General features: G+C 62.9%; 7 protein-coding genes across 18 annotated transcripts; 5 read left to right on the forward strand and 2 right to left on the reverse strand.

Annotated features, from left to right (window-relative positions):
• The first annotated feature begins 1,938 nt into the window (after positions 1 to 1,938).
• On the forward strand, positions 1,939 to 7,254 carry IDH2 (isocitrate dehydrogenase (NADP(+)) 2). Its single transcript, XM_059714490.1, has 11 exons — positions 1,939 to 2,073; positions 2,918 to 3,009; positions 3,523 to 3,688; positions 4,066 to 4,226; positions 4,333 to 4,476; positions 4,885 to 5,021; positions 5,218 to 5,369; positions 5,507 to 5,619; positions 5,841 to 5,938; positions 6,191 to 6,283; positions 6,889 to 7,254. The coding sequence occupies exons 1-11, from the start codon at positions 1,983 to 1,985 to the stop codon at positions 6,974 to 6,976; spliced, it is 1,335 nt and encodes a 444-aa protein (XP_059570473.1). The 5' UTR covers positions 1,939 to 1,982; the 3' UTR covers positions 6,977 to 7,254.
• A 120-nt stretch (positions 7,255 to 7,374) lies between these two features.
• On the reverse strand, positions 7,375 to 64,716 carry ZNF710 (zinc finger protein 710). 10 transcript variants are annotated; one of them, XM_059714481.1, is made up of 6 exons: positions 64,649 to 64,716; positions 50,848 to 52,410; positions 12,318 to 13,799; positions 11,289 to 11,480; positions 10,649 to 10,823; positions 7,375 to 9,558 (listed from the first exon to the last, which is right to left on the reverse strand). In XM_059714481.1, the coding sequence occupies exons 3-6, from the start codon at positions 13,767 to 13,769 to the stop codon at positions 9,131 to 9,133; spliced, it is 2,247 nt and encodes a 748-aa protein (XP_059570464.1). In that variant the 5' UTR covers positions 13,770 to 13,799; positions 50,848 to 52,410; positions 64,649 to 64,716; the 3' UTR covers positions 7,375 to 9,130. The 10 variants fall into 10 exon arrangements, with proteins under 10 accessions (XP_059570464.1, XP_059570466.1, XP_059570463.1 ...); XM_059714483.1 differs by lacking the exon at positions 64,649 to 64,716 and having other exon boundaries at positions 50,848 to 50,997; positions 52,209 to 52,493; XM_059714480.1 differs by lacking the exon at positions 64,649 to 64,716 and having other exon boundaries at positions 50,848 to 52,493.
• Positions 49,658 to 69,061, forward strand: ARPIN (actin related protein 2/3 complex inhibitor). 2 transcript variants are annotated; one of them, XM_059714491.1, is made up of 6 exons: positions 65,681 to 66,018; positions 66,101 to 66,176; positions 66,479 to 66,611; positions 67,178 to 67,384; positions 67,738 to 67,901; positions 68,646 to 69,061. In XM_059714491.1, exons 1-6 carry the CDS (start codon positions 65,681 to 65,683, stop codon positions 68,652 to 68,654), a joined length of 927 nt encoding a protein of 308 aa, XP_059570474.1. In that variant the 3' UTR covers positions 68,655 to 69,061. The 2 variants fall into 2 exon arrangements, with proteins under 2 accessions (XP_059570475.1, XP_059570474.1); XM_059714492.1 differs by lacking the exons at positions 65,681 to 66,018; positions 66,101 to 66,176 and adding an exon at positions 49,658 to 49,779.
• A 132-nt stretch (positions 69,062 to 69,193) lies between these two features.
• Positions 69,194 to 77,310, forward strand: AP3S2 (adaptor related protein complex 3 subunit sigma 2). Its single transcript, XM_059714493.1, has 6 exons — positions 69,194 to 69,399; positions 69,580 to 69,671; positions 69,767 to 69,878; positions 72,723 to 72,794; positions 75,647 to 75,754; positions 76,274 to 77,310. The coding sequence occupies exons 1-6, from the start codon at positions 69,331 to 69,333 to the stop codon at positions 76,400 to 76,402; spliced, it is 582 nt and encodes a 193-aa protein (XP_059570476.1). The 5' UTR covers positions 69,194 to 69,330; the 3' UTR covers positions 76,403 to 77,310.
• A 2,892-nt stretch (positions 77,311 to 80,202) lies between these two features.
• On the forward strand, positions 80,203 to 91,405 carry ANPEP (alanyl aminopeptidase, membrane). Of its 2 annotated transcripts, none has more exons than XM_059714478.1 (21): positions 80,203 to 80,575; positions 82,063 to 82,864; positions 83,387 to 83,529; positions 83,740 to 83,876; positions 83,999 to 84,125; positions 84,381 to 84,535; positions 84,700 to 84,813; positions 84,995 to 85,138; positions 85,541 to 85,606; positions 85,797 to 85,862; positions 86,198 to 86,370; positions 86,628 to 86,704; positions 87,002 to 87,135; positions 87,242 to 87,297; positions 87,442 to 87,589; positions 87,707 to 87,798; positions 88,166 to 88,276; positions 88,406 to 88,573; positions 89,651 to 89,791; positions 89,904 to 89,985; positions 90,227 to 91,405. In XM_059714478.1, the coding sequence occupies exons 2-21, from the start codon at positions 82,251 to 82,253 to the stop codon at positions 90,377 to 90,379; spliced, it is 2,901 nt and encodes a 966-aa protein (XP_059570461.1). In that variant the 5' UTR covers positions 80,203 to 80,575; positions 82,063 to 82,250; the 3' UTR covers positions 90,380 to 91,405. The 2 variants fall into 2 exon arrangements, with proteins under 2 accessions (XP_059570461.1, XP_059570462.1); XM_059714479.1 differs by having other exon boundaries at positions 80,203 to 80,509.
• Positions 91,406 to 91,842: 437 nt separating this feature from the next.
• On the reverse strand, positions 91,843 to 94,602 carry LOC132244256 (mesoderm posterior protein 1-like). Its single transcript, XM_059715373.1, has 2 exons — positions 92,761 to 94,602; positions 91,843 to 92,284 (listed from the first exon to the last, which is right to left on the reverse strand). The coding sequence occupies exons 1-2, from the start codon at positions 93,622 to 93,624 to the stop codon at positions 92,156 to 92,158; spliced, it is 993 nt and encodes a 330-aa protein (XP_059571356.1). The 5' UTR covers positions 93,625 to 94,602; the 3' UTR covers positions 91,843 to 92,155.
• Positions 94,603 to 98,708: 4,106 nt separating this feature from the next.
• Positions 98,709 to 100,759, forward strand: LOC102565418 (gonadotropin-releasing hormone II receptor). Its single transcript, XM_006259914.3, has 3 exons — positions 98,709 to 99,242; positions 99,453 to 99,657; positions 99,895 to 100,759. The coding sequence occupies exons 1-3, from the start codon at positions 98,709 to 98,711 to the stop codon at positions 100,359 to 100,361; spliced, it is 1,206 nt and encodes a 401-aa protein (XP_006259976.2). The 3' UTR covers positions 100,362 to 100,759.
• The last annotated feature ends 33,116 nt before the right edge of the window (positions 100,760 to 133,875 follow it).

Below are 133,875 nucleotides of genomic sequence, written 5' to 3' on the forward strand. Positions count from 1 at the left end.
TCCCATGGTCCCGCGTGGCTGGGAATGACCCTGTTCGGCTCCAGCAGGGCCCAGGGGGTGGGAGCCAGCTGGAGCTGAGACGCTGGCACCAGCGCTGTCCAGCAAAGCGCCGCAGGGGCTGGGTCCAGGCGGGGTCCGCTCACGTGGGCTCCCCGCGGTGGGCCATGAACACGCGTGGTCCCGGCAGTGTGGAGCAGCGGCGCCCCCTGGTGGGCAGCCTGGATAGCTGCAGCCCCACTCCCCTTCCCCGCACCGTGGCGCTCCCGCATGCTGCGTGGGGGCAGAGCGTGGGGGGTGGCAGGGCCGTGGGCCCTGGGGTTTGCGTGACCACGGGACCACTCACCCCCGCGCCTGCTCGTGGGGGCTGCGGGGCTCAGAGCCGTGGGAGCAGGCGGGGTGGCCCACAGCCAGGCAGCTCCATGTGACCGTGGCTCCTTTCCCAGTAAGGGGATACGGAGCTGCTAAAATTAGAGGCAGCCTCACAGCCTGGGACGGCTGCCTGGGAGCTGGGGCAGCCCAGCTGCTCTTGGCCAGGGGTGGGGAAAGAGCCGGCCCAGGTGGCCCCTGCAGGATCATGGGCAGGGCTGTGGGGCAGGAGCTGGGGCTCTGCCCCTGAAGAGCCTGGCACAGGGCAGAGACCCCCAGGCAGCCCCGGCCCACGGGCCCCCTGAAAGGCCCGGGGCAGCTCCAACTCTGGGGCAAAGCAGAGCTGGTGCGGGGGCAAGGTCTGCGCTGCACTATCGGTCACAGCCCTGGGCATGGGGTCCCCCTGGATAGGGACGTGCCAGCCCCCTCGAGGGCAGCCTGGCGGGGCGCGGGGCTGCTCTGCACCCATGTCCCTGCTCTCCCCAGGGGCCAGGTGACGGCCCTCGCCGCTCCCTGGGGCTCTGGCAGGGACAAGGACCCAGGATGGCTGGGGGTGGGCCGGGACTCCTGGCGCCTCGTGACTTCCAACAAGTCCATAAAACAATGAGGAAGAGCCGTGGGTGCCAGCACCCACACGCAGGAGCTGGGGGCACGAGGGGCCCGAGAGCCGCCCTTGCCGGGGAGCGCCCAGGCGCAGCGTGGAGGCACCTGCCTCAGGGCGCCGGGGCACGCAGCTCGCCCGGGCCTGGGCAAGCGGGACAGGCAGGGGAGCGGCTCAGCAAGGCCCCACGTCGGTCTCGGCCGGCTCTTCCTCTTCTGCTGAGACAGGGCTTCAGAAAGCGAAGCTGGGCCGAGCCCGGCAGCCTCTGCTCCGCGCTCCCTTGGCCCCGGCCGGCGCTGTTCCCCCGGACGTGTCCGCTGCACGGGGCAGCTCCGTGGGGGCCGTGGCCAGCCCAGGCTGGAGCAGTCGGAGGCCGTGGAGAGCTGCAGGCCGGGCACCCGGCACTGGCGCTCTCCTCGCCCGCCTGCGAGAGCCCAGCACGGCTGCCGCCAGCTCGGGGCCGGCTCTGCCCACGCGTGCGGCTGTGTGGAGCGGCTCGGCACGGGTCGCCGCAGCACGGCTGTCCCCGCGTGGCTGCCAGGCGCAGGCAAGGCCGGAGCTGCCCTCGTGCCCGTCGCCGCCCGGCTGCGAGGCCGCGGCCAAAGCGGTAGCCGGAGCGGCGGAACCCGGCTGCCCTTCGCCCCGCCGGGAACCTGCCTGCCGGCGCCGCGGCCTTGGGACGGCGAGGCGGCGGCGGCGGCGGCTGCTGGGCGCGCCCGGCTCCCCCAGCGCCGCGCTCGGCACGGAGGGCTTGCAGCGCGCCCGGCCACGCGCAGACGGAGCTCGCGCGGGGTCCGCGGTCCGGGCTCGAGCCGCGTGCCGCCCGCCTGCACCCCGGGCCGGGCCGGGCCGGGCGGGGCGGGGCGGGGCAGGCGGCGCCGGCTCCGCCCCGGGGAGGGCCCGGGCGTTGCTGCCCAATGCGGCTCCCGGCGCTCACGTGTCCCCGGCCCGGCCCGGCCCGGCTCCGCGCCCGCTGCCCGCGCCCCGCGCCCCGCGCCCACTCCGCCCGCCCGCGATGGCCCGTTACCTGCGCGCCGCGCCCGCGCTCTGCCTCCGCCTCGCGCCCGGCCCCGCCACAGCCACAGCCACAGCCCCGCGGAGACACTGTGAGTGCAGCGGCCGGGGCCGGGGCCGGGGCCGGGGCCGGGCGGTGAAGGGCAGCGGCAGCTGCCGCCTGGCTCCGTCCCCGCCGCGCTGCAGAGCCGGGGCGGGCAGGCCGGGGAGCGGGGCCCGGCCCCGGGGCCGAGGGCGGCCGGCGGGCGGGCGGCGCAGCTGTTGCCCTCCGCGGGGCTGCTCGTGGCCCGGCGCCGGGAAGGGCGTCCAAGGACGGCGGGCGGTGCGGGGCGCGGGGCAGTGCCCCGGCCGCTGGCGACACGTGTCCGTGTCCCCTTGGTCCGGCCGCCGTGTCCTTGTCCCTGCGCCGCCTGGCTCCTCCGCCCGGGCGGCCCGCGGGGCTTGGCCTCAGCGCCGGGAGCCGCGCGCTGGGGCTGGCGGGGCCGCGGCAGCGAGAGGTCCTTCCCCCCGGGTCCGTGCGCAGGCCCCCGGGCTGAGCGCGCACGGTTTGGGCCCCTCTCTCCCGTGAATCTGCCCCCGGGAGGGCAGTGGGGCGGCAGGGGTCAGCAACCCCTCTGCCCGGTGGGCTCTCGGCACCCACTCCGCGCCGGGGTGGACGGGCTCCAGGGCCCTTGTCCTAGGGGCTCGTACCCCGCAGGACGCAGCTCCCTGCGGACCTGGCCCTCTGCCACATGCTCTCCAGCCCAGGAGCCCTGGCCACGGGCCAGCCGAGCTGAATCAGGAGGGGAATTGTTTGGATAAACCCGGTGCTGGGGACAGGCCTGCCTGCCGGCCTCCCCTGCCACTCCTGCTCGGCGCTGCCGCGAGGCTGGGGCCCGGGGGCAGGTGGGCTGTTACCCCCCGCAGCAGCTCTGACAGCCGGGGGCTTCTCCCCAGATGCCAACAAGCGGATTAAGGTCGCCAACCCGGTGGTGGAGATGGACGGCGACGAGATGACACGGATCATCTGGGCCTTCATCAAGGAGAAGGTACTGCCTGGGCGTGGGGGGAGCCGCGCGGGCTGGGTCTTGGGGGGCTCCACGGCCCCTGGGGATGCAGGCAGGCCGGGGAAGCAGCCCACGCCTGGCCTGCTGCTGCCACCCCGCCCCAGGGCAGGTGGCTGGCTGGGGCATTGCACAGCCTGGGCCTCTGGGTGTTTCGAGCGGATCCCCCGCCCCGATCTGTGTCTGGGTGCTGTGGGGTCGGGGCCTCAGAGCAGCTGGGGCCAGGGATGCACGAGCGGGCTCCATCCAGGAAGCAGGTGTCTGATTGAAACGTCCTGCCCGGGCCTGCTGCTTCCTGCTGAGGCAGGGAGCCGAGCCCGAAAGCGAAACCGCCTGGCGGGGGAGCTGCAGCGTGGGGTGGTGCCGGCACCGCTTCTCAGCTGGGCCGTGGCTCCAGCCCTGCCCTTGGATGCAGGGAGAAGGGGAGCCCTGGCATGGGGGGACGACACGTGGGGGTCCCTGCCCCACTCTGAGCTCTCTCCCTTCGGTGCCTGCTAGCTGATCCTGCCCAACGTGGACGTGCAGCTGAAGTACTTTGACCTGGGGTTGCCAAACCGGGACCAGACGAATGACCAGGTCACCATCGATTCGGCCTTGGCCACACAGAAGTACAACGTGGCCGTGAAGTGTGCCACCATCACGCCTGATGAGGCCAGAGTGGAAGGTGTGGAGGGCTGGGCGCTTGGGGACAGAGTGGCATGGCTAGGGGACCTCCCCCCGTCCCTGGCCTCTGCCCCCGCGGGGCAGGGCGCTTCATTCACACCTTGGGGGAGGCGGTGACTTGGGATCTAACCTCAGTGCCACGAGCACCAGGTGGACGCTGCCCTGGGCTGCACAGTCCCAGTGCGTGGCAGGGGTGAACCCCTGCACTTACCTGTGGGGACGGGAAGGGGTCGGGGTCTGGGCTCAGCCCCCCTGGTCAGAGCAGACTGCAGTGCTGTGCTTAGGTCTGGGCGGGGGCTGGCAGGGGGCCGGTGGGTGCCCTGCCCTCGTGGGTGGGGGGCACAGAGCATCTCACCCACCTGCACTCCCACTCCCCAGAGTTCAAGCTGAAGAAGATGTGGAAGAGCCCGAACGGCACGATCCGAAACATCCTGGGCGGCACTGTCTTCCGGGAGCCCATCATCTGCAACAACATTCCCCGCCTGGTCCCGGGCTGGAGCAAGCCCATCACCATCGGCAGGCACGCCCACGGTGACCAGGTGTGCCCACGGGACACGCAGCCTGGGCAGGGGCATCCATCCTTGTGGGGGAGCCATGGGCACAGAGGGGTGCAGCCAGGGTGACGGCTGGGACTCTGCTTTGCAGTACAAGGCCACGGACTTTGTGGTGGACAAGTCCGGGACGTTCAAGATGGTGTTCACCCCGAAGGATGGCAGTGGTGTGAAGGAGTGGGAGGTGTACAACTTCCCTGGAGGCGGCGTGGGCATGGGCATGTACAACACGGACGAGGTGAGGGCCGCCGCGTGGGAGCCAGGCACAGAGGGCCAGAGAAGGGCTGGTCAGGGCCTGCCAGGGGAGCTCCCGGTGCTGGGTGGCTGGGGGCTTTCTCCCCAGGAGCCCCGTAGGCGCTGGCCTGGGGGTTGCGATGGCGGGCTGGCCCTACTGTCCTGGCTGGACTCAGGCTTGTGGGTGAGGCGCAGAGTTAGTAAAGCTACTTGCTCCTGGCTCAGGCCAGTGATGGGGAGCCTACACCCTTCCCCCAGCCTTGGCCCTGGGGATGGGCCAATGCAGCTGCCCTTCAAGACCCGGCTCCCCAGCCTGCAGCCGGGCAGAGCACCTTCCTCCAGCTGCTGGCGCCTGTGTGCGGAGGGGTGTGGGGCCTGACTGAGCCTGTGTCCGTCCGCCTGTCCCCTGCAGTCCATCTCCGGCTTCGCGCACAGCTGCTTCCAGTACGCCATCAACAAGAAGTGGCCGCTCTACATGAGCACCAAGAACACCATCCTCAAGGCCTATGACGGGCGCTTCAAGGACATCTTCCAGGAGATCTTTGAGAAGTATGAGCATGGTGCGGTACTGGGGGGCACCTGTGGGCAGCCTGCCTCGCAGGGGGTCGAGACCAGGCATGGCCTGCCTGGCAGGACAAGATCAGTGCCACGAAGTGTGGGTGGCCAGTCTCCCAGCCCCTGTCCGGAAGGAGGGTGGTTCTGCCCTTGCCCCCTGCCCCTGGGTGACCCCTGCCCTTGCCCCCAGGCACTATAAGACAGACTTCGACAAGCTGAAGATCTGGTACGAGCACCGGCTCATTGACGACATGGTGGCCCAGGTGCTGAAGTCTGTGGGCGGCTTCGTCTGGGCTTGCAAGAACTACGATGGGGACGTGCAATCGGACATCCTAGCGCAAGGTGCTGGGGGAGGGGGCAGCACTGCCGCGGTGTCAATTGAGGGGGGAAGCTCAGGGTATGCACCCCACTCAGGGTCAAGGCACCCCACTTATGAGCAAGTCCCCCGTGCCTTGACCACAGCCTGCTCCCTGCTCTAGGGTTCGGCTCCCTGGGGCTGATGACCTCGGTCCTCGTCTGCCCGGACGGCAAGACCGTTGAGGCTGAGGCAGCACATGGCACCGTCACCCGCCACTACCGGGAGCACCAGAAAGTGAGTCGCTGCCCCCCTCGCCTGCTGCTCCAGTGCTGGCTATGGCCTGGAGGGAGGAAAGGGCTGTTTGTTTTGCCCCTGTGCTAAGCAGACGGGCGCCTCCTCGCCCAGAGCTGCTGCAGCAGGTGGGGAAGGGAGTGGTTGGTGATGCCCCATGGTGGGACCTGGGGCTGGTCCGAGGGTTTTCCGTTGCTGGTGGCACCATGTAGCTCTGTTTGCAGGGACGACCCACCAGCACCAACCCCATTGCCAGCATCTTTGCCTGGACACGGGCCCTGGAGCACAGAGGCAAGCTGGATAGCAACCCGGACCTGATCAAGTAAGCAGAGCCACCGGCTGGCCCAGAAGCTGGGCTGCTTGCCCCGCGTTGCCCTTTTGCCCTCCCTTGGCGTGAAGGCACGTGGCTGCTTGGCTTGGGAGCTGACGTGTGTGGGCATTGGGAGGCCAGAGCAGGATGATCTGATGGGGGTAGGGCTAGGGCTGGGCTCCTGCTTGCACCAGCCAGCACAAGGGTGGGAGAAGCTGGGCCTGGCCAGCCAGGGACCGGGGCCTGACCCTGCTGCACCCCCAGGTTTGCCCAGACGCTGGAGAAAGTCTGTGTCGAGACTGTGGAGAGCGGGGCAATGACCAAGGACCTCGCGGGCTGCATCCATGGCCTCAGCAAGTGAGTATGGGCAGGGTGGGCTGGGCCTTGCATGCTCCAGTCCTGGCTCCCTGCAGAGCTGAGTCTTCCCCCGCTGCTGCCTCCTGCTCCCGGTACGGAGGGGCATCTCCTGGGAGTAGGTGACGCTGCCTTTAGGGTGGGCAGGCTGCATTGTGCACATGCTCTCGGAGCCAGCTGGGGGTGGAAGGGTGCTGACACTATGCCCAGTCCCTTCATCCCCCCACGCTGGGTGAGCCCCTTGTCCTGGAGCGAGTGGGCTTTCCTGGCTAGCCTGGGTGCAAGAGGAGCCATTGCCTGCCAAGGCCGCACTGTTGGCCCCCCGCCCTCAGCTGCCTGATGTGTCAGTGAGGGGTTGAAGGGCGGTTTGTCTAGGGCGGTGCCCTTAGCTCCAGTGATGCTGCTGCTCTGGCTGCTGGCCAGGACAGCGCATGGAGCTGGGCTTGGCCACCTTCTCCTGGGCTTGCCAAGCCCCTCCCCAGGGAGCCCCGAGAGCTGCCCTGCTGCAGGCAGCCTCTGGCTCGAGAAGGGGGGCCGTGTGGCTGCCAGCTGGGCCCAGAGCAGCATGTGCCCGCGCCCAGCCCTGACCCTCCACCTCTGCCTTGCAGTGTGAAGCTGAACGAGCACTATGTGAACACCGGCGACTTCCTGGACGCCATCAAGAACAACCTGGACAAAGCCCTGGGCAAGCAGTAGACGGGGTGGGGGCTCCTTTCTAGGGGTAGGGGGCGTGCGGTGGCCCAGCCCCAGCAGTGCACCTCGACCTGAACAGCACCGCAGTGGCTGCCGCTCAGCGCATGGGGGCTGGTGGGGCAACTTTTGTAACTGGTTTTCTTACGGCATGTTTTTAAACGGTCCCTAACTGGCACATGGGAGGCAGGAGGGAGCAGCCTGCCCATCCCATGGGCCCTAATTTATGTAACCCCTGACCTCTTGGTGCCCAACATAGCCATTAAACCTCTTCACACCCCCCACTGGCTGCAGCAAACGGGGTTAACCGTGCTGTGCAGTGGCACTGCCGCCCCCTCGTGGCGGCTCCCGGGGCTGGGCCGTGGGCCGTGCCCTGTGGCTCAGCACTGGTGCGGGCGCCGGGCTAAAGAATATTCCTTTATTTAGAATTATTGCTAACAACTCTTCAAACAGGGAGTCACACACAGTAGGGCTTTGCACGGGGGGGGGGGATGACCGCACTGCGCCGCACCCGCCAGCGCTGCTCTCCTCTGCCCGGGCAGCGGTGCGGCCGGGGGCTCCGTGGGTGCAGGCACTGCCTGCTCTGCAGGAGTGAGGAGGCCGGCGGGGGGCCAGGCGAGAGCGGCTGCTTTTTGGTAACGGGGACAGAGGTAGTTTGTAGGGGAAGAAGGGCCGGTGCACTCTGGGCAGAGAGGAGGGCAGTGCCGCTGGGCCCTACCCGGGCTGTGCTGCTTTCCCAGGCAGCCTGGCCTCCCCCGCAGCGCCAGGCAAGGGGACCCTGGCTGCAGCTCCCGGCCATGACCTGTGCAGGAGCCGTAAGGGCTCCCCTCTGTCCAGCATGGGCCCAAAAGCCCTGAAGGTGCTGTAGGCTCCAGGGAAGGGGGAGGGAGAGCTGCTGGCAGGTGCCCGGACCTGCAGGGAAGCCTGTACTGAGCTGCCCCTGGGCTTGAAAGGCAGCCCCCACGACACTCAGCAGTGCGGGCTGTTGTGGGGCAGCCCCTAGCCCCGGGCACGGTTTCGCTCCTCCCTGTCAGAGCTGCTTGTCTCCACTCCTGCTGCCTCCGGGGAGCCTCTGCAAACACGGCTTCCTTGGCTCGGGCCCAGGGGCAGGGCTGCATGGAGGCTGCCCTGGGTTGCACCCAGGAGGGGAGATTTGCAAGGGCGGTGGTGGAGGGCAGGACTGGGCCCTGCTGCTGCCCTCGGAGCTAGGGGCGCCCAGAGCTTCGCAGCCTGTGGCTGTCCCAGTCTCTCCCTGCCCGAGGGTCCTGCTGGGACTCACCCCCGCGCTTCCCTGGGTGTGTGGCTGTCATCCCCATGAGGCAGCAGCTTGGGGGGGGAGGGCATAGCTCTGGGCCCCGCTCTTGATGCACGGTGCCCTGTCCCCCTTCACAGGCACTAAGTAGCAGTGCCCGTGGCGCTACAGCAGCTTTGGTTCACCCACCCCAGCCTGCCCGTGGCACACGGGCCAGGCCAGGGCTTCACTTGGGAGCAGCAGCAGCGCTTCTCTTTGGTCGCCCTGTGCCAGGGCAGGAAGCCCTGAGTACCCAAGCCGCCTGCTCCACTCACGCATGGCTTCCACAGGCTTGCAAGGGACAGTGGTGGTGGGAGCAGCCTTGGCTGAGGGGAGCACCCGTGGCGGAGCTCGTGGCGGGGGGAATAAATTACCTTCACAATCCAGCCACGAGCGGGGTCAGGCCAGGGCTGCTCCCGGGCAAGTAGCTCACTTGACCTTGCATGTGCCATGCTGTCCTTCCTTAGAGAGCATCACATTTGTGCCTCTCCATCTGCCCGCAGCAAGAGCTGGGCCTTGGTGAGGCGGGGCTGGGCTGACGGGTGGCAGGCTGGACCCCCGTCTCCTCCGGAGCCATCCGCAGCCTCCGCCCGAGGGGAGCCGGGAGGTAGAACAGGATTAACGCTGCTCGGATGCACCTTCTCCGGCCACAGGCACCTTTGCTGCCGATGCCCAGGAGTAGTGTGCCCCGGGCTTGGCCATGTGGGCTCCAGGGAGGGCAGGTGGCATGGCTGCCCAGGCCAGCGGTGGCTGCCCTCGGTGAAGGAGGGCCCTGAGAGGGGATGGCCCGGCAACGGCACAGAGCCTTGGCCCAACCGGCTCCCTGCTGCACCAGCCGGGCAGCAGCCAAGACCCGTTGGCCCGCTGCATCAGTTCTGTGGGCAGCTGCGCTGCCTCCGGCTGCTCCTCCTTCCTCCGGCGCTGCGGGGCTCGGAGCCATCCCCGTTTCCTCCTTCACACGGGTAGCATCGGTGCACCAGGCTTGGCTGGAGCGGGCACTGCCGGGACTCCGGGCTGGCGCCGCGTGCCAGGAGCTCCTTCCCCTGCTGGCTCCCAGTTCTCTGCACCGCGGCCTCGGCCCTGCCCGTCTCAGCTACAGCATGTTGTAATAGGCCATTTCCTTCATGGTCTGCTCGGTCAGGCTGCTCTCGTCCGGGGCGCGCCCCACCCCCCCATAGTCGTAGGCGCTCTCCTCCTCGTAGTCCTCCATCTCCTGCTGCCCGTCCAGCTCGGCGGTGTCGGCGCCCGTCAGCTCCATCATGGGGTCTGGAAGACAGGACGCGACAAGCCAGTCCAGCTGCAGGGACAAGGGCCAGGCTGACAGGTGGAACTGACCCCCACCTCCGTCCCTCCCTGCTACAGAAGGGGCATCCGAGTCCCTTAGCTTAGGCAGGCCCCTGCCACGTGGGAACCGGGGCCCAGCTGGGGTAGGACCGGGATGCACCTGCCCGTGCATGGAGAGGGGCCCACGGGCTCCGGGGCAGCAAGCGCAGCAGCTTGTTGAGCGAGCAGACATGCGATTTCAGGCTAGGCTATGGCTACCCCCTGCCTTCCTGGGAGCAGGTGCATCCACCTGGGTTACCCATGCTTGCCAGACTCCGTGCAGTGAGGGGTGCTGTGTGCAAGCTGGCTGGTCCCTGCGGCAGGGCAGCCCAGGCCTCTGTCCAGCTGGGTCCAGCCTGGCTGTGCTGCCCTGGCAGGGGTAGAGCAATGCAGTGCATGGGAACCGCAGCGATGCAGCCACGAGGACGGCGGTGCAACTATGCGCCTTTTTCAGTGCGTCGTTCCTCCAGGATCTCTGCTCCCAGAGACCTGTGCCTGCTTCACTCCCAGGGTGGGGACCAGCCTGTCCCAGCTCTCCCAGCCACCCCAAGGGAAGGGAGGCGTGCTGGACCAGGGGCATACCGTACCAGCAGCTCAGTGGAGTGAACTCCCCATCCTGCTGGGCTGTGCAGGCCAACAGCCAGTGACCACAGCCCCAGGGCAGCATTAACTTTCCCTGCTGGTTTCTTCTGCAGAGCGGTCCAGCCAAGCTACGGCTCGGCAGGGCAGGGTGCCCTGGAGCAGCGGGTGAAGGGATAGCAATTGCCAGCTGCCAGGCATGATGTGGGAAGGGGCTGGCCCCAGGTGCGGGAGGATCATGCACAAGCCCTTGGCATGTTGGCACAAACACGTGGCACGGGAGCAGAGGCCTGGATGCACAGGGTCACAGCACAGGCCCCAGGGCCCACTCGCGTGCAGCCCCCTGCACAGCTCAGCTGGGGCAGCCTCGGGCCCAGCCAGCAACACGCTGCCGGGCACCCTTGCATAGCTGGGGGTCATGCCAACGCTGGCTCTGGACCCAGCTGGGGCTCCTGGCCACGGGCCCGATCCAAGCCTGTTCCTACCTTGACTGTCCAGGCTGATGTCCATGACCCCATGCTTGACCTTCATGTGCCGGCTCAGGTTGCCCTTCAGGTTGAACTTGCTGGAGCAGTAGGGACACTTGAAGGGTTTGCTGCCGGCGTGCAGGTGCATGTGGCCCAGCAGGTTGTACATGCGGTTGAAGGATTTCCCGCAGACCTGGAATGAGACTCTGGCCATCAGCAAAACCCCTTCCCCGCCGCCCTGCCCCATCCTCCGCAGGGGCTCAGCCCGCCAGCAGCTGCCTTGGCGCTGGGCTTTCCGAAGCAGCCCAAACAGGCCCCGGGACTCCCCGATGATCCCCTCGCCTCCAAGCAACCAAGACTTCAGCCAGCTCTCCAGCGGTCTCCCTGCCCTGCCCTGCGTCAGCTTTCAGGGCTCGGGGAGCAGAGGGGCGAGCAGCCCTGGCTTAGGATAGGAGGCAGCAACCCCTGCTTCCTGGCAGCTTGCGGGGTCCTGCTCTGGGTCCCCGGGGCTGAGGCAGCCAGCAGGCTTGAGCACTGGGTGAAGGGCTGGAGGAGACACCCCCACCCTGTGCTCCTTGAATCAGCCTGTGACCTGGCCCAGGAAGTCAGGCTCGGTCCCATGAGTGCCCGGTGGGGCCTCCACCTGCTAGCCCCATACCTTGCACTTGAAGGGCTTGACAGGCGAGTGCACAATCATGTGCGTCTTGAGCGTCTGCTTCTGCACGAAGGTCTTGAAGCAGATGTGGCACTGGTAGGGCCGGACACTGGTGTGGATGAGCATGTGCCGCTTCATGTTGGCCTGCAGTGTGAACTCCCGCCCGCACACCTCACACTTGAACTCCTTCACGCCCTGCCGGGGGCACGGACAGCGTCAGCCTGAGGGAAGCATCTCCCTCCCCACACGGGGATGTGCCCCGGGCCTGCCGGAGCTGCAGGGGCCACAGGATGCAGGAGCACGGGCCAGCACGGAGGTCTGCACTGATCCCTGTGCCCCCCTCTGCTTGGGGCTTTCTGCCAGTGCCCCAGGAGCCCTTCTCTCCAGTTCAGCTGGAGTGAGTGTGTACATGAGCCTGTGTACGGGTGCGTGTGCATGGCTGTGCATGTTCGTGCACACACACATGCATTGTGCCTTGGTTACAGCAAAGAGCAAAGGCATCTGGGACTTCCTCCTTGAGATAAGCTGTGACGCAGTAACCTGGGTGCAAGGCCAGGGGTAGGGATAGCCAGGACAGTCACCGTGCCCACTCCTGCTCCCGTAGCCCATTCCTGCTCCCTCGTCCTTCTGCCCAGGAGATCCAGGCTCTCCCTTCTGCCCTGGCACGGACCCACGGTGACTCTCCACAGTGACAGCTTGCTACCCGTGCCCCGCTTTCCTCCCAGCTTCGGGGCCTCCCTCTTAGATCAAGCAAGACGTGTCCTGCAGCATTTCCAAGCCCCGTGTTAGGTCCCTGCTTTGGGGAGAAGAGTCACTGCAGTCCTAGGATGTCCTGACAAGCCGGGGCGGGGAAGGGGCGTGCAGTGGGCTGGGAGACACCCCCCTACGCCAGGGGATGTCACGTGCCCGAGCCCACAGCCCCTTTGTCCCACCGAATGCCAAACAGCCCCCGATATTTGGTAGGCAGCTCCAACCCGCGCGCGCCCCACAGCGCACCCTCCCCGACCCCCTCCCGCGCCGGCCGGGCCGAACCTTGTGGGTGAGCGAGTGCTGCTTGAGGTGGTGGATCTGGCTGAACTCCATGCCGCACTCGGTGCAGACGAAGGGGCGCACGTTCTGGTGCTTCAGCATGTGGTTCTGCAGCTGGCTGCGGTAGGCGAAGGACCGGCTGCACTCCAGGCACTGGTAGAGCGTGGGCCCCTGGTGCGTGGCCAGGTGCCGCTTGAGCTGCGTCAGCGTGGAGAAGTCCAGGCCGCACTCCACGCACACGTGGCACCGCCCGCTCTCGTGCTTGCCCTCGTGGGCCTTCAGCTCGCTGGGGTAGGCGAAGCCCCGACCGCAGAACCGGCAGCTGTAGGGCTTGATGTCCGTGTGCAGCAGCATGTGCCGCTTCAGGTGGCTGGTCTGGGTGAAGGCCTTGTGGCACACGTCGCACTTGTGCGGCCGCGTGCCCTGGTGCGTCAGCAGGTGGGTCTGCAGGTGGCTGGGCTGCTTGAAGAGCTTGCTGCAGTGCGGGCAGGAGTGGGGCTTGATGCCGTTGTGGCCCAGGATGTGCGTCACCAGGTTGTACTTGGACGTGTAGGACTTCTCGCACATGCGGCACTGCCAGCGCTTCTGGCGGTCGCCCGCCTCCACCAGGTACGAGTCGTCGATCTGCACGTTGATGTCCAGCCGGTCCAGCTGCGCCTTCTTGTGGCGCTCGCTGTTGCCACCGCCCCCGTCCGCCTCGAAGTCCGCCGGGTCCTGCCACGCGAAGCCCTGCTCGCTCTTCACCTGCTCCTCCGGCGACTCGGGCACCGGTGCCTCCGCGTCGCTCAGGGACGGGGCGCTCGCCTCAAAGCCGCACTCGGTGGGAAGGGCCTCAGGCTCGGCGCTCTCCGCGGCCCCGCTCAGGCCGGCCTCCGCGTACCCCGCCTGGACGGGCTCCCGGAGCCTGTGCTCGTAGCCCCCCAGGGCCGCATCCTGCCGCACGTGCCTGCGCAGGTGCCGGAGGCGCCGGGGCTTCCTGCTGAAGGCGCTGAGGTCGATCATCTTCATGGTGCTGCTCTGCACCGTCTTGTCGCTGGCGGCGCCCTCCAGGCTGGGGGGGTGGCTGCCGGGCACCTCGCTCTTGTCCTCCCCCAGGGTGGGCACCTCGTACACCACCTCCTGCTCGTGGCCCTCGGCCTTCTCGCTCTTGACCTTGGGCACCAGCCTCACGGGCGGCCGCTTCCTCCTCCGGGTGTGCTTTTCGAACGAGGCGTCGGCCTCCAGCGCTTCCTCATCCTGCAGCTCCGCGCGGGCGGGCCCATCGCTCTCCGGCTCCTCCGGCTCCACGGTGGCCGTGTCCGCCAGCTCGTTTCCAAGCCCTGGGAAGAAGCCGCTGGGGCTGACGGTCGCGCCGAAGAGCTCATTCTCTGACACCAGGCCCAAGACCGCCGCCTGCGCCAGGGACAGCACCACCACGGCGTCTGTCTGAGTGCCGCAGTCGGTGACGTGGGCCATCTCTCGTGCCACGGGGCTACGCTGTCATTGCTGCAGGAACAAGAGAGAAGGGCCCGTTAGTCTTCCCCGAGAGCGAGCCCCGCGTCCTCCCAGGGCCCAGACGGTCAGGGGTTGGTCTGGACACCAGCACAGCTCTGTGCGAGCTGGGTCCCGGCCCCCGTCCCAGGCTCTTGCCCCGGTGCAAGTGCAACCAAGGGACGGAGGCTGGCTGCAGGTGCCTAGGGCTGGGTGCCTGGCCCTACTTAGTGGGCACCCCACTCACCCAGGGCTGCCAGCCCCTCTGCCCCCTACCACTGCCAAACCAGAGCCGCAGGACCCGTGGTGCTGAGCGCCTCAGACAGCAGTCCCAAGGGGTTTGAAGCTGGGCCCCAGCGAGCAATCCTCACCGAGCCAGCGGTCACATATGACAGCGTGGCAAGTCCTTTGCGACGGCCTGCAGCGAGTTGCCTTCGCTCTGCTCCTGCCGCAGCGGGCTCGACAACCATCGTCAGTCCTACCCCCTGCCATCCCCAACGGGGCTCCAGTGCCACCCTGGGAGAGCCGACGGGGAGTCGGGAGAGGAACGGACAAGGAAGCCACCTCCAAGAGGTAGCCAAACCTCCTCCCGCTGTCTCCCGTAGCGGACTCCCGTGGCTCATCCCGTCACAGGTGCAAGGAAAGGTCTGACTCGGGGTGCAATGTGTTGCGGGTGGCCTGTGGTGCCTCTCGTCCCTGGGCAGCGCAAGGGGAAGCAACACAAGAGTGAGCGTGAACCCTGCTGCGTGGGAAGCGCTGGAGCGTGGCCAGGCCGGGCAGGCCCCGCGTCCCAACACACTGCCAGGTTACCAAGGCCCAAGGAAGATGCCCTGGAGAGGTCTCCTGCTCGGGGCTATGCAGGGCCCACCAGGCTCCTTGCCGCGGGCTGCGCGGAAGGAAACGCTGGCCCAGCAAAGCCCCTTGTTAGCGACCACGTGGCCTGGGGCACGTGGGAAGCAGAGCTACGCTCCCAGCAACGGCACCCTGCACAGCACCAGACCTGCCTGCCCTCCAGCTCAGCGCCTGGGTGTGGTGTCCCTAGGAGCCCCAAGCTGAGAAACAGAGAGAAGTGGGGCTGGAGGGACCTCGGGGGGTCACATCCAGTCCAACCCCGCCTGAGGCAGGATCAGCCCTGCGCAAACCAGCCCAGACAAACCCGCTGTCTGACCACTTTGCAAACCTAGCTGGCCCTGACACCACAGCAGGCATCGCCCCGGACCTTGCCACAGGGCAAGCAGGGACCGCGGTGGCCAATGTCCTAGTGCTGCAAAGGTGGCTCAGAGATGTTGGAGAGATCCCAGGCAGAGGCCACATCTCTGCCACAGGGGAAGGCAACCCCCCTCCACCCTGCCCCAGTCCGTACCAGCGGTGAAAATCCCTTCCTGACCGGGTGGAGGGGTGCGACCCCATAGCCAGGGCCGTCCGGGGTCGAGTCCCAGAAGGAGCATTGGCACAGCCCAGTCGCAGCCCCCGGCCTGGGCTGCAGACAGCACTTGACGCTGCTCAGGAAAGCTTAAAAACATGCAGCAGCAGGAGGGGAAAGGCCCTCTCGGCCCCAAGCGGCAACTAGCAAAGCCCCAAAGCCTGCAAAATGCCATGTCCCCATGCTCCGAGAGCTGGCCGGCCCCGGACCGAGTGCTTCTCCCGGGGCAGCTGCCATTTCCCTTGGCTGCACGGCAGCCCTGAGCCGGCCGCCGCCACGGCGGAGTCAGAGCCGTCCCAGACGTGGGAGAGGCGACGCAAACTGCTTCTGCCACGGGCAGGGGAAAGCCGAGCCCCTCTTCAGGCTGAACCGGAGCACGGAGGCAGCCAGCGGCCCGGCCTGCACAGAAGTTTCCTGTGCAGACAGCCCCCTTCCCCGCAGCGTCTGCCCGTGTCTCCAGGGTTTAGTCCACAGCTCCCCTGGGCGGGGCGACGCAGCGGGTAGTGCCTGGGGCACTGCTCACCGGGAGCGGTGCCAGAAGGATGGGGAGGGCCTCACCTGCCCCTGCCTCTATAACCCAGGTTGCACGGGCAGTGCGCAGCAGCGCAAGGCATTTGGGGAATCGTAGTTCTGCAGAGCGGCGGTAGAGTTTGCAGCTGCTGCTGGGGGAAGAACTGATCCCTATTTTTTGCCACCCAATTCAGCCCTCTGGACATGGGCTTTGGCAGCAAAATAGTGGAGTGAAAGCTCCCTTCCCCCTTCCCCTTATCCCCCCCCAGCAGCAACCACCTCCACCGCAGGCTAGAGAACCAGGATTCCCGCAGCACCTTGCACCCCATCCACCCAGCTCTCTGCTCCCTCCAGCTCCTGAGCCTGCAGACCGCTGTCCCGGCGCATGTTTTCCATGCTACACCTCTTGGTGGGCTGGAGGAACACCGTGCCCATTTTACAGAGGGGGAATGGTGCAGGGAGGGACTAAGCAAGGTGCTCAAGGGCGTGCAGCCTATCTGTGGCTGAGCCAGACTCTCTCTAGTGTTGTCACTGCAGGGCTTTCCAATCCTAAAACCTGGCCAAGGAGCCTTGGGAATCAATACTGTGGATTTCAATGGATCCCAGGATGTAGAGGAAGCTCCAGAGACTGGACGGAGAAAAAGAACAGCAAATGTTCTGCCAGGATTAAAAGGGCACGAGCCAGAGGCCAGACACGCACAGACAGACACTGATTCTGGGCAAAACCATGGCCAGGCCATGACAAGATGCAATCAGTGGAAATGAAAATGATGGCAGCACACTCGATACCAATCCACACGGCTTTCTGGAAAAGAAGCCTTGTAAACAAACCTGCAATTGTGTTTTAATGAGATGTCCAGTTTGACTGATAAAGGTAACATGGCTGACGTAATAAACTTTGATTTCTCCTGGAAGACATTCTGATTAAAACCTTAGATCTCTCTCAAATCAATGTTGCATTTATTCAACAGAGGAAAAAACCCCATGATTTATGGGCTCTCCAATGCAAACTCATCATCAGCCCCGAGGAGCGTTGCTAGAGGAGTCCCCCGGGGCTCTGTCCTAGGCCCCCTGCTACTCAACATCCTAATCTACAATTTGGAGGAAAAGACAAAAATTGTTGCCTGCAAAAATGTGCAGATGGTGCACAAACTGGCAGATGGGCAAGCGGCGAGGGGGGCAGGCTGCTTATACAGGTGGACTGACATCGCGTGCTGAGGTGGGATCATCTGAACAGCACATGCTCTAACGCAGTCAAATGCAAGGTCACCTACGTACGGTCACACTCGGAGGATGGATGAGACCGTACCCTGGAAGGCATGGCCTGAGAAGGGGCTGGGATGCGGCAGGAGCCACTGAACCCGAACCACCAGCACCATCCCGCAACTGGGAAGGGAGCGTAGGGGAGCAGCAAGCACGAGCAGGAGGCGGCACAGCCTCGGCGTGCAGGGTCGGGGAGCACGGCTGCGTCCCGCGTCCATTCTGAGGTCCCCAGCTCGGAGAGGAAGCCAGCAGCATGGGGCGCGCTCAGAAATGGATGTGCCGAGAACAGGGACCGCAGAGGCTCGCGCTCACTTTGTCCAAGAGAAGCGGTCGAGGTCACAAAGACGAGATCCCCGACGGCAGACAGCTCTCGCCGAGCGGAGAAGGCACAACAAGGCCCCGTGGCTGGGACCTGGGGGCAGACTCGCCCAAATGGGACGTAAGGGGCCAACTGCGGCAGCAGCTTCTCTGGGGTGGGCTGGATTTCCCTCCATCGAGGTCACAGCCTTCGAGGAGACCAAACTGCTGGAAGACCGTTTTACACTGGACATTGCGAAAAACTTCTTCGCTATCCGAGTCTGCAGAGTCTGGAACAGACTCCCCGCAGAAGCGGTGCAAGCACCGACTCTGGATGCCTCTCTCGCTGGGGTGATCTGACGCCCGCTGGCTTCCTGCCCCGGGGGCTGGGGGCTGGACCCGATGATCTCGCAAGGTCCCTTCCAGCCCGAATGTCTATGAATCTATGAGACCTGCTCCAGCCCAGCCAGGAGCCCTGGGCTTGCTGCAAGAGCCACGGGAGCAGCTAGTCATAACCTTCTCATCTGGCCCTAAAAGGCTGCAAAGGACCATCCTGCTCCCTTCCCAGGGGGTCCCAAGCCTGTTAGACACTGCACTAAGAGTAAGCAACGCTGCCTGGGGCCTCTTCCTGCTCCGGGCAGGGCTCCGGAGCGGGTCCTGAGCCCCCTAGCTTGGGTTGAACAGCACAGCTGGGGCCCTGTAACGCCAAGTGCCAGAGCAACAAAGGAGGCAGCACTCCGGTCAGCCGCCCTTGGGAGGTGGGGGTTGTGCCCTGAGCTTCCGGCGCAGGGGCAGACACCGTCACCACCGCACATGCACATGCACACTTCCCTCCACCCACACCAGCTCCTTCCCCTCCTGGAGGATTTGGTACACAGAATCGAGCTGCCTTCAGGCCAATGCAAAGGATTCAATGCTTGCTGCAAGCACCTCACAGCTGACAGGCAGGCAGAGGATGAGCCATCGCATCGGTGCCCCCCGCCAGCCGTCCCGGTCCTGCCAAACCCATGTGCAACCTCCTCCCCCCCGGGCACGGTCAGGGGCTCGCGCAGGACGGGCTGCACCCACACATCCAGTGCCCAGAGCGGGCTACATCCTGACCCCACCCTCCCGGGGGCAGCCCCTACCCGGGATGCAGAGCCCGGTCCCGGGTGCGCCAGCACTCGGGTGGTCTCCAGGACACGCACGCCCCTGCAGAGCAGAGCACGGGGCACGGCTGCCCCGCTCAGGTAGGCCGGGCACGAAGCTCACCAGCTGGAAAGCAGCGCCCTCGCTTACTTTCCCCTTCCACAAAGGCGGGGGCAGAGCCTTGCACGCAGCACAGACAGCAGCTAGCTGGGGACTTCAGGCTGGCCGTAAACCGAGCGCAGCAGCCTGGGACGGCGGAGCCGAGGGGAGAGGCGGCAGCAGACGCACCTGCGGGCACGGCGTGCGTGGCACTCGGATCCGGGAACGGCTCTCGGCGCTCTGCAGCGCTCCTGGAGCGCTCGGGCTGCGGCGTCAGCGCTGGAGGAGCGGGCGGCGCGGGAGAGCGCGAGGCAGAGCGAGAGGGAAGGAGGCGGCAGCTGGAGAAACAGGTGAACCCGAGAGAGGCCGACCTCGGGTAGGCTGGGAAAGCCATGCCAGCCCTGCACTCGCAGCTTCGAGGCAGCGTTAACCCCCGAGCGCACCGAGCAGACCGAGCGCTGCCGGCAGAAAGGACCTGCGCCGCGCTCACATCGCCTCCCGCGGCCCACTCGGGATCTCTGCCCTCCTGCCCGCAGCGAGGCGCGGGTGAGGAGCGCAGCAAGAGACCCCATCCAGGCGACGCGGCTGGGCCGGGGCAGGTCGGGACGAGCCCTGGAGGAGCCTCTCCCTTGGAGCCGTGTCCGAGTCCCTTGCTCGGAGGGAGGGAGGGGACCGTGCGAGAGGAGCGGTCTCCAGGGGCGGGATGGCGCAGGGGTCTCTGACCTCCCGCGGCCCTGGGGGTTGAATCCTCTCTGCAGACGCAGCAGTAAGAAAACCCTGCAAAGGGGTCAGCGTGCAGCGTGGGCATGTCCAGCCAGGTGCCCCGGGAGAGGCGGAAGAGCTTTCGTCCGGGCGGTCTCGGGGGCACGAGCTCCTTTGGTCCAGGAGGAGCCTTTCCCGAGCTGCTTTGCGCGGCGCTCCTCACGCTCCTCAGGCCAGCCTTCCCGAGGAAGGGGAGGCTGCGGGTGCCAGCGCAGCCCGGGCACCGGGCGCAGAGGCCAGGAGCAGGCAGAGCTGCCAGCTCCCCACTGCAAACACCCTGCTGCAGGGAGAGGTCCCAGGCAGCTTGGCCAAAGCCCCTCGGCGTCCAGCGCAGCTGCCCCGCGGCCGCTCAGATGCACGGACCCAGCAGCTCCCTCAAACAGGCGGGGTGCCGGCCGCACAGAGCCCCAGGCGCGCGCCGCCACGTCTGCCTGCAGCACGAGGCACTGGGCAAAACACAGGAGGGGGAGACGAATCCACCGGGCGCTCGCAAAGGAAGCTCGTGGCGAGGCGAGGCGAGGCGAGGCGAGGCTCTGAGCAGGGCCCATCTGCCCCCCGCCTCCCACTGTCACAGTGCCAGCCACGTCAGACCCGGATGAAAGGGACGTGGGGGCAGGGAAGGCTCTGGGCTCTCACCGGGGCAAGAGGAGGATGTCTCCAGAGACACCGAGTCCTCCTGCAGAGCACCTGGGAGCCGCTCGGGCCGGCGCCGCTCCGCGCAGCCAGGCAGCCTGCCTCCCCCGGGCAGAGAAGGGCCGACTGATGCAGGCGCGGCGTGGAGGGGACGCACGTCCCACGCCCGCAGCGCCAGCCACCCCCTGGCTGCGCCGTGGACCCGGGAGGGCTGAGCTGGCCGCTCCGCTCCAGCGCCCGGAAAGCTGCGGGAACTGCAAAGAAGCGACGGGCTGGCTGCCCACCGCGCCGTGCCCGGGGCTGCTGGCCTGCGTCCGGGCTGGAGGAGCAGGCTCCCAGCACCCCCTGGCAGCGAGGCGTCTACGCGCCCGCCGAGCGCTTCGACCCGGCGCTGCAAACTCGCCCTGGGGAGCCCCGTCTCCCGCTCACCTACTGTCACGTCTAAGAGGGAAGCGCGAGGTGCAGGGCTGGGGCCTATGAGCGCCGGGCACGGCGAGCCCGCCCCGCCGGCCTCCTGCCCTTGCCAGGGGGAACGGGGACGAGCGATGCCAGCTTGGGTTTGGTGCGAGCGCCCCTGCCTCGTGCGCGGGGGCGCTGCGTGGTAGAGCGGGCTGGGGCTGGGGCTGGGGGGAGCAGCGCGAGAAGAGAAAGCCGTACAAAAATGGAGAGAGGGAAAGAAAGAAAGAAAGAAAGAAGGGAGAAGGAGAAGGAGGGGGAGGGAGGAGAGCGGTGTGGAGGCAGAGAAACAAAGAGGAGAGGGGGAGGGGAGCAGGAGAGGGAGAGGAGAGGAGAGGAGAGGAGAGGGGGATGGGGACGGAAAGCGCTGGGGGATGGGGAGAAGGAGCAATCCCGCACCTCCCTGCGCACACTTGTTGTGCGGGGCCGCTCTCGCCCCCGTGCGACACCAGGGCCCGGAGGCCGGAGGAGTCCAGCCGTGGCCCCCAGGCTGGAGAGCCCAGCTCCCCCGAAGCGGCAGGCGCTGGAGCGCCCGCGCCCCCAGCCTCCAGCCCTTGCAAAGCCCCCGCCTGTGGCCCAGCTCCGCGCCGGGTCACCGGCTGCTGCAGGGAGCATAGCCGCGGCCTTGCTGACGGCACCCAGCTGCACGACGGGGCTCCCGACACGGCAGCCCCGGGGCAATGACACGCTCCCCCGGCCCGCACCGCGCCCAGCACCCGGACCCCAGCCGGCTGCTCGGGGTAGCCGTCCCCCAGGTCGGGGCAGATTTTCCTGGGTCCAAGGGGCTGCGTCCCGCAGTCGCCGGGGCTTTTCCTGGGCTCGAAGCCCAGAGGGTCAGGACGCTGCAGCCCTGCCAGCCGCAGGCACGGTCCGACCGGAGCAGAGACCAGAGACCCTGCCCCGACCCACTCCCGTTCCCTCCACCTGGGAGCTGGCCTTCTCTGCCCGGGAGGCTGTTCATGCTCCTCGGGGAGCCGGGGGGTCCCACGGCGCAGCCCCCGACCCCCCTTGGCACAGCTCTCTCCTCACCCACATCAGAGGCTGCAAAATGCCTGCGCGGCAGCCCTGCCCCACTTGCCAGGCCAGCGATGGGAAGACGGGGCCAGACAAGGCTCCCCAGCACCAGCATCCAGCTCTCCCCCCACCCAGCCCCGCTGCCCAGGGGACGGCTAATCCCGTCTCCAGGCCTAGCCCCTTCGCTGCAGCCTGGGGGAGCACGTGCCCCTCCGGGGGCAAAAGCAAGCGCTCCTACAGACCCAGTGCTAGGACTCCGTTCCCGTTCCCAGCCGTGTCCGGTGGGTCAGTCCTCGCAGGACTCCCAGCCTGGATCCGCCACGGAAGAGGCAGCAGCCAGGGCAAGTCGAAAGGGGGAGTTCAGGGGCTGGGGATGAGCAGCAGCTTCCCGGGGGAGACGACCAACCACGCCCCTGTCCTGGAGAGGTGGCATGGAGACCGAGAGCCAAGGAGTGGCTCTAGCTTCCCCGCGCAGCTGCTCGCAGCAGGCAGGGGCTGGGAGCTAGCCACAGCCCAGGCTTTGCACGGAGGGACTTGCAGCCATTCTGCAAGGGGAAGTCCATTCGCCGCGGCAAGCTGGAGAGAAGGCCTGAGCCAAGGCAGAGCAGCCAGCCCCGTCCCCTCAGCCCGGCCAGGGAGCCTGCCCTGCCAGCGCACGTGCAGTCCTGCCGTTCCCAACTGCTCGGTGCAAGGACCACCCACAAACTCCTCCATCCATCAGCCCTCGTCAGCTCCCCGGCACGGCACGGCACGGCACGGCACGGCACGTGCCCTAGGACAGAGCTTGCCTGCGTGGGAAGGGTCACACAGAGCGAGACTGCATGGGGAAGAAGTTGGGCACAGGCCGGAAAGCAATCCTGCGCCAGAGGGAGGGAGAAGAGGAAACCCTGTGGGGTCCTCACTCGTGGGCTCCACAAAGCGAGCGCCTTGCCCCGCTGCTGCGGGTGCTCGGGGCAGGGGCGCAGAGGAGCAGAGCCACACACTTGCAGCCGCTAATGACAAATGGGTCGATGTCTGCAAAGCCCGAGGGACCCAAGCCCTTCAGCACAGAGCAGCGCTGGATCCCTGCCCCATGCCCGGTCACAAATCTGCGAGATTGCTGCTCCTCTGGACCACGGACTGGAAACAGAGGCCGTGCTCTGTGACGCCCAAAGCAGAGCCTGGCCTGCTCCAGGACACGCTCACGAGCTCTCTCACCTCAGGGAGCCCAGCAAGAAAGCCCACGAGGTGGCTAGCAGGACTGCTGAAGCAGCCGGAGGAGAAGTGTCATGAACCCCTTTTGCAGGGAGCAAAATAGGGAATTGGAGCAATGTGGCTGTTTCACTTCCTCTCCCTGGGCTTCCTCTGTTGGGCTCCCATGGCTCGCCCACGGATGGGACTCGGTGCACGGGGCTTTTCCACCCACGGACCTGTCCCTCTGGCTGCTGACATGCCGTGGCAGGGCGTGGGTCAGCCCCTAGCCCTTCACCTCCAGAGAAACAATGCCAAATCTTACTTAGCTTGCAAATACCGTGTGCTTGCAGGGGCTCGGCTCCAGGCTCGAATGGCCACGTGTCTGCAATGCAAGCACTCTCAGCTCAGAGAGGCCCCAGGGCTGAGGCCAGAAAGGTTTTAGGCCAAGACCCCAGAGCACCGATGGAGCCGTGCGTGCTGCTCCGAGCAGAGGAGTGTTGGCAGAACGACGCCGCAGGAGCCCGCGTCTGCACCGAGCCCGGCTCCTGGAAGCCGACTCGGGCCCCGCAGACTGGAAGGTGAAGCGAGAGAGGCCCCCGGCTAGGCTGCGGGGATGCGGACCGGGTCCCCGGCTGGGGTGCCGCAGCCTGCAGGGCTGCTCAGGGGGCGCTGGGGGAGGCTCCCACTGTCCACGCCGGGGGCCCAGGAACTGGTTACCTGGGCAAGGGGCTGCCACTCCCTGCAAGGGACGACCCGCTTCGCGTTCACACTCCTCGCTCTGTCCTGGAGGAGGAGAGCTCTGCTTTGCCGGGGCCGTCTGGCCATCCCGAGCGCCAGCAACCGAGATGACCTGCCTGCTGGCGCTCCGGGGCTGGCTGTGATCACAGACCCGGCCTTCTGTGCATGCGGCATTTCCTCATCATCTACCGCTGCCCGGCACCGTGTCAACGGCACAGAGTTTATCCCCTGCTCCCTCCAGACCGTCCGCTCAGCGCTTCACTGAATTACCCTTCAGGGCCTCTTCTTCCCTCCAGACCAGCCCCGGCCGCATCCCTGCAGCGCAGCCGGGGGCCTCTCTCCCAGCCTCCGGTCTGGTCTCTGCCCAGCCCTACCCATTGCCTCTCTGGCCGCCACACTCCCTGCCTCTACACCTTTCCTGGCCCTGCTCCTCCCCTGCTCAGATCACTCGGAGAACGTCTCCACGGCCCGTTTTGGCCTCGGTTTCTTCTCCCGAGGGGACTTTCCCCCTCCCAGGTGACCGCTGCGGAAAAGAAGTGACGTTTATCTTAGCCTGCATCTTGGTGGCCACCTGCCTCTGCCCAGCACCGTCGGCCCTCTCCAGCCGACATATCCCAGCTGGCTTTGTCGCTCCTTCCTCTGTCCTGGGCTATCGTGGGCTCGGTGGGTTAGTCCTTGTGTGAGGCTACAGCCGGGACCGTACTTCAGGTTTCACGTTCTCCAGATGTTCCTGCTTGCCAGCCTTATTCTCCCTGCAGTTAACATTTCTGGTTACACCCATGTCTCTGAGGGGCTCCTGGACCACCTCTGGAGCCCATCACTTCATGTGTGTCCTTATGTCCCTCATCAGCATCTTCTTGGTCCCAGGAAACTCCAAAACGTGCTTGAAGAAGACACTCTTCAGTGTTCACCCCTCTGGGCGGAAGCTGTGGAGCCGGGAGCCTCCACAAGGTCTATTTTCGTGCTGCCCAGCTCTGGTGTGGTTCATTTTCCCCTTAGTGTTTCTTCTCCCTCTCTTAGGAAATAGTGTCCTCCAGTCTCATCTCTCTGCCCTGCTCGTCTCTTTAAGCGCAGGTCGGTAAAATTAAAGGTCTCTCCTCAGCGTGCCTCTTGTGTCCGAGACCACCCGCTCACCACATCGGCAGGGACACCATCTCCCCTGTTCCCCAGACACCTTTATGACTTCTTGTGAAGCTCTCTCTTTCCCTTTTCTGGGTTTTCTTTCACTTTGATCACTTGGCTTGGGTATCGCCTCTCACCCGGCTCCCACCTGTACCTGGAAGCGTCCCTCTCAGGCTCGTGCCTGCACTACGGCTTCTTCCAAACCTCGCCCAGTGCCGGCACGCACGGACTCTGCCCTGGAGAGTCATTTATCTCCACAGACTTCCCTTTTCCTCTCTCCCAGCTTCCCCTCCATTGTTCACACCAGCCCGGTTTTACCCAGCCCTTCCTGCAGCGCGAGACCCTCTCCACTCCACTTCTTTCGCCCAAGCTGCGGTCCCCTGCAGCCGTCCGGCTCCCAGAGCAGCCTTGCTCAGCTCAGGTCCCAGCTCACCACAGCTTCCAGCCTCAAACGGCCTGGCACGTCCCCTTTGCACAGGCACGGCCAGCTCCTGGTTTCGGCAGAGCTCGGTGGCAGTGCCGCTGAACAGAGCGCTAATGGCAGGCAGGCACAGGCCGAGCCACCAGGAACCAAAGGCATCAGAACGGAGCTGCAATCGTGTTTGGAAGATGCTGCCCTGCCTCTCCATCCGTGGCCAGGCCCAGCTATGCCCCTACCACGGGCTGGTTTCATGCACTGCCTTCCTCGCCAAGGTCACCGCTCAGGCTTAGAAGAGCCTCGTATTCTTCCAGCCCCATTTCCTTAAGTGGATTACTGTTCTTTTATAGAGGCCCAACAGCCACAGCGTGGGCAGAGGGGCTGAACTAGAGGGTCCCTTGTTCCCTGTGCCGGCCACGAAAGCTTTTACGTGAAAGCCAAATCGATCTAATGCTGCAGCAAGGCAGACTCCACTACAGACGCGCTAGAGTGCAGAGGTAACCGAAGCCAGCAAACAGCTGTTCCAGTGGCGGTATTATGGCACTAGCCGACTCAAAGCGCTTGTGGATCTCCAAGTGGGCTAACCTGGCCTCAAGCCCAGTCTTTACCAAGCAAGAAAACAGGGACAACAATACACAGGTGCTCCCCAGAAACGTGTTCCCGCCATCTGGCAAAGGCTCCCTCCGTTCTGGGTTTGCCAGAGAACTAAAATGACCATTTCTTTACACCGCCCGCAGCCCCCGTTGAAAGTACGGGTTGTTTGCAACAACCAGCAGAGTCCTGAGGAGTGCGAGCGTGAAGTAACACCCCTGGCTGGCCAGCTCTCGCCAGGGAAATCCTCTTTTTTAAGAGAGCGCGAATACACGCATGTTGTGGAAACGCATCTCTCTGAAGAAAGTCAACTTGAACAAAAGGAATTGCTTCTGGCGGATCAGGAAACGTTAGTGACGTGCAGGCAAGGATCGACCACCTGGAAGGAGAGGGTTTTGGTAGATGAATTACCTTATCTGTGGGCATGTATTTGGCCTCCAAAACCTCCCTTATCATAGTATTAGGATGAGATCCCTTAGATACCATTTCAGAGGCACCTTCCCCTGCCAAGTGCAGGCCCCCACATCCAGGGCGGTGAGACACGCCAGGGAAAGACTGTGCGTCTGCAGCGCGGACACGTCTCAAGGGTGCTGGGCTACCTGGCAATCCACGGCCAGGCACGTTTTACCTCTGGGGAACTCTAGTGGGAGCTCCCGGCAGAAACGGCCCCCCCCAAAGACCATTGCTCACCGTCCACCTACCGACAATGTCTCACGGGCAACTGGCATTCGGGCAGTTTAAAAAGGGATGGATCCAGGCTCTGTCACACCAGGTATGTGCACAGCAAGCAGACAACTTTTACTCAGACACAAGTCACCCCCTTGCAGAAAATGCAGATCGCCATGTTCTGAACACGAGCAAGTTCCTCATTAACACGCCGAGGCAGGTTGCGGTCTCCGCTCGGAGCCGGTTGCTGAGGCCGGGATGACCTCCGGGCAGAGGCAGGGAATCCGTGGAGATTCCCGCGGCTCCCAGACGCAGCCAGTGCCTTCGCTGCGCTTTGGCAGCAGCCGTCCCAGGCCTGACCGACGCACGCGACCGACACAGCGACCACGTCAGAGCGACCGGTCTCCGCTTCAACCGTTCCTCCTGCACTGGGACGCCAACCTGCCGCGCCAGGCGTCTGCCGCCACCCGGGAAGCGGGGGAAGCAGGTGTCAAACCGGGATTCTGGTGCTGAAAGATGGGAAAAGATCATCCATTTCAAGCCACAACGAATTTCTCCTCCGTGCGGGAGCCAAGGGGACCCCCGTGCCCGCGGCGTGCTCGGAGCGCTCCAGCCTCCAAACTCGCGCAGCGAAGCGTAGCGGCACCAACGCTCCCGAGCCCGCGGGCTGCAGCGGCGCCCACGAAGCCCAGCCCCCGGGTCCAGCTTGGTGGCTGCCACACGGCACAATCGCGCCCGGAGCAGCCCGGCTGGCCAACAGGTTTCTCCAGACCCCGGCGTAGACGGCAGAGACGCGCGGTTCCCCGGCTGCCCTCACGCGTGCCACCGCTCGCTCCCCGCCGGCCTTCGCGCCAGCTCTTTTGCATCCTGCCCCCGCCCCAGGAACTTCCCGCGCTCGACTCCGCGTCGCGTTTGAGCCCAACGGGGCCACGCGGCGGCTCCGCTCCGAGCCTTTAGTTACCCCACCTGTGGCGAAGTCGCAGGCTCCACGAGGTGCGGACCCGCAGTAGCATGCGGGTCCCGAAGAAAGCCTTCCGCGGACGGGCGAGCAGCGGTGCGGCGGGGGGAAACTCGGCGGCAGCAGGTGCCCCGGCGCGTCCCAGGGGGACGGAGCGATAATCCACAACGCTCCCGCGGAGCAAGAGCCAAGTTTGCTGCCGGTGGCCCCTGCCCCTTTCCTCTCCCGGCCTCAGACTTGGCCCGCCCGCCCTCCCCTACCCCTACCAAAGCCCCGGAGCCGGCATCTGGCGCTTCCCCACCCCCAGCCCCTGCCATCCTCCGCTCCTCTCCATTTCTCTACCGCTCTCTCATTCTTTCCGTTTCCCTAGCAACACCTATCTCGGCTCTGTGGATCGGTCCTGTGTCTCCCTCTTATCTTCCTCTTTTCTCTTTCATCTATCTCCTAATCTCCCTCTGTACTCCCAGCCTCTGTCCCTCGCCTTCCTTCTCTCTCCAACTCCTCCGGTGTCCCCCTCTCTCTGGGTTACAAGCATTTGACTCTCACTCCGTTAGCTTTTGTGCGACCGGTCGCACCAGCACGCCGCTTGCGGGCCACCTGCACGCTGCCCGGCCCATGCAGCTGCCAAAGCCAGCGGTCTCGTCCGCCCCACGCGCCGGCCGGCCGGCCGGGCCCAGCCCATGCGGGCAGACCCTCTCCTCGAGGAGCGTGGACCCGGCCCCGTCGCTCGCTGCTGGCATGAAAGGTCCAGGATCCGCTGGACTGACTTGGCTTTCCAAGCTGCGTGCACAGCTGTGGGCATCTCCTTATCTCCCCGTTGTGGCTACACCCCCAGAGGTCCCGCTGCCTTGCTTTCAGGACGTAACCCAGGCATCCCTGGCTCCGCTGTTGCATGGGGAGCTGCCCCTCCTCTCGCGCCCACCAGCTCCTGCCTGGCCCCGGTCCAGCGACAGGACCCCCAGGCCCGCGCTGACCATCAGCCAGCAAGTCTCCCCTCCCCGCCCCGCCCCTCCCCTCCGCAAGGACGAGGCCAGAAGGTGGTGGCTCTAGTCTCAGGAGTGCCGGCGTCGTTGTAGATCATTCCTGAACTTCCATTTTTATCTAATGCAATTAGGAACAGGAAGAGGCAAATTAGAGAGGAAAATGAAACACCACCTGAGAATAAATCAGAGATGTCAACTGATCGTGCCGGCATCGCTACAGCCAAAGAGACCGAAACAAAAGTGGTGGCCGGCAGGATCACGGGGGCTGGGGATGGGATGGCCGGGCTGCTGGTTCGCCAGCATCGGATCAGGGTCGTGCCGCAGCGTGAAGTCTCCTTACTATGCTACGGGATATAGACGGAGCCAAAGAAAACGAGCTCTGCCTTTCCCAGCCGGTGCTCGGCCTGTGCCAGCGCCTGCCCAAACCTGCCCTGCTCGCCGCGTCGAGAACTGGCCCGTGCGGGCGAGACTTCACGTGCTCCCTAACGTGCTGACCGTCACAAGGGCACCGGCGGGCTGGGCTCTACTGTACCACCCTCCCCATCCCGGCACGTCTGTCCTCTTCTCCACTTGACCCAAAACACCACGGCTTCCCTCCTTTCAGCTCCGCTGGCCTTCTCCCACCCAAGAAACACCCGCTTCCACCTCCAGGCACGACGGAAATGCCACGTGTCGTTCCTGGTCCGCGCTCACACGACACCCCCGGCGTTCGGGAGCCGTCACGTGCGTGTGGCCGCTCGCCCGACAGTCGGTGCGGGTCTGCTGCCCAGAACGAGAAACGCCAACGCTTCCCGCTCTCCTCCGGCGGCTCGGACTCGCCTGGCCGGCAGCGGGACACCGACTGCTCCCTGCGGCAGGTGACCAGGCGCCGCACAGCCCGTTGCACTAATTGGGCTCCGAGTCCAACTAACGTCACTTCACGCCCTCGCTACAGGAAAGGCGCCGACAGCCGAGAAAGTGACCTCGTCCCATCAGCAATCGGTCCTGCACGGCGTTGCTGGTGGCTGCAGGGTGGGGATGAGATCCAAGACAGGGTTTAATGTGTAAAAGTCAATACTGGTGGCACCTGCCTGAGCTCTGCCAGTTCTACATTACCAGGCGGCGATCGAGTACTTTACTCACACGCGCTTCCCTCTGGAAACGTCGCCGGGAGCAGGACCTCTGTACCCCTGGCTTAGTCCCCGGCTCCCTTCCTGCCGCTCACTGATTTCAGAGACAGTCAAGCCTCAGCGAGGGAGATTTGCTGGACTGAGCCATCCGCGCCTTCCCGCACCAGAGATGTGCTGCGCACCTCGGAGAGCATTTGCACGTCTGGAGCCGCTCCGAGGAGCAGTCCAGATCCGCTCCACGGCCCCAGGTCTCCAGCGCCTTCCTTCTACGACCTCGTAACGCCCAAGCAAACCTGGCCTTCCCTGCTCCACCCGCCCCGCGCAAGGTGGGCCACGGAGACGCGCCGCAGCGGGATCTGGCTCGACGAGCTTGCTTTCCTACTCACAAAACGCCCTCGGCCCCGTCTCTTGGCAATGAGCACCAGGGATAAAAACTACAATTAAAATAAAACCAACTGCTCGGATGTCAAAGGAGGAAGAGTCGGCAGGCAGATGTGGGCGAGCCCGGGGAGAGCCGAGGGAAAGGAGTTGTTCCTCTTTTGATCCTCGTCTCAAAGCCAAATGGCGCACATCTCAAGCGGAGCAGGGACCACCGCACCCCTGCAGACCAGAAAGCCTTTTAACGGAGTTCTGATCGTTTGTAAATAATTTGGGACCCGCTTGCTTTCTGCGTTTTGGGGCCGCGAGAGAATACAGCAGCCCAGGACAGACCAGCCAGCTCTGCCATCTTACCAGGTTCACTTCAAAAGACTCTTAATTCAAATCCCTCTCTTCCTCGCAAAACAATTTCTGCTTTTAAGTGAAATAAACAGGGAAAGAAAGACTTTCAAGTTCCTCCTTGCTGTAACGACTTCTCTTCTACACACTCCCTTTTCCTCTCTGAAAATAGAAGAGCTATTCAAAAAAGATGCAAAAAAGAAAAAAGGAACTGAATAGAGGAAAGAGGAAAGAAAAAAAAACCCCAGCGCCCCAAGGGGGTGGAGAAAAACAGAATGAAAAGACAGCAAAAGTAAAGAAAAGGGATGAAAAATAAAGGAGGGGGAAGAGAGAGACAGACAGAGAAGCTTTGAAAAGAAAGAATGCTTCCAGCCTGAATACAGTGTGCATGAAAACCCAGCGCTTGAAAAGAAACAGCCACATGAAATGACCTCTCTTTCACACACTGTGCCAATCACGACTACAATGTAAATCCTTTCTTCTTTTTTACATTCTCTCTTTTTCCATGGGGGCAGAGGAAAAGGGAAGAAAAGAGAGTTAATTCTCAACATAGCAGAAAATAAATCTGCCCTTTTCTAGCTCCCCAAAAGAAATACCAGGCCACTTTTAAAGATACTTCTCTCGGTAATCACACACGCAGATACGGCAGGAAACAAATGAAATCCTGTACACAGAAAGGAGCTCCTTTAATAAGGATTCGTTCTCAGTTATGCAAAAGATCCCTCAAATTAGCAGCACAGTCCTTTCCCTCGGAAGCAAACGGACCAAACACATTCAAAGAGAAAAAGACCTGTAAACAACTCCAGGACGCTAAGAGCCGCGAGGAACGGTCAGCTGAGAAAGGGCAAGTCTTGTCACCAAATGATGTGAGGAGCGCTTTTCACAGAGCGACAAAAGAAATCGAGGCCTGATCCTGAGACCCGCGGCCGAAGGAGACGGAGCAAATGCAAGAGAGCAGCACGGCACTCGAGCCAGTCCCCCAACCTCGTCTGCAACGTCTCTGCAAACGGGCCCGACGAAACGCCCCGCTCCGGCCGGCCGCTCGGGCTACCCCAGGCAGCGCCGGGCGCCGTGGAGCAAGCATCCGCACCACCCAGCGTCAGGTCCCACTTTATGCCACGGTCTGAAGTAAAGAGAAGACTGCTTTGCACGTGATCCTAGGCCGGGAGGACAGCGAAGTAGCGGAAAAGCCAGGACATCGTTAGAAACGCGAGAAGGAAGTAACAAAATGAGATGCAGCTCAGAGAACACCTCTGACGTGCCTGGGGGGGAAGAAAAGGCAGGTTAGAAAGCCGGGAAGAGGCAACAGGTAGAAGCAGATTTTACCTCGCAGCAGAGACGGGCAAGACACTGGCCGTGAATTAGGAAGGTGGCATCGCCACAGAGGCCGAGCCTGGCAGCGTGGTCTGTGCGTGAAGAGTCATCGCATCCCACCACGACGTGGCGCGGGGGTGACGGCCGCGTCCCGCAGCCTCGCCCCGGCAGGTAAGTACCCCCGGGCTGCAGCTACCTCCGAGCACAGACCAGCGAGCCGGAGGGCCCTGGGGAAGAGCGATGCAGAACTAGCCCGCGCCGCTCGCTGGGAGCCTGGCCGTGCGGAGCAAAGGGCAGGGACGTGGCAGCAGCCTACGGCTGCCTGCAGCGGGCACGGGCCTCGCGAGGACAGCGATTGCTGGCGGTGGAACGAGCGGGCCTCACTACGAGCAACAGGATAAGACAAAGATAACGGTGGCAGGAAACGCCGCTGCTCGGAGCATTGCCTCTGCTACCTGGGCACCGGTTCCTGCCTTGGCTTTGCGGCGCCCGAGCCTCACCACTGCAGAGCCAGCGCCCCTCACCCATCCCAGTGCCGCGCTGGACAGAGGACCGGTCAGGAAGACGGGGCAGCACGAGGCGGATCTGCCAGCACGGAGTTAAAGGCCAGAAGGAAGGAGACAGCCGCTGCGCGCACACGATTTTGCTGACAACTCTGTTTTTCCACGCGCTGAACAATGGCTGGCCAGGAAATGCACCCCTCCGCACTTCGCCACCGGCCAGCACGGCGCCCGGTCCTTGCTGGGAGGAAGAGGAGACTCCTCGGCCACCCTGGGACCGAACGCAGCCTTGCTGCCATCTCCTCGTGCTCGCTTCCCAGGCGTCAAGCGTGGCACCCAGAGCCCTGCGAGGGCGGACGACACGCAGGGCACAGGGGCTCAGCGAGCGTTTCCGTCAGTCTCTGGGTCGGTAGCTTGGGAAGGATGCTCCGTGCTCCTGCGAGGAGCCTGCCCCGGCGCTAGCCTGCCCTTGAGGAACAGGCAGGCCACAGCTCCCAACGCTGCGGGGCTTACGGTATTTCACTTCCAGCCTCGCCAGGGCGACGCCTGATAAAGCTCCCCAGGGCCGTTTACAAAGGAGCTCGTGCAGAGCAACGGCCCCCGGGCTCGCCGCCCACCACCACACCAGCACCGCGGCCCTGCTTTACTGCGACGCCTGGTACCCGACCTGCCGGGCTGGGCGCTGCGCAAACGCCGAGCAGGGGCCCTGCCCAAACCAGGGACTGACGGGGGAGCGAGCGACTATGGGGAGGACCTGTTCCTATCCCATGTCTGGGCAGCACCCCCAGCATCTGGCTGGAGATTTGGGGTGCCACCCTTACGACACCCGAGTGTTTGTAAAACTGAGCACTAGTTAATTCTCCGCTGTCTGCGCTCTTCCACGCAAAGCTCCTCACATCCTCCGAAACCAAGCTCTGCTCCCAGCTGGAACAAATGAGCCCACGAGCTGCCCGCGGAGACAGACGAGTGCAGCAGGCCCAGGACACAGGAACGGCGCCCGAGAGCGGGCAGACGCAGTCCTGGGGCCTCGCCGGCGAAGTCCCCGTGCCAAGGCTGCGATGCTTTGGAAACAGCACCTCCCATCCAACTGGTCATCCCCACGAGCCCCTCCGGCCAGCAAGCTGCAAGAGGCGTCTGGGCCTGAAACGACTTACCGCGGGACGGTCTTGAGGACGGCAACAGCCTCCTGGAAAGCGGGGGGGGGCAGCCGGCGCTAAGTAGCAGGAGAGCGGTGAAAGAGAGGCCGGCCGGCCGGCCGGAGAAGGAGCGCAGCACGTTTTCAATCTTTCCCCACGGAGTTCAGCAACGGCCCCAAATACGCACATGGGAACACGTTACACACGACGCTCGTTTTCTGTGGCCCACAGATAAAAGGGAGAGAGGATGCTGGTGACCTTTTGTTTGGCAGAGAAACAGAAACCCGGAGAAAGCATTTGATTCCCTTATCTTCCTTCTGGGAGTCAGCCCAGCCCAGCCCCTCCGGGAAAGGCTCAGCCACAACTGTACTAACAACTACTGTTTTGCTCAAAAGACTGGGTCACTTCGGAAGCAAGACTGACCACGATGAGACGAACAGCGGTTCTTCAGCTCCTTTTTTAAGGAGGGGAAAGGGTGAGTTTCTGGCTCGCTTGGAAAGCATCTTCTAAGCGACGCAGCAAGCAGGTACCTGGCACAGACCAGCTATTAGGAGCCGGCTCTTAGGCAGCGCGGTCAGTCGTGGCCCAGCGTTGTGGGGTGATGACGGCAGAAGTCCGCCTCGCGGTCTGCTGAGGGGGAGCTGCCCCCGGTTCTGCCTTGCAACTCCCCTTTCTGGGCGAGCCCCTTGCACAGGTTTCCTGTCTACCCACTGAAGCCAGGGTGGTAGAAAAGGTATGGGCTCAGCTCGGCCCGTCTCTCCGCCACCAAGCATCCCACGTTCTGCGACTCCAGCTCGAGCGTGCGGCGCTAGCTCTCGTTTCCAAGGAAGTTCCCAAACGCTCTCCCGTGGACCGCAGCACCCGAGGCAACGAGCAGCAGAGCAGGGGCTTGGCACTTGGCCGTGCACCGGGTTTTGTTCCTGCCTACCCTCATCCTTCCACAACTCTGGAGCAGAGGCTGGCTTGTGCAACGCACTCCCAGGTGAAGCCTTGCCTCTGGGCCGCAGCGGCTGCACTGCAAAGGTACTCAGCGGAGACTGCCTGGAGGCAGGAAACAGGAGGCAAGACGTCCCCTAAAAACAGCGCACAGTCTGGAGTGCGAGGCACACTTAAAGAGCAGGGGCCTCGGTACAAGGCTCTTGCACTACACGCTGCTGCGGCAGTGCAGGATCCTGGCTCCTCCTGGAGAGCAGCACGTGAGAGCGCGGCAGCACCGTGGCCAGGAACTCTCCGTCCCGACTGGTTTGTTCACTAATTGAACAATGCGTACCTTGCCGTCATCTTCTGGCAAACAGGCTGAACCAGGCCACCTGGCAGTTTCCTTGCCCGGTCTTGATTTTATCTGCGTGCAACACTGTTATGATCTCCAGATCCGATTCTCGGCAAGACTTCCCCCCGAGATGATCGTGGTTGTGTACACGGGCGTGTCGGTAACGAGCGGACCCCCGGCCTTGTCTGCCTTTTGTTTGACCATATCTGAACAAGAGTACATACGTGCGTGTACAAAAAGGGCCTCTTGAAAAACTTACTTCTTTAAACCACAGCCTGGGGCCAACAAAAATGGTGGCTTCTGTCTGCCATCTCCTTGCCCTGAGAGGCAGCGCTCGGATCTCAAAAGCAGCGTGTTTCAAAACACTGAACTTCATCACAAAGGGAAGAAAACTCCAGCATGGAGCCAACCTAAAGCATAAAAAGTTTTGAAACTCTGACAGGTAAAATTCAAGCCCTTGAACTTGAAGTGACTGATGTGGAAAACATCTCTCTGGTCTGGAAGGCATTGTTTCTCTCCTAACGAAGGATAATAAATGCATGGCAGCTACAGGGTGGATGGTTTGGAAAATAAAGCCAATTGAAGATGGCTTGGAAATCCAGGAGAGACTGAAATCAAGCCTTGGGCTTCAAAAAGAAAAGGGAATTACTGTCTACTTCAGACATCTCTGAGGACTCTATTGGACGTACCTCGGTAAAAGGACTGCCTGGAAAAAAAAGACCCCAAATCTGACGCCTTGCACTCCTTTGGCGATTCAGAAACTTAGGAGAGGAGAACTCGAGCCTTGAAACATGCCAGGATTTCATATTTAAACACCCACGGCGGAGCGTGGAAATATTCCCCTGCTACGCTTCTGCCTTCACGAAGTGCCCAAGAGAGGTCTGCCAGCCGAGCACGACTTACAGGACGTTGCCGCTGCTTGCTCAGAAGAGGCGCGAGCGGCAGCCGCGCGGTCTGCAGAAGTGCTCGGGCCGCGCGTGCCGACGGGACGGGACGGGACGGGACTGGAGGGAGCTGCTCCAAGCCTTGCCTGCACTTCGGTTCAATTCGCGACGTCGAAAAGGAGCACGGGATCGCCTCTGCAGATCCCACGAGGTGCGCGGGAGCTGAGGCCTCTGGCTCGGAGTCGGTCCCTCAGTCCCGGGCACGGTGTAAGATCTGCAGAGACCCTCCCTCGGCTCGGCGCGGTGCAAAGCTCTTCCCTCCCGTCCCCTCCGCAGCCAGGCCGAGACTCCCGCACGGAGACCGGGCCGACAGCAAGCTGGGAGCCCAAGCAAGGGCTTCCTTCCTCCGTCCCTCCAACTCTCTCCCTGGCCGCAGAGGTCAGTCGACCGTGCCCAGGCAGCGAGCCGGCTCCAGAGCCCCTCGCGCTCCCAGAGCTCAGGGCTGGCTATTAGCAACTCCAAGCACGGTCTAGACCAGCAGTCCTAGACCCAAGGCATCCCGTGCCAGACTTGAGGCCCCCTCCATACCCGTTGCAAAGACGCATGCAGCGCTTGCCGAGGGGCTGGGCGGTGGGGAGCAGGCGGGCATGAGCTGGTCCCGATCCATCTCCTCGCACCCCGGGGGCACCCTTCGAAGTCTCGGCTCTCCTCTCCTGACACCGCGGCCGAGAATCGCTGGTCTGGGCTTCGTAACACCGAGGTTGCTGGACACGGCTACGATGTGCTAATTTTTTCCCCTAAGATAACAGCTTTTTCCCCCCTCTTTCCCTACTTTAACTGCAGGTTAAAGATTTTGCCTGAGAACTGCAAATCTATTTATTTTAGAGAACTACAACCAATAGGGTTGCTGGCTGTTATCCAAGGGGAGTCTTGATACAGAATCTATTTTTATTCCACCTTCATAAGTTTTATATTTTTCTTAGACTCTGTATGATTACTCATTAAAAATAGAAGTCATGTAACAGTTCCCACTCAGCTTTTCCTGAAGGCCTTTCAAGGATGCTTCTCACCCTTGCACCAGTCAGAGTCTCTGGAGCGACTGAGTTACACCTGGCTCACGACCAGAGGGGCCGACGGCAGCTCCAGGGCCCGCTGGCTTTGCTTCTGGCCTGGCAAGAGCCATCGCAGCAGCTGGCAGCCACTTGAGCCTGGCGATGCCCGTGATACCCCCTGCACCAGGTGGAGCCACGGGGGCATGGCATCACATGTACAACCGCGGCTCCTCGCCTGGCTCCAAGACCTTCAGACTTGAGCAGCATACATCGGTTCTGAAGAGCGTGGCTGGAAGAGCGACCTTCCTTTTGGCCAGAAGAAATGGCCTAATCCCACTGGGTTACACCAATTGACACCACTCGGGAACCTGACCCTGCGGGCCGAAAGCCAGCTGTTTGCGTGCAAACTAAACTGGGCCAGCCACGTGCTGCTGGATACGCACGCTGCCCCACGTGCGCTGGGGGCACGGTCCCAGGAAGCACGTGCTTTATAGCCCAGATCCTGGAGCTTTAATGCAGGCCGGGCTCTCCCGGACTTCAAAGGGAGTTTTACAATTGCATGGCAAAGGCAGAACAGTGCCCTATTTATGCTTACATGAGAGGGGATGATGAGCGACGGCTACGAAACAAAAGGTGAGCGCTGCTTCGCTCTCCAGCTGCTCTTTGACAGGCACGTTGCAGAACGCTTCCCTGCGTAACCTCGTCCGGGAAGAAGCCGGCTTCCTCCCCTGCGCCAGAGTGCGAGGCACGCGAACTGCCCCCGACTGACCCAGGCGGCGGACCCAGTGAGGACCAGCCTTCGGCACGGACGGACGTGCTGGTGGCGGTCGGCAGGCGCAGGCCAGCACGACCAAGGCACGTCTTCCAGCTAAACTTCAAACCGTACCAAACCCCGAGAGCCGGATCGAGGCGCACAGATCTCCCCAGAGATAATTTGGAGGACTGAACCGGAAGCTTAGGCTGAATGTCTTTGACGGGGAGAGCGATAAGGCTGTGGCACAGCGCACGCTGAAGGAAGGCATGGAGCTTTCCACTAGCAAACTTTAGCCCGATGGCCAAACTCCTGCTCCGAAAAATATTTCTTGGAGCCAAGTGACCTGGTAAACTCCCAGCTACAGTTTTGTGAAGATCGGCACTGAAGGACAGCTCACGGGAGACTCGGGATACCCGGGAGGCCTCCGGCTACGCTGTGGGAACACAACTTCGACAGCGACTGTAACAGCATTAATACTATTCAGTATGTGAGATGCTTTTGTCGCCGTATCAGCACATCTTTCAGCAGCTCTGTCATTATTATGTGTTGCCATACCATGAGGGTAAAGTCTAATCCAAAAATATACCAAATATTTGCAGAAGCCAAGTGGTTTATTATGCATTACTGCAGGAGGCCCTGAGCAGAGAAGGGCTAAGGGCTGCAAGCTGGAAACGCGGCTCTTGGCACGCAAGGAGCCCCCCTCGCGCTGCCGCAATTGCAGCGACCGAGGAGTGGGTCGGACAGCTGGGATCGGCCATACCTGCTGAACGGACGCAGTTCTCTGTAGCTGGGCGAAAGACTAAGGAAATGACTGACTGACTAGACTTCAGCACCGCTAGGCTGCCCTGTGTGCAAGGGGGGCAACGGGGGAGCAGTCACAGAGGATGCCCTTGCAAACACCCCAACACCTAATGGCCCTTGCTATTCCGAAAAGCTGTGCTTTATTTCTCCAACCAAATCCTCTCTGCCTTTGACTCCTGGTGCATCCGCGCAGAACGCTGGCCCAAGTGCCCTGGATGCTTTTGCGCTTGTTTTCACTCTTCAAACTTTTCAAAGATCTCAAAGCCAACCGGCAGAATCCCGTTTATTTTGCCCACGAGGGACGCGACCCATCAATCCAGCATTGCAAAGCACAATCCAAAAGCATGTTTGGAAAAAGCCTGTCCTGTGCAATGGAAAATCGAGTGGGCAGCTGGCTGGGCACTGCTGGGGAGGGGAATCTTTTTGTTCTGTATTAATTTAAAAATAAAAACCCGTATTTGCGATGCTTCGTAACACACTTGTCTGCCTGCGTGGTTTCATTTAAGGGTTGGCAATCCAACCACTGCTCATAATCAGCATGGCATGAACAACACGGCGGCTCGCATTTTCAGAAAACGTCTCCACAATTAGTGCGGCGCTTCCAGACGCACAGAGGTAAAGGAAGCCTTTTAAATATACAAAGTATTCCCTAGCAGGAACCATTTGCTCGTATATGCCCCGCGTAGCTCCTCGTGAAATAAAGCCAGCTCCTCCACACTCATAAATCAACGCTCATTGTCTTCCGCAGAAGAGGTCTAAAATTATCCTGACGGGCTGGAAGGATGTGCTGAACGGCCAGAGAAGGGAACTGGGAAGGACAAGGAGGAAGCGAACGCGGAGGCTTGGGCTCGATGACTAAAAAGGCTCCCTTCGGTTCTGCTCGCGACGAGCCCGTCTGCCGCAAGAGCTCCTCTCTCTCGTGCTGCCCGGAAAGTCAGGCCCGATCCCGCGGCACGCCGCCGGAAAGCAGCCGCGCGTCCGAGCTCGAGGGGTCTGCGCCACGGGCTAAAGGCTCCTCGTAAATCAGGGCTCCAGAACGGGGGCTCTTAAACAGCAAGTGCAAGACGGTCAATGAGAAAACATCATCGACTTCCATAAAATGGAGAACGGCAGACTCGAGTCGATCAATGCCTGACAATTAATACCCGGTGCCTGTTGGAGACAAATGGCTTTGTTTGCACTACAGCGCGCTGACATTACAGCTGATCTTTTATCACCAGCCCTTTTCCAATGGTGGAAAGGGAAAGCCCAAGAGCGGAAAGGCTTCCGCTGGGGGCGAGAGGGAGGCCGAGGGCCTTTGCTTGCTCATACTCCGGGTGGAAACAGTGAACAGCTTCCCCGGGTCTCTATTCTGAACACAACCCAGAGCACTTCCGGAGGGCAGGCCCGGCGGGAGCCCACCCTGGCCGTGCCCAGCAGGACCAGCCCCGTTGCAACCGAGCCCCCAGGACAGCGAGGGAGGGCAGTGCCCAGGCACGGCGGGCGCGAGCGGCGACTTCCTGCTCTTGCAGCCGCGCTTCGCCGCGCGACTTGGAGCTCAACTTCCAATTCCGAGTCGTTGCAGAAGATGAAAGCCGAAGCCGTGGTCAGCGCCTGCCGGCTGGGAAGCAGCAGGAGGCATTATTAAAAACGGGGCGGCTGCAGGAGAGTCCTAATGGGGCCGCGCTGGCGAGGGCGAAGGAGAACGCGGCTCCGCACCCGAGTCGGCGTGACAGCGAGTCAGAAGAGCTCACATCCATCTCTCGCTCTTCGAGAGACAGAGAGCGAGCGGCATATTAAATTTTAAACAAAGCCCTCCCCGAGGGAAAACATCCCAACTCCCTCCTCCGGCTCGCTCCTTTTATTTCCAATGCTGTGAGTCGTCAGCCCACAGAAACCGAAACGCTCTTAATCTCAGGAGTTTAAAAAAAATCCACGGAGCAGCTGGCGTGCCAGGTCTCCGGAGGGGGGGACGGGAAAAGGCCCCGGCTTTGGGCACACGCCTTCCCGGCTTGCAGGGCACCGGGACCCTGCTCGCAAGAGAGAAGAAAGAAGAGGACAAAGCACGGGGAGAAGCGGGGGCTCGAGGGAGAGGCAAGAGACACCCGCCAAAACGAAGGCAGAGCGAGAAGCAGCAGTGTCAGTCCGTGGAAAAGAAAAAGGACAAAGAAGGGGAAACTGTCTGGAGCCAGGGAGCACGCACACGCGGACAACGCTGCTGCTGAGAAACAGGAAAGATAAATTTAGATCGAGCGAGCGCTCTTCCTCCTGTAACTCCATCGCTCCTTCCTCCCTCTTCCCCGCGGTACACGCCCCGGGCGCGCGGGCAGCCCCGCTCCTTCGCCACCCCGGCAGGCCCAGGCTTCGGAGTTACCTGCAAAAGGCAAACCGGACAACTGCCCCGGCCTGGCCTCGGCGCAGAGGGCAACGGCAGCACTTCTACAGCAACCAATGCTTCCCTGTCCGGCTACCCCACAACGCGCCTTTACACCAAACGCGCACGTTCCCATGTCGAACGAGCCGCTTCTTATGGCATCTGCCAAGATCCGGGGGCAGCGTTGCCAGCTGTCCCGCAGGGGTAAATGGCACCGGTTCAGGAAGATGCAGGACCTCTGGATGCAAGTCCTGTGCCTCCCTGGGAAGAGGAAGGCCTGCGCCACGGGTAGCAGAGAGCTCGCGTTTCAGGGGCTCGCACCCGAGCGGCAGAGAGCCCCGGCTGGGCGGCCAGCATCGCAAACACCTGGGCGCTGCGGTCCTCTCCTTACCTGGCCCACTGCAAACACAGCTCCACTTCCCTTGCTGGAGCTGAAGTCTTTGCAAACGCTGGCGGGCCGATCCCCGCCGCGGGGCCACAGGCCCTCGGGGGACACGGATGCAGCACAGCGCACCTCAGCGAGCCGTCCTGCGGTCCTGCTGCAGATTCAGAGCAGCCCCTGCCCCGCAACAACCCCGCTGCGGGCTGTCTGCTGTTCTCCTCCCCGTGCCCGAGGAAGGCACCGGGAAAATCCCAACCTGCTTCCCCAGGGCTCGTGGGGTGCTCTCCCCGCGCCCACCAGACAGCAAGTGGCCGCCAAGGAGCTCCTGTGCAGGGCAGCGGGGAGCAGGTGGAAGAAGCAAGACTTGCCTGGAGCACTATCAGCTCGCAGCAAAGCCTCTCCTGAGGCTGGGAAGCCGCCGGGATCTTCCGATCGAAGCAGCCGGGAGGGCCTCGGGAGGCACCTGGATCTGGAGAAAGGGAAGGCCAGGCTCCTCGTTAGCTCTTGCACGAGAGGAGGAGAACTTGGACTCAGATTCTGACACGATAAAAAGGCCAGAACAAAAGAAACCTGGACCTTGCATCAACTTTGCAGGCGGTGACAGGTCTGCATTTCGCCACCTGCGGCGGAGCGCGGACAGACGCCCAGCCTGCGTTCGGGCTCCCGTCCTTCAGAAGCCACAACTCCACAGCTGACAGTCCTCCGCACGGTTTTGCTGGGGTGTGTGACTCAAAACCAAAGTCCCGTACTGGGCATATGCAAAGTAGCCTGAGGAGCAAAGTCTCTAACCCTGGAAGGGACTTAATACAGATATTTCAAGAGTCTAAAACAATGGTTCTCTGCCTTGCCAGACCTCGCAGAAAATGCCAGCCCTTAGTTTTCACTTGATTTTTGACTCCAGAAAAATACTGGAGCAATTGTCCTGTTGCAAAGAACTGAGCCAGACCACAGCAGGTCAGCTTGTCTGTGACGCTAAGGATTTCTGCCTGAAATCTCTGGGTCCGTCCTGCGACTCACGGCTGAAAACCTACCAGCGCTATCATTGCGCAACACCCTTGAAAAGATCTCGCAGCACCCGGGGACGCCACGGCCGAGAATCGCGGGTCTCAAAGCAGTATTACAGTGCCTTCTTTTTTAAAAATGGCCAAGCATAAAAAAAAATTTGAAGAAGAAAATAAATCCAGACAAAGAGCACAAACAAAATTGCTGTCCGTGACGACGCTTCAACCAGAGCTCATAAAGCTCTGAAAATAGGAGTCTTAGCAGAGACCAGTGACAAACCCTTCACTAACGCAGCAAGAGCCAGACGGGGGAAACAACTGAACGCCAGGACAGCGAGTGGCGCGCACGAGGCAGAGCCTTTCAGATGTGTAATCTAGGCAACGCAGATCTGTGGTGCAGACATGTTCGGCGCATCTAGTAAGAAAAGCCCGAGGAGGCACGGAGGCCTTAATCAGGCAGCATCAAGAAGAGATGAAGAAAAGAAAAAAATGCTCATTTATCCAATTTTCTTTATCGCTGCAAGAAACCAATCTAACGATGTAACTACATTAACAGACTTATTATGTAACCTCTGAAGAGAAGAACGACAAAACCAGAAAAGGCAAGCCCGTGGACATCTGCTTGAGCTTGCTCTCCTGAAGATGCCAGATTATGCAGCAGCAAGGATCTGAAAACGGTCAGACCCTACAGGTTTCCAAACTCGGCCAAATGTATTTGTTCTGATTCTTAACTGCAAAAATCTTGAACTCTTGGTTCAGAGATGATATCTTTTATTAGACCAACTGAGAAATTGCAAAAAAATGACCTTTTTCTGCAAGCTTTCGGGCTCACACTCCCTTCATCAGGCTCAGGGAAAGTTAAAGATGGTAACAAGTCCCCATATGCAGGAAATAAACTTCATTTTTGCACAGAGGAAGCCAATTCTTAATCTATTTTCATCACCAAAAGTTTCCCTACTGCCTACCCTGACCAGAAAACAGCAATAATCTGTAAAGGCAGCAGGGATGCTTTGTAAACCTTACAGGTTTGGGATGCTTTGTAAACCTTACAGGCACGAAACCCTCCTAATCCTGATAAACTGCAGCCACGCATCAGTTGTGTGTGGCCTGCACCTCAAGCTGCCTTCCCTGCAACATCGCTCTCATTACCAGGATGGATTAAACCGCACGCAGAGCAGCAGGAGATCGTGCATAGTCTCTAATGCAGATTTCAAAGCATAAAAATCAATGAACATGCACACGCGTACCCACATACTACTTCCTAGTTTAAATAAGTTCTTCCCTAAAACAGATCTCCTCAGCTAAAAATTAAAGAAAAGCAGGGTCACATTTAAAAGCAGACTCCTTTTCAGGCTCTGGAGGAGATTCTGGCGCTGGGAAGTACCAAAACCCTTCCGGCCTGAGTTTTCGGTCGTAGCCGTGTTGGTGTAAGGACACGGGCGTCCTGCAAACTTCACTGCATTAATCTACTGGATACAAAAAGTCACGGACTCAGCATGGACATTGGGTTTACGACAGGACAACCTGCCCGACATCTGACCCCCACGTACTTGCCAGACCCCACCTCTTACACTTTTCTTTCCCCTTCCTCCCCTCCCGTCCTTCTCTACCCTTTGTCTTCCTAATGTCCAGCTATTTGCTTTTCCACAGACCGCCTCTTTTCTACCTTGGAGAACTCAAGTACAGGAGTCTCCCTCACTTCCCTTTGGCATTTCCCCTCTTCCCCCTACCTTTTGTTTTCCTAATTTCCACCCATTTCCATCATCATGGCTGACCTCCTGTTGCACTTTTAGCTCCTTCCATTCCCTGGGGATCTCAGACCAGCAGTCTCCCTGTACCTGAAGAAGGGGGATTGCCCCCGAAAACTTGCCAAGAACTTTTTTCTAACTACTGAGTTGGTCCAATAAGAGAGATCACGTCTACCCAAAGATCCTCGCTGCCTCCAGGCCCAAAAGCTTCCGTCCTTGCCTGCTGCAGGAACAGCACGCAAGCCGCTCTCCTGGAAGTTTAAACGTTTGCCCCAAGTGCAGCCCAGGCTTTGAGCCACAGGAGAAATGCCAGCGGCTGGGACTGACGCTCCAGTCTTAACGTTAATATTAACTGAAGCGCGGCTGGGTGGAAGCGTCGCGTTTGGTTGTTTACCGCCAGTTAGGACAAAAATCTGCCGCCCCAAAGTGACCGACTTCAAGGGACAAACCAGAGCCGCCCAGCCCGCGAGCTAAGCGTGTGCTCAAGCCCTCTGTTCTTCCTCGGGGCTCAAGAAGCCAGGGGCTCCTGCCGGGACCAGGTGGCACGCCTGGGTCACCGCTTCTCCTCGCCCCACCATGCCTTCCCGAGCCAGCACCTGCCCAAGCAGCCAGGGGAGCCCCGCAGGCTCAGGCTGAGGGTGGGAACACCTTGTCACAAGAACATGAGCAGGGGAAGGACAGTCCCCGTGCTGTCTGCCCCGCTTCTCGTGAAGCCTTTACGCTCCCCTGCCTATGTGCTAGAAGATGTCCCCAAACCCAGTCCTTCATCCTCATGTCAGCCCCTGGGACTCCCTTTCTTAGCTCCCAACTCAGACAGGACAGGACAGGACAGGACAGGACGCCTGCGGGCACTTGCTTCAGCTCATTCGTTGAGCCTTTTGCCATCAACCTACCCGCCCTGATCGTCAGCCCTGGGCAGCAACAGGACTTCCTACAGACCGAAGCCCTCCTTGTCCTACGTCCCCCTTCCCCGCCCCGCACAACGCAGACCTTCCTTGAGCCCCCTTGAAAGTCTTACCGTCTTTGCCCCTATGCTTTCATTTCCCTCCCTCATATGCACAATCTGGAAGGGATCTGACATGGTCTCCTCACCTGAAGTCTCTTTTAATCGTGATTTCTGCACTTCATTTTTTAAATTCTGGTTCTGCCTGGCTACTCAACAGCAAGGGCCCAGAACGCGGTAGCCGAGCAATCCCTGGTTTGCCATCCATCTCCACATGCATCTCAACGCCGCCCATGATTTCCAAGCATCCTGACAGAACGGACTGCTCCTCGCATGCATCTGCTCCCCGTACACGTCACTGCCCCAACACGGGCTTCCTCTACCTGCCCCTTGCCAGCATTTAAGGGAAGGGCTCGCTCCTTCTCCTCGGACTGCTCAACCCACCTGGGATTCTCCCTCACCGAGACACCGACTCGTTTCTCCTCCTTAGATTGTGTAAGTCTGATGCCAAGGATACCCCCGCATGCGCCAAGCTGCTGGTATGAGAGCTGCCGAGCAAATCTGTGCGGGACACCGCGTTGTTCGGATGGGATGTCAACCCCACATGCAAGTTAACCTCACATTTTCAGGAAAAAACAACTTACTTCATGAATACAAGTCAGATACTACAAATACAGACCTTGAACTGCTATTGCTCTTACAAAATCTCACAGGATAATCAAATAAACAAGGAAAGGGCCCACAGATTTAAATGCATTAACGATGCTAAAAATATGCACTGAAAAAATCCAACTTGGTATTTTTATTGCAGGCACAAAAATAATGCAAGGACCTAAGTCAAGCCTTTTAGGGGCCTGATGATGGGTCAGCCCCATTTATAAGTTGACTGCTATTTTATGGTTAGACTTGCAATGATCCAGAGGACAACAAGAAAAAGAACTACAAACAATGTAGGCACCGGCTGATTTCTGAGCAGCAAGCCAGGAGGGTACAGGATCCCATTGCAGCAGCAGCAACCTTCAACGTACTCCAAGCCCTTTTCTGTAACGGGGCCCGCTCCCCTAACCCCAACACCCGTTTACCAATATGAACCAGGCAACACGGCTAAGAGATTTAAGGGCAAGAGGCACCACGAGAGCGCCCAGCCTGAGGCCCGGTCCATCAACAGAGAATTTAACCCGCTTACCTACCACTGACTCGCTCGCTTGCACCTGCCTGAAATGCATCTTCCAGTCCGGAGGCATCGAGAAGCGGACGCACTTCCCCTCGCCCCTCGAGTGTCTGTTCCAATGGTTCAGACACTGCCTGTGATTTCTAATCCAGATCGTCTGCCATCAGCTTCCAGCCATGGGGTCCTCTTTTCCCTTTCTCCACCATCTTAATGTGCCCTTTGCACCCAGAAAATCTCCCCGTGAAGGTATTTATACTTGTGACCAAGTTACCTCTCGGTCTTTTTTTCCTCCATAATAAACAGAAGAAGCTCCCCGAGGCTCTTGCTGAAGCTGGTCTCCAGATCTCAATCCATTTTTGCGGCTCGTCTCTGTCCCCTCTCCAACTTTTCAACCGCCGTGCAAAAGTGCACGTGCCAGGCCGGATGCAGCACCCCAGGAACGGCCCCACAACCACCACGTACAGCGGTAAAGCCACCTCGCTGCCCCGACTCCGTTTCTACATCCAAGGAGAGCGCAGGAGCTCGTGTTGAGCAACCTGCCCACTACGACCCCCAAATCTTTTCCCGTCCCTGCCGTCCCGGGGGATTCTCCATGTCTGTAGGATGCATACCTTGGCATTCGGCCGTATCAAAGCACGTTGCTTGAGCGGGCCCGGGCTGCCCGGCAGTCCAGACTCTGTCCCTGTCTTCGCTATGATTTCCCACCCCGCCAGTCGGTGTGCCAGCCAGACACGACCAGTGAGGGGCCACCTTTACCTCCAGGGCCGTGCTGGGCTGCGTGGCCATTCCTGCAGAGCCTCCCTGGAAATGCCTCGGTTCATGTACAGCGCCCTCCTGACCGCTGCTCTCCAAGAGCCGTCTGCCAGCCTGGTCTGGCTCCATTTAACAGGTGCTTTCCTAAGGCTGCACCGAGTGCTTTTTCAATCAGAAAGTTGGGGGACAGAAACTCCTTGCAGGTGTGAAGACATCCAGGAATCCCTGTCAGGTCAGAGATTTCCCCAAGCCAGCTCCAGACTAGACGGGCTGCATCAGGCAGCGGGATCGCCCGACGGGGCAGGCCAGCCGTCTCTCTAGCCCAGCACCCTCCCTGGCCGTGGCCAGAAGCACATACTTCCGCTGGACGCCGAACAGAGGTTTTCATTCCAGCCATCTACAGCAAGCCCAGATCCCTCTCTTGGGTTGGCACTGCTAAATCCAGACCCTTGCAGGCCACGAAGCAGCTCCAGCCCTCGCTCCGGGGCACAGTGCTTTGCATCCAGCCACGAGGTTTCCACAACCCGCTTTGTGCCGCTGCCCAACCTAAGCAACCTGGTGCTCCCTGCAGAAGCTGCCACCGTAACGGACACAAGCAACAGCGCGGGGCCCAGCACTGACCACGGCAGCCTGGCAGTTCAACATTTGCTGGGGTGGAAAAGAACCGCTTTTGCTCTTTTCCATCCGTCTCCTACCCGGGTTTTGATCCAAAACAGCCTCTTTGCCAAAACAGCTCTTGATGCGCGACAGGCCTGTTGGAGTCTAACCACAACTATATCAGCATTCGCCTTCATCCACTGTCGCAAGCGCCCCCAGATTAGCAAGACACCGCTATCCATCACGGACCCCAGGCTGGCTGGACCCTAGCCGAACGTGATCTCTCAGGTGTTTCTTCACTATTTTCAATTATTAATTCATCCCATTTGGCAGGTGCAGATACAAGATTTACAGGTCCGTAATCCCCAGGGTCATCCCCACAGACTTCTTCAAGGATAAGAGCCACATTGGCTACCCACCCATCCCCGAGCGCAGAGGCTGTGCATGCTGCGTCCGTGCAGGTTTGCAAGAGTGGCTCCGCTCCTCTTTGCTCCATCAGAGCCTCGCACCTCTGCTTCCAAGAGCGCCGTATCGGTGTCACCACACACGGGGGTCTGCAAACCCGGCCAAACTTCCTACCTTGCCCCACACTCGACAACATTCAGACCCAGTTCATCTACCTCCGCTTTCCTACAGTAACATTAGAGGTGACATGAGAAGGAAGAAAAGAAAAAAAGGGCGGGGGGGATTATGTTCTGTTTTTCATTCTTTAGGATGTATGCAAGTGTTCAGGAGGCCTGACATTTAACCAGGCCTTTTCCTCCTGCTGTTTCCCCCCACCAGAAATCTTATGGGGTTTTGTTTGTCCTGGAATCCTCTATAGAAATGTGGAAAAATGGAAGGATTATGACACAACACCCGCTAAGCAAAACATGAACTGTTTGGGGGCTTGTATTTAGGGTGATTCAACTTCGTTTGCTGCTAAGAGTTATTTTAACTCAAATGCACGACACACAGTTGGGAGCAAAGACCTCTTTGCTAAGGATTCAAAACAACCCCCCCCACACCCCTGGCCTCGTCCAAGCTAACCCGCACCAAAATCAAGGGAGATCGGAGCTGATGGTCTTTTTATTTCTAAAAATAGAAAACCAGCACACCACAACCCACTCCCCGAAGATGCCCCTTCCCAACACAGTTTCACGCCGTGCCCGCTGCCGCGCAACTCCTTTAAAGAAGCTCACTTTCAGGGGAAAAGAAGAATGAATCCACACGTGGGACAGAGGGATTCAGCCAACCTACCGCAATGTCAACACTGCTGGGCCTCATCACAATTTGTCCAGGAGGAGAGAAGCAGGGAACAGGAGAACAGGGCAGAACACCATAAATAAGGAGTTCCCCCTGGGACCGAGCCGCCCGCTCCTACACACGGACCCAAGGCGAAGCCCCCAGGCAGGAACGCCACGGACGGTCGGGGCCCAGGGCCTCTACTGCAGGAAGGCAATAAAAGAAACTACTGCAGCTACAGGTCTTTAAAACCAAATCAGCCGATCGCTATGGCTGCCTTTTTCCATGCAAGAAACCTTGAGCATCTGTGTCTGAAACAGCACCATCTAGGTCTTTCAGACCATTTCACGTGCCGTCACCAGCACGCATGTGGCAGCGGTACCTACAGAGCGAGGAGGCCAGGCTCCCGTGTGCAAGGCAGCGCACAACCACGCGATGCGACGGACCTGCCTGAAAGGTCTCCCAGCCTCCGGGACAAGGCGCAGCAATGGGCGGCGCAGGTACGGAGCGGGCTGGGGAAGAGCAGGACGAGACGGGGCACTAACAGTCCCGGGCTAGGAGCGACGCAGAGCGGGTCGGGAGCAGGGAGCACAACCCGCTCCCTCGCTGGTCCAGCCTCTCTCCCCACCCAGCCAGGGTGTTTAAGCACGTGATTAGTTCAGCTGAAGTTAGGCACGTGCTTAAGCAATTTCCCAATATAAAATTTATACAGAAAAAACGACACCTTTATCACCACGTAGAACAGTTGTCTCAACAGCACGTGTAGCGAGCTTTTCATTGTAGTATACGAATGCTGCCGATGCCGTTGCTTACTCATTCACACAGTGCTTTTGTCAACCCGTTAAAACCTTGTAATTCTCACTCTTCCCGTCTCCAAGGTGTATTTACGCAACTAGTTTGCAAGTCACAAATCCTTTATGTCTTTTAGCCTAATACAATCACCAAAACACATCCTAATGATTCAACCAAACACAAACTAAGTGGGAGGCAGTCTTCCTCAGTGAGGAAAAGGTTACCTGCAGGCAGCGAGCGACACCGCGGATGGCATAACTACCTATTTCTGCTTACCTTGCCTCTGGGCAGAATTCACGACCGATTGATACGAATACGAATGGCGCGTGTCAGTCTAAGCACGCTCGCGATGCGTTTGTTCGGCCGGTGTGCGAAGCGCCGAGCTCGATTACAAAAATCGCCCTCCTTTCTGACCGTCGATATTTCCTTGCCCGAGGATTTCCAGCGACCTAGTCACCTGCCATATAGCTCCACAGACTTTGTATTCAAAGGTCGGAAGGCCGGGTTCCCAACAGAAAGGGCCTGGGAGCGAAGAGGTCGGGAAGGGGTGCTGCCAACATGTGGTCACTTCTGAACAGCTCCAAAGGAGACACGAGCCAGGGCTGCCTCCCCGCCCCTTCCGAGCTGGTGCGGGGGCACGGGATGCGTGTCCCGCAGCCGGGCAGGAGGGAGCCCGGCACCCGCGCTGGCACGAGGCCGGTGCCGTTAGCCCGGGTTAGGCCCCGAGCCGAGACAACTTCACGAGACACACCGCGGCGTCCTGCCCCGCCCGCCAGCGCAGCCCTGGTGTAGACAGCGCCCCGCGCCGGCCGGCCGGCCGGCCCGCCTGCCCGGCCACCACCCGGGGTGCGGGCCGGGCCGGGCAGCGCCCCCGCGCAGGGGCCGCGCTCGTCCTGCCAAGGTCCCGGGGGGCGGCGCGCCGTGGGCAGGGCAGGGCCGGGGCCGCGGCCGCCTCTCCGCCGCGGCTCGCTCCCGGGCCCGAGCCCGAGCCCGAGCCTCCCGCGGGCACCTGTGCGGCGGCAGCGCACCCCGCCGCCCGCGGAAAGTTTGCGGGGAAGTTGCGGGCCCCGCGCCCCACTCACCCGGCGCGGATCCGCAGCGCGGCGGGGATGCGGCGGCGGCTCCTCCCGCCCCGGCGCTGCCGCTTCTCTCGCTTTTGTTTTCTCACTTCCTCCCCGTGCGCCGGGAGCGGCGCCTCCCCCCGGCCTCCGGGAACAAAGCTCGGATCGGGGGCGGCTCCGCTCCGCCCGACGGCCGCCGGTGAGTGCCCGCGCACCGCGCCTCCCCGGCCCGAGCCGCGACAAGGCGGGCCGCCCTCTCGGTCGCAGGCTCGTCCCTGGGCCGGCGCGGCACCCGCCCAGAGCCTGGGCCCGCACGGCGTGCTGCGGGAACCCGCGGTGCCCCTGGGCCAGCGCCGCGTCCCCCTGGTTTGCGGGGCCCGCGGTGTCCCCGAGCCGGCGCGTCGTCCCACTACTTCGCAGGTTGTTCGTCAGCCAGTGCAGCGTCCCGTTGGTTTGCAGGGCGGCGGGTTGTCCCTGGGCCGACGCGGCGTCCCCCTGGTTTGCGGGGCCCGCGGTGTCCCCGAGCCGGCGCGTCGTCCCACTACTTCGCAGGTTGTTCGTCAGCCAGTGCAGCGTCCCGTTGGTTTGCAGGGCGGCAGGTTGTCCCTGGGCCGACGCGGCGTCCCCCTGGTTTGCGGGGCCGCGGGTTGCTCCCGATCCCTTCGTGCTGAGCCACCCCTTCCCCTGCTTGTTGCCTGTGGCAGACCATGCAGCTACCAGGTGAGTAAGGAAGGAAGATTTAATGCAACCAGCACGTGATTCGTGGAGTGCCAGCAGGACGGGGGGTATTTCGGAGGTCCCCACCACACCGCAGAGCTCTTGGCATGCCTTGTTTCTGTCGCTACCACCTTTGCCCATGGTAATAATTAATAACAGCAAGAACAAGCTGCATTACTTCATTTCTGCTGTTAATAATATACAGCCGACACTTGCCCAGAGTTGGAGTTTCCCTAACTTACTGGCATGGCCTAGATAATGCCTCTTGTAAATGAACTTAATCTCACGGTTGCCATGATGTGTGTGGTAGGAGCTTGCTCAACACGGTTAGGAAGCCATACTGTGGATTTTAGTTTGGGCTGGGGCTGAGGCTGCCCCTGTGCGTGTGTGACGATGACACCTTTGTCATGTCCTATGCTGGGGCATTGCCTAGAGCTCCCCGTCAGGGCCGCGCTGCCCTTGGTAGTGGACACGCGCACATTAAAATGGTGGTGCCCACCTCAAAATCCCTGACCGGCTTTACCTGGAGCAAGCTGAGGCTGAGACTTACCGTTTTTCCCGGTGAGGGTGTCCCAGCCTGGGTGGTGAACAGGCTTGCTTGGTTTCCAGAGATCTGAGAGCACTGTCCCGAACAGCCACCAGCGACCGGAGCTGCAGAACAGATGCTGGAGCGGACGGAGAATCAAACCTCGTGGAGGAGCTGGAAGAAGGAAGCAGCAATTAGGGGTAGTGATTAGAAGTTGGGGGGAGTCAGCTCTCACAACCCGGTAACAGGAGTGACGGATAGCCGGCGTGGGCCCCCAGGGACCCCCTCGGGTACAGGTGAATGGCCCGACTCAGCTGTGTGTCTCGGCCAGCAACCACGAAGAAGGCCTCTGCGATTCAGAGGAGAAACACAAGCCTCATCAGCTTCCTTAGCGGAAGGCCCCCTTGCGACCCGAGCCTCTGCAGCAATGAATGACATGCGCTTGCACAACTTGTCCACCTCGTACGGACGCAGGACGTGGCCAGTAACCTGGAGGAGGGCGAGAAGACTGTGAAGTGGGCCTGGAGAGCTTGTGCAAATCGAGCATGGGCCAAAGCACCTCAGCTTCTGCCACTGCAATAGTCCAGGCTCCCCAGGAGGAGGGCAAAAGCAGGCAGAGTTTTCGCCACCCAGCAAGAAGCTTTGCCCCAGCAGCGACTCCAAAGTTACGAGGGTGCAATGGAGAGGTGTAAGGAACGGAGAGGTTAAAGCACAGGGGATATGGGGCGAAGAGGTCCTGGCCAGCAACCAAGAAGAAGGCCTCCGCAATTCAGAGGAGAAACCTAAGCCGCAGGTTCCGTAGCAGAAGGCCCCCTGCAACCCGAGCCCTTGCCGCTGCAGTGGTCATAGCTCCTGAGCACAGCTCGCTTTGTGGCCGGCAACGATTCCCCAGTTAGAAGGGAAGAAAGCCTCTACCGTTCAAGTATTACACCAAGGGGAAGCCTCAGCAGTGCTTGTGGCCAGCAACCAGGAGGAGGAAGTAATACAAGTTCAGAAACCAGGTTCAGGAACCAGGAGGTGAGCATTTCCTTCACCCGCTCAGGGAAAGAGACAGGGAGGGTGGGTGCATAATCACCTGTCTTACGCTCCGTATCTGCTTTCTCGTCCTAAGGAATCGAACTGTAATTATAAGTCTATATATAGTAGTATATATAACATAGGTCTATATCATACAGTGGCTACATAGATATGGTGGAGGCCCAGGATGTGTGACGTGTGCAGGGTGATAAGGCAGATCTACTTGCTTTGAAATGCTGTGGTAAGGAACTGAACCGTTACAATCATTATTATTGTACACTAAATCATCATTAATATTACTGTTTCTATAAACTCTGATTAATATATTACTATTGGAATTGATAGCTGCCTTCTATTATTAGTATTACCTGTTATTATATTATAAGTCTATATCAGGCAGGATGAAAGTCAGCTCTGATGATTATGCATACTAGTTCAGCTGTTGAGAGAATGAATCCTGAAGGAAGTGTTGTCAGCCTCCTTATTTTCTCTTTCTTTCTTCCCTTCTCTTTCTGCCTCTTGTCACATCGACAGGGATCGATCAGCCTGCAGCTAGCGGTGGAAGGGGATCTGAAAAGCAGAGGGAGGGAGGATTAAAAGAGCATAGGAATTTGTCCTGGTGCCTCCTGTGCACCGCACGTACCGTCCTGCACGCCCCTACGTTCCAGCAGCCCCATTTGCACTACACAGTGCCCCCCACCCCCGACCAGAGCTGACCCTAGCAGGGTGCAGGGCGGTGGGTACTGACGGTGGCGGGCAGCGTGGCCACCCCGGCATGGATGCAAAGGGGGCACCACCACTCGGCGCCGCTCGCCCTGCCTTGACCCTCCACCATCGAAACCGCTGCAGAAGGGGTCTTGTCCGGGGCGGGCGCACGCAGGAGCAAAGGCAGCGGCACCCCAGGCTTGCCCCCCAGGCCCCCACATTACACCACTGGTGCAGGGCCTTGGGCAAATTACTGCCCCCCCCCCGTGTGCCGCCACAGCAGTGGCAGGGGAGGGGAGTGGGTGAGCGTCCGGATGCGAGGCCGGCACTGGCGCTGAGGAGTCGCCCCGTCTGCTCTGCCCATCTCTACGGGGCCCCCAAAGCACTGGGCCTGGGGCAGTCGCTTGTATTCGCGCCCCCCTAGGGACGACCCTCAGGGCACAGACAAGTGCCAGGTGTCCCTTACCAAAGGTGGCGTGTAATAGCACATCGCCGCGTCCTCTTTCGAGTCACGAGTCGCAGAGGTGCGGGCATCAAATATCACTCAAAGCTTCACTGCTCCCCACTTGATCAGCCTGCAGTCTTCTCGAAGCCTGGATTCGCATTGCTGTGCCCCCCCCAACCTCCCTCGTCGATGCAGCGAACCCGCACCCCGACCTCTGCTCCCCAAATTTATAGTGCTTGAGCGGGGAACCTCTCCCCCCCCAGGCAGCCTCGTTTTGGTGTGGAAAAAAACCAGACAGTCTGGTGCTGGGCTGGGAAAGAGCACAAAAAGAAGCTGGAAAGGTTTGCAAAGTCCCTAGTTTGTGTGCAAGCAAAGCGGGTTTTAAACCCCACGCCGCTCCCCCACCCACGGCCTTGCTTTGGTTTTCCAGAAGGAAGGCGAAGGCGCCTGGCGGGAAAGGAGCGCGAAAAGAATCCCGCTAAAACGCATTTTCAAAGTTTCCGTCTAGGGAAAATGCAAGGAAGGGTTGTGAAGGGTGAGCCAAAGAGCCTGAAGGCATGAGCCCCTGCCTTTGCAAAGTGGCTGGTGGCTTGCAAAAAAGTAATCCAGTAATCCGCTGCTGCGGGGTGACACACCAGCCAGGCTTTGCAAAATGCCAGCGCTTGTGCGTTGTGACCCAGCCAGGCAGCCCCCCCGTTTCCCTGCGGAGCCCCCCGTGTACCCGTGCAAGAGAGATTGCCAACCCCTGCCCCCGGCGCCACGCAGGAAGCAGCAGGACAAACGAACAGAGGGAAATGAACCCGAACAATGAACAAAATCCACCTTCGCAACCAAGCAGGGTAAGGGTGGATGTGGAGGTAGACACAGGAAGCCAGGAAACCAGGAGGTTTTATTGTTTGCAACCCAGTATTGCAGCAGTTACTTGGGCTGCTTTGCCGTCACCCCCCGTGACTCTGAACCACCCCTGAAATGCAGCGGCACCCTCCTGGCCCTGCTGGCAGGCGTAGGGCCCCGCGGTGACCCCGCTGAGTTAGGGGGACAGGCTCCGCTGTGATTCTCCGCTTGTCTTGCAGAGAGGCAAGGTGAACGGACTGACTTCCCTTTCGGGCGTCATACCCGTTCATTGAAGTCGTTCTGCACACTCTGAAAGGCATCCTTGCAAGGGTCGTGTGACCTCTGATTCAGCACGGGACTCCTCGACCACGTCTTTCAAATCCTGCATGGTGTCTCACGCTTGCTTGAGGATGCAGTGACTCACGGAGCAAGCCACGTTTTCAAAAATGTTCCAGAAACATCTATAAAACAATTCACAACACACTGCCAAAAGCCGCAGGTGGCATCACACGGATTGATGGTGCACCTGGGCAGGGAATGGGAGGGTTGAAATGGGAACCCCCCCCCTGGAAACTGTATGAAGAGCCATGGGGCTGGGCATGCTGGGAAATGTAGTCCAAAAATAAAACAACCAGGAAAACAAAAAAGCCAGTGCTCGCCACCACCATCATCATCATCGACAGCAATCGCCAATCGACCAGACGGCAACAAACGCCCGCCCGCTATGCTTATGATATACCAGTTATCATAGCAGCTATAGTTAATGAAAGAAAAAAACCAACCATATACTTGTACCATGGTGGGATGGGAAGGGAAAGGAACGGGCGGGGAGGATTCACACGGCTTGTCTTTGGGATTGGGACAGGGTCTTTGGGATCGCGTACTGATGGAGAGAGACTGGACCGACCGAGCATAGGCGGGTGCAAGGGCCAAGGATTTGGGGGTGACTGCCCAGGGGAGACTCCCAGTGAGAGTCCGGGGGTGGCGGTTCACATGCGTTAGGAAAGACATTGCAGGGGTAAGTTGGTATTTGACTCCCTCAACTGAAATCTGGGGGGAATGACACACGGGGGCTTAACTCGCTTGAAAGCGCCATTCGTGCAAACAAAAATGTGCTGCACCAAAAAAAAGTCGCATTAACATTTTCAGGTGGTCTATATTAATGCCCGTGTCATCCACACACTCTCAAAGCTACCTGAGAACAGCGGAGGCTCTCACCTCCATGCACGTATGAGAGATCAATAAAAGTCTGCTTTCGTGGCGTGGGCGATGCAGAAGGTTATAAATGGAGACGGCAGCAACTTGGCTGGCTGGATGTTTTCAGGTAAAGAGTCCAGTCTCGACGGAGGCAACTAGAACGGAGCAAATTTATCACAGCTGACAGTTTATTTGAGGAATTTCTCCTCCTCTCCTGCCTCCAAACAGACGTGGCTTCTTCCTTTTGTTGCTGTGGCTTCATGCCAACCTGTGTCAGCCCACAGGTGGGTATGCCCGCAGCGTCCAATACCCGCCAAACACCTTGTGGGACTGGTCAGCTAAAGAGAAGGCAGGGTAGAGGTGCACCTTATGGACTAACTAAGTCAGCTGCATAGACTGCCCTGAGAAGAGCTCGGGGGCCGTTTCAATCCGGTAGTGCTACTTCTGCTCTCCAGGTGGCTCACGGTGAAACCCGTGGTGCTTGGAGGCACCGTGCACGTCTGACACGAGCATGCCTGCCGACGCACATTCGCACTAGTGCTTGTGACCCTTTCTCTCTCTCTGAACTTTGTCATGAATGAATCTCTCGTGTCAATATTTGCAGAAGCCGGAAGGATCACAACTGCTGCTGACGCCGATTCATTGATTTCCTTCAAACAAATGATCCCCCTTCCATGCCTGTGCAGACGTCAGCCGTCTCCCAAAGCAAAGCTGTTCAAATGGGAAACGGACCGGGGCACGGAAGAGCGTTTCAGGGGGCTTCAAGGGAAGGAGGGGAGAGAGAGGCTGGCACCACAGGAGGGGCAGAGAAGCGTTCTGTTAAACACACGAGCATGGGGACGCCGTGCACGGGGACCCTGCTAGTGTGTCAGGAATAAATAAAAATAGCCGGGGGGGCAGGACACGCGCAGGGACTAGGCACTGACTCGTGGTCTCGAGAAGATAACGTGGTGCTGTGCCCCCCTCCTCATCCTGCCAGAACAGGGCATTCGGTGCGATCGGGAGGCTTCAGGGAGCAGCCCCCACCAGCAGGTCGCTCCATGCCCTTCCTCTGGCCATGGACGGCTGGTCCGGCCCGACACGGCAACTGGCTTCTGGTGCGGCAGGGAGCCTCGACGCCGCAGAGCGACGATGGCGGGACGTGGGCGCGGAGCAGCACGGAGGTGGAAGGAGGGAAGGCGTCGAGCCAGGGCCGGGCGGACTGGCGGCAGTGGGAAATGTCAGGCAGGCACGGGTGCCTCTTCCAGGCCCCTTCCTTCTCCATGGACCACGCTGCGGAGGGGCTGGGGCTGCCCGTCCGTGTCGTGCCCCGCTGCACGCTCTCCCCACAGCCTCCTCCGAGCTCTGATCTCAGCCACTATTGCTCCTCCTCCTCCGGGCCCAGCTCCATCTTCCTCCCACACGCTTTCGTTGTCGCCAGTCTTCTCGCTCTGCTCTGACTCGGTGTCTGTCTGCTCCTCGACCCCAGATGCCCGTGAACCGCTGTGGGGCCATGTCCGACCGCAGCGGGCACGTGGAGGGGCAAGGCCCTGGCTGGCCAGGCCACCCCCACGTAGCAAAGCACTGAAGCCCATGCGTACTTTGTAGTGCATGCTTCCTTCCCGGCTTACCTCGGGGGAGATGCACGGGGGTGACCCCCGTGCCCGCAAAGAAGTGTGCAGGGCTGCAGGGAGGCCAGCGGGACGCGCCCAACTCCCACCGAAGCTGATGGGAGTTTTGCTGCTGATTTGAATGGGAATAGGGCTGGGTCCTTTGCTGCCACTTTTCAGAGCTGTGTGGGTGTGTTTCGGGGCAACTTGCACAGTTTCCTGCTTGCCGATTGCCACAACATCTGTAGGAGGTTTTCCCCAGCTGGTTTGGAAGGATTGGTTTCTAGTTTTTGGGAGGTGGGGAAAACCCCACAAACCAAACAACTCCAGCCACAGCAGGGAGCGTACTTCTCCATCCCACTGCCCCGCGACAGCTGAGGGGCCTTATCTCACACTTTCCAGCATGCAAATTGTCTCTTGGCTGACTTGGAGCGTGGAAAGCTTCAGCCCGGGAAGGAGAGCTCTGCCCCAAGTCACCAGCACGTGAACTGGAGCTGGGGCGCAGCAGCTCTCCCCGGCGTGCAGGCGCACGGCTCTAGAGCAGGGATCCTTGACCAGGGAGCCCTGAGACCTTCCCAGAGGTGCCGCGGGGTGCCGCACGGTGCTAGCACTGGTCGAGAGTTCAAACCGAAATCCAGGGGCTGATCTGAGTTCTTTGCAAGAGAAAAACTTCTCTTTTATCTTTCCGTAGGCAAAAAAAGAGTGAAAACAAAGAGCTGGTGTTCTCCGAGGGGTGCTTTGAGTCTAAAAAGGTTGAGAGCCGCCGCTGCAGAGGAAGTGAGTCCTGACATTAGCTCCTCTCCTGCCCCTCATTTGTCTTGGCTGACCCCTCCTGTCTCCCACTGGCTGGGTGGATCTGTTTTTCTACGGTGCGAGGGTGCACAGAGCCTTCGGATGGGCCAGGGTGCAGAGCACAGCCCCGAGCAGTGACGTCAGGCCTGGGTTTGATCCCAAGAACACACAGGGCATTCGAGGCGGCAGGCTGCACCTCTCCACCCCACTGCTCTTCTCCAGGGGACCAGTTCAGAGCCTTGTTTGGATCTGGGTCTGCCTGGATTGCAGCATCAGCGACCAGCAGCTTGCGCAGCCAGGGCTCAGGTTTAACCGTCCAGGGTGCATCGTGGTCCCACTGGTTTTCTAGCCCTGCTCCACAGTCTTTTCCAGTGAAGTAGGGGTGGCTGCAAGGGCCCAGTACTTCTCCATCCCTTCTCCAGGGATGAGTGCAGTCACTCATCCCTCCCCATCACTTGCCCTGCTGTCTGCTGGGGAGGGGTAGGCAGGTCCCCCGGAGCAGGAAGGGGGCATGGCATGGTTCTCCTCGGGCTCAGGCAGACATCCCAGGGATGCTCACTGCATCGCCACCCGGCTGCCTTCAGCTCCGCAAGGGCTAGAAGCGCCCTTTGTCAATGACTGGACACCACAACTCTGCAGGAGCATTTTGGATACAGAGCTGGTCCAAGAAAAGAGATCACCCTAAGACATCCTTGCCCCTCACATCGTTGCTGGGCCATCACCGTTACAACATCACTCTTCCGCTACCTTTTTCAATGCAAGCAGGGACTGCGATGTAATCACAACCCGGAGCCGGGGCTGTAGGCATGGGCTCACAGTGCCGCTATCCTCCCCGGGACCTCGGTGTGGAGTTCCCTGGAGCAGCCCCTCGTGCATGTAGGCGGCCCCAGTGCAGCGCAGGACCAGCAGCAGCTGCCCTTTGCCCCCTGCAGCGGTTGTGTCAGGACAGCTGTGGGGGTCGGGACGGGAGCAGATCCCACCGGCAGCGAGGTCAGATGCCTTCAGAGGAGGACACCTAGCCGTGCTCAGCACAGCGCGCCCAGCTCACCGCTCCCAGGAGGGGAAGGTCCTGCCCCACCTCTTGCAACCTGCTGTTCCCCAATCCCCGCTGACGTGCTTAAAGTTACACACCTGCCTAAGTGCTTTGCTGGGCCAGAGCCTACGTGACCGACAGACCCCGGCAATAGGCCTGTGTGAAGCGGCTAGTATTCGCTTCAGATTTGGATTCGGTGGACAGTGATTCAATTCGGTGATTCGAATCACTGTCCCGATTCAATTCGGCTGAATCTTGTTTGGAGATTCGGCTGCTGCTGAATCTCCGAATGAGCCAGGCCCTTCGCCCGCCCCTCTCCCAGCCTGGCAAGGGCTGCCCCGCCAGCCCCAGCACCCGGCACTTGGGGACCCCCCCCCGACTCACTGGGTGCTGCTGGGCGGGGGTGGGGGGGCGATCTCCGCTGCACCCCACTACCCCATGCTGCGGCCCCCTGACCCGCCCCTCGCTCCCCAGCGCCCCACGGGTGCCCCGCCTGGACCAGCTCCGGCCCTTTAAGAAAAAAACCCTGAAAAAGCCCTGCACTCACCGCTCCTGCCGGCAGGGGTGATCCCCGCTGCCCCCCACTGCCCCGCGCCACGTGGGGGGATCTCTTCAAGCCCCCAAAGCCCCGAGGCCGCTGCAGGAGCGGTGAGTCCCAGGGCTTTTCTCGGGGGTTTTTTCCTTAAAGGGCCAGAGCTGGCCCAGGCGGGGCACCCATGGGGGAGCAGGGAGGAGTCGGGGGGCTCAAGCAGAGCCCCCCATGCAATGTGGGGCAGTGGGGGGCAGCGGGGATCGCCCCCCTGCCCGGTGTCACCCGGTGAGCATGGTGGCTTTTATTTAAAGTACTGGGAGCTGGGGCAGGCGGGGGTGGGGGGGTCGGGGGAGCACGCAGGGATCCCCCCATGGTCCCCTCCCCGCCCCTAGTACTTACCAGCTCGGAGTCGGCTGCAGCCCCCAGGGTCTGCCTGAATCATCAAAGCTCTCCAAATCTTTGGAAAAGATTTGGAGAGCTTTGAATCGATTCAGACCTTTAAATTGGTCCCCTGCTTCGATTCAGATTTGGAGATTCAGCCACTGAATCGGGCCGAATCTCCTCCAAATCGACTCACCACCTGAAGCTTGGTGCAGCCCCACCTGGCAAGGACAGATCAGGAGCCGTGCGCTAACGCCTGGACCAGAGCTCTTGTGGGTCTTCCCCAGCAACTGCTTCCAGACTTTGCCTCCCCACTCCTCTGTTCTTCCCGTCGCTCTTCCTTGTTCCTTGGTATCTGTACCGTGATTTCACTAGGACCCTTTCTTTACAATGACACCGCGCGAGACAGGATCTGTGAGATGTGCTTCATCCCACCGTCCCCCGCCAAAAACCGCGCCTTTAGCACTGCAGCGAGCTGCTGCTCCAGGTGCTGCACTCACATTTTATCCCCCAGAACTCTGTAGACCTCAGCAGAATCCCACCAGGCAGGAATCAGGCCCACCCGCTACTTGCCACGACCACCATAGCCATTAGGTTCCCAGAGGTGATCTGGTGTGAGACCACTCGGGTTTGTGCACACGCTTCTGGACAGCTGGGGGTTCACTAACGTGACCCCGATCACTACGTGCCAGTGGCACAGATGCTCTTCGTTCCATGAGAGGGCACTGACACGGCGGAGTTTGCTTCTGACTTAAGACCATTCTCTTTGGGAGAAGACACTTACTATTCTCCATCAGCTTATGACCATTGTTCTTTGGAACTTACCAACAGGAACTTACCCCAGTTACCTTTTCTCAAGAACATTTTTCCTGCTTTATCTTTGTGTCCAAATACGGGCTATATCATCCTGTCTTTCCTGGAAATCCTGCTGGAGGACCACAGGACTGAAAGGGGCTTTCTCAGCCCGCAGGAAGCAGCCGCGGTGGGTTTGTTCACAAAGAATGTCTTTAGTTGCATAAAAGGTGTTTTCCTAGTTTGGGTTAGTAAAGTTTGGGTTAGTTTGGTGTGACGCTGTCTCTCACCCCATCCTCATCAATAAATTAGGCGACTGTGGCATTGATGCCTGCGCAGATGGATGGGTAAAACATTGGCTGATGGGGCGCACCCAGAGAGGAGTGGTGGACGAGTTGTACTCAACCTGGCGAGATGTGGGCAGTGGGGCACCCCAGGGCTCGGTCCTCAGGCCAGCACTGTTTAACATCTTCATCAGCGACTTGGACGAGGGGGTGGAAAGCACGCTGTCCAAGATTGCTGATGACACTAAGATGTGGGGCGAGGTGGACACACTTGAAGGGAGAGAGAGGCTGCAACTAGATTTAGACAGACTACAAAAGTCGGCAGACGAGAATAGGATGGGGTTCAATGCAGACAAATGCAGGGTGCTGCACTGGGGAGAAGGAATTCACAGCACACATACAGGCTGGGGAGTTCCCCTCTTGAAAGCACAGAGGCGGAACGGGATCTTGGAGTCAATAATGACTCCATGAGCCGCCAATGCCAGACCGCAGCCAGCAAGGCCAGCCAGACCTTGTCATGCATCCAAAGGTGCATCTCAAGCCAGTCCAGAGAGCTGATACTCCCCCTCTATGCGACTTTGGTCAGATCACAGGTGGAGTACTGCATCCAGGTCTGGGCACCGCACTTCAAGAGGGATGTGGCCAGCCTGGAGAGGGGTCAGAGCACGGCTACCCACTTGGTGAGAGGGCAGGACAGGCCCTACGAGGAGACAGAGGGACCTGAACCTGTTCAGCCTCAGCAAGAGGAGGCTGAGGGGGGACCTGGGGGCTGCCTACAAGCTCATTGGGGGAGATCAACAGCAAATAGGCAGAGCCCTTTTCTCCCCAGCACCACCTGGGGTGACGAGGAACAATGGTAATAAACTGATGGAGAGCAGGTTTAGGTTAGAGATCAGGAGGCAATATTTTACAGTTCGGGTGGTCAAAATTTGGAACCAACTTCCCAGGGAAGTGGTCCTCGGCCCTACCTCGGGCAAATTGAAGAGGAGGTTGGATGATCACCTGTCTGGGGTCTTGTGAACCCAGCATTCATTCCTGCCTGTGGCAGGGGGTCAGGCGAGATGATCTGATCAGGTCCCTCCTGACCCGAGCTACTATGACACTATGAGACGTTACAACCAGCACGTTCCAGTTCAACTCAACCTCGAGTTTGTGCAAAGCCCAGGGTGCCGTGTCTGCGGCAGGGATTTAGCGTGCGCTGTTAGAACATACCAGCTAACGCGATAACGCACATCATAGACATGCCCGTCTGGAAAGCAGCTCAGGAGAGGATGTGGCCCAACCCCTGCACGGAGACAGGATCTGGCATACCTAGCTCATTCCTGACAGAGGTTAGTATCATTTGTTCTTAAAAGCGTGGGATGCAGGCGACTCCACCCCTTCTCTTGGTAACCTCCGCCAGTGTTACTGCAAGTCAGAAAGATTTTCTTAATAGCCAGCTTAAAAATTCTTTGCTGCAAAGAAAGCTGCCTTCTTCTTTCCTTTCTCCCTGTCACTGTCCTGATCGTAGCAACTTTCACGTACTGCGCGATGCCTATTGTGTCCCCTATCGCTTCTTCTCCGTTCCAGACTAAACCAACCCAATTCCTTCAACTTTTTATCATGCCTCGTGCTTTCCAATCCTCTTGCCCTCCTTGCTCTCCTCTGGATTCTGTCCAGTTTCCCTACGCTTGCTTGATGTCTGGTGCCCGGAGCTGGACACGGTGCTGAGGCTGCTTCACTGACAAGTACAGCAGAATAATTGGGTCCTATGTCTTACACGTGACACTCCTGTCAATACCTCCTAGACCGAGACTTGCCTTTTTTGCAATAGCATCACATCGTTGACTCGCATTTAACTTGTGATGCACTACAACCTACATATCCACGCTGGCAGTTTTGCTGCCTTGCAGCTCATCTCTCTTGTGGACTGGATTTCTCCTTCCTCCGCCTGGTCCTTTGTGCTCCTTCACATAGTTGTGCTGATTTCGGGCCACCTGTCTAGTTTGCAGCGTCGTTCCTTTTGCATTAAGCCTGCAAAGTCCTCCTGGATTATGACTCTGTCCTCATATGTGCTTGCAGCCCCTCCCTGCCCGGGGTTGTGGGAGCTCTTTGCTCCATCCACCCCTCCAGGACCCCACTTGAACTGCCCTTCCAGCTCAATGCAGGCCATTGGCATGCTCTCAAAGTGTGGTTTCTCTCCTCGTTTTGCACCCAACTTATAGTGACTTCCTTCAGACCATACCCCCATGGTCGCTTCCAAGGATGTCATGTGGGAGAGAGCCAACAGCCTGGCCAGGGTTAGGATATATCACAGTTACAGCTTTCCCCTTCTCCTCGGGGTTAGTTACCTTGTTGGAGAAGAACATTAGATTGATGTGACATCCTTGGAAGCGACCATGGGGGTATGGTCTCAAATGGAAAGGAATGACGCTGCAAACGAGAGAGATGGCCTGTGGCCTGCACACTTGTCCCCATGGCAAAATGAATATTGTTAAACATCTGGTCATAATTAACATTTTTTTGGTGAAAACTGAAGCAAGGGAGGCACTGAATCCATAGTGTCATCCAGTATTGGATCTCTTGTCCTGTTAAGTAATAGAGCTATACTTTCCTTTGTTTCCTTTTGCTTCTAATGTCTAGAGAACCTCTTCGTGTTGCCTTTCACGTCTCTTGCTAATTGTAACTCATTTGGTGCCTTCACCCTCCTGATTTTATCCCTGTGTGCTCGTACTATTCCTTTACAGTCATTCTCAGTCATACGTTTCCACTTTTTGAACAATTCCTCTTTGATTTTCCGGGTCCTTACAGAGCCCCTGAGGCAGACACAGCGGTCACTCCTGATGCTGCCTATTGTTTCTCCACTAAACCACAAGTCAAATGGATCCTAACTGACAGACCCCCAAACCCACCTGGCAATAGGAAAGCCTCATGAAGAGGGGAATTCTGCAGGGCTGGGTATGAGGTCTGAGGCTATGCCATTTTTTCATTCATGATCTAGAAGTCAAGCTAAAATCACCCCTGAGGATGACACGAAGCCCAGAGGTGCGTGTGTAAATAGTGGTGGATTACCTAGAAAAATGGGCCCGTTAAAACATTTTGGTACAGCTGGTTGTGGGTGTCTCTAGGAATAAGGAGACACCTATGTCACGGGGGTCTGTCTTGCGGAACAAGGACCTAACTGGATTTAGGAGAGACCTGACAGTGAGCTCCCAGCGCAGGGCAGCGACAGGCAGGCCCAATACGCTCTGGATGCGTGCTCTGTGCGTGCCGGTAGTTTCACAACAGACTGGCTGCTCACAATCTCTTGCACAGCCTCAGGCTGCCCTCAGCTTTCATTTACGTTCCTGCAGTGTTTGTGCGTGGAGAGCGTGTGCGCAGCGCATACGCACGGCACCCCAACAGGACCCCCGCACCGAACCAGGGACGCAGCCTGGGATCAAGGGCTTTGCTGCTTCCCCATGGAAAAGACAGACCGCATGGGTGACCCACGGGAGCTGAGTGTGGCAGCTCTCACTGGGGTGGGGGTGACCTTGCATCTTCCCAGGAGGCGAAGAACAGCCTGGGAAATCCAACTGGGGCTGTGCTTAGACGGGCACGTCTGACAGCTGGGCTTGAGCTCCTGCTTTCCCGTCCCAGGAGGTCTTTGTCAGGCAGGCTAGCTGTCTCCTCAAGCAGCTAGCACGCATTCCCCTTGGGCCGCTCTTCCCCAAAGCTGCAGTGGATCCTTGGGTGCATAAACGGCGGCAGCTCTCCTCTGCAGCCTGAGCCCCAGAGCGCAGCGGGCTGCTCCTGGCACCTGTTGGAGCAGCCCAGCCCAGCGCTCTGCACGCTGCAGGGGACAAAGGTCCTGGGGAATGAGGGCCCTTGGCTGGCATCAGCCTGTGAGAAGGGAAAGGACTGGCTGGGCCAGGCCTGGTTTGCATCTCAGCTGTGGGATAACTTGGGGGGGGGGAGAAGGGGAGTGGGCTACAGTAAGATGCAGCACATTTGCACCCAGGCAATAAACTGCTGCTGTCCCTGCCTGCGCGGGGCCATACAAGATGGGGTAGGGGCTGGTCACTGGTTTGCTTCCAGTCGCTCCCATCACAGATGGGCCTGGAGCAGTTCTGATGCTGCTGGGAAGCTGCAGCATGGGGGTAGGTTGCTGGGGTGGTCGACGTGCTGCTGCACCTCTGCGCGTGGGAGCACGGAAGATGCACCCAGGCAGGTTTCCAGAGCTTGGTAACGGCCTGCTCGCCTCACCCGTGGGGAGTGCAGCTGCCACTGCAAACTGCTGCCAGGCCACCGGCCTCGGGGAGCTCCCAGCAGCTTGGTTCAGCTCCAGGAAAGGGCCAGTGCTGGGGGGCGCAGAGACCCAGCGAGTGCCTCCGGGCTGAAAGTGCATTGTAACCTTGTCGCATCAGCCGTCCGCAGGGCGAGCTGCACACAAAGGCTGTCCAGAAAGCACTGCTCTGTGCTCACAGAGCCCCATTCTCTGTCCACAATGGGCTCCCTTCCCCCGTGCAGGGGCTGCCCGGGCTGCGGGAACACCGACCCCTTTATCCCCGAAACAGCAGGCCCTGGATAGGCAGAGGGGTGACAGCCCGCTCTCTCGCCGCTGATGTATGCGCCGTGCACTGGGGTGCAGGGGCTGCTCCCCCAGGCTGATCCCTGGGGACCAAGAGACGGGGGCTCGTGCAAAGGCGCCGAGACACTTCACACACCCTTGTGTGACTGGTGTCTCACCATGCACAGCCATCCGTAACGGCCTCCACGGGTGTGCAAGACCATGCTCACGTGCCTGCAGCTGCGGGGGAATGTTTCCTCCCTCCTTGCTTTGCTTGATCTTGTGGTTTCTTTCTAAGTGCTGGGGGAGATAGGAAGGACGTCATTCCCTCTGGTCCATCTGCTCCACATTCCTCTTGCAGCCGCCCAGGCCAGGAGGTGCGCACGGCTCCTGTCCGGTGTGCTGCCTGCAGGCTCAGTCTCCCAGGCATCTGTGCAGCGCCTAGCACAGCCGGGCCCAGCCCTTGCAGAAGGCGAAGAAAAGGGGAATGGATGCTGGGAGCACTGGAGGCTGGCACATGGCCTGCGCCATTTCTCTCTTCTCTAAGCGTCCACTTTGCTGGGCGTGGGGGCACCCGGACTGCCCCCGGCTGCTGCCCCTGACCCCCTCGCCCAGCTCGGTCAACCACACGCTATGGACGCGCCCGGGCTCTGCTGGCTTCTCCGCTCTGGGGTCGCCCCATACAGGGTGGGCGGCTCCATTATACAGGGCTGCCCGCACGCGGCTGCATGGCTCCCAGGTGCGCCCAGGGCCAGGCCGTGTCCCTGCCCCACAGGGCCCTCGGGCTGGGGTGCTTGACAGGGACCCCCAGGTGCTCAGGCCTCAGCTCCCACAGCGCTGTGGCCTCTCCCTGCTGCAGGACTCCCCCCCCCGCCTTACCCTGGCACTCAACGCCCTGCCCAGCACAGGCGGGCGCTGTCCCTTTAAGGGGCGCGGCCGGCCCCCTTCCGGCCCCGCGCTACAGTGTTGCGGCCATGATCCGCGGCGCGGGCGGCGCGGGTTCGAGCCCCCGGCCCGTGCACTGCGAGCAGCTGCCGGCGGCCTGGGCCTCGCGGGCGCTGCAGGGGTACGGCCCGGCCGGGGGGGCCCTCCCCTTGCCCCTGCCCCCTTCCCCTGCCCCGGCCTGACCCGCCGTGCTCTGCCCGCAGCGGGCCCGGGGCGCTGCTGGACGGGGAGCTGGTGGCCGTGTCCCGCCACGCCGTGTCGGAGCCCGGCGGCAGGAGGGTGAGCGGGGCTGCTGGCGGGGAAACTGAGGCAGGCGCCACCGCCTGCGCCCCTGGAAGCCGGCAGGGCTGCGGTGCTGGTGGGCTCCGGACCCCGGCCCAGGCGTGGCAGTCGCTGACCACGGCCAGGGCCACGGGCTCGGGGCGGACGTGGGCGCGAGGGGGATGGGAGCAGGAGAAAACCCAGGTCGCTGTCCCTGCCGTGGGGCACGGGCCCAGGTGAGATGGGCTGGGGCTGGCCGCGTCTGGTCTGCTGGGCTGGGCGGCGAGTGACCGGGCGCCGGTGTCCACCCGGGGCTGCAGGAGACATACCACGTGCTGTACGTCCGGCCCAGCCGGATCCATCGCCGCCGCTTCGACCCCAAGGGCAAGGAGATCGAGCCCAACTTCAGCAACACCAGGAAGGTGAACACGGGCTTCCTCATGTCATCCTTCAGTACGTATCGCTGCTCCCCGGGGCCGTCTCCACACCCCTGCCCCGCCACGGGCAGCCCCGGGCCTCCTGCTCTTCAGTTCTGGAGCAGGGGCGAGCTGCCCCTTGGGAACGACCTTTCTGGCCTCCCCCGGCCCCGGTGCTGCGGCAGGAGGGATTCGCGAAGTGCAGGTCTCCTCTGCCCTTGGCACCTTGCTCCCAACAGGGCTAGGGCCTGGCCCCAGCAGGCTCTCTGGCCTGGATGGTGAGACGGGTGCCCAAGGCATGGGGGCAGGGGGCACAGGTCTCTGCAGCCACTTGGAGATGTGAGCTGGGCTTGAGCCTGTCTGTTAGCCCCAGACAGTCCCAGCAAGCCAGGCTGGACGTGGCTCTGCAGCCCATGGTGTGGCCACTAAGGCACACGTGGTCTGCAGAGCCACATGGGGTGCACCGTCGGAGCCCTGACGTCTCCGCAGTGAGGTGGGGCTGCAGGCTCCAGGCCTGCCGCAGGGGTACCCATCGTTCCCCGTGCTGGGGGCGCTGGGCTTTGGGTGCGGGGGTTCCCATGCACTTGTGCTTGCACGTGGCAGAAGTGGAAGCCAAAGGAGACACAGACCAGCTGTCGCTGGAGGAGCTGATGGGGCTGGTGAATAAGCCGGAGCTGGTGAAGGTGACGGGGTGCCACACGCCCAGCCAGACCGTGGCCTTCTGGCTGCCAGAGGCAGAGATGAAGAAGATGGAGCTGGAGCTGGGGACAGAAATCCGGCTGAAAACCCGGGGTGATAGCCCCTTTGTGTGTGAGTGCCTCCCGCGCCTCCCTGCCCAGCTCTGCTCCTCCCTCCTGCCTGCTCCTGCCTGGGGGTGGCAGTTGCAGCGCTGCAGGGGGTAACTCGGGGCATGCTTGTGGCCTCTCCGTGGGCCCCTTCACCAGCCACAGCTGCCTTGGTCCTGGGGTGGTCCTAGGCCCTCCTGAAGCCCCTGACCCGCCATGCACCTCTTCTGATGTTATTCATGGCCAGGGGGCAGGGAGAGAAGCTGCAGGCGGTGGGGAGGGGATGACCCCCTACCTTCCTGAGGCCGGCTGCTCAGTGGGGTAGGGGGGGCATCCCTCCTCCACAACCCCCGCACTCAGACCCTTTCTTCCGTGCAGTCTCTCTAGCCAAGCTGGACGCAGGGACAGTGACCAAGTGCAACTTTGTTGGTGACAGTCAGGTCGGAGCTTCCTGGACAGACAACATCCTGGCTAAGAAACCACAGGGGGGGGCAGCGGCTGAGCCCTGTGGGCAGGGGGACGGAGCAGAGGACGACGAGTGGGTAGGTGGGACTGTGTCCCCGTGGCCGTGGGGATGCTCGTGCTGCGGGAAGGAACTCGCGTCCTGGAAATTCCTGCCCCGAGTAAAGTCTGGTCACAGCGACAGGAGAGGCCGGCTGCTCGTGGGGGTAGGGGGCAGCCCTGGGTAGGATCGGTGTGCCGTGCCAGGCCCAGCCCTTCTCCGTCGCCCAGCAAAGGGGCAGGTGCTGCTCAGTGGCTGCTGGACAGTTCCCGTGGCCGGTCACTGAGCGGAGCACGACTGGGAGATCTCACGCCAAACAGCTCTGTGCCTCGTGGAAGCAGCAAGTCGCTGTGGCTGGGGCCTCGTGGCCTGGGAAGAGCTGCTGGACTTCAGTGGGACGGGTCCCCCTTGCCCTGACCAGGCAGCAGGGCTTGGGCGTGGGAAGGCCTCTGTCCTGCGTCAGCTCCGGGCCAGGCAGAGAAGGCAGCGAACGGGGCGGGGAGCTTCCCCGGGCACAGGGCAGCTGTGCTCAGGCAGCTTCTGCCCCGGCAGGGCTCTGTTGGTCTCCCCGCATCGGGCTTCGACCCTGCAGTGTTTCCACTTCCCTATTTCTTTCTGGCTGTCAATCTCCCGTGCCCCGCCGGAGAGTCCCGGCGGGTCTGCAGACAGCAGCAGGAGCTGGGCTCAGCCCTGGCCCTCTCCCCTGCGAGTCCTGTCCCAGCCTGGCCTGTGTCCTGCTGGCTGCAATCCCTTGCTCACTCTGATCTTGGCCTTTTTCCCGCAGGAGGACTGAGCGCGGAGGCTGCCGGAGGAAAGGGCTCCTCCGTTCCCTTCGCCGTGGGCTCGGCAGGCGCCGGGAGAGTGGCGGTGCTGCACGGAGGACCGTGGGCTCGGGCTGGCTGCGGGGCAGCGTCTTCGTCCGCCCCGAGCAGTGACACGGGCCCCGTAACGACCGCTAACGGCAGCATCGCCACGGCTACCGCCGCTTCGTGGGCGAGCGAGGGGCTCCGGGCTCCGCGCCCCTTTCTCCCGCTCACTTTCGGGGTTTCCGTGACGCCATCCCTGCGCTCAGGAATTGTGCCTGCACCCGCTCGCCCGCGCCACGGGGATGCTTGCCCCCTCCCCGTGGCGGAGGGGCCTGCCCCTCGTCTTCCCCAGACGCAGGAGCGGCGGTGCCCCCAATAAATGATGTCATGCGGTGCTGGGTGCTCTGTGCATGGCGCGCGGGGGGACCCCCGTCCCCGGGGCCTGGGCGCCCCATCCCGCAGGGCCCTGCTGGGGGGAGGCCCCCTGGGGAGGGCGGGGCGGGGCGGGGCGGACACACCCGGCTGCCGCCAGGGGGCGCCAGAGCGCCCGGAACCTTCCGCTCGGGCCGCGGTTTCCGGGCGGGGGTGAGGGGGACGCGGCCGCTTCCGCTTCCGGGCGCACTTCCGGTTGTGCGCGGCCCGCTGCGGTCCGGCGGTGGCGCGATGATCCACGCGATCCTCGTGTTCAACAGCCACGGGCGGCCGCGGCTCGCCCGCTTCTACCAGCGCCTGGTGCGGCCCCGCGCGGGGGGGGGGGTGTTTGGGGCCCAGGAGCCCTGGCGGTGCCCCCGTGTGCCCGGGGTGGGGGGGTCCCAGCCGCGCCCCTGTGGCCCGCCCGCGTGGGGGTGGGGGTGGGGGGTGTCCTGCCCGCGGGGCCGGGGAGCAGCGCTGAGGCCTTGTCGCCGCCCGCAGCCGGAGGAGGCGCAGCAGCAGATCATCCGCGAGACCTTCCAGCTGGTGCTGAAGCGGGACGACAGCATCTGCAACTTCCTGGAGTGCGGCAGGTGGGCCGGGCCGGGCCGGGGCGGGGGGGCCGGCTGCGCCCCGCCCCGCCCCGCACCCGCGCCTGACCCCCGCGCTGCTGTCCGTGTCCCCGCAGCCTGCTCGGCGGCTCCGACTACAAGCTGATCTACCGGCACTACGCCACGCTGTACTTCGTGTTCTGCGTGGACTCGTCGGAGAGCGAGCTGGGCATCCTGGACCTCATCCAGGTGGGCGCCGGCGGCGGCAGCGAGGAGCCACGCGGGGGCGCCCCTGCCCTGCCACGCGGGCCGGACTCGGGCAGCCCCTCAGCCGCCTCCGACTCGCTGGGCTGACCCGCGGGGCCCCCGCCGCTGTTGCCGCCGGCGCAGGGCAGGGGAGCGGTGCAGCTTGGCCCACGCCCAGTCCGGCCCCGGTCTGCGGGTGTTGCACGAGCCCAGATTGGGCCTTTCCGCGGAAGGAGTCGGTGTCTTGGGGCTCCGGCCCCGTCCCTTGCAGGCCTGCGCTGCCCCTGCTGTCCGCGGCCCCCGCACTCCGGGCTCCGGCTCCCTCCGCTGCCTGGACTCATCGCCGCTGCGTCTCACGCCTCGTTCCAGCGCCGATAATCCCCCTTGTAGATGGTGAGGGTGGCCCACCTGCCCCTGGGAAGAGGGGGAAACCAGCGCGCTTGGGCTCGGGCCCCGTTGCTGCACCCGGCTTCCCGCCCCTTCGGAGAGTGCTGTTCAGCTTGGAGCAGCAGCGTTCCCACGTGGCAGGGTGGGGCCCTCCTGCCCCCGGGCCCACCGTGCCTGGAGGCCGTGCTGTTTGCAGTCGTTGGGTTCAAGAGTCTGCAGCCTCCCAGCTGGAGCAGGGGAGCCGTCCTGCCCTGCTCAGTAGCTCGGCTCCAACCGCCAGGGCCGGGGCGTGCTCTCCTCCCAGACAGCCGTGCTCTGCAGCTGGGGTGCTTTCACAGCTGTGCTGTCCAGGCGCCCTCCAGCTGCCGTGCGGCTCTTCCCAGGGCTCCCTGCCAGTGGATACGGCCTGGGGGGAGGGTCCTGCCCTGGGCCCTCCCTGCCGGGAGCCGTCTCCCAGGCAGGGGCTGTCTCCTCCCTTCCCGCTGGGACAGGCAGGTGGGGGTGTGCGGGAGCTGGGCGCAGTCTGTTCCAGGGCTCCCAGACCCACCTTTCCCTCCCCCTGCCAGGCTGTAACATCAGCTCTTTGCTCTCTGCGCCCTCTTCCTGACCCGTTTCTGGTTAATGGCTCACTTGGGGAGGGACAGAGCTTGTCCCGGTACTGGCTCCATGCTCTCAGGCAACAAGGGAGTTGTGCCCCCCACCACACTCCCCAGCAGCCCTGAGAATCGCTTACACATAGGGATGCACCATGGCTTCTCCTGCGTGCTCGCCGAAGGGGAAGTTGCTGCATCCAGTTGGGCGAGGTGGGGGACAGCAGTTCTGTCCTCTGGTGCCCACGGGGCCGGGCTGCCCACCTGCCTCTCCGACTCCCCCCAGTCGTGCTGCCCTGGCAGGAGGGTGCCACATTGCAACTCCTGACCTGTGCCACTGTATGTGGCGGCCCTCAGGGCCTCGTGCCTCTGGCTCCACCCCGGCTCTCCTCGCCATCCACCTGGCGTGGAGCCAGCAAGCGCCCACACCTGCTTTCCTGACAGGGTCTGTGCCCAGTGGTGGGTGTTGGCTGCTCTGGGCACGAGGCCTAGCTCTGCGCTTGGCTGGTTGCGCTTGCTATTGAGGGAGCTACCTGGGCAGTGGGGCGTCCGCTGTCTGGCAGGCCCGTGGAGCTGTGCCGGGTGGCTGCAGCCCAGCCTGCGGTGGGCATGGGGCAGGGTTGCCACCATTGTTTCACGGGGGATGGGGCAGGGGTATGTCGATTGAGGTATGGCTGGATGCTGGCTGCGTGCTTGGGCTTCCACGCTCGTTCCTGGCCCTCTGGTGTGAAATGTCTTTTCCAGGGAAGGGGTGTAGGTTGTAGCCATGTTGGTCTAAGGGGACAGGCAGATGAGGTTCTTTGGGTGAATCTGGTATCTTTTATTAGACCAGCCTAAATAGCTGGGGGGGGGGAAATTAAGCAAGCTTTCATGTTTAAAAACTCTTTGTTAGACTGAGGAAGTCTCTGCAGTTTTCTCAGGTAGGTGCGACGAGCCCGGCCACCAGCACTTAGCTCCTAGGGGATGGCCCCAGACCAGTGAGCCCAGGCACCAGCACTAGCTCTCAGGGGCCAGACCAAGACTGTGAGCCCAGGCACCAGCCAGCATTAAGCTTATGAGCAAGGGGCCCAGGCACCAGCACTTAGCTTCTCCCTTAAGCTTGCAGTTGCTGCACGGGAAGCTTCAGAGCCAGGCTGTTCCAGCCTTTGTCCCAGCTTCTGCCCCTCCCTGGGGACGTGCGGTTCTTTCCTTCTCTGGGAAATCAGCTGCCTTTCCCAGCTGGCCCTTGAGCAGGGGCGGGAGAGGGAACCGTATCACGCTTGGGGATCACTCCAGCAGGTTTGCTCCCAGCCCAAGGCCTATCAGGCTCCGCTTGCAGACACCGCGGGGTCACTGTTACGCTGGGAGCTTGCAGCCCCTCGTCTGGCCTTCCACACTGCCTCTTCACAGCGCTCCATCCTGGTGCTGTGGCCTTGGTTGGCTGCATTGCCCCTGTTCCCTCCAGAGGTCCTCCCCAGCTCTGGCTGGAGCAGCACTTGTCCTGGCTAGGAGGGACCTGTTTCTGTCACCTATGTGCCTGTCCGGGGCTCTGGGATGTCCCTGGTGCTCAGGCAGGGCAAACTGGGCATGTTGTCCCTAGGCTCAGAGCTCTGTGCTGGCCCCAGAGAGCCCTGATCCTAGTGTCCTGCCAGCCAGTGGCCCCCAGCCTTCAGCAGCCAGAGGAAAGGAGCAGAGCTGAGGTTTCTCAAGTAGTGCTGAACCTGCTGTGCCCCCAGCGTGATGCTGTGCTCAGTGCTCTGGGCTGCTGGCCTAGGGGAGGACGGTGGAGGGTGCTGAGTCCCTGGGGTTGGTGGTCCTTGGGGTGGGTGGAGTAGCCTGTGCTGCAGTGCAGCTGCCATCCCACCCTGACTGTCCTTCTCCTCCTGCCCAGGTGTTTGTGGAGACACTGGACAAGTGCTTTGAGAACGTCTGTGAGCTGGACCTCATCTTTCACGTGGACAAGGTGGGTGTCACCCTCCGCCTGGACTGCTGCTGCCTCGTGCCTTGCGTTCCTCCTGGCCACAGGGCAGGCTTGACCCCTGGGCCTGGGCTGCTGGCCCCTGCCTCTTGGGCTCTTCTAGCCCTTGGCCTGTCCTGCTGATGAACAGTCCCCATTTACCTGGCACAGCCCTGAGACCTGCTGCCCCTTCCCCATGAACCTGGCTCTCAGCCCTGGGCATTCCCGCCCCTCTACCCTGCTGCCACGTTCAAAGGCCTGGTCCCTCGTGTGTGGGGACGAGCCTGCGAGGCAGGGAGGTGGTGGGAGCAGGGCGCATGGTACGGCTGCAGTATGCCGCAGACCCACTTGGCTCAGTCCAGGAGGCATCTCCTTGGACTGGGTCCACGAATAGCTGGAGGCTCTTCCCATCAGCCTCCAGCTCTTGCTGGCGTTAGCATGAGTTGCAATTTCGAGATGACGAAGGGCAGGAGGCCAGGGGGATGGACCTCTCATTAGTGTGTGCACTAACGGGCTGATTCTACTCCCTGCATCCTTGGGGTGTCATGTGGCTACTTCCGCCTTGGGTTTGTGCTGACTTCACAAGCAGATTGTGACTTTCCATGTACTGTGTTGCACTGGGAAAGATGCGGAAGGAACACGTTATCGTAGCTGTTCTCTGAGCTTTATGTCTGCATAGATCTAGTGATGGGCCCCCGGCCAAGGGAAGCCCAGGTACAGATCCCCCCCTCCCCTTTCGCAATGGCGTCCCAATGAGAGCCAGCATGTTCTCGGGCCACAGCAGGGCACTGACTGCAGGGGGGAGCTGCGCAGAAACCTGGAGCTGACCCTGTCCAGGTTCGGGGGGGCTGACAGCCCTGCCTGCACCTCATAAGGCAGGGACAGAGGCAGATTAAAATGTTTTGGGTCCCTGGGCAAGAAGAGGATTGAGGGGGCCCCCTTGGGAGGGGGCTCCAGTGCGTCAGGAGGGAGCTTAGAGACCCTGTGCTGCACTGTCTGAGCTGGGCAGGGCTGACGGGCCCGCGTGGAGGCCCTAGGCTGGGCTCTGGCATTCCTGGGTTCTCTTTTTGCCTGCAGTCTTTGCCCTGCACTTCATCATATTGCCCCGGCAGGTACAATTACTTTATTATGCAATAAAACTTTTGCAATTTATCACTGACGAGCCTCTAGAGCAATAAAGCCAGTGCCATGAACCCCTTATCTCCCTGGGGTCCTAGCAATCCTGCTGACTTAGCAGGCAGCCCACCACACCCGGGCTGACAGAGAAGCTGCTGTCTAGGCACAATGTTCGCACTTGGGCCCAGGTGCAGCCCAGGAACTCCTGTTCCTTTTGCCAGGGCCTCCTAGAAAGCCCCAGGCTGCCTCCTGGCATCTTCTGCGCTGGGATGGGGCTGCTCTTGGTGGAAAGCAAGACTGAGGCCATGGGGCCTCCCTGCCTTGCCTGGGGGCTGCGCTGGCCTGGGCTGCCTGGCCCAGCCCCTGTGCTGTGGCGGGAGGATGCATGTAATCCAGCCTTGCCCAGCGCAAGTCTCGCCAGCAGGACGGGGGGTTCCCCGCTGGCTCCGGCAGCAAGGGGGTCCTGTCCAAACCTCCTGTGCTGCAGTTTGCAGCTGTGCCTCGGTGTTCTGTGCAGCAGGGTAGAGCAGTTGTTCCTCCTCTTCCCCAGCTGATGAGAGGCTGCTGGCCGCAGCCGACACATGGGAGCATGCCAGGCCTGCCGGGCTTCCGAGCTGGCCCCAGACTCGTATTCTCCTCCCCTTGGGGTTCTGGGTAACTGGCAGAGCCCTCCCCCCCCGCGGGGCTCCTCTGTCACCATCTGTGCAGCTGTGGGGTGGGGAGGTGGCTCCCTGCGCCTGCTGGGACATGCCAGCTCCCACCGGCTGGTTCAGCATGAGGTACCTGGTGCAGAGCACCCTGGCGTGTCCCCATGTGCTTGTTAGAGATTTGGCCTGGTCACAAGGCTGCAGCAGTTGCCCCTTGCCTGGTCTGGTGAGTGGCCTGGAGCTCGGCATGGCCCCCGCGGGGCACGTGTCAGGAGGGCGGCTGGGGGCTTCCCGGGGCTGAGGAATCACAAAAACCATGGACTCATAGAAAATGGGGGTTAGAAGAGACCACGGCAGGTCACATCTAGTCCAACCCCCTGCTTGAAGCAGGACCAGGCCCAGCTATAGCATCCCAATAAGGGTTTTGTCGGGCCAGGTCTTAAACACCTCCAAGGATGAAGACTTCACCACCTCTCTGGGAAACCCATTCCAGTGCTTTACTACCCTCCTCATGAGAGAGTTTTTCCTAATATCTAACCTAAACTTTCCTTGCTGCAAGTAGAGCCCATTGCTCCTTGTCCTGTCGTCTGCCCCCACTGAGACCAGCCCAGCTCCATCCTCTTTGCAGCCCCGCTGCAGGGAGGTGAAGGCTGCTATTCAGTCCCCTCAGTTTTCTCTTCTGCAGACTAAATCAGCCCAGTTCCCTCAGCCTCTCCTCACCAGTCCTGTCCCCCAGCCCCCAACCACTTTCATTGCCATCTGCTGGACTCTCCAATGTGTCTTCATGCTTTCTAAAGTGGGGGGCTAAAACTGGATGCAGGACTTCAGATGTGGCCACCCCAGTACCAAATAGAGGGGAAGGATCACTTCCCTTGATCTGCTGGCAATGCTCCTACCAGTGTAGCCCAGGATGCCATTAGCCTTCTTGGCAACAAGGGCACACTGCCGGCTCACAGGGAGCCGCGGGGCCTTTTGCTGGTCTGTCCATGCTCTGTGCTCACCTGGGCTGTGGTGAGGGGGCTCATCCCTGCGAGTCGGCACCACAGATTCTGCTTTCCCAGGGCTCATGCTGCACCCCTCGCTTGTTCCTCCCAGGTTCACTATATCCTCCAGGAGGTGGTGATGGGTGGCATGGTGCTGGAGACCAACATGAATGAGATTGTGGCGCAGATCGACGCCCAGAGCAAGTTGGAGAAGTCTGAGGTGAGCGCCTTTGGGGCACGGGCTGCGGTGGCCTCCCTGGTCAGAGCCATGGGGGGGAGGGGGGGCAGGTGTGCGGTGTGAAGGGGGCCAGCGCAGGGGTGTGGGTGGGAGGAAGGGACAGGTCTGTGGGTTGGACCCACTGTGGGCTGACAGGAGTGAATGCCCCAGGGGCCCCACACAACTGGGGGCAGGCAGCTCCTGCAGCCCCCCCCCCCCCCCCCCCCCCCCCCCCCCCCCCCGAGGCCTGTGAGCCAGTGCCTGGGCTCAGGTGCAGGAACAGCTCCACGGCTCCTTATCTGCATGGCCTTGAGAGAGGCGTGCCCTGATAGCATGTCCAGGAAGTGCTGGTGCCCTTGGCTGCGATAGTGGCCTGTGGGGAAGGCCATGCGACCAACTGGGGCAGGTGCTGGGCGTGGGGGTGTTTCTGGCTGCAGCGCGTGGCCAGGCCGCTTGTCCCTGGGAGCTGGGGCAGAGCCGCGTTAGTGGCGCCTGAGTCCTGTGCCTTCGGCTGCCCCGCAGGGCGGCCTCTCAGCCGCGCCCGCCCGTGCCGTCTCTGCCGTGAAGAACATCAACCTGCCCGAGCTGCCGCGCAACATCAACATTGGCGACATCAACATCAAGGTGCCCAGCCTGTCGCCCTTCGTTTGAGCCGGATGCGTCCCCTCGCCCGCACCCACGAGGGCTCCCATGTGTACCCGTGTCAAAGGCCAGAGCCAGGCCTTGCCCACACGGGCTGACAGCTGGCCTGGGCAGTGGGGCTGAGTCGTGAGCAGAGCCAGCGTTGCCCCCACCCCGTCCTGCAGGCTGTGCCAGCCCCCTACCCTTTGCCACTAAAGCGTGGCTGGAGGCAGACCAGCTTCACGCATCCCAGGAGCTGGCGGGGCCTTGGGCCCTGCCCTTTACCTGCTCCCTGCCTGGCCCCTGGCAGCTGGCACTTCTCTTGCTGAGCTGGAGCATGGTTGCATGCCTGACCCAACCCTGGCTCCCCAGCCACTGTGGGTGCTGGTGCAGGAAGCCAGGCACGGGGGGTTGCCAGATGCTTGGGGCCAGTGGAGCTTCACTGAGAGTCACAGAAGCTGTGTGTAGGTGGCTCCTGCCTGCTGCATGCTGCAGGGGTGGGTCCCTCCCTGCTACAGGCACAGCCTCCCCTGCCCACCATGGGAGGGTGGCCAGCAGCTCCTTCCCACCCACCTGCACCCCCCTCCTGTTGCTTGTTAGCAGGGCTTGGCTCTCACAGACCTGCTTGCCCTCCTCGCCCACATCCTGCTGCACCTTGCGCGGCTTTGCCCCCTGGCCTTGTACCCTGGGACCTGCCACAGGTGTTGCTGGGCTGATCTCCACGGTGTGCTGTGATGGGGAACTAGCTGCGTGGCCAACTGCTCCAGGGTGGGGTAGGTGCTGCCTGGGCCAGGGGCTCAGCTGGCCCATGCTGAGTGAATCCTGCAGGTCCCTTTGCCAGGCCCCCCACATGCAGGGTCTCTGTATTTGGGGGGGCAGGCTGGGGGGAAGCTGTCCAGGGGTGCTGAGAGCCAATAAAGCTGCTGTTGTGATCTGTTGCGCATGTGTGCGTGTGACTCCAGGCCACAGGATGTGGGCTCCAGGCCGGGGGTTGGTGGATGAGGCTGGGGAACCCCCTCACTGCTTCTCCGCAGCCCCTAATGGGGAAGAGCAGGTCTGCCCTACCCGCTGCATCCTCAGCTGCCCGGCACAGCCTGGTGCCTTCTCCCTGCTGTATGCCCTGCATGGGTGTCCACAGGGCCATGACCCTGGCCTTAGCTTGGCAGTCTGCGGTGCAGCCGCCCACATGGCCGCTTGGCCGGGACTCAAGGGGTTGCCGCGGAGCTGAGAGGGGGGAGAGCAGGGCTGGGCTGTGCTCACACTCCCGGCCTGGGGGTGGGATGGGGCAGGGCGGCCCCAGGCACTGTGTTATCTGCTCAGTGCAGGGCAGATTGGGGGGCATCAAGGTGGAGGGGCAGGGCCACAGGCTCCATGCCACCCCTCTCGCCTGCTGGCATGCTGCCCAGGGCTGCCAGCTCCATCCCCTGGCGCAGCCCGCCAGGTGGAGCGGAGTCACCGCGCTGAGCCACAGCCTCCGCAGAGGGGCCAGGCCTGTTTGTGTCCTTCCTGGCTCTGCTTGTCCTGGCTCCAGCAGCATAAACAAGCTGGAGGGGAAGGGCCTGACTTGCTTTTCCTCCCCAATTTCCTGCCTGGCCCAGCCTGGCCCCGGGGCCCTGCTGTGAGACAGGGCAGGACAGGATGGGCCATGCAGGGGAACATCTGGCAGCCTGGGCTGCCGTGAAGGCCCAGCTCCAAGCGCCCGGCCGCTGCACTGGCAGGGCTCTAGGAAGGTGGGGGGTCCAGCCCCCTGTGCCAGCCTGCCAGGGCAGTCACACCAGGCTGCACCCCTGGACTGCCCGAGTTGGGAACGATTCTGGGCTGGGCACAGCTGCCAGTCTCCCCGCTCTGCAGCCATGCGGAGTGTAAGGGTCCCCGAGCAGCTGAGCCCTTTCCCCATGGCAGCAGCCTGTGGCTCTCTCTGCCCTTGCTGGTGCCCCAGGGACCCTGATGCCCGAGGCCTGGCCTTGGGGTGCAGAGCCACACATCCTGGTGCTGGCAGCTCTTCCCTGTCCCCAACCCTGACCCGTGTCTGGCCCAGCTGGGGAGTCTGTGGGTGCTGTCTCTGCTTGTCCGCACAGACAGAAGATGACTTTGCCTGGAAGGAATTTATCTGGGCCTCCTTTGCCTCCTCCACCCGCACAGCCCTGCTACCAATAACCCTTGCTGCACCGGCCTTGGAGCAGGGACATGGGACCAGCTGAGCCCTGTGCACTGAGCTCTGCTGGGGACAGCCCTTGTCTTCCTCCCTGGGACCTGTGCAGCCCTGTCCCTCGAGGCTGCACCTGGAGTGGTCCTGGGGCCTGCGGCTCCCAAGAACGAGACCCCTGCAGTCTCTGGAGGCCGGGAGGGGGCCAGGCCGGCTGCAGGCCTCTGGTCCGATGGCAGGCAGGATCCCAGCTCCCCGTTGCCTGGGCCAGGCTGACTGGGTGCCTGGTGCTGCCGCTCACTCGACAGCTGCTTCTTTTTCTCTGGTTTGCTCAGGGACCCAGTCCCTTTGTCGCCCCAGCTGTTTCTGGGGCAGCCCAAGCACACCGAGCCTCCAGCCATGCCCCAGGCACAGCTGGATGCCCTGCACCCCTGCAGCATGCAGGCAGGAGGTGCTTTCCCTGGGCCTAGGCTGGCAGCTGGTTTGGAGGCAGTAATGCGTTGGCACCCGCTGCCCAGGAGGCTGTGCCCCATGCTGGGGCACAGCCTAACCCTAACTTTAACCCTTTGGCCCTGGTGGGCCGCAGCAGCTGCCTGTGGAGGGGCTTGGGCTTCACCCAGCTGCTGTGCTGTCTCCCCATGTCCGTGCCCCTGTGTGACCTGAGCCCCGCTGTCCCTGTCTCTTTGGCCCCCATGGCAGTGGGGCTGCCCAGGGCTCTGGCAGGGAAGAGCTTCACACCTGCCCTGCTCTGACAGCTGCATGGATAGCAGGCTGGCTCTGGAGGGGTAATGTAGGGCAGTTTCCCAGCGGGGGGCAGGGTTGGCGGGTGACGGTGAGCCGGGCCCCTGGCCAGCGAGAGGGTAGGGAGCACTCTGGGCCGGTGACAGAGGGGACAGGCCGCCTTGCCCCATGCCACAGCCCTCTCAAGTGGCTGCTTTGGGGGCTGGCGCCAGGCCCAGCTTTGTTCTGTAAGCCTCCTGGCGCCACCGTGCCTGGGTCTTTTCCTGGCCTCAGGGTGCGGCGGTGCCCGAGGGCCAGCTCCTACCTGCTCCCATGCCAGGAGCCAGCCCCGCACACCATGGCCCCGCCTGGACAGGAGTTGCTCGTCATCCTGCCGTCCCAGTCCCACTCCAAGCCCTGCAGGGCCGGTTCTCTTGAATGCCCGGCAGAGCCCTGAGCCTTCCTAGGGATTGGTCCGAGGCTGGGAGGAGCCCTTGGCTGGGAGGCTGAGGTCACAGCTGGTCAGTCCCCCAGGCCAACATCTGCAGCAGAGGCGGCAGGGCTGGCCCGGGCCGAGGGGGTGGGGTGCCTCCAGTCCCCAAGGGCCTGGTGACCGTGTGTCCTGGCAGGCCTGGGGCAGAGCGGAGCTGGGCACGGACGTGCAGCACAAGCCGTCCGGGTGCTGCTGAGGCCCTGAAGGTCGGTCCCAGGGGCCCCAGGCACAGGCAGGGCTGGGGGAGCTGGTGTCCCTGTCCCGAGGCTCCGGGTTGGGCCCTGGGGCTGGAGCCGCGGGCCACGCTGTCGCCGACACAACCGCACGTCTGGGGCGGTGGCAGTTTCACTCGCGTCTTGCTCCCCTGCACAAATGTCTTCCAGATGTGCGGTTGGGCGCCTGCGGGGGCCGGGCCAGCCCTGGGCGGTGCCTTTCCTGCTCAGAGGGGCCGCGCTCCAGGGCATCGAGTCAGTCCAGTGCCCAGCGGTGACCAGCAGAGCCCAGCTCAGCCAGGACTGGGTGATGCAGCCCTGCACATGTGTGCGCCAGGCCTACCGCCCTGCCTGGGCCTCGAGGGCTGCGAGCTTCCCAAGGGTGGTGCCCGGCCAGCAGTCTAGGGGTTAAGGTGACGGACGGGTTAAGGGTTCAGGTTACTTTTCCTGGAGCCCTCAGAAGAGGAAGCTCCCTGGAACAGCAGAGCCAGCGACAGAGGCACTCTCGGAGCCAGCGACACTCCCGGTGAGGCTGCTTCCAGCCCAGCCCAGAGCACCGTGAGCAGGTGAGGCCACTCCCAGCTCAGACCAGGGCACCCGTGAGCAGCGCACCCAGAGCTGACCACACAGAGGTGAGTGGGAGCCTCCTGCTCCAGCTGCAGCCTGGCAGAGCTGCCCCTGGCACACGCCTGCAGTGCTCCGGCTCCAAGCTCCGGTGGGTAACAGGCGGCGTGTTTTGTGTGCGTGCATCTGGCTTTGGGGTGGCTGCATGTGCCTGGGGTCCTGGGCACAGGGGGGCATGCAAAAGAGGACGGGGGGGGCGCGTGCATCTGTGCCCGGGTGCAGTCTGGGGAAAGCATGGCTTTGTGTGGTCAAGGGGGCATGTTCTTGTGTGCTGAGGGCTAGGGGCTCTGGGGGGGTTTAGCAGGTGCCTGTGGGTGGGAGGGGGCGTGTGTGCACACGTGTGTTCCTATGGCTGAGGGATGTGCGTGTGCCCGTGTGTTTGCATGTGCATGTGTGCCTGTGTCTATGAGGGGTGTGTGCGTGTGCATTTGTATGGGTATGTGTGCCTGTGTTTGTACTGAGATGTGCGCATGCATGTGTGTTTGTATGTGTACATAAGTTTGCACGTGTGCCTGTGGCTGAGGGGTGTGTGTACCTGTGTGTGATTGCACATGTGTGTACCTGCGGCTGGGAGGAGGCGTGTGCATGTGCACAGAGCTGTTGGGCGTGCATTTGTTCTGGTGTGGGGCCGTGTGTGCCCCACGGTTTGCTCGGCACTCTGGCCGTCTGGGCCTGCTTGGGTGTGGTTTGGGCACACCTGGGCTGTGGCGCATTCGTGTGAGCGTGTGTGCAGCGAGGTGCAGAGAGAGACAGGAGCTTGGTGCGCATCGGGGGCACCGTGGCTGTGGGAAGCAGGAAGGGGGGCGGGGAGCCCAGGGCACGACCCCTCCACCTCCTCCTACCTGGGGTTGCTCCTGGCTCCGGATATGGCCGGGAGGGGGCCGTTTCCCCTGACAGCAGCAGGGGCTGGTGGAGCCATTTCCCCCGGATCTTGTGGTGCTTTGTTGTGCAAAGCCATCCCCTGCCCTGCTCCATGCAGGGACAGGCCCCAGGGGTAGGCCCCGGGAGTGGCTGGCTGGGAGCAAGGAGGGCTTCCCTGGCACCTGGCCCCCAGTGACCCGTGCGGGGCTGGAGCTGCCCCAGGCGCAAAGTCCAGGAGCACCGGGGACGTGGGGGCTGGGACAGGGGCTTTGTGCCGGGGAGAAGCGTGGAGTTTGCTCTGAGCAGCTGCCCAGCGCCGCCTCCACGCAGCCCAAATGGCCTCCAGCTGCGGGAAGTCGCAGACCGTCAGGACACGGCCGGGGCTGCTCTGAATTGCCCCACGGCCTGGGCGGGCACAGGGCCCTGGGCTGCAGCCTCTGGAGCTTCGGCCCGGCTGGTCCAGAGCGTTCGCTCTGGCCGGCTCCCTTGCTGCCTGGCGGGGCTCTGCAGGAGCTTGGTTGGGAATGGGTCAAGCGGGGCCACCCCCCACCAGCAGGGCACAGGTGAATTCGTCTTGGCCCTGCTGGTAAACTGAGGCAGGGGAGGAGCTGACCCTGCCTATTCTCTCCAACAGGTGCTGTCCGCCGAGGCCTCGCTGCCCACGTGCTGCTGCCAGGTGGGGGGGGGGGATGGCTCCCCAGCCTCCAGCCACTTAATTACTCACCCATTAACCCAGGGCTCATAAACCTGCCTGGAACCCGCAGATAAAAGCCAGCACCTGGGTCGCAGCTGCCTCTTACTTGTGCCCACGCCAGCTCTGCCATGGCCGCGGGGTTCTTCATCAGCAAGACGCTGGGCATCGTAGGCATTGTGTTGGGCATCGGCGCCGTGGCCACCATCATCGCCCTGTCCGTGGTGTACTCGGAGGAGAAGAACCGCAACACGGCTGCCGTCAGCGTGCCCAGCACCACCCCCTCCGGGGCCGCGTCCACCACGCCACCCACCTCAGGCCCCAGCGGGCCCCAACAACCCTGGAACCGCTGGCGGCTGCCTGACTCGCTGAAGCCGCTGAACTACACGGTGACGCTCCAACCTTTCCTGGAGCCCAATGACCAGGGCCTCTACATCTTCAAGGGCAACAGCACCGTGATCTTCCAGTGCCAGACCGCCACCAACCTCGTGCTGCTGCACAGCAAGAAGCTCAACTACACGAACCAGGGCAGCTTCCTCGCCTCCCTGCAAGGCCTCGACGGTGCCCACACGCCCGCCATCAACCGGAGCTGGCTGGAGCCAGAAACCGAGTACCTGGTGCTGACGCTGATGGAGCCGCTGGTGGCAGGCCGCCGGTACCAGCTGTTCAGCACCTTCGTGGGGGAGCTAGCCGACGACCTGGCCGGGTTCTACCGTAGCGAATACATGGAAGGCAACGTCACGAAGTAGGTGGGGCTGGCGCTGGCCAGAGGTGCCTGTGCTCGGGGGCAGCCAGCTCCTGCCATGGGCTAGGATGGGGGAGCCCCTGGGATGCAAGGCCCCCCACAATGTGCAGTGCCGGCAGGGCAGGGTGTGGGACTGGGGCTTCATGCCCCCAGCCTCAGCCCCCTGCACCCCTGTTCTGCGCCTGACCCCTGACCCTCTTCCCGGGGCCAGGTCCCAGGAGGGGGCTGGGGGCGCAGAGGGTGCGTGAAGCTCCCAGTTTCCCCCCTTCACCTGCCCAGGGGGTGCAAACAGCTGGGGAGCGGGTGCCAGCAGGCTGCAGCCGCACGTGGCACATGCCGCTGCGTGCCCAGGCTGGCTGCCATCCCCCTCCTTGCCGGGACACCGCCAGCTCCCCTGAGCATGGCTGGCAGGGGGTCCAGGTGGGGGAGGGGGTTGCCAGGCCATGGCGTGGGGGTCATAGCGGGACACGGTGCAGCATGGCATGTCCACGGCACCCCCTCATGAGCCGCGGTGGCCGTCAGGGTGGTGGCCACAACACAGATGCAGGCGGCAGACGCACGGAAGGCCTTCCCCTGCTTCGACGAGCCGGCCATGAAAGCCACGTTCGAGGTGACGCTCATCTACCCAGTCAACCACAAGGCACTCTCCAACATGCTCCCACAGAGTGAGTGGCACTGAGGACGCGGGGTGGACGCGGTTTGGGCCTCATGCTCGTGGGGAAGCCCCCCCGGCAGCCTGCAGCTCCCCAGCTGCCATGCGGCTCCTCCCTCGCTGCAGGGTGGCCAGACCTGCCCCGTGGCTGGCGGGAGAGTCATAGAGGCCCACGGGAAGCAGGGGGTCTCCTCTTACACCCACCTCACTGCTCGTCTCGCAGGCTCCAGGCAGCAAGTCGTCGATGGTGTCATGCGGGAAGTTGTCACCTTCCATCGCACACCCCCGATGTCCACCTACCTGCTGGCCTTCATCGTCAGCGAGTTCACCAGCGTCGACAACCAGACGGATAATCTCCTGGTAGGGAGGGAGGGAGGGGGTGGGTGGCCTGGGGCCTCTGGCTGGCAGGGGGTCCTGGCTCAGGGCCTGGGCCCCGGGTGCTGCCAGCCTCCGCTGAGCCCAACCCTTCCCCTCCGTGACAGGTCCGGATCTGGGGCCGGCCCAATGCCATCGCGGAGGGGCAGGGCGCCTACGCGCTCGAAGTCACCGGGCCCATCCTGCGCTTTTTCGAGAAACACTATAACACGCCGTACCCCCTGCCCAAGTCTGGTGAGCACCGCATGGGGCTGGCACGTGGCCGTGGGCACTGGGGGCCGCCTGCACTCAATATGGGTGGGTGGTGCTGTGGGCGGGTGGGGTCCGGTGGGGTCCGTGCTGTGGGTGGGTGTCCCGTGGAGGCTGTCTCATGGGTGTATGGGATCCTGTGGAGGCTGTCCTGTGGGTGGGGGGTCCCATGGATGTTGTCCTGCGGTTGGGGGGGTCCCATGGAGCCTGTCAAGTGATCGAGGTGGGTCCGTGTCCCAGATCAGGTGGCACTGCCCGACTTCAACGCGGGCGCCATGGAGAACTGGGGACTGGTGACGTACCGCGAGAACTCGCTACTCTTCGACTCGAATTTCTCCTCCATCGGCAACAAGGAGCGCGTGGTCACCGTCATTGCCCACGAGATCGCCCACCAGGTGCCTGCCCCACCTGGGCTAGATCCTTCCCTGTGGGACTGGGGGCACAGTGACCCCCTGCAGTGATGGTCCTGGGGGGCACGTGGCACAGCCGGATGAGGACTCTGGGTTGTGTGTTTATCGGGGCCCAGGACTGACCCCCCACTGCCTTTCCTTGTCCTCAGTGGTTTGGGAACCTGGTGACCCTGCGCTGGTGGAATGACCTGTGGCTGAACGAGGGCTTTGCCTCCTACGTGGAGTACTTGGGGGCTGACGCCGCCCAGCCCACCTGGAGAATCGTAAGTCAGCCTGGACCCCCCGCCAGCCCCGCGGGGCTCAGAGCCCCCTCCCGGGGGGGCTGCCGTGGGCAGAGGGGGAGAACTGGGGCTGCCCGTGGCCGCCAGATGCAGGTGCTGGCAGGATGTCTGCCCCGGGGCTCAGGCACTGGCCCTGACCCGACCCCTCTGCCTGCTCCTGCAGAAGGACCTGATGGTGCTGAACGATGTGTACCGTGTGATGGAGGTGGACGCGCTGGCCTCCTCCCACCCCCTCACCTTCCAAGAGGACGAGATCAATACCCCTGCCCAGATCAGCGAGGTCTTCGACTCCATCTCCTACAGCAAGGTCAGGCCCACACCGGGGCCAAGCAATGGCACAGGCGCATCTAGGAAGCTGGAAGATGGGTACAGAGGGGATGGCGCATGCTCACAGTCCACCCCCCTGGATCCGGCCACGGACCATGGAGCTGGGGCAGCGTGGCTCAGGGCAAACCATTCCAGGAGCTCGCAGAGAGCAGCTCCAGGGCATCCTGCTGCGTCTGTAGCACCGGCAGCCAGGGAGCAGCCAGGTGCTGGGAGCTGCCAGATGCTAACACAGCTGGAGGGCACCGTTCTGCCTCTGGGGGCCAGAGTCACTGTTGGGGTTCAAGTGCCACCCTGCGGGGTCACTGGGAGGCCTGGGCTGGGCTGAGCTGTCGCTGCCCCTGCCCCTGGCGCTGTGCTCACAGCCGGGCTCTGCTCTTTGCAGGGAGCGTCAGTGCTACGGATGCTTTCTGCCTTCCTCACTGAGGAGCGGTTCAAGAGGGGGCTGCAGGTAAGGGTCCCCGGGGGGTTGTGGGGACTGCGGTGCCGGTACAGAGGGGTCCCAGACCCGGGGCTGGCTGGAGTGGAGGTGCTGACGCTGCCTCCACCCTGGTTCATGGGCTTTACCCAGGGGTGCCAGGCCCTGGCGGTGGGGAGGGGAAGGGAGCTCTGTCTCACGTCTGTGTTGCTCTGTCTCCTAGTCCTACCTGCATACTTTCGAGTACGGGAACACCGTCTACAATGACCTGTGGACTCACCTGCAGAGGGTATGTCCTGTTCCCCCCCCAGCCCGCACTTTGCCTGCCGGGTCATCTGTGTCTGGCAGCGATGTCGCTCTGAAATGCTACATGGCTGCCAGCACATGGCAGAGCGAGACCTCTCGCACATGGGCCTCAATTCCCTTGCATGCTGATATAGGCATGCAAAGCACTGGTGTGCACATGGGGTGCCAGGCAGGGCTTCGCCCGGGGCTCTGCTGCCTGGATCCCCTATAGCAGAGGGTGGGGTGGGGGGCAGGAGCTGGGCAGCCCCATTCTGTGCCCCATGTGGGTTGGGCCGAGCGCGGGCACTGATCCTCACCCCTGCTCCGTGCCTGGGGCAGGTGGTCGACGCAGACAAGTTCAGCCTGCCTGACTCCATCAAGAACATCATGGACCGCTGGACGCTGCAGATGGGCTTCCCCATGGTCACCGTGGACACCACCACAGGGAGCATCTCGCAGAAGCACTTCCTGCTGGACCCCACGTCTGTGGTGGATCGGCCCTCCCAGTTCCAGTGAGTGAACCCCTGCGGCCCCGCACTGGGGAGGATGGTCCTTTGCCCCCCCTGAGCACCCTGGGGGGCGTGAGACCGCTCATGAGACCCCCTCCCTGAGCATCTTGCCAGCCTGGGGCGGGACAGTCCTGGAGCCATGGGGTGGTGAGAGCAGCAGCAGCCCAGGGGTGGGTCTTACTGGGGGGTGGCAGGGAAGCCCCAATCCTGGGGTGAGGCCGTAGCCATCAGTCACCCACCTGTCTGTCTGCCTGGCACAGGTACACCTGGATCGTTCCCATCACATGGAAGACCACCACTGGCGCAGAACAGACGTACTGGCTCACGCAGACCACAGGTACCACCACTGCGGGCTGGGCTGTGGGCACCGGGTGCTGCAGCAGTGGGTAGGGTGGGGGCATGGGGTCAGGCACCAGAGCGGGTATAGGGTGCCCCAGCACCAAACTGCATTTCCAGAGGCTGCAGAGCCTTACTGGGGGCATTTCCCCCTTGGCACTCCCCTGAGACACGCTGGCAAGGGCAGCAAGAGAGGGACTGGGGAGCGGCGGCTGTGGGGTGGGGACGTGGCCCTGGGTGCGGGGGGGGTCTCTGCTGCAGGTCCTGGTGCCTAACACCCCGTCTGCTCCTCCCCCAGCCACGAATCCATCCTTCCAGGTGTTGCAGGCCAACTGGCTCCTACTCAACCTCGATGTTAAAGGGTATTTCCGGGTGAACTACGACACGCAGAACTGGAACCGGCTCCTCGCCCAGCTCAGCAGTGACCACCAGGTACTGGGGCCTGGCCCTGGCTGTGTGGAGCCCCAGCGGCTGCAGGGGAAGCCAGCTGGGACCGTGCCCTGTTCCTGCTCCCTGTGTGACCGTGTCTGTCTCCCAGGTCATCCCGGTGATTAACCGTGCCCAGATCATCGACGATGCCTTCAACCTGGCTAGGTGAGAGATGGGGTGACAGCCCTCTGTGCCCCCCACCTGAGCCACATCCTGCCTGGCCTGGCTCCCCAAGCAGCTGCAGGGACCCGGGGCAGGATTGCTGGTGGGATCAGCTGGTGCCTGAGCCCTGCGGTCTCCCCACAACAGGGCAAAGTACGTGCAGGTGGAGCTGGCGTTGAACACGACACGGTTCCTGCAAAAGGAGACCGAGTACCTGCCCTGGACTGCCGCCCTCAACAACCTGGCCTACTTCCAGCTCATGTTCGACCGCAGCGAGGTCTTCGGGCCCATGCAGGTGGGGACCCCTCTCCATCCTGCCCGCTAGCTCCCGTGGGGTGTGAGCTGCAGGGTCTGCAGAGCACGCAGGAGTTCGGGCTGGGGCAGCAGGGCTGACACTGCGCTCTCCACACAGAGCTATGTCCAGAAGCAGGTGAATCCCCTGTTCAAGCACTACAAGACCATAACCAGCAACTGGACCACCATCCCGGAAAGCCTGATGGACCAGTGAGTGCAGGAGGTGGGGCAGGGCTGGGACCCTCCACGCCCTGCCATGGGCTGGCTGGGCTCCACTGCTGCTGCCTCAGGGGGGCTCCAGGGACCCCTGCCCATTTTTCCCACCTCTGTCCCTGCTGTAGGGACAGCAGGGATATAGCTTTGTCAGGGCCGGGGGGCCGGGCTCTCCCTGCCCAGGCTCAAAGCCCATGCACTGCGGTGCCTTCACCAGGCTTCTGGACCCCAGCCCCTGTGCTGCCCCATCCAACCTGTGCTGCGCGGTGCCCCCGGGACCGGGGTCTGTCCCGGTAGGGTCCCCGCCCCACTCCATAGGGGCTGCTGGGTCCCAGGCCCTGACTCCGCTGCCGCTTCCTGCCAGGTACAACGAGATCAACGCCATCAGCACGGCCTGCTCCTACGGCATCCCCGAGTGCCTGGAGCTGGCCACCGCCTTGTTCGACCAGTGGAAGGCAAACTCCACGAACAACCCGTGAGTGCCTCCCAGGGCTGGGGCCAGGCCCCCCTTGGGGTGCGAGGGGGTGGGGGCCAGGCTGTGCACCCCACGCAGCCTGAACTCCCCCTGCCCCGGCTCAGCTGGCTCCGTGTCCTCCCCCCGCAGCATCCACCCGAACCTGCGCTCCTCCATCTACTGCAGCGCCATCGCCACGGGCGGCGAGGCGGCCTGGGCCTTCGGCTGGCAGATGTTCCTCGAGGCCCCCGTCGTGGCCGAGGCTGACAAGCTCCGCTCTGCCCTGGCCTGCAGCCAGGAGCCCTGGATCCTCAATAGGTGGGGATGCGCCTGCCCAGGAGCCATGTCCGTGGGAGCACGGGGCGCAAGGCACCGGAGGGCGTGATGCCTCGCTGCTGGGCACCGGCCAGGCCTCTAGAGCACGGGGCAGCTCTGGGTGCCACGTTTGATAAAGGACACGGGAGAGTTAGAGAGGTGGTGAAAAGGTGATCGAGGGCTGGGGGGGCTAAGTGACGCAAGGAGAGGCAGAAAGAGATTGGTATGATCAGCTTGCGGAAGTGGCGCTGGAGAGGGGACGTGAGAGCAGTCTGCAGGGATGCCAGGGAGAGGTGGGAAAGCACCTCCTCTCTCGGCGCAGAGAACCACGGCTTGAACTTGCAGCAGAGCACGTTTAGTTGGAGATGAGGAAACGCTTTGCTGTCAGAGCAGAGCTGCCGGGGGAGAGACGCCAGGGGAGGGGAGGATTCAAGGAGAAGCTGGACGGGCACTGAGTGGGATGATCTGGGTGCAGCGATGCCTGTGCTCTGCTGCGGGGATCTCCCAGGCTTCGGGCTCTGCTGGTTGCCCCCGCACCCCCCCCCCATGTGTCAGGGGGTTTTAATCCTCCCCCAGAGGCACTGGGTGTTTCTGCAGCCCCGGCTGGGGCTGGGCTGTGCCAGCGTTCCCGCAGGGTCCCGGCTGGAGGGTCTTGCCCCCGCACTCAGGCTCGGCCCCACACTGCACTGGAGGCAGGAAGGGATTTCCCCCCTGCTTAAACTGGTCTGGACTGGGCAGGGGGGTTGCCTTCTTTTGCAGCGGGGGCACAGCCTTGGCCTGGGCTCTCTTTAGCATCCACGACCCCCCTGGCAGCATCAGGATGTTGGCAGCCACAGCTCCTCTGCTTTCCTGGGGGCAGGGGCAGGGGCAGAGGCGGGGGCGATGCCTGGGGCTGTCAGGGGTGACTGTCGTGTGGCTTCGAGGCCGCACACAGGGTTTGTCGGGGCTGGGGCTGGATGTGACCCTGCAGCTGCCTGCCAGCCCCACAGCCCTGGGATACTCTGACTAGGTGGGGGGCAGTGCCCATGGCCCTGTGCCTGCCGCATCCCCACCGTGCCCTGACAGCCGCCCCCGCCCCAGGTACCTGGAGTACGCGCTGGACCCTTCCAAGATCCGCAAGCAGGATGCCACGTCCACCATCAACAGCATTGCCCGCAACGTGGTGGGCCAGACCCTGGCCTGGAACTTCATCCGCGGCAACTGGGCCACGCTGTTCCAGCAGTGAGGACAACGGGGCAATGGGGAACGTGGGGGGGCAGGGGCAGGAGGGGGTGGGCGCATGGTGCCCCTGGGCTCGCCTGTGCCCGGCTCAGCCTGCCTCTGCCCCGGGCAGGTACGGCGGGGGCTCCTTCTCCTTTTCTGGCCTGATCCAGTCCGTGACGCGGCGCTTCTCCACCGAGTTCGAGCTGAAGGAGGTGAGGCCTGTCCGGGCGGGGAGAGGTGGGGTGGTCCCGGGGCCCCTCCAGCCCAGCCCAGCCCAGCCCAGCCCTGGGTACTGGGGGGTGCCTGTGCACCCGGCGTGACCCTTGCCCAGGCATCCCTGCAGCCTGGCCCCTTGGGCTGGCTCTAGGCTTGGGGTCCCAGGTGGGGTTGCTGCCATCTCCCTCCCCTCCCCTCCCCTTTCCCCCACTGACGCCTGCCCCCCGCTTCCCGCAGCTGGAGCAGTTCAAGGCAGACAACATGAACGTGGGCTTCGGCTCGGGCACGCGGGCGCTGGAGCAGGCCCTGGAGCGCACCAAGGCCAACATCAAGTGGGTACAAGAGAACAAGCAGCCGGTGCTGGCCTGGTTCAAGAGCGAGGCCAGCTAACGGGGCCAGCGCCACCCCAGACCCGGCCTCACGCTGCAGGTGGCAAGCGGGGCAGGTCCCGGGGGGCTGCGGTACCCCAGCTCCGCTCCCCGGGGCCCCAGCCCGGGGCTGCCACCCCTGCTCCCAGCCTCCCCCGGCCCCGGGAGCCTCCCTGAGCCCCCATAACGGACACGCTCCCACAATGCTTTGCACTGCCTGCGATCCCTGGCCATGCTCCCACAATGCTTTGCACTGCCTGGGAGTCCCTGGCCACTCTCCCACAATACTTTGCACTGCCTGGGAGTCCTTGGCCACACTCCCACAATGCTTTGCACTGCCTGCAATCCTCAGCCACATTCCCACAATGCTTTGCACTGCCTGGGAGTCCCTGGCCACATTCCCACAATGCTTTGCACTGCCTGGGATTCCCTGGCCACGCTCCCACAATGCTTTGCACTGCCTGGGATTCCCTGGCCACGCTCCCACAATGCTTTGCACTGCCTGGGAGTCCCTGGCTATGCTCCCACAATGCTTTGCACTGCCTGGGAGTCCTTGGCCACACTCCCACAATGCTTTGCACTGCCTGCAATCCTCAGCCACATTCCCACAATGCTTTGCACTGCCTGGGAGTCCCTGGCCACGCTCCCACAATGCTTTGCACTGCCTGGGATTCCCTGGCCACGCTCCCACAATGCTTTGCACTGCCTGGGAGTCCCTGGCTATGCTCCCACAATGCTTTGCACTGCCTGGGAGTCCTTGGCCACACTCCCACAATGCTTTGCACTGCCTGCAATCCTCAGCCACATTCCCACAATGCTTTGCACTGCCTGGGAGTCCCTGGCCATGCTCCCACAATGCTTTGCACTGCCCAAGCTCCTGGTTCTCATGATGCTTTGCGGCCCGTGCTGCAGCGCCTGCCCTGGGGGGCTCGCGTACCCCTATGAAGCCCTCTCCGATGGGAGGGCGAGGGGAGTCGGGCCAGCTCCGCGCCCGCGCTGTACAGTACTTGGTGCAATGCCAACCCTGTAAATAAAAGTGTTGCGCTGAGCTCTGGCTGCAGCAGGGCCGGGCGCGGGGGCACGGGCGGCCAGGCCACCACAAAGGGCGGGGAGCGGGGCTGCGCCGCAGGGAGGGGAGCAGCCTGCGTGGCTTGTGGGGGAGCCTCTCGGAGGGGCCCGGCCGAAGGGCACAGGCTGACGCAGGGGCTGGCGCAGGTACGCAGCAGTGCCTGCTCTCCCCTGGCCCCGGTGCACGGCCCCCTTGCAGGGCGCTGCAGCAGGGGCGGGCGTGGGAGCCCGGAGCCTCCCGTGCCCCTGTGCCCACCTTGGACCCCGCAGCGTCCTGACGCCAGCTGCGGGGCCGGGCGCAGGCTGCACCCGCTGAGCATGGGCCCGCGGTGCAGGACCGTCATAGCTGCGGTGCGGGGACCCCCGGCCGGGGAAAGGGGGAGCCCCCTCTGTCAAGCCTGGCGGCTGTGGGGGCTGCAGGGAAGGACACGCCCAAGCTCCTTCCTCTGTGGGGGAAGCCCTGAAAAAGCAGGGTCGGATCCGGAGGGGCACCCGGCCCAGCTGCCCTGCCTGTGGCTCTGTGCCCCAGCTGTCCCAGCGTGGCCCCGGGGACACCGGCAGCATGCTGGGTCCCCCCCGCCCCGCACGGGAGAGCCCCGCAATGACCAGCCAGTGGGCGTGCAGCAGTAACGAGGTTTAATGAGGAGCCATTTGTTTCCAGGGGGACCTGGGGGCAGCAGGGACCCGGCGGTGGAGATCCCGGGTCTCTGCGGCCCACGCTCTGCTCCCCTCAGCTCCACCACTCCTGCGGCCAGGCTTGGGCGCTCTGGAGGTGGCTGTAGGTGACCTGGGCACTCTGCGGGCAGCCGTGGGGGACCTGGGCGCTGTCCCGGGCTGGGGAGATGTGACCCACCTGCTGCTGAAAGAGAAACCGCCTGTTAAACCCTCCGCCTGGCAGGAGCCTCCCGCCGCTCGCCCAGCCCCGACGGGGACACCCTGGGCAATGCCCGGGCAGTCCCCGCTTCCCCTGCACCTGCCCCCCACCCAGGGCTCACCCCCAACCCACGGCCCAGCCGAGGAGAGCAGCAAGAGCCCCGTTCCCAGTCCCCTGGCCGAGCTGCTGGGTGCTGTGAGCCCGGCCTGGTGCCGGCTGTGCCCAGGCTGCACCGCGCCCTGCCAGGTCGGGTCCCTCCCTCCGCAGCCAGCCACGTGCAGCCCCGAGCGCCCCGCGGGGCACGGCAGCCCCAGGGCCAGGTCTGGGCAGCGGCAAGCGCCTTTCCCCAGCCCCAGGCAGCGCAGCCTGGGCACTGTGGCTGGGGCGGGGGGGCGTCGTGGAGAGGGAACCGTCCTGCAGAAGCGGGGTCTCTGCTCCAGGCCGGGCGGCCGAGGACCTACCTGGCAGCAGGCAGGGAGCGGGGGGGAGCCCCACGGCCGCGTATCCACGGCTCCTGTCCCGTCGGGCTCGGGGTCGGCTGCAGCCTCGGAGCAGAAGGCGGGGAGCATCCAGGCGGGGGGCTCGGGCAGCTCCAGGGGGGCGCCGGCCTCGGGGCAATGCGGGGGTGACACCCAGGCCCCCGGCTCCCACAGCTGGGCCCCGCAGGGCTCGGGGGGCGTCCCCGCCTCGGAGCACGAGGAGGGCGAGACCCAGGCCCCTGCTCCCGTGCTCTGGGACCCGGCCGGCCCCGGCGGGCTCCCTGTTTCGGGCGAGCCCCAGGGCTCGGCGGCCGGCTCCTGCAGCGCTGGCGATGCCGCCCCCAACCCCGGCACCTGCGAGCAGCCGAGCCCGGCGGGGCAGAGCGTGCAGCGCCGGCGCGGGGCGGGCGGGCGCGGGCCCAGCATGGCGGAGAGGTGCGCGATGTAGCGGCTGGCCAGGCGCAGCGTCTCGATCTTGGTCAGGCTCTGCCCGGCCGGGGCCAGCGTGGGCGGCAAGAAGTGGCGCAGGGTGCGCAGGGCCCGGGCCAGCGTCCTCATGCGCAGCTTCTCGCGCTCGCTGGCACTGCGCCGCGGCTCCCCGCAGCCCGCCCGGGCCCTGCGGCCTGGGCACGGAGCCGCCACGGGCTCGGCCGGCAGCGAGAGCGCCCGCCTGGGCCCGTGGCCGACGAAGGGGTCCCGGGCCGGCGCCGGCGGGGAGCTGAAGGAGTCGGAGGAGGAGGACGGAGAGGTGGACTCGGCCGGGGCCCAGCCCCAGAGCTGCGGCAGGGCAGGGGCCGGCGGCAGGCAGAGGCTGGGGGCCAGGAGCGAGGCCGGAGCGCTGGCCATGGCGGCTGGGCTGTGTGCGGAGAGCCCCCGGCCTGGGCTTTATGCCGGCCGAGGTGTGAAGCCGCCCCTCCCCGGGCTGCCCGAGGTGTCAGAAGCCGCAGGGCCCGGCCGAGGCCCTGGGAACGGGGGCCCATTTGCGAAGGTGTCGGTTCTGACTCCTCAGCCCCTTAATTGCTGCCTCCCCGAGCTGGGAAGTGTGCGGGGAGCAATTCACATGCCCCGAGGGCTGCTAATTTCCTTACCAGCCCCTGGCCCGGCTGCCCACGCGGTGCCCTCCATAGCTGGGTCCCCTGGGCCCAAGGGCACGGCCCCGAGCCGTCCCCCCGTCCCCTGCCCTGGGGGTGCTGGGGGCGGCGTGGCAGGCTCTGGGCCCTGCATTCGACGTGGTTTCCTGGTGGCACGTGCAGGGCTGGGGCTGTTCAACGGGTTTGCTGCTGGAGTCGGGACGCTAGGTCCCCGGGGCGATAGACCCGGGCAGGAGGATGGGAGAGGAGAGGATTTCAGCAGGACCCGGGCAGGGCGGAGGGCCGTGCTGGGGCCAGCGGGATGAAGCTCGGTGCAAGGCGCTGCAGCTCAGGGAGCCGGGGCGCAGCCCTGCAGAGGGGGCCTGGGGGTCTCGGTGCATCCCAGGCCCCGGGGAGCTGCCAGTGCAATTCTGCACAGAGGCCGCCGCAGCTCTGGGCTGCCTCCTGCCTGGTGCGTTCGGTGCAGGGCACGGGAGGTGATGGTGCCCCCCTGCTCGGCACGGCTCAGGCCTCAGCGCGAGAGCTGCGCGCCGTTCTGGGCTCCACGTCTTAGAAGGAGCTGAAGCCGGAGGGGTCCAAAGGCAGCGCACGGGATCCTGGTCCTAGAGGAGAGGCCGAGAGAAGGAGGGCTGTTGAGCTCGCAGGGAGGCGAGGAGAGGGGCCGCGGCGGCAGTCTGTGCGTGTCTGACGGCTGCCGTAGACAGATGGGACCGGCCCGGATGGAAGCGGCGGCTCCAGGCCGCAGCGGAGACGGAGATTAGATCGCAGGAAGGACGTCCTGTGCAAGCCACGGCACGGCCTGCCCTGGGTGGGGGATCTCTCGGAGGCTTCCCAGAGGAGGCTGGATCGGCGCCTCTCAAAGCTCCTTCGCCTTGGGGTCAAGATACCCCCTTCTGCCTCTCTTCCCTTGCAGGCAGAGTCCTCGACCCCCTTCTCCTAGCACGTGGCGGGGGGAGAGACGTCCCCCCGCCCTGGGACATGCTGCCAGGGGTCCCCGAGCCTGGTGGGGTCACCTTCCCAGGGGGCCGGGAGCAATGGGGCCGTGTCCAGGGCACATCCCCGACCCCAGGGGCTCAGGCCCCTCTGGGAGAGCTCGGCCGTGGGGCTCGTAGGGGAAGCTCTGTGCCCACCCGAGGGGGCCGGCACCTGCCAGGTTGAGGCTGGATCTGGGAGATGGAGTCTGCCGGGGCCTGGGGGGCCACACGCGGCTGGGCAGGGAGGGGAGGGGGCTGCAGTGCAGCTTCCCCACGGGGGCCGGGGAGGTGTCGCCGGCCCACCGCCCTCCTGGGCTCGGCCCCAGCGCATATGCAGCGGCAGCTCTGGAGATAAGCAGCCGGGAGGAATAACTTATTCCAGATGGTACTGGGCCTGGGGGTAGCGGCCGGAGGGGTCAGCGCCAGCCCGGTGGGGGTCCCCGGGGCTGGCTGCCAGGGGCTGCGCGGAGCGGGTGCCTTCGGGGCCTGGGGCCGGGCGGGGTCCTGGCATGGGGAGGGGAGCCCTGCCCCGGGGCCAGAGGTCTAATTACCAGGGAGGGCAGCAGCTAATGAGAGGGGGCTGGGCTGGGAGCGGGGAAGGGCAGGCGGGGTGCCAGGGGTCCGAAGAGATTCAGCCAAGCCCCACTCCAGCGCAGTGCATGGGCCCAGGATCCAGCCTTCCTCCGTCCGGGCCTCAGTTTCTCTACCTGTGCATTGGGAGCGTGTAGGAGCAAGGGGCAGGTGCTTGTGCTCCCAGCGTGGAAGCACGTCAGGCCACGCCGGGGATGCCGTGGGCTCCATCAGCCAGGACTGAGCGTGCAAAGCCCTTCAGCTGTGCGGGACGGCGCTCGCCTTGGGGCATGTGCGCAGGGTTCGAATGCCGGGGGAGCTCGGGGGGCTGAGCGCATGTCAGAGCTGAGATCCCCCCTGTAAGATTTGAAAACCATGACCTGGGGGGGTCTCCGATTTCATTAGGGCATCCTGGGGGGCAGCCCAGGTCTTTTTGCAGCCTCCTCCAAGAGTCCAAGTGTAGTTCAAGCCCTGCACGTGTGCACGCGCCTGCGTTCGTGGTGGGGTCCGCGCACCCCGGGGTGGTGGAAGCGGCCGCTGCGCCCCGTTCCCTGCAGCCCCTTCTCCGCTCTGTTTTGCTTTCCAGCCCCGCAGCGCCGGGTTTCCCTGGAAACTTTCACACCGTCCTGTCGAGTGACACCTGGGCCGGGCCTGGGAACGGGGCTGGCGGCTCCCTCTCAGCCCCTTCACACCTCCGCTCCCCTGGATGCACGACCGCAGGCCTAAGCGGCTGCCCACCCGGGACGCTGCCTGGGTCTGGGGATCTCGTCCCCCGCGGGAGGGCCGAGGGGGGCAGCCCAGCTGGGAAAACGCCGGGGTCAGGATCGGGCACGTGACAGCCAGGCCTGGTCGGGGATTGGGGCCCAACTGCGCCAGGCAGAGCCCCCCTCAGGGCACGTAAGCTAAGCTCTAGCCCCACTTCACAGATGGGGAAACCGAGGCACGGAGCCGGGCATGACATGATCAGGTTTATCCAGGAGCCAGCTCCCTGCCTGCTCATTGCCCTGGAGGTATCGCGGGCGTGTGATGGACCGACGGGCAGCACAGCAGGGAGCAGAGCGGGGCCGGATAACAACCCCTGCCCCGCCGCTCTGCCATGCCCGGGGACCTGGCTGCTGGCCTGGGCCAAGCCTGGGGGGACGGCGGGGGGCCTTCATTGCCACCCTGCCTGTCCCTACAGCAGGCAGGGGCTGGAGCACTGGCCGGACAGGAGGGGATCAAGGCCGAGGCCGTCTGTGCTCGAGTGTCCCCACGTCCAGGCTCTGCTTTGTTCAGCACCTGCCTCGGGCCTGGCCCATGCACTGCCCCGGCGCCTCGCCGGGGCCAGCCGTGCCGGGCGATGCTTGGTGCTGGGCACTGGCCGCCGGGCTCCTGGGCTGAGTCCAGCAGGAGCTCGGGGAAGGGGGTGCTCCAGGGTCCTTTGCCTGCCTGGCGCCTCCCTGCCCCGTGGCACCCTGTGCACCCGGGGCAGGATGGCCCTGCCCGCCCAGCGCAGGCACCAGGTGGTCACCAGCACGCTGAGGGGCCCGCGGCTTGCCCTCCTGCTCGGGGCCCTGCCCTCGCTGCCCGCGTGGGGGGGTGAACTAGCCCCCGGGAGCGCCTGGGACACCAGAGAGGGCTGCCCCAAGTCAGAGCTGCCCCCTCTTCTCTGCAGAAGCTGGGGGTGCCCCGGGGTACCCCCTGCTCCAGGCTAGGCCAGGCTGTGCCCCAGCTTTGTGCCCCGTCCCGGTTGGGGGCTAGCAGCTGAGGAGAGGGGGCAAGACGGTCTGGCCCCGCTGCCCAGCTCAGCCCCAGAGCCGGGCAAGAGCCGTGTCAGGCAGGGGTCGGGGTGCTGGACTGCTGCTCCAGTCTCGGCTCCGGGGCCTCCCAAAGCCCAGGCCCCGGAGAGGCGCTTGGAGGCCCAGTGTCAATGGGGTTGGCAGGCGGCTGCTAATGCAGAGCCAGGCCCCCTCCCCGCCTGGGCTCCAGCGCTAATGACCGCCAAGCCCCAGGCTAATCAGGCTCATTCCTCCTGCCTGGGGCAAGGGGGCTTTGAGGTGCAAATAGGAGCCCGCCCGCCCGCCCTTGCCCCTGTAGGATGTGGGGCTGGACGGCTCCAAGGCCGGGGCGGTGCTGGGCCGGGCTCCTGGGCTGTGGGGCCTGCCGGGGAGTTTCGTGGGGTGCTGCTGTGGGGACAGGCCTGTGCCCCCCCAGCCAGCCCCTCGGTTGGGGCCCTGGGGACCAGGACACATGGCAGCCCCCATGGCCATGTGGGAGTGCACATGTGCATGTGGGTGAGTGTATGTGAGTGTGTGCAATGGCACGGGTCAGACCGTGTGCATGCAACCCCACGTGTGTGCAAGCCTGACTGGGTGTACGTGTACTTTTGTGTGCAACTGCACTCACGGCTGTGCCTGTGTGAATGCATGTGTGCACGCCTGTGTGCTGGTGTATGGCTGCATGTGGCTGGGTGTGAGTGTGGCAGCGGGTGTGTGAGTGCATATGTGCAACTGTGAATGATTGCACCGGGTTGTGGGTGAGCACAGCTGTGTATGTGAGTGCGTGCATGTGGCTGCACACATCTGTGCTAATGTGGTTGCACATTTGAATGCACGTGCGCAACCAGGTGTGACAGCACCTGGCTGTGGGTGAGTGTGGCTGCACATGCAAATGCATGTGTGTATGCGCAACCACGTGTGACAGCACCCAGCTGTGTGTGGGCATGGCTACATGTGTGTGAGGGCACACGTGAAACCATGCACGACTACACCTGGTTGTGCATGCTGCAGCTGTGTACAAGCGCATGGGTGACCACATGTGACTGCGCACGGCTGTGCGTGGCCACAGCAGAGCGTGTGTGACTGCACGCGTGACCATGTGTGAGCGCACCTGGCTGTGCGTGAGCACGGCTGCACACGTGGGCGCAGTGCAGGGCTCTGCAAAGGGGCCGTTACGTCAAGCAGCAACATGAGCTGCCAAGGGCACCCGGCGGCGGCTGCCGGAGAGCCCCGCGTGCCACCCCAGGGACAGCCGCAGCTGCGGCCTCCACCCTCCTGGCCCCGTGGGTGCAGGATCAGGATCGTCCCGCGGCCACCGAGCCCCCGAGCCAGCCGCGGCCTCAGCCCAGCCGGACAGCAGAGGCCAGCTGGAGGTGAGGGGGTCACCCCATCCCGTCCCCCCTGTGCCCCCACCCCAGAGCCCAGGGGTGTCTCCTCCAAGGAGGGGATAGGGAGCTTCTTCCCCAGGGGCACCCCACACCTCTGCCCACCGCCCCGGGGCCCAGCCCAGCTCTCCCCGGGGCTCGGGGGCCTGGCGCATGGAGCAGGGCCGGGAGCTGGCACGCCGTCTGTGTCCCTCGCAGCGCGCCCCCAGGATGAACGCCAGCGGGGCAGGGGCTGGCAATGGGAGCGCGGGGCCCCTGCGGCTGCCCACCTTCTCGCCGGCGGCGCAGGCCCGCGTGGGCATCACGCTGGCGCTGTTCACGCTGGCGGCGGGCGGGAACGCGGCGGTGCTGCGGGCGGCCGGCGGCAGGCGGCGGGGACGGCGGTCCCATGTGCGGGTGCTGCTGGCGCACCTGGCGGCTGCCGACCTGCTGGTGGCCGTGGTGGTGATGCCGCTGGACGCCGGCTGGAACGTCACGGTGCAGTGGTACGCGGGCGACCTGGCCTGCCGCGCGCTCATGTTCCTCAAGCTGCTGGCCATGTACGCCTCGGCCTTTGTCACCGTCGTCATCAGCCTGGACCGCCAGGCCGCCATCCTGCGCCCGCTGGCCATCGCCCGTGCCCGCCGCCACAACCAGCTTCTGCTGTACGGCGCCTGGCTGCTCAGCGCCACCCTCGCTGCCCCCCAGGTACCTGCCCCTGCCCCCTCCACGCGCTCCCGGCCCCGGGTCGGGTTCACGAGGCCCCCGGGGTGCATATGGGCACGGGGGCAGGAGATGCCAGCATCCTCCGCCAGGCGAGCCTGGCTCCCCACCCCCTGCACGCGCCCCTGCGTGCGGCCCGAGGGCCAGGGTGTGGGGTGGGCACCGGCGTGGGGCTACCGCCGTGTCCGCTTGCAGCTGTTCCTGTTCCGCACCGTGACCGTCCGCGCCGCGCAGAACTTCACGCAGTGCACGACCCACGGCAGCTTCCCGCGGCGCTGGCACGAGATCCTCTACAACATGCTCAGCTTCGCCGGCCTCTTCCTCCTCCCGCTGCTCATCATGGTCACCTGCTACGCTCGCATCCTGCTGGAGATCTCCCGCCGCGCCGGCACCAGCCTCTGTGAGTGCCGCGGCCCTGGGGATGGTGTGGGGGGCTGCCCGGAGCCCCGCCGGGTGCTCCGCTCCGGAGAGGGAGGGTCCGTAGCACCCGGTCGTGGATGCCAGAGCAAGGGCTGCACCCCCAGGGCCACAGCTCCAGGCTGGTCCCTCTGCCCAGGATCAGCTGCCTTTGCCGGGTGCCCGCGGGCGCCGGTCCAGGCGGTGCCCCGCTCACGGCTGCCCACGTCTGCCGTTGCAGTCTCCTCCAAGGAGGCACCACTGCGGCGCTCGAGGAACAACATCCCGCGGGCACGGCTGCGCATGCTGCGGCTGAGCCTGGCCATCGTGGGCTCCTTCGTGCTGTGCTGGACGCCGTACTACCTGCTGGGGCTCTGGTACTGGTTCTGCCCGCGCACCATGGAGCGCCACGTGCCCCCCTCGCTTGCCCACCTCCTCTTCATCTTCGGCCTCCTCAACGCCTGCCTGGACCCCCTCACCTACGGCCTCTTCACCCTGCCCCTGCGCCACCGGCCCCGATGCTGCTGGCCCTGTGGGCATCGCCCGCCCCCGGGGGCTGAGCCCACGTCCCCGGCCACGGGCTCCTTCCGCTGCTCGGCCTCCTCCATCCAGGCCCGGCGGGGAGCTCCGGGCACGAGGCACGAGGCTCCCGACGCCCCGGCCGACCTGGGTCCCAGGGCCGGCAGCTTCCACAGCAGCTCCCTGTGACCGCACCCGAGGGGCCGGCCTGGGGCCCTGCTGGCATCCAGCTCCCCGGGGTCCCCGGGGCTGGGGCACAGGGCTGGGCAAGCGGAGCCTCCTCGACCCCCAGCTCCCGGACCCCCAGCACCGGCACGAGGGGCTAAGGACAGGCCTGAGAGCCGGAGGGGAATGCCGGGGTCCGGGCTCAGCCGTGGGGTGGGGGACCCCTGGGACAGGCAGCCTGGCGGGGCACTGAGGACGAGACAGGATCAGGCCCGGCCGGAGGTTTTCAGGGTTAACCCTAATCCGGCCCCGCACCCCCGTGCACAGGCTCACCCCCTCCAGCCCAGGGGTGACGGGGGCACCTGCCTTGCCACTTTTTGGATAGACGTGGCCCCTCCCTTTACATAAATATTCATGAAAGACGTTGGGACTGATTCTTGCCCCGCAGAAAGTGGCTCGGGGTGGGGCGGGGGCAGCAGGACTTTAAGGGGGGGTTGGTGAGCTGGGCGCGGCATCGGGGTCCCAGGGCTGAGCTGCTGGCCCCGTTGGGGCTGGGGGCACGCGTCCCGTCTGCGCCCGGGGCTCAGGGGCACCCCTTGGCCCGGCCCCGGGCAGCCTGTGGAGCCTGGGTCAGGTCGTCCGCTATGGGGGGGCCGGCGATGGGGACAGCGGAGAGCAGAGGGGCATCTCCGGGGCAGGATGCAGCCCTGCGCGACCCTGCTAGCTCCTCCTGGCCGGGGCTGGGGGCGGTGGGGCCCTGGCAGGCTCCCGGGCAGGGGTGGGGGCCGGCGGGAGCGGCCAGGACGCTCCGCTCCTGTTCCCAGGTCTTAATCCGGGGAAGATTTTTCCTGGAAGCTTCTGCTCCTGCCGAAGGTCGGTGCAAAGCCGGCGCCGGGCTGCGTGGCAACCGCTGCAAGGCCAGCGCTGGCAGGGGGGGCCCGGCGGGGCTGGGGGTGCCCGGCGGGGCAGCAGGCTCCCCAGCCCCCGGCTCTGTGCCCCCCGTCGGTGCCAGCTGCAGCCAGCAGCTCGGGGCCCCGCAGCCGCGTGGGTCCCTGCCCCGGCGTCCCTGCCTCGACGCGGCTCCTCCCCGGGCACCGGGCCGCGTGAGGCCGGGGCACCCCAACCCCGCGCATGTCAGCAGGGAGGAGGACACCTGAGCCGGCCCCGGGGGTCACCGTGACGCAGAGCGGGTCGTGTGTGGGTCGGGCACCTGCTCAGCTGCTTGCGGCCCCCCGGCTCTGGGACGAGGCCAAGGGGGTGGGCAGAGCCTTTCCCTTGTCACCTGGGCACGTGGCTCTGCCCAGCCCATCCGCACAGCCACGCAGGTGCCTGGCATGGAGAGCTGGCGTTGCAAGCGTAGATGGGACTTTGCTCTGCCTGGGAGACAACGGTTGCTGGCTGCCAGCTGCACAGGGGCTGGTGCAGCGGGGGAGGCTGCTGTGCCCAGCGCCAGCCCGCTTGCCCAATACAGACGAGGAAGCCACATCCTGAGGCCGGGGGCAGGTCCCCGGGGGTCCCTCCCCTTCCCCTGCAGCGTGCGGGGCCTTCCCCGCTGGGCCCGATCGCCCCGTAGCCCCGTATCCGCTGCCTGGGCCTCTCTGGGTTCAGGGCTGGAAGACGGGGTCTGGCTGGACTCGGGGGTCCGTGCCAGCAGGAGCATCTCTTGGCCCCTTTGGGCTGGGACGTCCCTGGCAGGCGGAGCTGCTCTCGCCGTTCTCGTGCCCCCCGGCCCAGCGCCCCGTGCATGCACTACACGGTGCCCGACCGCCGGCAGGGCTGTGGGCCCCAGGAAGGCGGGCGCGGGCGCTGGCGCTGGTGCAGCTGTGCTCCAGGCTGGAGCATCTCGGAACAGCTCCGGAGGAAACCGAGCTCCTGGCGTCTGCAGTGCCCAGCCCCTCTGCTCAGGGCACTGCGGGGGCCGTGTCCCCGCCCTGCCAGGACGTGCTGGGGCAGGGAGGCCTGGGCAGGCAGGTGAGGACCTGCGGCCTGCTGCACCCTGCTCCGCGGAGGTCGCGGCGTCCACAGCCTCGCGGCTCCCTCTGCTGCCCTGCGGCTGCAAGGGGCACCGAAGGGGCTGCTGCTGCATTGCTGCGTGCAGCTGCGTGGATTCGAGGCATCAGGGAACAGCACGTCAAGTGTCTACCGGGCAGCGGGAGCAGGACTGGGCCCCCAGAGCCACATGCATCCAGCAGACAGCGCGGCCGGGACGGAGGGTTTGAGTCTGGGCGGATGGACAGGACATCCCCTGGGTGGGGCTGGCTCGCTCTGGGTCTTGCTGACCTGGGAAGGAGGCGTCAAAAGCCCGCAAGGATGGTGCTGGTCACAGGTTTATTGCCAAGGGGCAAAGGCAGCGTGTGGGGGTGTCGGTGCCATTTGGGCATGCCCCGCAGCATGCACACGCGCCCACCCGGGCTCAGACGCTTGGCGTGGAAACACAGCACAGCTGGCAGCGTGCCGCTCTGGCCTGGCCCGCACAGGGGTCCGTCCAGGGGAGGTGTCTGGCGCGGCCCATTGCTCCACATTAGAAAGGGATCGGCCAGGATGTTCCCTGTGCTTGCCAGGGAACAGGTCCATAGGACCCCCCCGATGGAGGGGCCCGTGAGGAGCCCGAGGCATTGCGGGGAGCAGAGAGGTCTGGTGGCATCGCTGACTCCAGGCCCCGTGTGTCCAGGGGACCCCCCTGTCAGCGCCGGGTGCAGCGCCTGTCCTGGGCGGCGGCAGCCACAGCTGGCAGGCCATCCGGAGGTGCCTGGGGGGGCAGGTGGCATTGCCCTGTGCCCTGCTGCTGGTGAAGCCCCTGAGCAGGATTTCCGGGGGGCCTGGACACAGCCACAGCCCCCTGGCCGGCCGGCAGCTCCCGTGCATGGGCTGCGAGTGGGCTTGGGGGTCCTACAGGCCTGGCCCTCACCACTTCACCTGGCTGTGCAGATGCACCGGGGCAGGAGCCAACCAGGGGGAGTAATGGCTGCAAAATCCCCCCCCACCCCAGCAACAGCACACGTGTCCTGCACCACGTACGTCTGCATGAGCTCTGAGGGACCGGGAACGAGCAGCTGGGAATAAGGGACCAACATCAGCGTCCTCTCCCCAGCCCCGCAGGTCGGTGGTGGTGCCGTGGGAGCAGCTCGGTGTTGGTGGCTGGCTGCTTCTCCGTGAAGAAGCTCTTGAGCAGCCCGACCTGGCTGATGCTGACCGCGAGGAGGACAAGGGTCTCGCCGACAGACCAGTAGGCCACGCGGTCATTCAGGTCCTCGGCCCGGCTGCGGTCCTGGGCCTCCCGCAGCCGGTAGCGCATCTGTGAGTCGATGGCGGCTCCTCGTGGATGGAGACACACGCCAACTCCATCTGCAGAGACAAGCACCCACGGGTGGCCCGGCTCAGACCCCTGCTCTCGGGAAGGTTGAGACAGGGATGCGCCTGCCTTGAGCAGGGGGCTGGACCGGATGTGGGCCCTGCCAGCCTGCCTTTCCCATGACCCTATATGCGTGTGCACAGGTGCATGGCTGCACTCATATGCACGACTGATTTGTTGGTAGAAAACTTGCACGCACAAGTCTCGATCCAGGGGAGCTGCTGGGTGGAGATAAGACCTGGCCGACCCGCTAGCAGAGCGGGCCCCGTGCCCCTCAGTGGCAGGTATCACACTCGACCAAGCCGATAGCACCAGCCCGGTGTGAAGTTGTCGGCCGCGTGTCCCGGCGGTCTGGAGCTTGGGGGAGGAATGTCCCACCGTTGTGCCAAAGGAGAGAGTGTCGTGGAGGGCCGAGGCACCACTCGATACCATCAGCGACCTCGCGTGTGTGACCCCCAGGCGCGCGGCGTGACTCCTGGCCAGGGCCACGCTGCCTCTTTGCAGTGAGCTGGCTGGGGGTTGCTGCCCGTGGAGACGTGGTGCCGGGGGCATCATCCCCGGCTTGGATGGGCAAGACTATCAGTGCACGCCTCAATGAGGGCTGGCGAAGTAGCATCGGACGCAGCTCCTGGCCCTGGACCCGCTGGTCTGTAGGGTGCCGCCCCACCCCGCCGTCTGCCTGCCGATGAGGGCTGCGAGCGTGTTTGGTGGATTGCCCGTTTCTAGCTGAAATAAGGAAGGAAAACGCGCCTCTCCCCTGTCTGCAGGAGCCTTTGCCCTAATCGCGGGTACAAACCAGCAGCTTCTGCCAACCCCATCAGGGAGAGACCCGAGCCCAGCGCCTGGCTTCACCCACCGATGCAGCTCTGCCAGGGACGGAGGGGGGCCTGCATCTCAGGTCACACCGTGGTACTCCCCCTGGACGTGCTGGGGGTGGGCTGGGGCCCAAGCTCAGCTCTGCCTTGGCCAGACCAGCTGCCCCATCCCAGGGGCTGCCCAGTGCTTCCCGGCTGGGCGGCCGCAGCCTGGCCTGGCCCGGAGGGAGCCGTGGGGGTGGGCCGAGCTGCACTACAAGGACGTGTCCAGGCTCAGAGTGCGGTTTTCTTCTGCTCTGGACTGACCCGAGACCTGCCAGAGAGATGCTGGCACGCTCCCCAGCCCCTTTTTGCGAGGGGTGCCTAGACCCCCCGGCCACCTCCAGCCCAATGACTGTTTCCTTGTCCCAGCAATGAGGAGCGGCTCCAGCAGCCCCCACCGAACTGGCCGTGATGGGGGGTGCTGGCAAGGCAGCTGCCTGCCCCATCCGCCGGCTCAGATGTGTTCAGCACGCCCGCAGCAACCTGGGACCCTTTCTGCAGCCGCCGCTCGCGCTGCACATCTCTCATCGGCAGGCAGGCACAGATTCAGGGCCGGCAGCAACGGGACTTGTGGAGGGACACAAGACACTTGTGAAAGGACACGGGCAGTGTGGAGGGCCCGGGCCTTAGCACTGGGAAGCATTTTCAGCGTTTGCTCAGCTCCATGGATCCTTTCTGCATTCAGCATTTCTGAGCCCCTCTCACCTGGGGGCTGATCCGGAGACCGCCGGGTCTCCCTCCCTCGCCAGCTGGGATGCAGCAGTTGTGTCGGAGGGGGAGACGTGGTGGTGTCAGCTGGAGACGGGCGGCCTGGCCTGGACTCTGTTCGTGGCCACGTGTCCACAACCAGCAAACTTCCTCGCAGCATCTCCATACCCGACAGCTGCAGGCGCAGAGGAGAGGCCTGTCTGAGCCGGTGCCGGGCTGCCTGGACAGGGGCAGGTTTGGTGCATCTGCAGGGCACCTTTCAGCTGCACCTGAAGCCTGGCACGTCCTCAGCTCAGCAATGCCCATGCAGCACGGGGATGCCAACCCACCCCCTCCAGGACACGGTTCCTCTTTCCCGGCGGGTGTTCCTCCCTGTCCGGAGCTGACAGCAGAGGCAGGGCCAGCTCCAGGATCCTGGTAGAGGCCCTGATCCCAGCCCCACACCTCTGACCTCTGCTCTTGCAGCTGCATCTGGCTTCTGGCCCTGACGCAGCTCCGGGGTCTGCTCTCAGGTGCCCGAGCTGGAGGAGTGCTCGGGTCCAACGTGACGTGACCAGCCTGAGCAGAGAGCGCTCCCTCTGCATCCCTGCCCTCCGCTCCCCTGGGCCACGACCAGGTCTTTCCTCCGGGGTCAAGGCACATTCCCGGTCTCCGGCTCTTGCCAAGGTCTCTTCTCTGCTCAGATGATGTTGTCTTTGTTCCCCTTGCCAGCACCTGGCCCTGGACCCCTGCTGATCCCTCCTCACCCCTACTGCCACCGTCACTCAGCTGTGCAAACACGCCGGGACTCCAGGCTTTGCGGAGAGCACGGGATGCCGCCCGAAGCAGAGGAGCCCAGTGCACCCTCCGAGCACTTGCTGGCTGTGGGGAACCCGCGGCAGAAGGGCCTGGAGGCAGCGGCGATGCATTCCTCGTGCACAGCCAGCGGCGCCTCTGCTCCCCCAGAGCCAGGGGAGGCACCTGCTGACCTTGGTGGCCCACGGGAGAGAGCAGGACGGACCCCAGAGCCAGCTGCATTCCCTGGGGACATGCCCTGGTCCTGCCTAGCAGCTCAGTAGCCTTGTGCTCCCCCCTCACCGCAGGGTGATGGGGAAGAGGTCCCTGGTGCAGCGCCCTGCACTTCAAAGAGCAGCTCGCACCTCAGGGAAAGCAGCCCTGGCTGGGAGCCTGGTCCCAGCTCCTCCCTGAGGTGTTAGGCTAAGTCCTGGCCCCTGGGCTGTCATGAAAATTAATGAGCGACTCTCCCTGAAACCTCTGGCCATGCCTGGCACCCAGCATGAGAAGGGTGCCCAGCACGGCCGGTGTCGCCCCACGGAGCCGGGCAGGCTGCTGGCAGTGGCGGTGCTGGGACGAGAGAGCTTGAAGGTCCCTCCCTAGCGCGGCCGGGCTGGTGGGAGCCCTCTGGTCTGGCTGGAAGGCAAGTGGTGCGTGCGGGTGATGCCCACAAGCCTTGCTGGCAGCCGGGTCCCGTCTCCAGACACCAAATCAGCGGGGCCCGTTGGTAACTCGGGTCCCGTGCATTGCAGGCGGGTGCCGGCCGGGAGCTGGAGGCAGGCGCTGATATTGCTGCTGGCCCGTTTAGGGCTGGAGAGGCATCGTCAGGCCGCCCAGACGCCCTTTGCTTGGTGGCACGGAGCTGCAAGCCGGAGACAGGCTGGCCAAGGCACGGTCGGGGTCAGGCGTTCTCAGGTCACCTTGCGTGGACCGCGTGGTCGGGCTCCTTGCTGGGGGAGGAAGGAGGCTGAGCTCCAGGCCAGGGGTCAGATGCCCTCCCGGACGAAGGAGCCGGGGCAGGCCCTGGAGAGGGGGGAGGACAAGGGGCTGGCGTGTGGGGTTTGCCTGCAGTGCCCAGGCTGCAGAGCCGGTGCAAGCGCCTGGTGTCTGCGGTGCCCAGGCAGGCTTGCATGGGGACGCTGCGCCTGGACCAGGGGGCTGGAGTGGCCGTGATCACCTGCAGCCTGCCCTTATCCCGGGGCCAAGCCAAGCCCAGCAGGGCCCTTGCCACGGTGGCCAGTGGGCTCTGCCGACGTGCAACCGAGCTCCCAAAACAGAGCGGCTTCCTACACGGCAAATTAATGCAGCCGGCGCGGAGACGCCTTCTGGAGAGTGCCCGTTGCCACCGCCGGGCCGCGTTCCTATGGCAACTCATGGTTAAAATTAATCGGGCGGCAGGTTCGGGAGCTGCCAGGTCCCCGGGGTTTGGGCAGTCTCTGGGAGCTGGCACTGCCGCGCTGGCACTGGCGAGGCATGGTGGGCAAGCCAGGGCCCCTCCCCGGAGGGCTGGTTTCCTGCCCCTTGCCCAGGGTCCTGCCCAGCTGGTGTCCTGCTCCAGGCCTCTCGTCCCTGCAGGCTGATCTGCAGAGGGGAGCCGAGCCGCTCAGCCGGCCCCAGGCCCAGGCCATGCAACTGCTCTGGGCTGGGGAGGGCCCTGGGACCCCCTCCCCAGCTACATGACACCTCAGGACCCTGGGAAGAGGTCTTGTCCCTCCCTTCCCCAGTGCAAATGGAGAAGTGGGGCTGGCAGGGAGCTGCAGGGGTCACATCCAGTCCGACCCCCTGCCTGAGGCAGGATCAGCTCCGTGCAAACCAGCCCAGACCCCTTAGCAAAACCACACCATCATCCCTGACCTAGCGCCCGGCATCGCCCCTGAACCTGCCCCAGGGAAAGCAGGGGGAGCGCGGCGGGCAACGTGCTGCTGCAATAGCAGGTTGTTGATAGGTGCGCCAGAGACCCCAGGCACAGGCCGTGACCCTGGTGCAGAGGAAGGCAAATCCCCCTGCCCCATCCAGACCAATCTGACCGGGGGGAAATGCCTTCCTGACCCCAGTGCAGCATCGGTCTGACCCCGAGCGGAGGGGCAAGACCCTCCGGCCAGGACCCTCAGGGTTTGAGTCCCGGCAGGATGCAGCTAAGGGGGCTGGATGCCTTCCCCAGGGGACCCCGCTGCACGCGCGGCCGGGCTTGGGCTGGCCCTGCCGCAGCGGCTTCAAGCCCCTTGTGCAGAGCTGCGCTGCCAGCACGGTGCGGGGCAGAAGTTTGTTTTAAAAATACTGTTTGCATTTAACTCGTCCCTTGTGTTTTAGGGGTAAAGATGCCTTTCCTACCCGCTTTGTTGTTCTGCTTTCCCCCAGGGAGATCCCCCTCTCCTGGGGTTGTTAACAGCTTGAAATGAGAGGTCTTGTTGGTTTATCTGCGTGCAGAAGGGTCGCTGATGCTGGATCATTCTTGGATAAAACGTACTGTCAGAGCCAGCCCCGTGACACCTGAGCCCAAACCGCTGCTCTGCCTCCTGAGCAGGCCAGTTTGCAAGGCGGGGATTAGTCCACCTTTCCCCTCCAGCTGATGGAGCAGAGTCAGGTGCACGCACTCTCCTGCGTCTCCCTGGCTGGAGCGTCTTTGCTCCCAGGTATTCCTCTGGTCGCATAGCGCAGCGCCTCGCAACCTCGTTAGACTCACGGTCCTCGTTGTTGGAGTCGAGCCCCGCTCAGACCATGCCCGCTCTTAGCTCTCATTTGTTTTCTGACTATGAGAAAGTCCCAGAACAATTCTTCTGTTGCAAAGAACCTGGAAAGACAAAGCAGGGCAAGATGTTTCTGACACGGGATTTCTCCTCGAAATCCTTGTGTTTATCTCAGGAATCACGTCTGCACACCTAGCAGTGCTGACGTCGAACGGCAGCCTTGAAAGGGTCTCCGGCGGCCCGGGGGGGGCAGGGCATCCAGGTGAGGATCGCTGCATAGGACAGCGCTCTGGGACAGACATCGCATAAGCCAGTTTGAGCCAAATCGTTTAAGTCTGATACAACGTTCAACTAAGTTTATCTCAAACCAGTTTTAGCCATTTTGAAACGGGTTTATGTGCACTGAACGTCTGTTCTGTTATGGGTGCTACATGCCGGTGATCTCACCACGGGATGGGAGAATCGGATGTGGATCCGTGGCCTCCAGCTGCCACGGCCCCTGCACCGTGGCTGTCACATAATGTGCTCTGGATCCTAACTTTGCAGCAGGCCACTTTGCTTGGCGAGGAATAAGGCAGCGGAGCATGGAGTTCCCCGGACCGCCGATGCAAGTCTCGGGAAGGCAATGCATCCTGCAGCTGCAAGGGGCGCGGCTGTGCCCGGCCGCCCTCCTGCAGCAGGACGGTCCTGCACCGGGCTCTGGATATTGGGCATCAGAAGGGGAAAAGCAGCAGCAGCAGCCTCCCACTGATGGCTCGCAGCTGAGGGCTTGCAGCGAGGGCCTGGTGAGTCCGGCCCCGGGAAGGCTGCAGGTGCCAGGCCTTGCCGCGGGTCGGCTCTGCTTTACCCAGGCACCGAGGATAATAATGATGCATCTCCATGTGCCCATTGCTCATGGCTGCAAGCAGCTGTGCCTTGGGCTTCTCCTCTCCAGGGCCTCAGCTCCGGTGTGATGTTCTGCTCACAGCGTTTGGGGTGGGAGGTGCTGGGGGTTTAATACAAGACCAAGACCCCCTGCCAGCTCTCTCCAAGCTCTGCCCCTCCGGACCAGCCGGCCCAGTCCTGTCTCCCCCCACCCCAGCTCTGCACCATCCTCGTCTGGCCAGACCTCGTCTCCACAACGTCGTGGTCCCAGGCTCTTCCCCACCCGCAGAAGCAGTCTCCCCGTGGCAGCCCCCGGTGCCAGCATTTCCTGTGGTAGCTCTATTTTGGCTCCATCGCCGACAAAACCAGAGCGTGGGTTTCTCAGCTTGGTATAGCACCAGCTGAATCTCGCACGAGGCTATATCCACAGCCACTTGGTCTCCCCTGGAGCTGCATGCCCAAATCCCAGCCCAGAAAATGTCCCTGAAAGCATTCCCACTCCTTGGCCTGGTGCAGGGTTTGGCTTTGTCTCCTGTCCTCGGCCTCAGCATCGTGGCCATATTTGACCCCCATTGTGCCCACAGCCAGGGGTGAAGACAGCATCTCCGTCTCTGCAGCGCAGCAGCTCCAGCGAGTCGAATGTTTTGGGATGAAGGATGCTATGTGCAAACTAAAATACAGCCGGACACCCTGGGCAGGGAGCTGTGCCTCTTCAGTGTGCGTGGCTGTCACCGTACAACCGTGCCAGATCCCTGCCTGGGTCACTAGGGCCGTGTCTTTGAGGGCTCGTCCGAAGGTCCCGTGCACAGCTGTGGTCACCGTTCAACACCCAGCTGCAATCGGGGCCCTCACGGCTCGCATCGCGTCAGCTGCGTGTTGGCTGCAGCCAGCACAAACTACACCTCGCGCCGCGGTCCCTGCCTGGGAGCTGGGGTCAGCACCCTTCTTTTATTTATTTTTTTTCTTAAAAACATTTTATTAGAAAACCAGACCGTAACAAAAGGCTCAAAACGACCTCCAGGAGAGGCCTCACGAAAGGATAATACAACAGTCCAAATAACGTACTAAAAAAACCAGCATCGGAATTGGTATCATATTGCACGTCATCTCATTTGTATACAGTATATACAAACATCCCTGAGTAGTGTCTGTTGAACACACATTACACGTATTGTGTTAGACATCCTGTACTTTCCCGGAAAAAGAAAAGTGAGAACATACAGGTCCCTTTGTTGTCTCTATCCCACGTGCAACCCCAGCCAGCCTTGTCTACCCACAAAGGCTGACTCTTAGTTTAGCTTATACTTGTGCGGGGCTGAAACAACCCCTGAAGTCCAGCTCTTGCCAGAATTTTTTCTCCCCTCCTTCTTTTGTATTTCCTTCTCTAGCTCTATAGAAGTGCAGCTCGTGCATTGCTAACTGCACACACTCCGTCGTGGAAAAGCACGACCCCTTTAGAGCCAACAAAGAGCGTACTTTCCATAGGGCTACTTTGGTGCACGTAATTAAAACCCTCACCCCCCATGTCCCATCCGTCCCCTCTGATAAACCATAGAGAACATTTCTGGAAGTCACCCTGCTCGGGGAAGTTGCTGGCTGCCGCAGAGTGAACTGGCCCTTTAAGGGGCTCACCTGCAGCCTGCCCAGCCCCAGCCCCTCCCCAGGTGTGGTGCCAGTGCCAGTGCCAGGGCTTCTACCCCCTCCCCTCCCCTCCCCTCCCCAGGTGTGGTGTGAGTGCGAGTGCCAGGGCTTCCACCCCCTCCCCTCCCCTCCCCTCCCCTCCCCAGGTGTGGTGTGAGTGCGAGTGCCAGGGCTTCCACCCCCTCCCCTCCCCTCCCCTCCCCTCCCCAGGTGTGGTGCCAGTGCCAGGGCTTCTACCCCCTCCCCTCCCCAGGTGTGGTGTGAGTGCGAGTGCCAGGGCTTCCACCCCCTCCCCAGGTGTGGTGCCAGTGCCAGGGCTTCTACCCCCTCCCCTCCCCAGGTGTGGTGTGAGTGCGAGTGCCAGGGCTTCCACCCCCTCCCCTCCCCTCCCCTCCCCAGGTGTGGTGTGAGTGCGAGTGCCAGGGCTTCCACCCCCTCCCCTCCCCAGGTGTGGTGTGAGTGCGAGTGCCAGGGCTTCCACCCCCTCCCCTCCCCAGGTGTGGTGTGAGTGCGAGTGCCAGGGCTTCCACCCCCTCCCCTCCCCTCCCCTCCCCAGGTGTGGTGTGAGTGCAAGTGCCAGGGCTTCCACCCCCTCCCCTCCCCTCCCCTCCCCAGGTGTGGTGCCAGTGCCAGTGCCAGGGCTTCTACCCCCTCCCCTCCCCAGGTGTGGTGTGAGTGCGAGTGCCAGGGCTTCCACCCCCTCCCCTCCCCTCCCCAGGTGTGGTGTGAGTGCAAGTGCCAGGGCTTCCACCCCCTCCCCTCCCCTCCCCTCCCCAGGTGTGGTGCCAGTGCCAGTGCCAGGGCTTCTACCCCCTCCCCTCCCCAGGTGTGGTGTGAGTGCGAGTGCCAGGGCTTCCACCCCCTCCCCTCCCCAGGTGTGGTGTGAGTGCGAGTGCCAGGGCTTCCACCCCCTCCCCTCCCCTCCCCAGGTGTGGTGTGAGTGCGAGTGCCAGGGCTTCCACCCCCTCCCCTCCCCTCCCCAGGTGTGGTGTGAGTGCAAGTGCCAGGGCTTCCACCCCCTCCCCTCCCCTCCCCTCCCCAGGTGTGGTGCCAGTGCCAGTGCCAGGGCTTCTACCCCCTCCCCTCCCCAGGTGTGGTGTGAGTGCGAGTGCCAGGGCTTCCACCCCCTCCCCTCCCCTCCCCAGGTGTGGTGCCAGTGCCAGTGCCAGGGCTTCCACCCCCTCCCCAGGTGTGGTGCGAGTGCCAGTGCCAGGGCTTCCACCCCCTCCCCTCCCCTCCCCTCCCCAGGTGTGGTGCCAGTGCCAGTGCCAGGGCTTCTACCCCCTCCCCTCCCCAGGTGTGGTGTGAGTGCGAGTGCCAGGGCTTCCACCCCCTCCCCTCCCCAGGTGTGGTGTGAGTGCAAGTGCCAGGGCTTCCACCCCCTCCCCTCCCCAGGTGTGGTGTGAGTGCGAGTGCCAGGGCTTCCACCCCCTCCCCTCCCCTCCCCAGGTGTGGTGTGAGTGCAAGTGCCAGGGCTTCCACCCCCTCCCCTCCCCTCCCCTCCCCAGGTGTGGTGCCAGTGCCAGTGCCAGGGCTTCTACCCCCTCCCCTCCCCAGGTGTGGTGTGAGTGCGAGTGCCAGGGCTTCCACCCCCTCCCCTCCCCTCCCCAGGTGTGGTGCCAGTGCCAGTGCCAGGGCTTCCACCCCCTCCCCAGGTGTGGTGCGAGTGCCAGTGCCAGGGCTTCCATCCCCTCCCCTCCCCTCCCCTCCCCAGGTGTGGTGTGAGTGCGAGTGCCAGGGCTTCCACCCCCTCCCCTCCCCTCCCCTCCCCAGGTGTGGTGCCAGTGCCAGTGCCAGGGCTTCCACCCCCTCCCCAGGTGTGGTGCGAGTGCCAGGGCTTCCACCCCCTCCCCTCCCCTCCCCTCCCCAGGTGTGGTGTGAGTGCGAGTGCCAGGGCTTCCACCCCCTCCCCTCCCCAGGTGCAAAGGATCAGTAGGAGGTCTCTGCCATAGCAGAGCCTCTGCATGCCCCTGGCTCTGCAGGGAAAAGTTTCCCTGGATAGGGAGTGCAGCCACTGCTGTCAGCAAGCAGGTAAGGTGCTGCATGGGGGGCTAGAGCCCAGGCAGTGGGGTGCTGCAGTGCATGCTAGCCCGCCCGCCCAGCTGGCCAGGGTCCCAGGGCTGGCTGTGCATGAGGCAGAGTCCCTGCAAGCAGGAGAGGAGACCAGCACCCAGGAGCTGGGCTCAGAGGAGGGCAGGGCTGTGCCCAGTGGCCCCCCGGGCTGGGAGGCCTGGCCTTGTGGCCTGGGGCTTTGGCTGTGAGCTCTGCATGGTGTGAAAGCTGCTCCTTTGCGGGTGGAGGAGGCAGGGGTGAGCTAGCTGCCCTGAGGAAGCGAGGCGGGGCAGTGGACGGGTCTGGGGTCCTTCTGGGTCAGGTGCAAAGCGGTCACAGAGGGAAGCCGTTCCTTTGTGCTACGGGGATGTTGCACTGGTGTCGCGAGCTCCCTGCAGAGCTGGGGCCAGCCTCCCTCCGTCCCTGCGTCAGGCCTGCGCTGCGCTGCGCTGCGCCGCCTCTCCTGCTCCCCTGGGCTTGCTTGCGCGCCTGAGCCCGCTGTACCCCTTACCCTCCACCCTTGATGCTTTTGTGCCACGGAGCCAAGACCTGCATGCCTGGGCGATGGGACCCCCGTTCTCTGTGCTGTGGCCCTTGTGACGGGACGGGCAGCACAGAGGGGTAGGGGTGCTTGTTGCAGCAGGGAGGGGCAAAGCAAGGGTGCTGCTGCCTTTGACTGGGCTGTGCTAATGCTCCCGCTGACCAGGGGGTCCTGGATTGGGGGTCTTTCCCCTCTGCTCAGGGTCAGATGGATGCTGTATTTGGGGTCAGGAAGGAATTTTGTCCCCTGGTCAGATTGGTCGGGGTGGGGGGTTGCCGCCTTCTGCGGAGGGGGCACGGCCTCTGCCTGGGATCGCCAGGGCATACAGCACCTTTGCAGCAGCAGGACGTTGGCTGCCGCGGTCCCCGTGCTTTCCCTGGGGCGGGTCGGGGTGTTAGGTCTGTGCTGTCGGGGCTGGCGGTAGTTTTATGAAGAGTTTAGACATTGGATATGTCTGGGCTGGCTTGCATGGGGCTGATCCTGCCTGGGGAAGGGGTTGGACTAGATGTCACCTCTGCAGCTCCCTGCCAGCCCCGTGGCTCTGGGATTCGGTGGCTTTCAGGGGCGAGCTGGTGACTTGATGTCTGTTTTGGGGCTGCTTTGCCTTCCAGGGAGGCCTTGGGAATGGCCTTGCTCGGCAGGCCCAGTCCAGCCACGGCCCTCGTGGTGCCCGCCAGGATGGTCACAAGCTCGGGCGGGCTCTGGTTCCCACCTAACAACTGAACAGGAGTGTGAATCTGGTGCAAGAGGAAAGAGGCTTGTGGCATTTTGGCCCCGTGACAGCCAGCGTAGCCCATCGGTAGAGCCACTCGGCTCCACGGCTTGGAGAGAGATGGGACAAAACACCTTCTAGGCAGGGAAGCCCCAAGGGAGGTCTCCCAAAAACCCACGGGGGAAGTGGCATCAACCTCCCCGCGGCAGGCTTGTTCCCTAGCCCACATCCCTGTGGTCAGGGCGCTGCACGTGCCACCCACCCGGGACCTGCCCTGGACCACCTGGGAGTGCAACGCTCCCGGGACCAGCCGCCCCCATGGGGACATTGAACGGCTGAGTTGGCTAACACGACGTGCCCGCTGCACCCGTGCTGGGAGCCGAGGGGAGCACGTGGCCGTGCCACGGGGGAGGCGTGTGGTCGGGTCCAGCCTCTGTGTTGCCTTTGCGGGGCCCGCCAGTCCCCTGGTGTAAGCTGCAGCAGTCCGAAATCTGCTCCTTGCGTGGTCCCCCCCATAGCACGGGGGGCTGCAGGAGCAGGGGGAAACCCCTGGTTGTGCCCTGTTCCTTCTCCCTTCCAGCCTCCATTTTGCCGCCGTGCGACACAAGCCTATTTGCTGCTTGAAGGGCTCGTGGCCGTGGGACATGGGCAGCTGGGCAGGGCGGACTAGGGGCTGCTGTAGTACATGGCCAGTCTCGTTCTCCCCAAGGTTTGGGAGGCGAGTTCGGTGCTGCCGGTGGCAGCAGGAGCTCCCGGGGGTCCAGTGCAGGATGCTCCCCTTGCCGCGGCCCTGGCTGATGCAGGGGGAAGGGGGAGAAATGCCTTGTGCCCTCCCGCCTCCCCGCCTTTGTTCCCTCGCCCTGGTCCTCCGTCCTACGCTGAGTTGCCGTGACAACACGCGTCTCTTTGCACTTTTTCATCCTTTTTTCTTCCCTAATCTCTCCGTTGTAACACCTCTGCTCCTTTCCCCCTTTAATCTCTGCTCTGTTCAAGAAGTTCTTTGAAAGATGGGGGCAAACGGATGGGACAGCGGGCATGGGGAGGCCTGGCGACGCGTCCTCACCTTGGTGGCAGGAAACGGAGCGCTTGTTGTTCCTTGGGGCAGAAGTCTACCGCTGCTCCGGCTGTCTAATCTCTGCCGTGCCGCCTCTGTAGGAATCATGAGGAACGTGGAAAACCCGACCCTGCCACGGCATCCTGCTCTTGCTAACTGTATTGGCAGCGTGTGGTGGGGCCACGCTGACTTCTGGTTTCCTAGAAGGGAAATGTAGCCGGCGCGTCCCACGGAGCTGTGCGGCATCGATGCCTGGTGCCTCGATGGACAAAGCCGTGGCTGGGGTGATGGAGTTGGGGCTGGTCCTGCTGTGAGCAGGGGCTTGGACTAGATGTGACCTCCTGACGTCCTTTCCAGCCCTCGTCGTCTATGAGCGTGTGGTTCAGCTAGGGAGCCACGAGAACGCCTCGGGCAGGGGTGGCGGGACGAGCTTTGCAAGGCTGGGCACGGAGCTGGACGGACGTGAAGCTGACACTTCTGGGGGTGGTAGGAAATCCCATCCCCCGAATGCCTTTCTGGCAAGAGCTTTCAAATGGTCCAAGTCCCTCTTGGCATCAGGCCTCCAAGCCACCATTTCAGCCGTCTGACCCCATTGGCGCCAGGTAAAAGACCGGGATGTTTACGCCGTGCTCCCATCTCTCCAGCACGACTGCTCCGGAGACGCGTCCACCCCCAGGGATCCCCGCAGCTGCAAGGCACGTGGGGGGCAGTGGGTCCCGCGGCCTAGCACAGAGCCCTGCACTGAGGACCGCGCTTGGGAAGCATCCAGGCCAGTCGCCCGGGCTCGGAGCGACCGTGACCTAGAGGCAGGACGCGGAGGAGAGGCTGGAGCTTCCCCTCTCTGGTGCTCCCCCGGTGAAGACGTGCTCTGCTCGCAGGCTGCGTGCCCGTCCCTGGGGCGCATTAGCTGCACGCTCGCCACGCCTGCAAGCTCTGGACCGAGGTCACGTGGGCAAGACCACGCGGTGCCGGCCCCGGGGGATCGTGGTGGGAGCACTGGGGCCGGGGGAGCACAGGGAAGGGAGCGTGAATATTGTTCCTGGCTCTTCAGGAAGCCGCGTGTCGTTGGGCGCTATCGACGCGCTCGGTGTTGGCAGCTCCGGGCCTGCGGTGCCAGCAAAAAATTGCAGCCAGGAGATTGCAGCACCAGTCGTGTCCTGAAGAACGAGCGCAGGCCTGGTTCGGTGGCAAAGATTTGGCCAGGTTTATTGCCTGCTAGCGCAGCCCTGACACGTTTTGGCCTAGTGAGTGCATCAGACAAGGAGTAAAGGCATTATTTCTCCCTGTGGCAAGGCCGTCAGCCCAGCACCATGCAGCCCCCAGGCCACTACAAGGTCCCCGTGTTTCATGCAACGGTTAGATCAAATTATGGATTGCATTTCACCGGTCGCTTAGACCATCCTCTACCACGGGCTCGTTCCACCTCCTGATCCGGGTGTTCCCGCTCCAGCCTTGTCCTTCCGGTACTGGACTACCCTTCGAGGCCTTGCACAGCCACCTCCCCATCTCCTGCTTGCGTGAGGAGTTTGTGTGTGGGACTGCTCTGAGCAATGCTCTAGGGAGGCAGTGGACTAGACGCTAGGGAAGGTGTGGACTCTCCACCCCGGCGGTGCTCAAGAAGAGGTTGGAAAAGCACTGGCTGGGGATGACCTGGGTGTAGCAGCAATGCCTGTGTTTTTCTATGGGTATTTCCCAGGCGTCTGGGCTCTGCTGGCTGCCATCTGACACCAGGAGGGGATTTTCCCCCTCCTGCTGCTACTCCTTCCTCGGAGGCGCTGGGTGCTGCTGCAGCCCAGGCTGGGGATGGGCCAATGCCCCTGCTGGGTCTCAAACCTGAAGGGTCCTGGCTGGAGGGTCTCGCCCTTGATATGAAATGGCAAACCTGGGACTGGGGTCCTGCGACTCTTCAGTGTTAGCTTGCTCCTGTCCTGCTCTGAGCCCCCGGAGCAGGTCCCGCTTGGCCCATGCAGTCAAAGTGCTGCCATCACAGCCGCTCCCGAGGGTCCTGTTTGAACATGTGGGTGTCTTGATTTTTACACCTACCTTCCAGCTCTGCGAGGGGCAGAGAGAGGCGCAGCTTTTCTGCCCTGTCTCTTTGTGGTCTGCAGTGTTGTTATACTGAGGGCGCATCTACACGTTCATTAATGCACCAGAGTTATTGCAGGGGTTTGGGTTGTAGCCGTGTTGGTCTAAGGACATAGGCAGACAAGGTTCCTTGGGTGAATTTGATATCTTTTATTAGACCAACCCAAATGGTTGGAGAATAGTTATTAAGCAAGCTTTTGGGCTCAAACACCCTTCGTTACCATAGTTATTGTGCATTTAGTTTAGTACTTCCTTGATGAAGTCCTAACTGAATGCACAGTAAGTACATTTACTGCACATTGGTGCCGGCACATGGTTTTGTTGTAATGGTTCCTGTGCAGTAGCCTAATAACACTGCGCGGTAGCTCGTTCGCGTGGTTTTGACTGTCACGCTACTGTGCGGCGTTATTAGGCTACCCTGCAGTAAGTGCCTGGTGTAGATGCACCCTGAATGTCATAAATAGTCATGCCAATGAAATCAGTGCAAAATTATTCAGTGCTCATTTGCCGGGTTTAATTTTAGAAACTCATTTTCTCTCGCACTCTCTGCTGAGATGTCGTTACAGCGTGCCTTGGGTTAAGTCTGGCTCCTAACCCTGCACGTCTCCTCCAATGCAACGGGGAGTGAAATGACAAAGGGAAAATGCCAGGGCCTGAGTCTCGAAACAGGCTGGGCATCGGGGTTTAAAAAGAAAGGTCAGAATACGCCAACGTGCATCAAGCCGCTTTCTGACAAGGCTGGGCAAGCCTGCCGTAACTGTCGCCCTCGGGGACTCGTGCGGGACCTGTGCAGGGCTGGCCTTCGTCCCCTACGCTTGCACGCAAGCATTGCTAACACAGGTGGGAGGAAAGCCGGTCTCCAGACCTGCTGCTGGGCTTCGCCTCGTCTGCAGACAGACTGAACCGCCTCGGAGCTTCGCTCTGAAATGACGGCCGCCACGGCCGGGCGAATGACAGCAGCTCGTTGCTCGAGTGGAAGCGTCCCTAATCCCCAGCTGCCTTTCCTACCTTCCCCAGTGCCAGGAGCTCTGGGAGCCCCACGACCGTCTCCCACACATCTTGGGCATCCCGGGTCCCGAGACCTGTACCTGCTGAAACCTGAAAGTGTGAGAGGAGACGAAGGTGAATTTGGTAACGGGCAATGCTGCGCCCACGGCAGATGCAATCCAAAGCTGAGCCTGTGTGCTGCCACGTGCAGTTGCTGCGTGGTATTGGGGCACAGCAGACCCTAGAGCTGCCCCTCCACTCCCCCCGGAGCTGGTCTTGCTGATGTCCCATGTCTTGGGAGCTAATCGACAGACATAAAGCAGGGCCCCTGGAGCTCGTATCAAGCCCAGCCCTGTCTGGACCCACCCAGACCAGTGCTTCTATGTTTAAACTATGGGAAAGCCCCCCAGGCATGGCACCCAAGACATCAAAACCCCCTGTAACTGGCCCAAGGGGATGAGGGCCCTGCCAATGTCCTGCTGCTGTGTGGATAGGAAGGAGTTTAAAATGCATTCAAGCGATCCCAGCCAGGCCCCTGCTGCAGAGGAAGGCAAGCTCCACAGTCCCTGCTGATCTGACCACAGGGTCTACTGCCTGCCTTGACCCCAAATACGGCAGTCGGGCTGACCCCGAGCAGAGGGGCAAGACCCTCTGGCCAGCAGCCTGCAGGTTCAAGTCGGCCTGCGTCCACCGCTGCGGTCTGCACTGCAGCCTCTCGCTGCGCCGGTGATGCTGGGTGAAGGGGCTCTCCTCAACCTGCCCCCAGGGAGCTTTCTCCCCACGGCCCTGGAGCAGGGTGGGAGCCCGGGCAGGGACAGCTGCTCCCAGGAAAGGGCTTCCCCTCCCAGCAAGGCTTGGGTTTGGAGGAAGGGGCAGAAAAGCAGGGGTGTAACAGATGTTGCCTGGCTGCTGGGCACAGCCCGCGCCCACGTGTGAGCTCTAGCGAGCAGCTGCCTTGGCCGTCAAGCCGCTGTCTGGCTGCCTGAGCGCCGGGCTGGGATCTTGGCGCTCCTGAGCTCTCATATAGCTGTTTTGGAGGTCTGTTGGCTGCTGTTTCCCAGTGCTAACACGGCGTTAACAAGACCCTGTAAGGTAGGCAGAGACAAGGCCTGATGGGCTCGTGAGCAAGTGTTTATAGGACATTGCCTCTGATGCATCCCTCGTCCATGCAGGTCTGGCACGGTCCTGGCAACGCCAGGCACGGCCCTAGGGTCAAGGAGCGCCAAAACGGGCCTGTTTGCCAGGCTGCTCTGGAGCGGTCCCCGCAGCGGTGGGAGACCCGGGAGGCTTGCCCAGCAGCCGTCAGTCCGCCTGGCTGCAGCAGCGGGGTCAGGAGAGCGGTTCATCCGCTTGCTCTCGGGCATGAATACCGGGGTGGTTTTGCTCTCCAGACTCATTTCCTCCTGTCCAAAGGAGCAGCCGGCATTCCCCGAGCGCTTTGCTCGCAAAGCAAAGCCAGGCATGTGCATCCAATCCGCGCTAATCTCGTGGGAGACTAGTTTTCTGGTGTGAAGGCAGCTGAGGTTTTGCATCCATATCTTACTGTCTCGCATGCTCTACCCGGAGCCCGTCCCAGGCCTGCTTGCAATGCTTGCAATGGCCGTGATTAGAGAAATTTCAGCTGGGACAATAGAGCCGTGGGGCTGGCAGGGTCCCCAGTAGGTCTCATCTAGTCCAACCCCTGCTTGAGTTCCCTCCTGACCCCAGATCTGGCACTAGTCTGATCCAGAGCAGAGGGGCAAGACCCTCCAGCTTTAAGTCTCGGCAGGAGCATTGGTACAGCCCAGTGCCCCTGAGGGAGGCGTATGGTCCTAGTGCTGCTAAAATCAGACTTGAAAATAGTTCTTCCATTCCCAGACGCTCCAGAGATGAGCATCGTGCTCCCTCAGGGTCCCCACCCGGGCAGGAAGGGCGAGTGGTGCATCGCCCGGTCTCCAGGGCTGCGTGGCGCAGACGCCTTGCCAACCGCTCCGGCGAAGGGGTGCCTCGGAGCAGGAGCTGCGCTCCCCAGTAAATGGGTGCATGTCCCCTGGCCTCTCTGCTGGCCGTGGTCTCGGACGTGCCTGCCTGGGCCCTTCGCTGGCTGATGAGCCAATGCACGGGATCCCTGCAGACTGTTTGTAGCTGGTTAGCAGTGATAATTAACTTGATTGGGGGAGGGGGTGTGCATAGGTGTGCAAAGAGGCTTCTGCTGGGCAGCTAATAGGCAACAACAATCCTCTTACAGAAGCCAGTGGAAACACAGCTACGTGGGATGGATGGAGCGAGCACAGTGGTGTATAGGACCGTGCCAGGCTGCAGCCTGCTGCTGCTGAGATGCCTCTTCAATCTGAGCACGGAGCAACACCGATTAGGATGCACGGGGCTTGGGGTTGGTGCCAAGGGACTCGGGGCCACATCCCAGGGGCAGGAAGGTGCCCTGCTGCTCCGTGACACGGCTCCACACCATGACCCACGTGGCTGCAGCTCTCGTGGTGCACGAGGGCCAGGGAAGCTGATGCTGCCATGGCCTGCGACCCACCTGGTGCCTTTGCCATGGCTTTGGTCTCTCCCCCTCCTGCTTGGCCCAGGTCTCTGACATTCGCAGCTCTTGCTCCAAACCACTGCCAGAGGGGGCGAGAACGTGGCTGTCCCACTACTGAGCAGAGGGGCGCTGGCAGGCAGGCGGGGGGTGTAAGCGTGCATGGGCCCTGGGGAAGGGGGAGCCGGACCCTGGCGTGGAGCCCCAAGACCCACGGGGCTGCAGGGGACCGTGAGACCGTTGTGTCCGGCCCCCTCCACGGCGCCGGGCTTGCTGCTCTCAGTGCCCACCTTTGCAGCCTCCCCGGGCGCCAGTCCCCCTGCCCTTGCTGCGTGCGAGCTGTCCCTGGGGTTCGCTCCCCGTCGGCCGGGCTGCAGCGTAGCCCCTGCCCCCTGCGGCTCTTCTCCCTCTCCCTGTAGCAGCTTTCCCCATGTGTACAACCAGCTGCCACATCCCGCCCCGGGGTCTCGCTCCCTCCAAACTGAGGCCTGGGCATCCGCTGGGGTCTCCTGCTCCTCCCTGGCCTTGGCCCCAGACCCCGGCCCTTTGAGGAGAGCTCCAGGGCTGGGTGTTTGGAGCCAGCTCTGGGCTTCTAGCAGGTGTTCGTCTCGTCTCGGGGCCTGGAGGCAACGTCTGCGGTGTCAGTGGCAAGGTCTCAAGCCCTGGGAAGTCTGCAGGGCGCACGGGCCCAGGAGACGTGCAGGCACCTGGCAGTAAAGTCTGCAGAGCCCATCTGCACTAAGCTTGCTGTGACCACGGGGGTATCTGTTCTTGCAGCCCCAGCTATGCTGCGTCGTGGCAGGACGCGTGGCCGGTCTGCTCGTGGCTAACGCAGTGTTTGGTTAGCTTGGCAATGCAAGTGAAGCCTCGAGGATCGGTGATAACGGGACCCGCGCGGCAGCCAGGATGAGCGAGCTGGCGGGCGGGAGCGCTATATGGTTATATTTAGGTGTTCAGATGGGAAGTGGCGTGCGCTCAGCAAAGCAACCGTCCTGCCCGGCTGCGGCAGCTGGGTGGTGGGTGCCGTCCACGGAGGATGCTGGGTGAAGCCCTGGTGTGCTTCTGCTTGCAAGTCGCTCGCAAACAGATCCTCCAAATGCTTGCGGCCGTGGGAAGGCGGGATAGCGGCGAAGGCACGCGGCTCTTGTTGCCAGAGCTGGAAAAGGCTGCGCAGAGGGTGGGGGGCAGAGAGCCCAGGAGTCCTGACTTCCTCCCAAGGGTAGATGGCCCGGGATGCCCTGCTCTGGGTGAGGGTCAAGCAGACATGGGGGATATCAGTGAAGCCAAAGAAACACCTGTGGACTGTGCCAGGCTGCTGCAGCTCGCCAGCCCTTGGTCACTGGTTACCGCATCCTGCTTTTCACTGGTTGCAATGGCAGCCCAGTGCAAGCCGGTCCCACCTCTGGCCCTTGCGCGTCTCGGGGACGCCTCTAAGCTAACAGCCGGCTGTGGTGATGCTGCAGGAGCAGCTCTGCCTCCGTTGCAAATGTGCACCTCCCTCGGTGGTGGACGTTCCCCCCCCGGACCCTGGAGCCAGGCTCTGACCCCTCCGGTCAGTCCGGCCCCTGCAGCTGTTCTGCCCGCAATGCCCGCTGCGGGCAGCGTTGTCTGCTTGACCTGACCATGGGTGGAGCAGAGTCCAGCCAAGCTCCTGGCTCCTAAACCTGCTGAGCACTGGGTCTTTGCACCCCAGCTCCCCCAGGCTCAGGATTTGCATCCAGCTTCAAACCCTTCTAGGGAAGGAGGGCCCAGGGCTGCTTGCCAGCAGGGTTTGGTGGCTCATCTCTGTGGGACGCAGCTGGTAGAGCCTGGCAGCGCCTGCCCTCCAGCGGCGAGCTCCTAGATCACAGCAGCGGGGACCTGCCCGGAGCACGGGGCTCGAGGAAGAAGGGAGACGGCAGGGAGAAGCCCACCCCCCTGCTCAAGCCCCCGAAAACCTGCCGGTGCAAAAGGTGGGTGGGCTTCTCCCTGCTCGCTGCTTCTCTGCGACTCGGGCTCCGGGGAGATGCCGGCGTGTGCAGACGTAGCTGCACAAATGGCTCCTTGGGGCTCGAGCAGGGTGGAGCAGACTCACATTTGGGCAGGGGAGATCCCATGATGATGGTTTTGGCCCGGGGGGTTTTACTGACCTGGTGACGGAGAGCCCCTTCTTCTCAGCCTTGTGTGACCCGGTGTGGTCAGGGGGTGAAGGTCTGTCCCTTGCGCTGCGGGCAGGTACAGGTGGACTCTGCAAATGGCCCTGCATGGGAGGACCTCGGCTACACCATTGATGGCAATGGGGGATTGCTCTCGGGCTTTCCATCTAGCTTGCTCCGTCAGCCTTTTCCGTTGGGGCATCTGAACCCCGAGGCCGCCGGGCTTGGGCCTCGTACGTTGGACGCTGCCGTGGATGCGGGAGTACCTGAGGCCCCAAGCCGAAGGGTCCGGGAGGGAGGAGATTTGCTGGGGGTAGCGCCATGCAGACGTGAACCACTGAGCTCTGCTCTGCTCTGTTGAGGGAATTCAGAACGAATTTGGCCCCAGACGCAAAATGACTTGAAAAAAGAAAAGAAAATTGGGTGGCGTGGGATGGGCCCCCGTCTCCACGTACTGGAGGGAGCCCCAGGAGCCGAGCGTGGGGGTGCCACGGCTCGGTGGGGACAGCCGCAGAGCGTGGAGGCACAGGCGGGCGGGTCACAGGCAATGCGCGTTTGTTGCCTGCGGAGCTGGCGCGGTTTATTTTCTCTCTGAATCTGGTGTCTCGGGCACCCTCGAGCTCACTCGCTAGTCCCAGGCCTGCAGAGTGGGACTTGCACTTGGCATTGGACTGGTTGCATCGGGGCAACACGTCTGTCAGCCTGACGTGGAAGTGTTGGAGACGCAGTCTGACGCACGTTGGATGAAATTCAGTAAGGACCGGTGCAAAGCCCTGCCCTCGGCATGGGACAGTCACCTGCACAAAGGCAGGCGGAGGAAGGAGCAGCGTGCCCCTGCTTTCCCCAGGGCCGGTGAGGCTACTTTCAGCGTCTCCGGGCAGTCGTGTGACAAGGTTGACCCGTGTAGGTTTAGGAACGCACGAGACCAGGAGTCATTTGGAAAGGGATGACCCTGCCTTGAGCAGGGGGCAGGACTAGGAGACCTCCGGCTGCTCTGCGATTCCCCTCGGAGCAAACTCCGTGCTGGGCTCTCCCGAGCCTCTCGCACCTCGACCTGCGTGCGGGACAGCGCTGAGCAGACAGACACGTGTCTCCCGAGAGAGCAGTGGGACCACGCGTGTCCTCCCGGAGCAGCCGTGACCTCGGCTTTGGAGGCCTTGTGGGAAGACTCGGTGTGCAGCAGATGGTCACGCAGCGCGCTCGGGGCCGAGCTGACCCGGCGGGGGCGCAGAGCCACCGGCCTGGCATTTTAAGCTCTCTAAGCTCCCGTGTGGTTTCGGAGCCAGCCCCGCGGATCCGCGCTTTGTTCTGCTCCCAGGCGGAAGCTGAACGCTGCGTCAACACTGGACTTAGCGGTCTGCCGGGGCCCGCGCCGCCTGGGACCCGGCCTGCTGCGTTAGCAACATTCCTGCCCGGCCGGCCGGCCGGCCCGCCCGCCGCAACGCGCCTTCCCCGGCCTCGGCGCCTCGCTGCACAAATGCGCTCGCACAACAAAGGGCGAGAGATTAGCCTGCTTACCCGGCCGTGCCCCGCTCCCCGCTTGGCCCTGGGAAGTCTCGCGGCCAAAGCAGCTGCTAAAACTTTTGTTAAAAGTTTGCAAACGCATAAGCAAAAATGAAAAGGGAATGAAAGCGCTGATCCGCACCTGAGAAGGGCCTGAACCTGCTGGGAGCCGGACTGCGATGCCCGCGGGTCCCCAGCTCGCGTTGGGCTCTGCAGAGATCGGGCTTGCTGCCCAGAGCCTGGTCCTGCTTCCAGAGCGGGTGCTCTGGGGTGGACAGCAGTGAAACTTGGCCCCCTCCCTTGCCCTGCGTCTGCCATAACAACCCGCTCAGACCCGACGTCCGTCTTGCCCAGTCTCCTGTATCCCACGGGGCAAGGAGAGCAAACAAGGCACGACTAGGGTTTTTCCCCCTGTTCCTATTGCTTGTAGCCTCTGGTATTAAGGTTTAGGAAGGTCTGATTTGGACACGGTGCCCCTTGCTCCCGTGCCCAATAGCTACCGATGCCCTTTTTCTCCAAGAAATCCCTTTTTGAATCTGGCTGAGCTGTCCGCTTCCTCCACATCTGGTGCCACACTAACTACACACTGGTTTGCCTTCTTTTGTGTTGTCCCTTACTGGGGCTCTGGCTGGGTTAGGCCTGATTGCACAAGTGCTTCCAGCAGCAGAAAGCACGAGGGGGGGGGGCATTGACTATGCAGATGTTCTGGACAGACAGATGTTTGCTGAGCTTGGCAGGGGGTGCCTGGCTGCCCTCGTGGGGAAGGGGATAGGCTGCAAAAGGGAAGCTGTAATCACAGCCCAGCTGCACATCTTGGCACCTGGAGAAGAGCACGCTGCCTGTGACAGGTGAGCTCCCCGGGTTCGGTGTGCAATCTGTCTAGTGCCCAGCCCAGGGCGGACAGGACCCCTGTGCTCCCGGAGCAGAGACTTTTGGGAGCATCGCATGCACCTGGATCGCCGGGTGCTCTCCGAGGTGTAAAGCCAGGCTGAAAAGGGCACGTGCCCGGGCACGCCTGCATCCCATCAGGCCGCGCAGCTGTGCATAGACTCTCCTCTCCTCGCTGCCAAGGTGGGGGTGACCTGGACTTGCAGGCGCACAGCAATCCGGCTGCTGCAAAACCACCCACCAGCCCCTTCAAGCCTTCCAGAAGGGGCATTTCGGTTCCAGCTGCGGGAAGGAAAATGAGGGGCATAGTTCACTGCTACCCGAACCCGCCTGCCCGGGTCCTGCCCAGGCTCCACATCCCAGCTCTGTGCCTTCGGTGGGTATGAGCAGGGTCCAGGGGCACAGACAGGGTTTCCCCTGCTCTCCACCTGGCTCTGCCACGACGGGCCCCGTGACCTGAGCTCCTTCGGGACTGCACCCCGCTGGGCTGCTCCTCGTGGCACGCCGGGCGGGTGACGGGTGCGGTGTCTGCAGCCCACGGGGCTGCAAGCTGCAGCACCTGCCATCAGCAGGCACCTTGGGAACGGGTGGCTGCTGCCTCTCCCTGCCTCAGTATCCCCAGGCAAGTGGGAGGGGATGTCGGAGCCACGTCAAGCTTTACGGTTGAGCTTGGCACGGGCATCTTCCCATGCACCTCCAGCCCCTGGGTCTGAGCAAGGTCTCGTGTCCTTCTGTGGGATGTGCTGTGTCCTGGAGCACATGGCCGGGCTCCCCTGCATGTCCTGCCCCTGGCTCCAGGGCAGGGAGGATGAGCAGCCGCCCACAGCCTGTCCAGGGTGTTGTGAAGGGGCCGAGGAGGGCAGGGGTGTCTCTTTACTCGTTGCCCAGCAGGCAGCTGACCAGTAGCCCCAGTGCCTGCAGGGCACTGGAGTACTGCTCGGCTCTGGCTAGGTCCTGTCTCCCCCTGGGGCTTTGTCCCCCGTCCTGGGGCAAGATGGAGCCAGAGCAGCACCGAGGGGTTTTGGGGCTGGAACGGCAGGTCTGTGGCGCCTCGGGTGTCCCTGGGGTCGTCTACCCAGCGGGGTTTGCCACGGCTGCTGCAGGGGAGTCTCAGGCTCGTGACCTCCTAATAGCATTGGACTTCAACACGGGCACCCTGGGTCTGGGACCCGCAGCCGTGCGTGTCCTGCAGCGGGCATTGGGGCAGCACAGCTGGGAAGAAGGGAAATCGGTCCCGAGTGCAGCCAGAGCCTTGCTGGGCGATCCAGGAGCAATCCTGGCCGCGTGTCCCTGTTCAACCCACGCTAGCCCGGATCCCTGCCCTCGCGCTCCCTGGGTGCCCGGTGGTTTGGAGGCTGCGGGAGAGGGGAGAAGTGCCCCGTGTTGCCTCCACAATTGCAGACCCTTGCGGACTGGACGACGAGCCCTGCAAGGAAGGGATGTAATGGGGCCATGGGCAGGGGAGGCGAGACTTGGTCCTATCCTTGAGGCAGGACTAAGGGAGCCGGGTGTCAGTCCCCGGTGCCGTCAAACCCTCGCGCCTAGTGCCGTGACCGGCGGCCTGCTCCGCGCTGGGGAGGGGCAGCCCAGCTGCCACGCGCCCAGCCCCCGGCTGTCCTGGGGCCACGGGGTTTTAATATCTCTGCTGGAGGAGATTTCCTGGCTCTGCTTTGATGTCCTGCAGGATGCTCATGAAATATCCGGGCTCCAAAGACCTGGAATTTCCTCCCTGTGGCCTCAATTGAGAGGCTGCCTGGTCTGCGAGGGAGCGGGCTGGTGGCACGCGAGCCCCCGGCTTCCCCTGACCTGGAAAGCAGCTGCCGAGCGGGGGGCAGCTGTCGGGGCTGAGCGTTGGCTCTGCCAGAGGTTTTGCCTCGAGCCGCATCACGGGCTCCTGCCTTACCCATGACAAGGGACGCTGCCAGGGCATCCTGCCACTTCTGCCCTTGGCCATGACCAATCACTGACGCCCAGGCCCCATCCCACTCCACCCACGGGGCACGCAAGGGGACTTGGGCGCCCACGTGCGATTTTCCCCTCGAGGAGCAGGCGGTGCCAGAGCTGCGCCCGCCGTCCTCCCCTGCGCTGCTCCTGGTGCCTCGGCCCCGGGTCGGGCGACAGCGTGTCGCAAAAGGAGCGGCACGAATGGGTGCCTGGGCCTGGGGCAGAGTCACCCTTAGGTGCCCAAGTCCACTGCACCTTATGTCCCACCAACCCTTGTGTCAAAAAACCATGGTCCCACCATAATAAACACAAAACCCCACAAAAGTGCACTTTTCGAGATATCTGATTCATCGATTTGAAGCGCAGACAACTGTTCCCCCCTCCCAAAATCAGGCAATGAGTTGAAGTCCTACCTACACAACCTGCGATCCCACCAGTGGGACACGTCCCGCTGGGTGAGAGACGCTGCACTAAGACATCTAATGGGGGTAGGATCGGCCTCCCCCCGACAGCCCAGCTGTGCTCATTGCCCGCAGCGCCTGCTGGGAGCAGCAGCTGTCCCGCTGCTGTGAAAAGAAATATTCTAGCAGTATTTCTGTTAAAAGAAATATATAAAGTATATAATAAGTCTATAGTATATACTTATACACTGATATTTAAGTTTATATTATGTCATTTAATGTAAGCATACAATATAAAGTTAACATTTCTGTTCCCTGGACCTCACCCAGGTCCATAAGGCATCAGCAGTACCTGACTGGGGCAGACCAAGGAGTTGAGCCCCTTCTGGATGCTATAGGGGGACAGCATCAAGTCGGGCCTATCTAGAGTGATCGACCCCTGTGTAGAGTGATCTAACCCCGTTATGGGTACAGAGAGGCCAGAGGAAATATCTCCAACCATTCTGTTCAGGAGCCACGAACAGATCTATCCATGAATTTATCTGCTGCCCCTGGGTGTGCTCTCTGCCTCCATCGCCTCCTGCAGCGACGAGTTCCACGTGGGAACGATGGGTTGTGTAAATAAATCAATCCTTTCTTGTTAGTTTTAAACCTGTCACCTACTAATGTCAGCAGGTGCCACCTTGTCTCGTGTTCTGGGACTTGGGGCCTGGCCACGCATTTGTATGAAAGTTGGAGAGAAACCAGCTATAAAGTGGTTATGTGTTTCCAAGCACTAATTCTGGAACCACTTGGCTCTTTTTACAACTGAACACATGATTTTATGGCGTGATAATGTGTGGCTGGTCTAAATGGATCGTTCAATGAACCAGTTAGTTGCGTGATATATGTAACGTGGGCCAGGGGCCAGGGTGAACAAGAGTTCCCTCTTCCCTCGCTCCACTCCCTTCATCCCTGGGGGGGACCACCCATTCCCCGCACAAGTCCCGACCTAAATGGCTGTCCCTGCCTTGCGTCCGCCATCCTAGCACGAAGCTTGTGTGAGACGTTCTTAATTTTGCCAGGCCTCAGTTGGGCGGGCAGGCCAGACCGGCCGCCCAAAAGCTCTGCAGACCAGCTCTGGGTGCCGCCCTGCTGCTCCACGGAGGGCGCGGGGCTCCCCCAGGCAGGTGCCCAGCCAGATCTGGGGCTTCGCTCGCATCTGCCTTGGCACCTGCAGGGAGACGGGCAGGGTTTGCGCCTGCACCGGGCAGGCTCTCGGCCTCGGGGGATGCCTTCCCCGCAAGTGTCTGGGTGCATGCATGCTGCTTAGCCCCCTGCCTGCTCCCACGATGCTGTCGGCTCCTGCCAGCCTGCCCCAGATGGCACCGTGCCCATTCCCCTCGCTGGCCTGCGAGCCCTGCATTAGCAAGCATGTCCTCGGGGACCGGGACTCTCAACGGGGTGGAGGGGTCAGCGCCTTGCCCTGGTGCCCTCCCAGCTGGGCAAGCGACCGCCCTGGGAGAGCCCTGAGCAGGCCCTCTGCCCCCTCTTTCTAGCATCCCGGCCACATGTTCAAATGAAAGCTGGAGCGAAACCAGCTATAAAGTGGTTACAGGTTTCCAGGCACTAACTCTGCAGCTGCTTGGCTCCTTTTATAGCTGGACGGGCACTTTTATGGCATGATAATTACTCTGTCCCTGTGGCTGGTCTAAATGTATTGTGCAAGTAACCCGGGCAGCCCCCGCCGTGGCGTTAGCCCTGGGGAAGGTGGCAAGGGCTGAGCTGGGAGCAACTGGCTCCTAGCAGCGCTCTCCCCTGGAATGGTGGCATGGAGGTGCCTTGCTGGGGTAGTGTTACCCGCGTCCACACCTTGGCCTTGCCAGACTCGTCTCCTGCCCCGTTTCAACCCGACATTCACCCGACTGCTGCCGGCTCAGAGCCCGGGAAGATCTGGGGGTCTGAGTGCCTGCAGCCGACAAAGCGGGGAGCTCCCGTGCCCGTAGGCGCGTGTACAACGAAGAGCGAACGGGGAGGAACGTGCCCCGCGAGCAGCGGGAGACGCAGCTAACCACTTTGCCCAAGCAGTTTGCTGCCTCTGTCCAGTCCCCTCTGCTCGGGACACCAGCCTCGCCACGTCCTGTGGGTCTCTGCTTGGGGGACAGGGCAGAGACCCCGGCTTTTGCATGAGAGCCACTGGGCTCATGGCTCAGCGCCACTGTCCTGGCTGTTCCCCCAGTGCTTCCCCACCTTTAAATGTCTGGGACTCCTTCGGCTGCACAGGGAATGGGGCAGGGAGCTCGACTTCGGGCAAGAAGCAGCCGTGCCCACAGTGGGTTTCCCCGGCTTGGTAACACGGAGATGGAAAGGAAAGGCCCCTTTGCCTTGCGGATGTGGAAACCCTTGGACTGCAGTGGCCGGGGGATGTCTTGTGCGGCACCTGGTTGGACTCGAGGGCCCCCTCGGAAAACGCCAGCTCTCGGCTTCCCCTCGATCTTTTTGGACGATGGAAAGATACTGGAGCGATTCTGCTGCTGCTGCGAGGAGCTCGGAAAGGCACGGCGGGGCAGAGCGTTTGGGACCCGCTGGGTTCCTGTTGGAAACCTCGGGTCTCTTGTGTGCCACGTGTAGGGCTTTGCACACCGAGCCATGGGCACCTCGCACAGCACCCTGGGACACGCCTTGGAGGACCTCGGGATGCTGCCGCAACTGCCTGCTCCAGTCCAAAGAGGCCTTCAGCCTCGGCAGGAGGAAGCGCTTGGGTTCGAAAGCGGAGCCCTGCCCGCGTGGACTCGCTCTGGGATGGGCCCTGGCGCTGGCCGCGCCGTCGGGCGTTGGATGCGCGGTTTTAAACGCCGCTTCGGGACCCGCCCGTTCGCCTGCTTGGGACAGTGACGGTCTGAGGGGCGAAGCTACAGGTACGGAGCCCGATCCTGCCATCCTCGCTCCAGGCAAAACCCCACGTGGTGCACCTGGGAGAGCTGCCTGTGCAAGGACGGCAGGAGCAAGCCCGTTATGAGCACCGGAGAGGAACTGCTTGTTTCCCCTTCTGCGGGGTTTTGCAGGAAGCTGCAGCCCTCCCCGGGGCTCGCTTCGTGTTTGTCACAGGCGCGGGGGTGCCTCGTGCTTTTAGCTGTTGAAAACTATACAGAAGTGGAGGGGTGGGAGAGGCGGGGAGCAGAGATCGCCAGAGGGATGAACCTCGGGACGTTTCAAGTTTCCTGCGGGGATGCCCATTTTCTTGGCACGGGCCCGTGGGCCGAGGCGGCCGGGGCAGAGACGTTCCCCTTCTCTGCTTCTCGGTCAATGAACGTGCGCCCGAGAGCGCCGCGGGCCGGGCTGGGCCGGCTCGCCGTCCTGCTACCTGCCGTGCACGCGGGGAGCGGAGACCGCAGCGCCGCTCTGCATTGCTCTGCGCATCTCTCCATCAAACGCCGCGTGCCTGGCACCGTCCAGTCCCCCCGTGAACAGGGCCCGGAGGTCTCCTAAACGCCCGGCTCGGTTAGCAGCCGGGTTGATGCCGTCACTTAGGGGTGTCTGCGTGCGTCTGTCTGCCCGAATGTCTGGTCAACTAACTCCTGTTTAACTCTCTTTCCAGAGCTGGCTAGTTTGGTGTTATAACGTTGGGGTTTTTGCCTTTCATCGGCAGGATGAAATGCCAGACGAAAACCATTTTCTTTAAGAATTTGTTTGGGGGGTGGGGGAAAAACCCACAATTTTTTAATAGGTGCGGTTCCAGACGACTGAAAAAAGCATGGATTTACACCTGAACCATAATGCTTTTCTTAGCCTTGTATGAACTCGGCATCACCACTGCTCCTGCAGGACTTTCAGGACAGAACTAAGCTTGCAATGCAGACAGTCCCGAGTGTCATTAAATCCCCCCTCTATAACCGCTAGCCCAACACCACTTATTCAGAGCAATGGCAAGCTTCTGTAAGCGAGCTATTGCAGATGCTGCGAAGAGAAAAAGCAGGTGGTCACACGTCACCTCGGGGCAGACCTTGGGTTTAACCTTTGGGGGCTGCGTCCTCGCTGGCTGGACTCGCTCGCAGCCGCCCCGGTGATACGGGAAGCAGCGTCTGCAGCCGCGAGCCCCGGGGCAAGTGCCTGCATTCCTGCCTCCGCGCAGCAGCCCTGCCTCCTCCCCAGCGGGCCCCGGCAGCAGCGAGGCAGGCAGCGCGCGCAGCGATGCAGGTGTCGGCTAAGGTGGCTCGTGTCAGTCACATACCCTTATCAGTTCTCCGTCCAACAGTGAGCATGAGAAAGCTGGGCTGGAAAAGTGATAAGGAGATGGGAATGGCGTGGAGAGGCTTGGCTACCCCTGCAGAACAGACCCGAGCACAATGCAAAGGGGTGAAAGAAAGCGCAAGACATCACCCGTCGCCTCTTTCCCCGCAGCCCTCGTCCGGGTCGTCCGTGCGACGCGAGGAGCCGACGCGCTCGTGGGTCGTCGGCGCCACGCTGCAGGGCAGCTCAGGTACGTCTGCTTTGCAAAGCGTCGCCTCGTTCGTGCGACGAGCCCGACCCCGCGCGCCGAGTGCCGCTGGGTCTCGGGCAGAGAGCACCCTGGCCCTCCTGGCCGTGCCTCTGCCTCCCCGCCGGCACGCCCCGACGGTTCATAAATTGCCAACCCGAGAGTCCCCTCCCTTCCTGTGCTGGGATTGGACCTTCGCAGCTCCTCGCCCTCGGCCGAATTGGGGGCTCTGCCTGAGTGGTGGAGCCGGTGCTGGGCCCCGCGCGGAGGGGATGGCCGGGGGTGGAGTCCTGGCCCGTGGGACCGATGACGGCTCGGGGCCGGGTGGGCTCGACCCAGCCACGCGGGACAGCCGCCTCGGGCTCGGCCTGGCCGTGGGGGCTTGCAAAGAGGCCTGCCACCGCTCCGTCCAAACCAGGGCCGTCGCCACTTCCCCAGCCATTGCAAACAGGGTTGGGTCCGATCCTGCTTCCCCGTTCCCCGCTGTGGCCCCCGTGACCGTGGCTCATCTTGCCCCGTGGCTGGAGGGTGGGAATCGGGGACGTGGCAGGCGTCTGAGAGGGCTGCACCAGGGCAAGACGGGCAGCTGCAGGCTCCTGTTGTGGGATCAAGGTCGGACCCCAAGGTCGTCAGGGAGCCGGGTCAGTGCCTGCTCTGGGACGCGGTTCTGCACTGGTCCGGTTCCCGTTTCTCCAGTGGCACCAGTGGCTAGCTGGAAACCCGGTGGGGAGGGGTGATGTGCACCGGTCTCCAAGGCCCGAGCTCCCCAAGGGGACTCTGAGCTGCGAGAGCCGAGCTGCACGGCGTGAGCCAGGACGGGAGCGGGGAGGGCAGGGGTGGGATCCGGGCTCTGCTGCCGACCCGGGGACAGAGCCCCTTTGCATTTTGTTTTTTAAGAGCAATGGAGGCTGGACAGGGGCTGGGAGAGGAGCCTTTCCCCCTCGGCGAGGAGCCTGTGCTCCGCGTGGCCGTGCATGTGCAGCGTGGGCGGCAGGTTGCTGGACCTCTCGCCGACGGGGGATGAGTCGGTAACTCGGAGGGAAGCTGTGACACCGCAGAGGCATCGGGGCCGGTTCCTCCCCCCAGGGCAGCCCGTGCGTGCTTGGCCTGGCTTCCCGGCATCTCTGGAGGAGACTGCTCAGCCACGACACGACTCCTGACTCGCTGCGAGCGGGATGTCCCTCTGCACCACGCTGCTTGGGGCGGACGGCTCGTGGCACGAGGGAGGGTGGCAGGGTCTGGTCCGTGACCACAAAGCTCCTGTTTCAGACACCTTGAGCATCCTCAGTCCCTGCAAGCGGGCCCGGGGGTGCGGGCGCTCCACATCTGCGGAAACCAGGTGTCTCCTCCCAAGGCCCCATGTTGGGCTCCTTGGT

Source organism: Alligator mississippiensis, chromosome 11 (assembly GCF_030867095.1).
Source record: "Alligator mississippiensis isolate rAllMis1 chromosome 11, rAllMis1, whole genome shotgun sequence".
Lineage (NCBI taxonomy): Eukaryota > Metazoa > Chordata > Crocodylia > Alligatoridae > Alligator > Alligator mississippiensis.

Bases quoted from the DNA above. Each gene is read 5' to 3' on its own strand.
- IDH2 (XM_059714490.1), top strand. From the start codon at position 1,983: ATGGCCCGTTACCTGCGCGCCGCGCCCGCGCTCTGCCTCCGCCTCGCG. The intron at 3,689-4,065 runs GTGTGGAGGGCT...CCCACTCCCCAG, and splicing joins TGATGAGGCCAGAGTGGAAG to AGTTCAAGCTGAAGAAGATG. The intron at 5,022-5,217 runs GTATGAGCATGG...CCTTGCCCCCAG, and splicing joins TTCCAGGAGATCTTTGAGAA to GCACTATAAGACAGACTTCG.
- LOC132244256 (XM_059715373.1), bottom strand. From the start codon at position 93,624: ATGGCCAGCGCTCCGGCCTCGCTCCTGGCCCCCAGCCTCTGCCTGCCG. The intron at 92,285-92,760 runs GTAGGTCCTCGG...TTTCTCTTTCAG, and splicing joins CGCTCCCTGCCTGCTGCCAG to CAGCAGGTGGGTCACATCTC.
- ARPIN (XM_059714491.1), top strand. From the start codon at position 65,681: ATGGCTCCCAGGTGCGCCCAGGGCCAGGCCGTGTCCCTGCCCCACAGG. The intron at 66,177-66,478 runs GTGAGCGGGGCT...CCGGGGCTGCAG, and splicing joins CGGAGCCCGGCGGCAGGAGG to GAGACATACCACGTGCTGTA. The intron at 67,385-67,737 runs GTGAGTGCCTCC...TCTTCCGTGCAG, and splicing joins GGGTGATAGCCCCTTTGTGT to TCTCTCTAGCCAAGCTGGAC.
- ZNF710 (XM_059714481.1), bottom strand. From the start codon at position 13,769: ATGGCCCACGTCACCGACTGCGGCACTCAGACAGACGCCGTGGTGGTG. The intron at 10,824-11,288 runs GTATGGGGCTAG...GTCTCATTCCAG, and splicing joins TCAAGCCCTTCAAGTGCAAG to GTCTGCGGGAAATCCTTCAA. The intron at 9,559-10,648 runs GTAGGAACAGGC...TTGTCCCTGCAG, and splicing joins CATCAGCCTGGACAGTCAAG to CTGGACTGGCTTGTCGCGTC.
- ANPEP (XM_059714478.1), top strand. From the start codon at position 82,251: ATGGCCGCGGGGTTCTTCATCAGCAAGACGCTGGGCATCGTAGGCATT. The intron at 84,536-84,699 runs GTGCCTGCCCCA...CCTTGTCCTCAG, and splicing joins CCCACGAGATCGCCCACCAG to TGGTTTGGGAACCTGGTGAC. The intron at 85,607-85,796 runs GTAAGGGTCCCC...TCTGTCTCCTAG, and splicing joins GGTTCAAGAGGGGGCTGCAG to TCCTACCTGCATACTTTCGA.
- LOC102565418 (XM_006259914.3), top strand. From the start codon at position 98,709: ATGGAGCAGGGCCGGGAGCTGGCACGCCGTCTGTGTCCCTCGCAGCGC. The intron at 99,243-99,452 runs GTACCTGCCCCT...GTCCGCTTGCAG, and splicing joins CCACCCTCGCTGCCCCCCAG to CTGTTCCTGTTCCGCACCGT. The intron at 99,658-99,894 runs GTGAGTGCCGCG...CTGCCGTTGCAG, and splicing joins CCGCGCCGGCACCAGCCTCT to TCTCCTCCAAGGAGGCACCA.
- AP3S2 (XM_059714493.1), top strand. From the start codon at position 69,331: ATGATCCACGCGATCCTCGTGTTCAACAGCCACGGGCGGCCGCGGCTC. The intron at 72,795-75,646 runs GTGGGTGTCACC...TGTTCCTCCCAG, and splicing joins TCATCTTTCACGTGGACAAG to GTTCACTATATCCTCCAGGA. The intron at 75,755-76,273 runs GTGAGCGCCTTT...GCTGCCCCGCAG, and splicing joins GCAAGTTGGAGAAGTCTGAG to GGCGGCCTCTCAGCCGCGCC.